Source organism: Notechis scutatus, chromosome 16 (genome assembly GCF_049901735.1).
Source record: "Notechis scutatus isolate UNSWTSFEM ecotype Mainland chromosome 16, rNotScu1.2, whole genome shotgun sequence".
In the NCBI taxonomy this organism is placed as follows: Eukaryota; Metazoa; Chordata; class Lepidosauria; order Squamata; family Elapidae; genus Notechis; species Notechis scutatus.
The window spans coordinates 5,946,305-6,068,200 of NC_142024.1; the positions used below are offsets into that span (position 1 = coordinate 5,946,305).

A 121,896-nucleotide genomic window follows, 5' to 3' on the forward strand; every position below is an offset into this window, starting at 1 on the left:
TAAAAGCAGCACCAACTGGAAAAACCATAAAAGTCTGAAATGATGAAATTAACAAGCGATTGGACCAGGGCGCGTTGGGCTGTGTGTTCTTTGGGCCTGGCCAGCAAAAGCTTCCACGGGAAAATCCAGCCAGTCAGCAATTCCTCCTTTTCATTTTCTTCTTGGAAGAGTTAGTTGTCAGACCCAAGTACGCAAGCTTATGCGCCTCTTGCCCCCAAAAGAAGTGGGGTGAAGTAGGAAGAGCGCCTCTTAGTTTTATATAGTCTGGTTTGAGGACATAGGGGGGCTGGTTGTAGAGAAATTTCCTATCTTAATTTGACCTTAATTGGAAAAGGGGGGAAAAAAGAGCCTCGGCGGTGGTATAAGTGCTGCTACTAATCCGTTCTTGAGTTTTGAGGCTTCAAAAGGTTGTGCCACGTTTGCTAGAATGCAGGATGATCTTCAGTGGAAATGAAATCCCGGTTATTATGATATCTTCTACTACGCATTCCTGCAAAATTTACCCATTTTGTGTGTCTGTTTGTGTGTGTGTGTACACGTGCAAACACACCCCTCTATTTTGAGGTTTCTCTAGGGCTCTTCCGGGAGACCTCTCGTGTGCCGGTGGAAGGGGCTCTGCTTGCTCACGAGGGCCATAGTTTCACCATCACGGCTCTTGGCCCTTGCATGCTTTGCTACAGGAAATCATCCAGGAGGTTCCCGATTGGGGGCCAATCCTGCTTTTAAAAGCCTTTCCAAGTTCTCAATGCAAGGACATAAATAAGCAAGGCTAAACCCAGGTAGTCATTGGCTTAGGACCACCAGTGAGCCCGACATTTGCTGAGTGAGACATTTGTTAAGTGAATTTTGCTCCGTTGTACAACCTTCCTTGCCACCGCCGTTCAATGAAACACTGCAGTTGTTAAGTTAGTAATGCCTCTGGTTTTTTTTTTCCATCGACGTTCGCCTATCAGGTCACAAAAGGGGATCGCGTGACCCCGGGACACTGCGACCGTCATAAATGTGAGTTCGCTCCCAAGCATCTGGACGTTGATCGCAGGGATGCTGCGATGGTCATTAAGCATGAAAAACAGTCACAAGTTGCTGCTGGAACTTCAAACAGTGACTAAATGGACTCTTGTCGGACGAGGGCTACCTGTGATGGGAGGAGGGGGCTTTGCAAGAATGGTCTGGGGGACCTCATCATTTACCCCTCACCTGGAGGGCGGTTTTTTTACATAGACCCAGAGCTCTTGCTTCAGCCATGGTGCATAAAACTCGCTGCCCTTGTCACCTGTCCTGTGGCAAAGAGAGGATAAATGCACCTCTCGTTGTTTTGTTTCAACTCTCTTGTACGCTTGGTGCCCAAATGATGCACGCATTTGGAGTTGAGTACTTTTACACACACACACACACACAGAGGGGGAGAGAGGAAGAAGGGGAGAGAGCGGGAGGGAGAGAGAGGAGAGAGAGGGAGAGGGAGAGAGAGGAGAGAGAGAGGGAGGGGAGAGAGGGAGAGGGAGGAGAGAGGGAGGGGAGAGGGAGAGAGAGGGAGGGGGAGAGAGGGAGAGAGAGGGAGGAAGGGAAAGAGATGGAGGGAGACAGAGAGAGGGAGGGAGAGAGGGGGAGAGGGAGAGAGAGGGGGAGAGAGAGGAGAAGGGGAGAGAGAGGGAGACAGAGAGAGGGAGAGAGGGAGAGAGAGGGGGAGAGAGGGAGGGGGAGAGAGGGGAGAGAGAGGGAGGAAATAGAGGGGAGGGAGGGAGGGGGGAGAGAGGGGAGAGAGAGGGAGGAAAGAGAGGGAGAGAGAGGGAGGGGGGAGGGAGGGAGGGAGGGAGGGAGAGAGGGGGAATTAGAGAAGGAGGGAGAGGGAGAGAGAAATTTAGTTCCTGGGTCCCTCCGAATCCGTCTTTCAGGAAACCTTCATTTTCCCTCACAGTGACTGATGGCTGAACAGGTGGCCCGCTAGTCGGCAAGTGTCATAGGAACATGTCGTTTCAGAAATGGACAATTTGCAGCTCACTTTCTCTGGCTGACCGGGTGGTTTTTCTGCTGACACATTCTTGCCTCTTCCAGCCAAAATAACTCACGGTGCATCTGCCCCCAACTTTTCTTCAGCGGCTGGGGGGAAAGAAAAAAAAAACACCAACCAAAGCCATTCTTTGGGAGGTGTGGAAGCAGGGAAAACTACATTTAAGAATTTGGGGGATCTCTGTAAATTAGGAAGAGGGTTTCCTTTCAGCAGGGCAGAGCTCAGGCTTAGAATATTCTTCTTCAGATGGTTGCATTTCCATTCAAGGTGATGCAATTAACTATTTTAGGGAGTTGCCAGTAATTATAGAGTGATTGTAACATATTCTCCAACTGCGGAGCACCTGTGCACCTTTCCCAGAACTTTGGGCGAACATCAGAGAATATTTTGGAAGTCCAACTTCCTTCTGCTCCTTTATTCCTGGAGAAAACAGGAGGAAAAAAAATGGCCAATTTGAACAGATTGCCAAAATATATGTTTCACAGGAGAAGAAACATTGCTTTCCATCCACAGCAGGTAATTAAAATGGATGCATAAAGGAGTTGATGTTCTAGAAGAACTTTGTTCTTCTAAATCCTGGATGATTTATGTTCACCTGGACAATACTATGCTGAAAGCTGTATGTAGGGGACAAGATGTGAGTCACATATCAGATCCACAACTGCGTAACATGATCCTCCCCATTTCTATCACTCCCTTTTCTTTCTTCTGCCCAGTGGCTGATTCCCACAATGAACTCGAGGGTGACCCAAATAATGCAAGAAATAGTTAAAAAATATTTTCTTAGCCGCATTGGGTGAAGAAGAGCTTGCTCATCCGCAACACACAAACACTTCTGAAGGTTGTAAATTAAAAGTGCGCTGGATTTAAAATGTAAGAATGAAATCTTCCTGACTCAGAGATTGTTTTCAGATCTGAAGGGTAGTCAAGATCTTAGTGCATTTTTCAGGGAAGAACTGATAACCTGTGATGCTTTCTATACATTTCGCTGTCATCATTTTTTGCCATTCTCTATCCACCGTAGGAGGAAGGCCTCTTCCACATGTTTCCAACCCGTCCTGAGTCCACATGGCTCACCGTATTTGTCGATGTTGTCGATCCATTTTGTTTTAGGTCTTGTTCGTGGATGCTTTTGATCAAGTGGGACAGCCTCAATTCCACCTGCACTCCGTTCTTCTTGCACTTTCAATACATGGCCTTAAAATACTGGATTATTCTGAGATATACATCCAAGGCAGTTGCGGTAAATAACTTGTGTTTTTTTTCATTATGCACCTCTACAATGCCAGGCTGGTCACAGAGTGCTGAAGGTAATTTCTGAATGGCTGGCTCAACTTCATTCACTTGTCCTATGCCAACTTGGATTTTGTGAATGGGTCTTCACAACTTCCACGAATGAGATCTCTTTATTATTCCGCAAATTTTATTCTAATAATTTCTTCCTGATTTCTGTACACTTACAAAACTGCATTTGATCAGGTTATGGCTCTCCTTCCCCGAGTCTCAGTTTTAGATACCTTTTCACGAAAGAAGAAAATCCTTTGTCTCGCTTGTCTTTGATTATATTTGTGTCTTGCTTAGGAGTTTATTTATTTCCATGTTTGGGGGGCGGGTGGAAATTGCACAGCTCTGTCTTCTTTAGTTGATTATGCCCAAATCTATTTTAGATCATGACTTTTCTCCTTTGTGTGTCATTAAAGCTTTCTGTGCATGCATTCCTTTCTCCTTCACCCATTTGTGAATTATGTTGTCTTGGGTGCATCTTTTGCTGTCTTTACAGTTTCCAAATCTCTCCCGCCCCCCCTGGTATATGTACGTTTGGCAGAGGGGGCAGAAAGAAGGGAGAAAATTGTTTGTCATTTTGCTTTGTATTTACCCCTGGATGTTTTTTTTTTCCCCTTCTGTTTGCATAAAGTAGATGGAGGCTACAATTTGGTGATGAATTCTATGAATACTAATCTCAGACTACCGTTGACCTGAGGTCAGCTAAAGATCAAAACCAAACCATTTAATATTTTCCTTTTGCAGATCAATAGAAGCATAAATTCACTCTCAATGACAACTATAATTTCAAACAGATCTATAGGACTCAGGCTTACATTTCCAAGATCAGTTGGGGAAAAGCAAAAGAAAAGTGACTTTCTGCTTTCTTTCTTTTTTTTCCCCTTTTACTCCTGAACCTCTTTTGCCTTTTTTTTTTTTTTTATTGCTCCGAAATGCTATTTTCAGCAGCTGCTGCCATATAAATATCCCTTGTTTTTCTTCTCCCTTTTCCGTCCTGGTGAAAAGGGCAGGAGACCTATTGAAAATTCTGCTTTATCTCTTTCAGGCGAGTTCAAGTGTGGGTCGAACAATCGATTCTTCCTTCTTTTCTTTTTTAAGTTTCCTGTCGTTCTTTCGCGCAGATCAGCACTGGGAGAAAATAGGAAGGGCAAGCTTGCATGCTCACATCCAAACGAACAGCCAGCAGTCAAAGTTCTCTCCCTCTCTGTGTTGCATCTGACATATGAAGAAAAACCATCAAATGTATCCCCCACCCACCCCCAAAAAAAGGTAGATGCGGGAATGATCAAACTTTGAATGCAAGTTTTCAATCCTCGCTTGTGAAGGCATTCCATTTTCAATAGAGGTGAGGTGATTAGAAATGCAACTTTTTTTTTCTTAACCTATATCCATAATTAGCTTCGCCTATAATCCAGACGCCTCCAAGGTGGCATTTAAGGAGGGGGGGGGTGAGGTGGGGGGGAGGTGGAAGCAGTACTTTTGCCACAATTACTCAAGGTAAGGATAGAAAAGATTTTAAAAAGGGGGGGGGAACCCCATCAAACAAGCAAAATAATCCATGTTCTTAGTTCTTCACCATCACCGCAAAACATTATTTGGAACTAAGACAAACACACAAACACTCTCCGATAGCTTTATGAAAATTCTTTGCTTGTGGAAAAAGTGCTATTTATCCCTACCACCCAACCCCAAAGCTGTATTAAATAGTAGGAAAGGAAGAAGAGGAGGGGGGAGGATTTGCTTTGTGTGGAAATAAAAGCTGTGTAATGTGAGGACTTTTATTGCTAGCAATCAGGGTATTGCTTCTGGCAGTGGCTAAAGGTGGAAAGGAAAGATGATTTAATTTATAGAAAGGACAAAGATGTCATGTAACAGATTTAATCATTGAAAAGGAAAAAAAAAATTAAAGAAAACTGGCTAATGCTGTAATTTACATTTCAGGATAATAAACGGGGGAGGAGAAACTATTGGAAAACACTGAGAGGGTGGAAAAAAAAAACAAATGAGGAGAAATAAATAGATTTGCCTGTAAAACTAATAAATTTTAAAACAAAACCAGAAAGCAAAACACAAGCCTGCGAAGTGCTGGTAAAATGGACCATCGATTTTGGAGTTCATCTGCATTTTGTATTTTAATAATGCTTACTCTCTCTCCCTCTTTTGCAAAATATAAAAGCTGATCTGATAAATATTAATTTGAACCATCATAATGTATTTGAAAATTCCAGCTAAAATGTCACCACATGGAACATTAATGTAATATTTCAAGGCCCTGAGAGCAATACTCATATTGATTGCATTTATTCCACTCTAGGGAAGAGAAATAACTCTTCAATGTGGGACACATCTGGTAGCCAAAGATGTAAAGAGCTGAGGGTGGAAATGCTTAAAAAAAAAAGACGAGAAAAAAGAAGAAATGGAATCCAACTAAGGGAGAAAAAAATATATACATAAAATACATCCAAGACTGGAAGCATAATTGGTAAAGCCAAACTAGGTAATTTTTGCTATGGTTTGTTATTTGTAAATCAAACTTTTTCCCCCCTCTTTTAAATGCTACGTACATACATTGTTCTTGTTTTTTTTATAAAATGTTTGCTAGGGCAACTCTTCACCCCACTGCAAGTTCACATACATATATATATATATGCTTACAGCAGATACAAAAAGAAACAGGCACTTTGACACAAAACTCTTGTCACCATCACAGCAGATAGACTAATATGCAAGGAACGTGCTTGCTGAAAACTGTCAGAAGGAAAGAAAGAAAACCCCGAAGAGATGGCTTCCATGCACAGGCTTTTGGATAACAAGCTTGTTCTTAGTAAGAAGCCTTTTTTTTTTTTTTGCAAATAGTGGGCTTTTTGACTTGATAAGGAAGAAAACCTGCTTGTAAGACAAGAATGTATATTTTCCCGTGATTCTGCAGGAGCTTGGAGACATACCGCCTGTCTGCAATCCCATAAAACGGACCTTTTCCTTGTTGTTTAAGAATATTGATGTTTGTCAGATCTGGGGCGTCGATGTGTCTTTGTGTGAATGATGTGAAATCTGACTCAAGATTGTGATTCTGAATCTGACACTGTTAAATACAGGCTGGCTGCAGCTAGAGGGGCTAGCGAATCAGGCTTCCCACTAAGCCAAACAGGTTGATAATAATCACCCTTTCAAAATAAAGCGAAACGCAAAACTTCCACAGGCGCTGTTTGAAGAATTAGCGGAATCATTGGTTTAGAAAAGGGGATGTATTTATTTATTGCCATGGACAGAATGTGTGTGCGTGTGTGTGCGCGCACAAACACACACACACACACACACACACACACACACTTCCTGCCTTTACCCTTGGGGTGGATTTTTAAATTAGAAGGGAAAGATTCTTCTACGAAGAGATTTTCCTTTCAATCTTCCTCCCCGCCACCAAACAAAATGGAAAACTCTTGAGAATGGGAACTATCATTTCTAATTTAATACCCAGAAAAGTTTTATTGAGGGCTTGAGCAAGGAGATCTGGTCGTTGATAGGGAGCTGTTTCCATGGTAATCTTTCATTAGTCAGAAATGCTTCTGAAGGTGCCCTAACGGTTCTCATGGATGTTTACAATGTTTGTTTGTTTGTTTATTTAATTTATTTCCCACCTTTTATTATTTGTACAAATTAACTCAAGGCAGCAGACAAATCCAGTGCTCCTTCCTCCTCCTATTTTCCCCACAACGACAACCCTGCGAGGTGAGTTGGGCTGAGAGAGGACTGGCCCAAGGCCATCTATCTGCTAAGTGAGAAAATTTGGTTCAGCCACAGAGATATACTGGTTTATGTTCTTATACATTTATAGGACGGCAACCTCATCACCAACTCCATAAACCTGTGAAAAATCTATCAACAGATAGATAGGAAGCAAAGGAGCTATATTCAAGACTATGAATATCAGGATAAGATAAAGGAATAAAGGATCAACTCCTGCAGATTTTGGTCCTGACTGCTTAAAAGACATTTGAATGTGCTATGTTTTCCTTCCTGAGTACCTGCATGTAATAAATATTTCCTCTTAACAGACAAAACTTTTACAGGTAGGTGTTGTGGCAGCAATACACATCAATAAAAGTCACCTTGAAGCAAGAATGAGCGGCAAACAAATTTATTAAATAAATAAAATAAACAGATACCAACTTTTTCAGCTTGCATGGAATAGTTGAGAGATTGATGCAACTGTCATAGCAATCATGCCTATTCTTGTGGTAATGTTTGTTATTTTATTATTATTAAAAATTTATTTCCTGCCTTTACTTGCAAGCTTAAGGTGTGTGTAACTTTTAACAAAAAGTCCACACCGGAACTCAGCTGAACTGTAAATAGTTTAGGTAGCAAGAGAAATTAAGAAGGAGTGGGGTTCAGCCACCATTGTGTTAAGACTACATTATCTCAACCAATGGCTGCTTGAATTAACAATAGCTGAGAAGCAGTTGATTTATATAGCTGAACAACAGGTCCCAATAACCTGTAACAGGCTCACTAATATCTCTAGTCTTTCTCGGGATCTACTAATCAGAGAAACCAGTGACTTAATCTGGAATCATCTTCATACAGAACAGGATTTGAACACTGAATTGCAAGACTTCTGCAAGACATGTTGTAACTTTCTTTCTTGGAAGTTTTAGCTGATCCTTTCAGAGGCTCCACTGCTTTTAACCCTGCGCCCCATAGCCTAGGTTCACTTTTCACACCAGGTGCAATGCCAAATTGGCAAAGCAAATTTCCCCAGTCTCAAATGGGGAAATCTCAAGGAAGGAGGATGCCTCGGTCTAGTTTCTTAAGACCTTTACAAATTACATGAGTGAATACTTCGGTGGCACAGTCCATGCTTTGCCGAAGGCCCCAAATTCTACCCCTGGCAGTTCTTCAGATGGCTAGGAAACCGCACTCTCTAAAACCATGACATTAGTATAACCTTATTGGGGTGGGCAGGCTAATGGTTAAATTTAAGCAAGGCAGCTGCTCCAGCACCCCTTCAGCAACTCCTCCTAAGATTTCCAATAAAGGTTTCTTGCTCCTACCAACAATATGCACGAAGCAAAGGCCCAAGGCAGCCCACCAAGCCATGAATGGCAAATACCATCTTTGCTATGTTGTGCCATGGGTCCCTCACAACAGCAATAAGGAAAGGTGCAGGATATTATCCTCATTAATTGGCAACCCCCCCCCAAAAAAAAAAAGGTGGCAGTCTCATAATTCCCAAGCTCAAACCTGTAATCCTGATTTGCTATTTGGTTTGGGAAAGTCACAGACCAAAGCATGCAAGGAAAGAAAAATTACAAAATGAAGAAGGTGGGGGGGGCAAAAAAGCTGCAATAAATTAGGCTTTTTATAATATAGTAACTCCACCAAAATCAGCACAACTAGGACTTGCTCAGAGGGTCCAACTGTCTGTTGTAAAAGGAGGAGGAATCAATCCACAAACACCCAATGATTTTGCATTGGCAAAGCTTTATGCTGTCCTTTGGCCTATAAATGGTTAAAAACCCTCTTGTGTTCATTTAAACTGTCACTTTGCAGAGCTGCCAAAATATTTTGATGGCTTGTACCAGATATCCTTGGCAGACTGTTCTTACAGTTGAAACGGGTGGGGGGAGAAAAGAGGAGAAAGGTAGCGGAGATAGGGAAAAGTTGTCTTAAAGAATGAATAATGCATAACAAAGGCGACACCTACTGGCTTTAGATCCTTTTAGGAGAAACTGTGAGCTAAACGCTTAAGAGGAAAGCAGATACACGATAAAGTGATTTAGTCTCATTTCCTTCTTTTTCCAGTAACTAAGATTCCACCTTACTCTCCCCTATCTGACCCTATTCATCATCATAGTCATCACGGATTTTCCATTTTTCATCCACTGCCACCAAATGAATATTTCACTGTTTAGTATCTGTTTCCGATACATTCTATTTTTCTTGCACGTTAAGAATAACATACAGAATAAAACAAACGAGCAAATACATTTTTTAAAAAAAACAAAACGAGAATGTCAGCTCTGATCATGTTGAATGACAGACTGTTTTCGCACATTGTGTTTGGGACTTCAACACAGGTTAAAAAGTAGATTATTTTCATATTTCAGGTATGTTGAAGTGTAGCAAAAAAAACCTACTGAGGGATTAATGTACGTTCAATCGCAACAGATCAAATTGTTTTGCATTTTCTGTTTACGTAATAGTAACAAGGGAACATTCTCTTCTACACAGTGTTCTGAGAACACATTGGGAAAATCCTTGTTTAGCTTTGGTCTGTAACTAGTGTTTAACCCTCTGGAGGTAGCAAGGAAAGGAAAGATTTGACCCCAGAACTAGTATTCCTCTTTAACAGGACTCAAAATGGCATAGATCACAAGTGGCAATCCTTCTTTAAATAATTCCAATTCTTTGTCCAAAAAAAAAAAAACCCAAACGGCCTGCATGAAAAACTTATCCTAACTTATAAAATGGGAGAGGTCCATCCTTAAGACCAGGAACTGTCCAAAAGGGAAAAATCTAGAGAATGAGTTGTGTTTCTAAGCAGCAACTGGCGACATTAAACAAAAGTTCTATTTGAAATTAAATGTACTAGAATGAACAGGCTGCCTTTTTTCACTGAGTTTATAACCCACCAGAAATCCAGATGTTCTTTGTAATGTTGTTTGCAAGAAGACCTTAATAGGGGCCTATCAACAATTCATTTACAGGAAGGTGGCTTTCCTCTTGTACTCTCTTATTAATATAGTGCCAGGGTAGCTGGGGCCAAGTTAGATCTGGATGTAATCTATTCTAGTCCATTACTACAACTCTGGGAGAGATGAATGGGAAACGGCCACAGTTAAAATACATTTGGCAAACTATTCTTGCCAATGGAGGTAGCAGAAAGGAAATGAATGGCCTTTTGGGATTGGTCCAGAATTAAATCCTTTTTTTTTCCCCTTTGAGAAATACACTGGGGGGAAAAAGAGCCCGCTTCCATAACCAGGAGCCATTCAACTCTATCTGAAACCAGCAAGCAAACCACCGCATACAGGTAGTCCTCGAATTACAACTTGTTTGTTTAGTGATCGTTCAAAGTAACAATGGCAATGAAAGAAGTGACTTATGGCCATTTTTCACACTTAGTCAGTGGTGGGCTGCAACCGGTTTAATACTGCCATCGTCACGCGACCAAAATTCATATACTTGGCCACTGACTCATATTTATGATGGTTGCAGTGTGCTGGGATCACGGGATACCCTCTTGCCACTTTTTGACACGTAAAGTCAATGGGAAAACAGAACAGCCATGTCACTAACTTAGCATCTGCAATGATTCACTTAACAACGGTGGCAAAAGACAATGTGGCAAAATTCACTTAATGACTGTCTGTGTGGTGACCCGGAGTGTAACACCAATGTAACAAAATCCAAAATGTAAATAAATGTCCTTTAATGCCTCCAACTTGGCCCCACTGTTCAAAAATTCTCAGTTGGAGATAAAATGTATTCAAACATAGTCTTCAAAAGAAAGCAATACAGTCCGAACTTAATGAGCAGATAGAGGTGAAATAAAAAACTAAAACAATGATTGCTTGGGGGAAGAATTTTGGCTATGGGATCGATTTAGAGAAATGGCAAAAATTGTGGTCTCAAAATTATAAAATGACAATGTCAACAGCATATAAAGAAAATTTGTATAAGATGTTTTACAGGGGGCATTTCCCCCTGACAAAAATAGCAAGAATGTTCAAGAATAAATCCGAAAATTTTTGGAAATGTCATCAGACACCTGGCTCATATTACCATATGTGGTGGACTTGTGCGGATGCTAAAAAATACTGGACTAAAATCCACATGTGGTTGGAAAAAATGACAAAAAAACATATAGATTTGAAACCAGAGATATTTTTATTGGGAATTTTACGTGAAATATATAGTAAAGACTTGAAATACCTGATTGTAAATGTATTAACAGCGGCTAGGATTGTATTTGCTAAAAACTGGAAAAATGAGAAAATACCATCACAGGAGGAAATCATTAAGAAAATATTGGAATGTGCTGAAATGAGTAGATTGACATTTGAAATTAGAGAACAAGAGGATAAACAATTTTATAAAATTTGGGATCTTTTCTATCAATGGTTAGATAATAAAATACAGTAATGAAATATATAGACTTTTAGAAAATAATAAATATATAAAGATGTACTTCTTTCTTATTATATCTACAAAATGATTTTAGGATAAATTTGGGGTGATAATATGAACTGTTATATAATAAACTAACTAAATTATGATTATCTTGTAAAATATGAATGAATAAAAGTATAGTCAAATGATTGATTAATAATGATACTAAGGTATTTAATTTTTGATTGAAAATATTAGATTATATGCAATGTAATTGTAATTGAAGACTACGAAATGGAAGTACAAAACAATTTGTAAACCAACCGCACAATGTATGTACACATATGGAAGATAGTTTGATGTTTTTATGTTTTGTTTGTTTATGTTTGTTTTGAAAACCAATAAAAATTAAAAAAAAAAACTAAAACAAACTACAATGACCAGGTTAAGTAATTACCAACTTCAAGGAGATAACTTCAACCCAGAATAAAACATGCTTTGCTTCTGGTAACGCTGTGTTTTAACCATCTCTCTTATATACTATTCTCCCCAGCTGCAACTAATGAGGGGATCATGGCCACTTCCTCTCTCGTAAGCCAAGTTGTTTCCTTCTCCATTCATCTCTGCGTCTCCTAGGATGCAGAGGGATGGGCCTGGTTCTTCCTCTGACTGCCCAGCTGACCTCCGCCCTTCCCCAGCCTCCTCTACAACCTCCGGAGCCACACTTCCATTCCCTGTCGGCTGTTCCTCCTCTCCCTCAGAGTCCAACTCTAACAAGGGCATGACAGTTTGGCTTAGCAACAGAAATTTTGGGTTCAATTGTGGTCATAAGTCAAGGATGGCTTGTGTTCCTGGTCCCCTCCCCCCATAAACTCTTTGGACCAATGTCTTCTATGGTTGAGGATACTGGGGAATTGAGGGCCTTTCAGCTCAACCTGAAACAGAGTGAGAACAATGCTTCAGTCAGCTGTCTGAAGAAATCTTGAAGGGATAGGTAATTGTTTACTTAGTTATCTTTTCCAGGTGCTTGTGGAATTGTCTATCTGAGCTGCCAAAATATGGTGAATACTACACAGTTTGCTTTGGGGTAGATGAGCAGCATTTGCTGTTCTGGGCAACGTCTTGGGTTGATTGTGGTTGAAAACAGCACATAACACAAAGTTCAAAACTGACAAGAGCAATCTGTGGACATCCAGGTTGATACCTACACAAAATGGCCTGTAGCACTCTGAGCCTTGTTCATAAAAACCGAAGAATTGCTGCTTTTCTCGAGTTTGCAGAGAAGTTGTGTTTTTTGCAACTTGTATTTGAGACATGCCCTCACTATGCACCGGTGCCTTGGAGATTTTGCTAAACAACAACACCACCGGCTGAGGAAGGATCAAATTCTGATCTGCTGTTAGGATACTAGCAGTCCCAATACTTTCCATCCTACAATTCTAGAATCTTACAAGCCAGGAGTGACTAATGTACGGTGTGTGGACAAAGCAGAGTGAAAGGCCAGAGGTTAAACAAGGTAGAAGGTGCTGACTGAATTCCCTACATCCTATATAACTTTACGTGTCAATCTCATGATTTGCAAAATGGGATCTATTGTTCGTTTTGTTATATACTTTATTATTATCCTGACATTGTCCTTGTGAAGTAGATTATGTGGGAAAGATGAGCTTCACACTTGAGTGAAAACTGAACTCGAGTTCCTGCATCTCTAACCCAAGGAAGGACAATCCGATGCCCCACCGCCTCCCTCCCCACACAGCCCAGTGTTTGGGACATTCATTCCAATCACCCAAGCTAGCATGACCTATGGCAGTGAGAATGAAAACTAAATTTTAAAATAAATGGAAGGTCCGTCTCTGTGCTAGCCACATCACTAACACTAGAGAGTTACACACAGCAGAAAACAAATCGAGGGCAGGGGAGGCCGAAATTCAAACTCTGAATAACAAAATACACACATTTTTTTTTCCAAAATTCATTTCTTTCCCCCAAAAGTGGACATGAAACAATTCCTGTGTCAGATGTCTCCTTCCTGTCTTCCTGGTGCGTTGTCTCCATTTAGAATAGAATAGAATAGAATAGAATAGAATAGAATAGAATAGAATAGAATAGAATAGAATAGAATAGAATAGAATAGAATAGAATAGAATAGAATTCTTTATTGGCCAAGTGTGATTGGACACAAGGAATTTGTCTTCGGTTCATAAGCTCTCAGTGTGCATAAAAATACATTCATCGAGAATCATAAGATGCAACACTTAGTGATAGTCATAGGATGCTATATAAGCAATCAGATCATACTAGGGAACCAAATAAAACCATATAAACTGCAAAGATACAAGCAACAAGGTTATAGTCATAAGTAGAAAAGGAGATAGGTAATAAGTCTGCAGACTTCCTCGCAGCTCCATTCTTATCCTTAAATTTGAATTTCAGCTTATTCAGCCTCATTTGGCTTCCTTGGAGTGCCAAAGGAACAATAAAATGGTGCATACTCATGGCCTCTTTCTCCAAAGTTCTACAGAACACTGCAGTGTGTTATGTAAATAACTGAATAGTGTATTAGATGAACATTATATTTATCAGCTTTGGGCTTCCTCCATAGAATCCAAGGCAGGGGTCTCCAACCTTGGGAACTTTAAGACTTGTGGACTTCAACTCCCAGAGTTCCTCAGCCAGAGGAATTCTGGGAGTTGAAGTCCACAAGTGTTAAAGTTGCCAAGGTTGGAGACCCTGATCTAAGGGATATTTGAACAGGAAGGTTCCCAGGTAAGCTTCCATTCAGACCAGACGGAGGGAGACTTCTTAACCAAGCAAAGTAAGGGTGGCTTCATATTTGCCTCTAGATCATGGAACCGGATATAGAAGTTCACTAAGAATCCATTCGCCTATTTTTTCACTCTGATGACATAATCCACGAACCATCAAAATTATACTAATAATGAAGTTATCATAAATTTTATTTCCCCTTTTTTAAATGTTGCTCGATGGTCTTCCCAACCACTTGTCTCTAGAATATACTTTCTTCTTCTTCCTCTTCTTCCATATCCGTCATCAGATGTTGGCGATCATGTTGGCATTCCTATTTTTATCCACAATGGCATGAAAAAGGGCTGCTGAGTTTTGTCCAAAACGGTCCCTTAGATTTTGAAGCCACAATGTTCTTCTTCTGCCTGGACCTCATTTGCCTTCAATCTTTCCCGGGAGGATTAAGTGACAGATGCCGTATTTTTCCAGATGCCCGAATTTACCAATAGAATATACCAATACAGTCAATTAATCTGAAAGAGAGTGATTGGCCAAGGAAAGATTTGCCTGGATGTGAGTTTAAATTAATATCATCCTCAATTCTAGTCTGATTAGGACTCTTATCACTGAACCATCAGTATCCCTGTTTGACGTGTTCCATAAGGAATAGCCTTTAGTTTTCTTATCAAAATGGACCTATAGAACGTTATTACTAAATCCCACGAATTTATTACCATGATCTTCACTTTGATGATGATCACAATCTCTGTTCTTTCCTTCTTTCATGCATCATTAAGCTTTGTTTAATCCTGGGATGATCCCAATACATATTCCGTACTGCTGTTCTTCTCAGCTCCATTTCCGCCTACACTTGGGAGTTACACCCCAACAGCTCCCTGCTGCGCCCCACCCAAGCTTGGCTTTCTCTATGTGGACACCAACTTTAGTGTCTTCTGCCACATTCCTATTTGCCAAAAACCCTCAGAAACTTTCTGAGGCTCCCCAGAAGTTCTGTTCTGACCTAGGCTTCCCAACAGCACGACGCCAACTCCTCATCCCGATAAACCCCTTTTATTTAGTTTACAGTGAATTCTTCTCCAGCAAAGTCCTGGCCAACAGTCTTTCAAGATATTTCCCAATTACAGACCTTTATCAGGCTTGGAGAGTTGCCAGGCTGATATCTTTCAGATGCCACACTGTAGCAGACGATACTTGCCAAGAATGCAGGAACAGATCTTCACCCAAATGAAGTAATTGTCTCCTGCAAAACCCCACTCCCCTTTTGCTCCTCTTTTATTCCCTCTGGAAGGGGCCATTCACTGTCCACCTGTGGCTTTACTCCTGAGTCAACCCTTGTTCCTTAGCTGTTCCCTTCTTCTGGCAGCTCTGTGCATGAGCACACTGGGAACAGGCTCCAGCTGTTCTTCTGCCTCACTGATATCTGACTCCGAAGGCAGCTGATAACTGTCAGACGGCCCTGACCCCATCTCTGCCTCGGAGCACTTGTAGGAGCCTTCTCCAGACTCCAGGACTGACCCATGTTCCTCCCCAACCTCCTCACTGTCCAAATCTGCTGCCAACTCTGCTGTCCACTGGTGGGCCACAACAAGTTCATTCTCTCATCTACCTGCACACCATCTCTTTTGATCCATTAGGTAGCGGAGGGGACATCTGCAACACAGATCAGAGTCTAAGTGAAACTTGCCATGCATCTAGAATTCATCCCCAATGTTTAACAAAACTATTCAATTCACTTTTGAGATTCCCCACCTCACTCACACAAATGTTATGTGTGAATGTCATCCAAGCCATAGAAAATATGGCTGGAAATACCTCTTTGCCATTTTGTGCTGTAGTTGTTTCCCCAGCCTGCAAACTCTAAAGCAACAACCTTTGTGCTCCTTCCAAGTTTTCCCTTTTTTGGTAACCAAAGATGACATGCAGAAATATTGCTTGCACAATAGCAATAGACTTATATGCTGCTTCACAGTGCTTCACAGCCCTCTCTAAGCGGTTTATAGAGTCAGCCTCTTGCCCCCAACAATCTGGGTCCTCATTTTACCAACTTCAGAAGGATGAGTCAACCTTGAGGTGGTGAGAAATGAACTTCTGGAGTGAGCAGTGAATTAGCCTGCGATATTACATTCTAACCACTGCATTACCACGGCTCATGGCTGTATCTTACGAAGTCAAAAATAAATAATCACAAAGCCTCATTCCCTATCTTTCCATCTCCCTGCCCCCATGAAATTGACCCATGTAGGGCCCCAAATGGGCCCAGGAGCCTTCAAGGGCTTGCTTGGTTGCAATCAAAAAGATAGATCTCTGTTTAAATGGAGACCTGGACTCGTGTGGCCATCTCCCCAAGGTGCAACCAGCTAGTTTATCTCCTGCTTCAGGGCCTGACTTCAGTGACCTATCCTTCTCCGCGCAGCTAACATGCTGCATGCAAGTATCTTCAACCCGTTGTTCCAAGGCAGCTTTCACATCAAAGAACAAAAACACTCAAAGTGCTACAAAGGTGATGCTTTGACTCCCACACTGTTCGCCAGTGCATTCTACCCAGGAAAACACCTGCTTCTATTTTCTGAAAATTAGAGGCTCTGTTGAATGCCATCAAGGGAGGACCCTGCAAAAATCTTACAGAAACTGTAATAACGCCCAACCACGTTGCGAAGATGACTTGAGGTTGCCACAGACGTAACAATCGATCGAGACAGTTGAAAACATGGAATATCACACTCAAAAGAAGGGTACTCTGGTTATCAAGGAGCCAGGGCAATCTGCAGAGACCAAAAGACGCTTACCAGAGGCCACCTAAGGATAGTTTGATAGGAGATAGGGAGATTTGAAATAGGAACCACCCCATATGAAGGCAAAATGAAAAATAAAAATGGGCTGCCTGAAAGTTTCATTGCAACATTTTCCTTCCAGTAATGATCTCCTTTCCCTTGAAAAAAAAATCTCTTTGATAATTGTATTTATTTGGGTGGAGTACTGCAGCAGTATTGCATTAAAGAAAAAAAAATTAAAATATATTATGCTCATTCCTTATTATTCATGCTAGAGATATGCGTGAGGTTCATTATCGGCACTTTGAAACTCCATAATTTGAGGGCAACCCACAATGTGAAAGGGATTCGTAGTGAGGCAGTTGATACAGGGTGTGTTTTTTTTTTTTGCCTGGGTTCTTTTTCTTTTTCCTCTGAATTGATAAATGATTGTCTTTTTAAAAGTAGGTTAGGTATTAATGCTTGCACTTACAGGAGTACAGGTTCGTAGGTGGACAAAACATCACTGCTGGATTAAATATGGAGAGGAAGTCCTTTTTCATCTAACTTTTCTAAACTTAAAATAATCCTGCCTTGATTCTCTTCAGTAAAAGATGGTACAGATGGGGACTTGGACAAACTTTAAAGAACTGTTGACGTAGCTATATTAATGCTCATATTCCAGTATTCCAAGAATCCTTGAAATGCTTCCTCACCTGAACTACCTTGAAGAGCTCACAGCTGTTGAAATACAGGTGGAACTGGCTTTTCCCCTCACTTAATTCCTTGACTCTCTTCAGAGGGATTGGTGGAAAAAAGGAGTATTTTTCTGGGTTTGCTTTGGAAACCATAAACTACATAAGGCAAACATAGGAGCAACTGAAGCACCTGGGAATCAAGCTGTTATAGACATTCTGCACTGCAGAGAAAGTAGGTGTCAGGATATACAGCCTTTTTTTTTTTTAAGTTCTTTTTATTGCAGGGGGAAAAGAAGAGCTTGCAAAATTTTCTACCTCGGGTGCCAAAATAATGTGGCCAGTCTCATAGGTATTATATCCCTTGGCTTATCAGAAAAGAGAAGAGAAGATACCAATCGCTGCTCAATTCTGGGCAGCCCAATAACTTGGCTAAGCCTGAAAGGAAGTGAAATCATAAGTGACATGAATGAATGGGAACTACTTATGTCCCTTCACTGCTTATTATTGTTGTTGACAAGCAAACATTTGCTTTGCTCCGTGAGGTGCGCAATTGAGTGGCTAATCCAAGGTTGTTTTTCTGGTCAGTCCCTTCTGATAGGATCATCTAAATTCAGAAACAGACCTACCTCAATATCAGCTTCAGCCACCATGATATCCCTCTCACCAAAAGAAAAGGAAAAAAAAATCTTATGTTCAAATATAACCACGAAATCCACCTCTGTTAGATTCCAGAGTGACCCTTTTCACCTCATCAATATGCAAAAGCTAACCCCCCAGCCCAAGCTGTAACGGAGAAGTGAGAAATAATGTAATGCCATATTGATTATTTTATGATATTACATACAATTACATCTCTCGGTTTTTACTCGAATACTATTTTGTACACTTTTAAGACTTTTAATGTGAACCAAATAATTTCCCTTTAATGGAGTGGACCTGCCTTCAATTTAAATGCAAAACATTCTTTTTTTTTTTCTTTTCTTAAAAGTATGACCTCAGTCTATTTGAAAACATAAAACACCACTATGTATAAAACCATAAAAAATGAATGATGAATTTAATCTTCTGCAAGTTCGTGGGGAGGGCGAGGGAAGCAAAGAAAACCACAGTAGTTAAAAATCATCATTTAACCGGCTGAAAAGGAACAACAATTGAAGAAAGAATGCAATTTTTTCTAAAACGTTTTAAGCAAGGAACAAAGGGAGGAGAAATTGGCCTTTGATGCAACATCTCTCTCTCTTTTTTTTTTAACCATGATTTAAAAACTAGTTAAACTAGCAAAACTCATGGATATGTCCTACTATGATCAGGTGGCAAATTAAAAAAAAAATTAAATAGTCCCTGTGTGAAAGTTTTTGCCTTACTTCCTTCAGCCTGGCTCAGTATTCTTCTCATTGTCTCTTAATTTGGTGATTAAGATTGGCATTGGTCAAGCAGCCTATTGGCAGATGTCCTAGGCATGCCTATTCCTGAAGCCATCATTTGAAGTTTAAAGCCAAAATGTCCAAAGAGCTAATAAGCCAGGTTGATATACCCTTTGAAATACATCTGAATACAGCTCCTGACCAAATGCTGCCATATTAGCAGAATAAAAATTGGCAAGAGTACAAAACAATCCTTACACACTAGCAACTCTCAGCATTGTTTAGGGCAGTAAAAATCCATTACCCTGGATCCTTCACAAGGGGGTGACCAAGGGGACGGGTCTTTGATGTGGACCCTCTGATGGTGACTAACCCAACACTGCCGGTAAGCTCAGTCAATAGAGAAGCACCAAGATACAGTATCAGCTAAGATAGTTCTTCAAGAAATGGATTTCTGCCTTCCCGGTCCTGGATTGTACACACTCTAAATAAAGTTTTATTTGTCATCCTCTAATGCTCTCATATCAACTCCCAAAGTTTCATTTGTGTTCCTCCAGATGCTTTCTACTAGGCCTTGTAGTAAGAAGATGATAGAACCAAACACTTGTTTGCCGTTTCGAAAGAGATGAGCCAAAGAGGATTGGAAGCAAAATAAGGTTGAAAACGAGAGTCTCTTTTGATAAGAAGACATACTTGAGGGTCAGAAAGAAACTGGGGCAGAATTTCATAATTATTAATTGCCGGTAAATTAATTGATAGGTAATTTTGAAATATTCAAATGCACACTTTGCAAATGAAAGATTTAAAACTGCTTCAGTCTTACATACTCATTAATAAAATGCTCTCTCCCTTATATATTTCAAAAGGCATTAACCAACCCAAGAGCCTTCCTAAAGACAAATGTCAGAATGCTCCATTTACAAAAGGTTGCAAGAAGCAGCGGGAAAGGAGATGAGGCAAGGCCACTGCTGTGGATGTATTTAGTGAGTCGAAATGCATGAACTGGACTGAAGAAGTATTGATCAGAGAGGTCAAAGAGGGGACACCCTATGCAGGAATGGAGCTTAATGAGCGCCAGAGTGAATCTCTGACAATTACACAAGATTGAACTTTTAGGATTATACACTGAAGCTATGTACCGGTCAAGGATAAAAAGAAAATTAATTTCATTCACTGGCAAAAGGAGACCCTATCCTATGACTCTGTAATTTGACAGAAGGGAAAGCGCACACAAAGGAAGGCCGTTTCAGCAAAACTCCACGTTTACGCATCCTATGCTCCTATTAGGAACAGAAAGCTGGCCCAGGCATAGATTTGTATTGTTACATAAGCACAGTGAAACTTTTGGGCTAGGAGGGATGGGAGGAGAGATCTTAGTTGCTGCGGCTTGTAGCTGCACCATATTTTTGAATAAATAAGCCTTCTTTATACATGGAGCAAGACACGGTAGAAATAAGCCGGCGTAGGTCAGTAGAAAAGATGGACCACGTGCCATTCCGGAATGCCTTTATGCAATTCTGAATACTACACTATGTTATTTTTTTTTTTGCTGTATATTGTAAGCCTGTTCATGAAATGGTGCTTACTAATAGAGCATTAGATCCAGACCCAAAGTCTGTCTCTTACACAGGTGATACCGTAGTACCAAAATTCATGGTTTTTATACTCCAAGATTATATAATGAATCTAATTTTTGGAGAAAGTATTGAAATGAAAGTGAGCACTGAAAAATACAATGATATGGACATGCTATGCCTGTGTGCCCCTTCTGTTCGTTCTAACTGGCTTCAAAAATGGCAGTTATTTTTTCAACCTTATGGATCCATTCCTATATAAGACTCTTACGGAATCTAATCACTGTATTATGTTAAGGAACAAAGAATTGTCTTTCTTCATCCATCTCACAATCCTAATAACCTGATAGGTATAATATTCTTTAATATTTTACTGTCTCTCTACCTACCCCGATACGGTGAGTCTGAAAAAGATAATAATGATCCTAAATCATCAGCACTTTGAGGCAAAGAAAAAATTTGCTTGTTTCCCACGTAAATAAGGGTTAATACCCAACGATTTCTGTAACAGAGCAGAATCATGCATATATAGTTGAATTTTTTTACAACAGCCTTCCAGTACTTCTGAGGTTTGTCCTTCTCTATAATGCACCCTGGACATATATCCATTTGCAGTACTGATTTGCAGCTATCAACTCTCTTCCAAGTATTATCTCGCAAGGCTTCCATCAAAGACGTAAGTGCCAAGGTTTTCGCTACTTCCTAATGGCCCATAGGCTGGCTGTATATATTTTTCTTCTTAAAAACCAATTAAAAAAGAAAACATTAAGTAGTTCAGGACAACTTAGACTGGCCATTGATTTCAGCTGCTTTCCTCATCTATTAATGGGCCCGCTACTCCCTCGTAAATCTTTCCTGCTGTGATATATTTGAAAAAGCCCTTCCGTGCATGCTTCCGCCTCTGCCTTCACCTGTGTGTTTATCTGCCCTTGAAACCCAAAATGGTTTTCTGTGCTGTTGTGAAGGGATCCTCTCCTGTGCAGATTTGACTGGCAGGTTTTGTCATTTCCAGCGTCTATAAAAATTAAGATTCCCCAAAAATCCTCCCTGACCAAACTTGGCGCTCTACGTATGCTCCAAGGAGGATCACCTCCTTATAATCCTTAATTACAGGTGAGGTGTCTGATTAAGCACAGCAGCTGTTTTTCACCTCATACATACCTCATACCTTGCCCACACAAATAACAAAAGGAAGATTCATAAGGCTGGGACACGTCTGCGGCATACGCACGCCAAATACCAGGCGGAAAGAAATTACACACCTATAGAATGTTTTGGAACCCAAAGCAATTTTGAGAGGTGAAAAGCTTAAGATTCCCCCGCCTCCCCCCCAAAAAAAAAATTAGTTATTGAACTGCCCCTCCATAATTCTTGAGCTGTTTGAATTCACATCTATTTTTAAAAGGGTTCATACAGTTTTGTCCAGCTGCCTAAGCAGGACGTGCAGTTTTAGGGATACCAGGGAAAGGATACTAGGGAAAGAAACAAGGGCATATATAAGAAGAAAGAAGGAAGAAAATTTGCCTTGCAAATAGTTTTTGAGTATATTCAGGACAAAAATTAAATTTCCCCTTACACATAATGTGCCCAGTTGCATGTTAAAAATAAACTCTGCATTTCAGTGCAATTTAGAATGCACCGCTCCTTCTCCTGCCTGCATAAGAGGGCAATCGATAGCCTTCTCTTTGACTGAGGCTCGGGTGGGCATTTGAGAGGCTGCCTAGCCTGTCCAAAAGAGTTATTTGGCTGTTTTACTACTTTCAAACACCTCAGCTTCCTCCTTCAATGTTGTTTCTCAGGACTGTGTGTCGTATTGAAAGAAGATCAGGAAAATATAGCAAGTATCTTGAACTTATTGATAGTCTTCAAGGCCAGTCTTGAATAACAGCAGTAGCCTATCTTGCAGAGTTATTTGAAGGAACAATGTATGTAGAAGAATTATAGCACCAAGGACCCAGACATATTTATCCTAAATAGTTTGAATAAGATTCACGAGAACCAGTTTTGTGACCGGATCATTTCTTCCACACCTAGCAAGAATTGCTATGCAACATCTCACTTCTAAGTGACTACAGCAAAACAATATTTTCTTTTCGCTCCAATTTTAATTACCTTCACCTACTAGATAGGTAATGTGCAGCCTATTCATTCAATGGAAACTTCACTGCTAATGAAAGGGTATTTTCCATTTCTTTCTCACTGAAAATAGGAACCGGCTTTGTAACAAGTAATAGCAGTTCTAACAGCAGAAAAATGCATATTAGAAATTACATGCAGCATTGAATTAGAGGTTAAGCTTTAGAGGGGGAAATGCATTATGCACTTGCTCAGAAATCATGGGAATTGGGGAAATTAACCTGCATTGTGGAAAATGATGGCATCATGAATCCTTAACGTTCTGGGAGCTTGATATTTGTATAGTATCTTTCTTGTTTATATGGAGACAATCCTATAGTAGGAGTTCTATCTATCTGTCTGTCTGTCTGCCTGCCTGCCTGCCTATCATCCATCCATCCATCTATCCATCTATCCATCTATCCATCTATCCATCTATCTATCTATCTATCTGATAACTAGGTATTACAATGAAATTCTTGGCTCAAACACGTCACCTATGACAACTTGTCTGAAATCAGCCTGCTACCCCCCAATGGTGGTCTATCTTCCGGAAACAGGTATTCAATAAATAACTCTTCACATTTAAATAAAAGTAGAAACTACCATATTATTCTTTCTACGTGCATCCTTTAAGATCAGACTTCTACTGAAGGAAATGGTGACTGTCAGCTGTAGTTCAGACTCCCATTTATATATCAACACACGCGCACACACTTATTCATACCTAATTTTATAACACAGGGCAGCCCCCTCTCCTTTTATCATATGGCATCACATCCTCTGTGGCAGAGGGACCAATGTGCTTTTGGAGATGCCCTGGTTTTTAAACCTGTTTTGGAATAGTTTTTGTCTGGTAACAAAACAAGCCCCATTTTTTTTTTTACTGTAAGAAATGCTGACTTTATTGCCCTGGGAAATAATTAGATTACTGATAGATCCTCTATTTGCAGGACATGCGGAGTTAATACAGTCCTGCACAGACAACACAATGCTTCGCTTTTCTGTAAGGAAAGACCAATGAGAACCTACAGCTTCCAGGCAGATCAATGGAACTCCATTTAAGGTTTGTTTGCTCGAAGGAGCTGTGTGTGCATACAGTTAGCCTGGTCCCTTAGGCTGTCTCCTTGTGGCACCAGGGGGCCTCTTGGTTTCCTCTCTTAAAGGCTGTCCAGAGGCTGTTTAGGTGAATCAGCGCATTTCTGGTGAACATTCCCAGGGGATCTATCTGTATGCTCCACAATCTATTTAGGAGTTGGCAAAGGCTAATACTCTGGGAGGTCCCAAAAGGACAGTCTTTTGTTCCACCTCTTCCAGCAGGAGAAATCCTGTCCATTATACTGACGTCTATCAAGTCAGAACGCGCAGCTTAGCACATATATATATATGCCCACCCGTCTTGCTAAAGCCACAAAAGCATAATTTCGCTTTTGTGACACTGAGTTAAGGTAAAGTGCATCTTTAATTTTGGACAGCAGATACATTTTCAAAAGAAGAACAACTGTTAGGGCTGGGGATCCCAATCCTCCAGTCCGTAGACCAGCATTGAGCTGCGGCATGCCAGAAACCGGGCCATGGAAACAAGCAAAGCCTCATCTTGGGATGCAGGCAGCACACGAAACCCACATCTCCCTCCGGTCCATGGAAAAACCTCTCCCCATGCAACTGGTCCCTGGTGCCCCAAAGGTTTGTGGGGGGGCACTGTATTAGGGTTCCTATTAAGAGCGCCGTGAACACAGTTTTACTGTTGTAAAAAAATAGCAAAACATGAGGTTGTAAATATAAATGAATATACTGGATATGTTAATAGTACAAATTTAGCAATGTTTGGTAAGTAGAAGGTTATTTGTTTTATGTTATAGTATGTATGGCAAAGACAGTGCCAGAAAAGGTCACACTTTGTCCAATATTTTAATATGTATTCAATAAAAAAATTATTATTATTAATACCAATAATACTTTGGGGCTACCAACCAGCCCCAAAGGCTGTGAATCTCACTAAAGATTAATCAACAATAATAATAATAATAATCTACCTTAGCAGGTCCTTGGTTAGGACTTGAACTGTTAAGTTTTTACCAGTTCCAGACTGTGAATCAAATGGAAGATTAAATAATAATAATAATAATAATAATAATAATAATAATAATAATAATAATAGGAGGAGGAGGAGGAGGAGAGGAAGAGGAAGAGGAAGAGGAAGAAATATCCTGCAGACTAATGTATATCTGGATCGATCCTGCACTCTATGGATGTTCCAAAATAGGCTTTGTCTCCAAATCTTAAAAACAGTTAATATTAAAGCATGGGAATCTGAAATGAGGCAGATGGGAATCTTGGGGAACGGTTGGACTGCCCGAATAAGGCCAATTACTTGATTCAGTTTGTGATGAACAAGGTGGGAAGAGGGAGAGGTTGGCCTAAGTTATTTGATGAGCAAGATGAAGGCACTTCTGTGAAAGAGCTTCTGCTGGCTCCATGAAATTTCTCAAAAGCAATACCAAAGATACACCTTCAGCTTTCTTCAGAGTATTGTTTCTGACTTGCTACATCTAGCCTTTAGCCTTGCATTTCATTGTGGTCTCCTGTCCAAATATTACAGAAGCCTGACTCAGCTTAGTGTTTTTTTGGCTCAGCGAAAGTCAACTAGATGTTGCTCTACTACATGAATCTCACCTCAACCCTGGCAATTGGAACATCCCCTTTTACTTTCCAACTCTCTGGATAGTAATCCATTTGACCTGGAAGGAGGAATGGGGGGAGGCAGTCCAGGATCCAGTCTTGAAGCCAGCCTCATTTTGCTTAATGGCAGAACTGGTTGAGATGTGAGGGTGGGGAATAGGCAATTAACCTACACAGATTTAAGAGCGAGAGAACTGGTACGCATTAAATCACCTTGCAGTGGACAGATGGCTAAAGTTATTTTGAAAGCATGCAGGGATTAAAATTTAAAACTTCTACCAAACTATCTGAAATTTTCCAAACTTTTTTCCAACTGTATCAGCGTAAAACATCACAGAAAAGTTGCAGAAACTCAGAAATGATTGTTGAGAATTCTTTTTGCCCTAGCTGAATGGGGGGGGAGCTTGTTTTGATATTTACAGGAGCAAATTAATTTGAGCCTTCAGATAAGATCTTAGACACACCCAAAGGACACTTACACCCCCAGCCACAGAGGGTGATAACATCATCAGCTGACTTTGCTGTTGCTGTCTTTTTCTCCTATTTCTAGGATTATGAAATACATATTTTGTGTAGCTGGCTAATGCCAAAGTTTCAAAATCCATGTAATTAAGATTAATTTAAGAGCTGCATTGGATCATCTTGTGGCATCCACCCATTAATTAAAGAAACACTTTGAATTTCAGGTGCCTGTCTTAATATTTCACTCTGTGCTGGCACTATGCAACTGAAGTTGGCCAAGGAAATTTAAAAAAAAAAGTGCCCAGGTGTACAAGACTAGAAGTGATTGAATATAAGAAAACTTTTTTTTCTCTCTCTCTCCTGGGAGAAAAGTGCCCCCTTCTGGAAAGCATAACACTACGTAGAAAGAATACACATGTACTCTATGCATGCAGCCCTGACTACATATTTCTTTACCATTAAAAAAACTCCAATTGGGGTGAATGTCTAGGGCCCACTAGAGCAGAATAGGATAGGAGTGGAGTAGAGTGGAGTGGGATGAGGTGGGATAGGGTAGGGTAGGGTAGGATAGGAATGAAATGAGATAGGATAGGATAGGATAGGATAGGATAGGATAGGATAGGATAGGATAGGATAGGATAGGAATAGGAATAGGATAGAGTAGGAATTGAATAGGAATAGAATAGAATAAGAATAGGATAGAATAGGAATAGGAATAGGAGTAGAGTAGAGTAAGAGTAATAGTAATAGTAAGAGTAAGAGTAAGAGTAAGAGTAAGAGTAAGAGTAAGAATAAGAATAAGAATAAGAATAAGAATAAGAATAAGAATAGAACAGAACAGAATTCTTTTCTGGCCAAGTGCGATTGGACATGCAAGGAATTTGTCTTCGGTGCAAATGCTCTCAGTGTACATAAAAGAAAAGATACAGTCCCCAACCTCCAGTCCCTGGGCTGCAGCATGCCAGAAACTGGGCCATGCAAACCAATGAAGCCCCATCTGTGGGATGCAGGCAGCACGCGTAGCCTCGCCTCCCTCTGTTCCACGAAAAAAAACCTCTTTCCGTGGAACTGATGATCCCTGGTGGTACCCCAAAGGTTGGGGACCTAAAGTTAAATGCAGGGTTGGCAGGAAAGAGGAAAAGCTGGCTCCCACTCCTCCTTATCAGGCCAAGTGGTAGGAATTATTGTGGTCCAGACCTCAGCTTGGTGAAGCGTAAGTCTCTTCAGCCACCGTGGATCGGTCTCAAAACAGCACATCAAAGAAACCCCTTCGTTTCCAGGAATCCAGCCAGATTGCCAGACAAGGCTTCTGTTTTTGTAGTCAATGGGAGGAAGTAACCAGCCAGCAAAATTGCAGCGCCGCTGATTTGAATACTGGGACATAGATAATCTAGAGAAAACTTAACATCTTAAGTATCATTAGTGTCTTCAGACACCAGCCCCTTTCCTTTCCAAAAAATTCACTAAAAGTGGTGTCTGAAAGATGTGCCAGAGTGGGAACATTTTTCCCCTTATCCCACCATTAGCTGAATGACACAAAAGTGTCAAAAATCATTTTTTCAGATTGTGTACCTCTCTCTCTCCCTCTTTCTCTCTCTCTCTTTCTCTCTCTCCCTCCCTCTCTCTCTTTCTCCCTCCCTCCCTCTCATTTTGGAGTTTTGAAGCTATTTGCTTTGTGCAGTTTTTATAGTCGCTTCTCACTGAAGGAGAAAAACACCCTTTGGAAAGGACTGGAATTGCCATTTTCCTCTGCTCCATTTCCACTGGTGCCCAAGGCTATATATATGGCCAACCCACTGAGACTGTAAAAACTCTTTCTTCAGTGCCCCCTGCTGGTCGTGACAAATATTACGTTGGTTCTCCATTTTCCAAGTGCACTGGGGTTCTTTTTAACTCACCGACAATTGTTCCTCACGTCAGTCAGTCATTTAGCTCATCGCCTGACGAAGATTATTGCTACAGATGTGCACCCAAATAGAAATACAAAGGTGGGTAGCTGTCTTAAAGAATTCAGATAAATTAAGGGGATGCTTCTTGGTGAGAAGCTAAGTGACCCTAATGCAATTTCTCCTTCATGCTATCTGAGGAAGGATTCTCTGAAATCGGAATTCTCCATATTGATCATCAGCGTCCCTAGTGGTGGCTATGGGAAACACACAGCAGCAAGGTACGGGGTGGGATGAAAAAAGTAAAGCGGCAACAGAATACCAACAGCACTTAGACTTATATACCGCTTCACAGTGCTTTGCAGCCCACTCTAAGCAGTTTACAGAGTCAGCCTATGGCCCCCGACAATCTGGGTCCTCATTTTACCCACCTCGGAAGGACGGAAGGCTGAGTCAACCTTGAGCAGGTCAGAATCGAACTCCTGGCAGTGGGCAGAGTTAGCCTGCAATACTGCATTCTAACCACTGGGAAGGAAGGAAGGAAGGAAGGAAGGAAGGAAGGAAGGAAGGAAGGAAGGAAGGAAGGAAGGAAGGAAGGAAGGAAAGATAGCAATAGCCTTAGACTTATACACCGCTTCACAGTGCTTTACAGCCCTCTCTAAGCAGTTTACAGAGTCAGCATTTTGCTCCTAACTATCTGGGTCCTCATTTTACTGACCTCGGAAGGTAAAATGACATGATTAGTGATTTTACATGTGGGGCGTACATCACTCTTGCCTGCTAAACAGTAATACACCCCATTCTCCTTTGCACAGCAGGGTATTCTTCCTTTATAACCCACGAATAACCCCCAGGGATTAGTTAAGTTCTCAACTTAAGACAGTTCGTTGAATGACCATTCAGTTAAAATGGCACTGAAAAAAAGTGACTTAGGACTACTTTCCGCAGTTACGAACCTTTGCAATATCTCCATGATCATGTGATCCAAATTCAGATGCTTGGCAGTTGGTTCATAGTTACAACGGTTGCCATGTCGCAAGGACATGTGATCCAGCTGTTTGGGGGTTTTTTGTGACCTGACAAGCGAAGCCCATGGGAAGCCAGATTTGCTTAACATCCTTGTTACTAACTAATCAATTGCAGTGATTCACTTAACAACGGTGGTAAGAAAGGTTGTAAAATGGGGCAAAGCTCACTTAATAGATGTCTCACTTTAGTTTAGTTTACTTTATTGTCTTTTATTTATTTATTTATTTGATTTGATTTATTTGATTTGGCAATCGCTTACAAGATATTAGTATAAACGTGAGTAAGAATACAGGAAATAGGTACAAATAAATGGGGACAACGGGACAGGAACGGTAGGCACGATGGCGCACTTATGCACGCCCCTTTTGCACCATTGCACCTCATACAACGAAATCAAACACCCATCTCCAGTGCACATCATGACCATGAAAATGAACACAAACACACATCCTTCACACTCCACACATTGAATTGAAAACCCTCGACACTACACTAACACTGCTCTGTGCAGTAGAATTCAACAAAGCTATTGCCCTGGGATAGAAGCTGTTTTTCAGCCGATTTGCCCTTGTTTTTATTATCCTGACAGATGGTAATAGTTCAAAAAAAGGGGGTTCCCAGGATGAGATGGATCTTTGAGGATGTTTTGAATTTCCTTAAGGCAGCAGGAGCTATAAAGCTCTTCCAAAGAGGGGAGAGGGCAACCTATGATCCCCTGGGCAATGACGTTAACCCTCTGGAGTGCTTTCCTATCTGCCACTGTGCAATTGGCAAACCATACAGAGGTGCAGTAAGTTAAGATACTCTCTATAGTGCAGCAGTAGTAGGTCACCAGCAGGTTTCCATTCCGTTGTTGTTTTCTGAGAAGCCTCAGGTAGCATAATCTCTGCTGGGCCCTTTTGACCAGGGCTGCAATGTGAGTCCCCCATATCAGGTCCTCTTTTAGGATAACACCCAGAAACTTAAAACTGGCTACGTGCTCCACTCGGTCTCCCTTGATAAGCAAGGGCTGGATGCTTGATTTACAGCAGAAATGTTGGAGCTCAACTGCGGTCGTAAGTCAAGGGATAGCAGGTCGAGACTGCGTATAAAAAGTTTGTGGAGCAGGAACGCATTGGATGTCTTTGCTTCTGGTACCAAGCACGGATACATAGTTCTTGCACAATTCCTACGAAGTAGAATCTTCTAAGGTACTACTACACACTGGCCGATCTAGGGTAGGTGGTGAGTAGCATTTTTCCCCCCTAAGTTGTTGTTTTTTTCCTAGAGGTGTTGGTATACGTGTGTTCTCATTTGTGGAGAAAACGTTCATGATTATTTCATTTTATGGCAGTAATGGAAAATACATTTTAGTGCCTGTGTCCCACATTTGCAATTCATGCTTCCATACATGATTACATTAAGTCTGTGTTCTGTCATTTTTGATGAATGTAGCTTGTTTTCTATAAAAAACAGACCTTGGGATGGAAAGTGACAGAAGTAAAGCTGTAACAAAGGGCGATCAATTTTTCATAGCCGCAATTTCGAAAGCAAAGAGGAACTTCCTTAGAACCTCGAGGGCAGCCCGGGGGAAGGGAAATGGGAAACACACTACGGTGGCACACTGAAACGTGACCCCCCCGAGTTATTAGTGACCTGCCGGAAGGGCAAAACTGGGGGACAGTGGTCATTGGCAACGGTCTTTCAGGTTGACAAACTGATTTATTAGCTTACCAGTTCAAGTGTCACCGGTGGGTAAATTTCGCTCTCGCTGATTGACAGCCTGTGCTCGGCAACGGAACATACGCTGGGCTCACAGAAGGTTTCAGGTTCAATACCAGCAATTTGATCTGAAGGATATTACAACACGGGGTTAGAAAAGGCCTTTTTCGAATCTCCAGAGATCACAGTCAGAGACAAGAGGGAAAATTGGGCTGCAATAAGGCCCTAATGTCTCCAAGGGCCAAAAGATTCATCTTAAGGTAGCCAATTGGCTCTTCTGGATGCATTTCAACACACCGGGAAGGCAGAAATTTGTGAAGATCGTAAAGATTTTGGCTTTATCTTCTACCTGAAGTCTTTTTTCCCCCATTAATTCTGCTACCAGAATTCAAGCTACAGATGTGTCGTCTCAATTCTGACAGATACAGGCACATCTAAATTTCACTTTGAATTAACTATGCCCTTGGAAGTAACCGTCTGATTTTCACAGTCATGTGAAATGGAAAACATATAAGATTCTTCTGGCACTATTTTTTTTTTTTTGGAATAAAAGTTATTTTTGGTAGGTTTACCCAAAAGATAATATATGATCCCAAGGAACTTTTAATATGTTGTTGGTTTGATATGTGTTGGTTTGATATTCAAGATGAAAATATCTCTTCGAATGAGGACGAAATATTTGCAACCAAATCGCCAAGCTCGGAGCTCAAACCAACAACATAACTATCAACCCGAGCTACTAATACTCAAAGACATTTCAACTTTTAATATTTTTGCAATGTCGCCCCTTCAACTGGTCATTCAAAGAGTCCAAATGTCAATAGCTTGTTTTTTGCAGAAATGTTATTAAAATTGCTTTTAAACCACAGAAACTATTTCAGTCACAGGCTCAGTTGAAAAGATGCTGTTCTCAAATTTCCCTTTTTTTTTTTTGAACTATTACCATCTGGCAGACGGTACAGAATAATAAAAACAAGAACAAATAGGCGGAAAAAACAGCTTCTATCCCAGGGCAGTAGCTCTGTTGAATTCTACTGTATAGTGCAGTGTTGGTGTGGTGTCAAGGTTTTCAATTCAATGTGTGGAGGGTGAAGGATGTGTGTTTGTGTTTATTTTCATGGTCACGATGTGCGCTGAAGATGGGTGTTTGATTTCTTGTATGAGGTGCAAAGACAATAAAGATAAAAAATAAAGTTAACACAGCAGAAGTAATATAGCTTTCTCAGTGACAGCAACACTAAGTTCATGAAGTGCGGTGTCAAATTAATGACAATTATTCACCCAATCCCAAATTCAAGATGCTGCTTATTTCTAAAAAGTCTTCCACATTCCAACAGAGAAAGGAAGCTTTGGGTATTGACCCTGTGAGAGATTGAAAGATCTTGGTCTCCAGAAATGCCCTTCTCGTTTTGGAAAAGTATGTTTGCCCTCCTTATTGTCAGAAGAATGGTGGAGACAGACCAACAGTACAGAGCAAAGAATACCTAGAAAATATCCTGCCCAAGATTTCCACAGATCTGGGATCAACTCTGCCAATTACAAAGTAGTCCTTGACTTACGACCAGAACTGAGCCCAAAATTTCTGTCGCTAAGTGGGATATTTGCTAAGAGAATTTTGCCCCGTTTTATGACCTTCCTTGCCACGTTCGTTAAGTGAATCACTGCAGGTGTTAATTTAGTAACAAGGATGTCAGGTGACTCTGGCTTCCGTCGACTTTGTTTGTTACAAGGCAGAATCACACGACCCGGTCACAAATATGAGTCACTTGCCAAGCGCCTGGATTTTTTGATCACGTGATCACAGGGAATGCCACAGTGGTCTTAAGTATGAAAAGCGGTCATAATGTCAGCCTTGGAGGCCACATTTACTCAGAAGCTCTGAGGCTGCCGCAGTTAGTGCCTGGGAATTTGCGAGGGGGGATTTCATAGAGCGGTGGAAGATTAGACACAACAACACTCTTTCTCAGAGAGTCAAGGACATGTTGCCCTGCACCTGTAAGGGAGTGTCTGGAGGAATGTCTCCAGTTGGGAAGAAGATTTGATTGGGCCATGTGACGGACTGACGGACGCAGGGATGGATCTTTGATTTCTCTTTTGGGAAGGGAAAAACCCGGAACTCTCAGATTCGGGTTTTCCCAGATGTGCCAATATGACTTCTCTAATAAAATTCTTACTTGGATGAACTTTGTTTCTGAGTGCTGAATGAGAATGGGGAGTTTTGTTGGAACGCTGACATTTACCTGAATCTCGAAGACTTAAGCCAGCTCCCCGTAAATCAGGACTGTCTGGAATCCTGACACATAAGCCCCTTTTTTCAGTGCCGCTGTTAACTTTGAACGGTCACTAAATGTACTCTTGTAAGTCAAGGACTACCTGTACATTGGGGACCAAAGAGTAGGTGTTGTCCCTCATTTTACTGACCATGTTAGGAGGAAGGTGTTTCTCTTCCCCAGGTAATCTCATTATAAAGTCCTGCCTGGAAGCAACTTTCCCTGAAATGCCCTTAATTCAGACTAAAATGGCTTTTTAAATAAATATTAAAAGAGGGTGTGTGAGATTCCTATTCATGCGCTGTATATAACAAGCTTGTTTTGAGTCATTTTATCTCTTCCGCTGATATATTTTTTCCCCCTTTTCACTGGCAAATAATGCGAGTGAGTCAGCATTCTCTACTCTCCCTCCACGGATTATGGCTCTAATTCAATTTAAAGATTGTGACCTCGGATTCTTTCTTTTTTTTTAAAAAAAAAAACTGTACTAACCCAGCTAAAAGAACACTTAGCAATTTCTCTACTACCTACTGGGAGGGAATCTGGATGGGCGGGGGGTGATATGGTAAAGAAAGGGGCAGCGTGGAAGAGGAAAGAAACTTTCACATAAAATTATGGTATATGGATAATTGAGAAGTTTAAAAACATGAATCTAATTGTGCAGCCCCTGGAGAGGCTGATATTCAGCCCTCCTATAAAAGGCTTGGAGTTACCCAATGGTGATTTATTGCTAAATCCTAGTATTTTTCAATACATTATAGTTTTTAAATTGTGTTTAAATTGAGTGTAGAAGAGCACAGGCCATTAGGAGATGCAGAAATGATGATTATATTTAAATATTCATGCACGCAGTACCTTATTATTGAATCTGAACACTAACAAAATCAATATTAAGTGCGGTTTGACATGAATTTATTTATGAATTTCGACTCTCTAAGTACTGTATTTTTTCACTCAAAAAATGGTGGGTATAATGTAGTAATGATATCAAAACAGAGTGTCAGGGAGCATTAGCCAAGGAGGTTATAAACCTCCATATTACAGGGGGGCCCTTGCCGTCCTCAAAAGTGCTTCGTGCACAAAACACAAATGCCTTTTTTATTTATTTGAAACACATAAACGCGCACACTCACACATAAACACATATATACTAAGAAATAGGAAGGAAGCTCTTGGTTGGAAATTGCATGGCAGGGTGTGTGTTTTTTGCTCTCAGTACGAGTGTAAGAAAGGGATCAACAGATTTTGGTAACGCAATGACTGGAATGGAGAAACAAGATTATGAAAGGGGTTGGTGTTTTCTTTTTTAACGAAAACTGGATAGAGTCACATAAGCTGTCAAAGTACACTTAAACCTACTTTTATGATGGCGCACATAACTCTACAGAAAGTGGTAAACTCTAAATTGCAGTCAGTAATTCATGGCCAAGGGCCGGAATGGGAGAATTCGCCGTGGCCAACTTGTCCCCAGACAACTAGCCACAGGACAGTTCGAAAAATAGTTATATTAATTTCAGTGGAGGAGAGAAGAGTTAAATTAATTTCAGTGGAGGAGAAACTTCCTAATAGGGAGGACAATTAACCAGTGGAACGGCTTGCCACCAGAAGTTGTCGGTTCCATCACTGAAGGTTTTTAAGAAAAGACTGGATGGTCACCAGTCTGAAATGATGTAGGGTCTCCTTGCTTGAGCCAGGGGCTGGACTAGAAGACCTCCAAGGTCCCTTCCAGCTCTGTTCTGATTAACTGATTGATTGATTGAACCAATTGGCCTTTATTTTTAAAATAAAGAAAGCCAATGCAGGAATTTGGCGAGTCAGCCACAAGTGGCACTAGGATAATCTTACTGACTCCCTTGAATTTTTGCAAGTATTTTCAAACAAAAACCACGAATAAGAAATTATAGCCGTTTTGCATGCTTAAAGCTTTAGATGCAACCTGCGGGCCCTGTTTTTATTTATTTATTTATATCCCACCTTTATTGTTTTTATAAATAATTGAAGGGGGAGAGCCTGTCTAGTATTCCTCACAACAACAACCCTGTGAGGTGGGTTGGGCTTAGAGAGAGGGATTGGCTCAAAGTCACCCAGCCGGGATGGGAATAGAATTCACAGGCTCCTGATTTCTGCTGTATTATATTATTTCTGCTGTATAATAATAATAATATAATAATTAACAGAGATGTTACATGGAAGAATTATTTTTTCCTATCCTCCTTCCATCCTCTAATTTCATTCCTGCCTTTTTCATTTCTCGTATTAAATCGGAGTAATAATGAGATCGTTTTCTGTTTGTTAACTAAGAGAAATTTAAATTAAATTTCACAGAAATTTAAGATCCCTGAAGCACGGAAAACAGATTCTGAAAGCTTCCAAATCCCCCAGAGGATGAGCAAGTTCTACCAGACCAGGTCCTTTTTCAGCTTTTAAACAGAAAATACAGGAAGGTGCTTAAAAGTAACAAAATAAAGGAATAGACATAAACAAAGAGATAGGAAACCAGCAGAGGGGGGAAAAAAAATCAAGGTCCAGCAACTTGTATATCTTGTAACATCGTGTATATTGTAGAAGCAAAGGTGGGGGGGGGGGGGAATGGCCAGCCTTACAGGGCAGTTGTAAAGCTTTGGTTAAATTACAAGATCTATTTCTATTTTCACTGCTGTTAGTGATATTTTGAATATGAAGGATTTTTAGTCAAAGGTGGGAGGGGGGAAAAAAACAAGACACCACCAGATTACTCAAAAGGGCAAAATAGCTCTCTTCCAAAAGAGGAGGAGATATTAGAAACCACCCAAACAACTCTCTTTTCCAGTAAATGAATATGTTTTGCTCTAATTTTATTTGGAATATAAAAAGGAGCCTCTTGAAAAGTGCTTAGAAGAGCAAAGTGGGGGGAGGAAATGATTGGGATGGTGGCATGCATGGAAACATTACTCTGTCTTTATTAAAAATCCCATCCTCACATTTTATTGTTACTGTCAGCCTGCAAAAGACAGTGCTTAAAACAAAATAATACATAATGTATTATAGGGGCATAAGCATCAGCAGTCATTTTTATCTTAAAAAGAAAATGCAAACAAAAAACAAAAAACCTAATGCTACACAACAACCATAAAGTATATGGGGATAGTGAGCTAGAGTAGCTTTAATATAAATGTTGCCCACTAAGATAATCAAAAAAGGTATTTAGAGGGAACGATGGAAGAAGCAGAGACTTGCAAAAGTCTTCCCCGCATTTTAACAGGTTTTGGTTTCTTGTTACTTCACATGGCACGAGGGGAGAAGAGCGAAGCCAAGGAGGTAGCAAAAGGGAGAAAGGGCTAATTTGGAAAGGATTTAAAGAGAGAGAGAGAAAAATATTGCAGAATAAAGACACTCTGGGTTGTACATTGCTGGAAAATATTCTATATCTTTTAAAACACAGAACAGATAATACATGCAATGAATTCAATCACAAAAGATTAAATAGCTTCTAATATACAATAAGAAATCATCGTATGAGCGAAACAACAAAAATGATTGAAACCGTACTGTGGAGTTACTAGAAAGATACAAGCATTTGGAAAGGCTCCAGGGAGGGGCAAAATATAAATAAATATAAGGAAAGTTACAAAAATACGGATAAGCAAAATATTCAGTTGCTTATAACATTGTAGGTAATAAACCTGACCTAAGATTCCCACTGCAACTTCCCCCTCCCCGTTTTAATAAAATTTCCACACTATCACAAATCTGTCAGGGAACAATGAACAGATAGGAGACGCAAGCTGTTCTACAAGATACTGTATATGCAACCTATATAAGCTTTGGAAAGTTCACTAATAATTTAAGATGGATGGTTGACAGATCTTTCAAACGGGCAGAGCAAATCCATTATTTCTCAGGCTGGATCCATCCCCCAAGTGCTAAGCTACCTTTACACTGGTAAAAATGCACGATCAAACCTGGACAGAACAACTCAAATGTCTTCTTTAACTGCACTGATCATCTTGTTTACAACCTGCCCCAACACACCTTGAAAACTTATGATCTAATTTTAAAATGCATCGCTGGCTTTTGCAAATAAATGTCCAAAAATATCGGCAAAGGGGAGATAAACATAAAGCTAAATACTGTGAGGAAAAATTCACGTCGTGATATTTTTAATGCTGCCATATAGGAACTGGGGGGGGGGGGGTTCAAATGGCTGATTGCTGTAAGAACAACCTGTTCAGGAAAAAGAGTTTTATTTATTTATTTATTTATTTATTTATTTGATTTGCCAATTGTTTACAAGATAATAAGTATAAGTGTATACATAGTTGTGAATACATGAAATGGGTTCTACTACTGCTTTTGCCACTGTTGATGAACGGTGAACAAGGAAAGTGGGTGCTGGAAAAGGTAGTATTTTGAGCCAAGCCAAAGAATAATTTGCAGGTTTTTAATACCGTATGTCTCATTCAAGATAGGCTGTTAGGAAAACCTTAGTACCAAGACATTCAGCCCTAATTCAGAACAACGCCAAGGGTCTTTAAACAAGTAGGGGCCAATTTGGAGGATTTAGTTTGGAGAAAGCCTAGAGCAACTGAGGATGACTTTAGAGGGTGATTAGGAAGAATCCTTCTCTCAAATTTGCAGCCTCAAAGCACTGAGGTTAGCACTAGCCTTTTGAACTGGCTGTTGGAAATGAATGGGAATCCAATAGATAGCACCAGTAGTGTAATATGACAGCAACACCTAATTCTAAAAAGCAAGAATATTTCGTTTTTCAAAAATGTAGGTCAGCAAAACGTTTTGGTTAAACACGCTAATAAATTTTATTTAAACGGTGGTGTTAAAACAGTGTGCCGGGTGAATTCCATTCACAAAGTTCCCGTTATAAGCCTGCAGTGGGCAGAAACTGCTTAAAGATAGCAGAATCTCAATTGCAGAACCCTGCTGCAGAAGGGTTCCGGCTGCCATCTAGTGTTGCAAAGTGGGAACTGCACGTTTTTGCATCCAGCATGAGAAAGTGACTATTTTTATTTCTTTCACTTTTGTCATCCTTGCAACCTGACTGAAAATAACGAGAAGGAAAAGTGAAAAACCAAAAAGCTAGTAAAAAATAATGTTTTATTTCTTATATAACATCCACAAGTTACAGTTCTATGTTTAAGCTGTTTCCACTTTTTGTTGATAGAGATAAGAAATATGCAACAAATTGAATATTTGTTAATGGTTTGAAACAGTCGGTACTCATATTATTACAGGGTTGTTGTTTTTTCCCTTCCCTTTCCAGACCTGGAAGTGGGAGGTCTAGTCCAGAATAAAATAATCGGTTTCAGAAAAATAATCCAACAAGCTTTTCCAAGGAGCTAGATAGGCCATTAAATACAGCTTTCAAAGATCGACATTAAGGGTAGGAGAGTTACAATGATTATGTGTGGGATTTTATGCTAAAGGACAAAATTGTTTCATCGAAGAAGGGCCAAGCCAAAAGCAGAGAGAGAAGAGTTGCAGCCAACAGACAATTGAAATTTTGGTCCGTAGCAGGTATAGGACCGAAGGTGTCTTCGGCGGGAGGAAGGAAACAACAAACACACTCCATCTTTGGAGGAAGAGGGGGAGCCCCCTATGGCAAAGAGTATAATTATCACCCAGTAATCACACCTCATGAATGTCATTTGGCAGGAGATGTTAATCTTCCCCGCCTCCCCTTTTCTTGCACGTCAGGGATAGAAGTCAGCAGTTGCATGGGTTATTATGAGAAGGGGAGAGAGGAGGAGGAATTTTTAATAAGAACTGCCTGGAATTCCTTGCTCCTGCATCCCCCCACCCCACCCACCCACCACCCTCCTGGCTTTGCCTAGTTGTGGCAATCTGGAACACGGAGGCCTGGTTGCACCCGGGTCTTTAGGATTCATTCAGAGCTTGTGGGACGCTGGACGAGGCTCGGTTCGGTTTTAAAAGGGCCGGGGTGGGGGGGGGACGACGACGACTCCGAGGCGCTTTTCATTTTAGCGATCTCGATGCCAGACCTCCACTGTGAAACTGGAAACGGGAAATTAGAACAAGTTGTGTGCAACTCCTGTAAACTATGTTGGCATGACATGCTGACCAAGGGTGAACTGAAAGTTTGTGGAATTAACTCAATTGACAGGGGGCTGTGTGTAATGCAATGAACCACAAAACCTGAAGCGTTGCAGAAATTCCTGTGCTAAAATGTGGATGGCTAGTTCTTGTAGATGTTTTTGAACTGATGTATAAGTGATGGGAAGCCCCAAATGGGTTGAACAACAAGCGTGGACTTCCTGAAATTACTCATTTTGCCCTTGGCCAAACCTCAGAAGATCCCCTACCTAGACTATGGTACTATGTGTGTTTATACGTGCACACAGCTTAATATTGTTATCATTTTATTCCCAATTGCTGCACCGGTAACCATCTCTCTTCCTCCCCCCCAAAAAATAACTCATTGCCCACAAGGATCTTCTTGAACCCAATTAACCCACCCCCTCATTAAAAAACAACAACAATGTGGTGTAAAGAGCTAATCAGAGCTTCTTTATTAATTTTTCCTTTCCCCACAAGCTAATAATTGCATTAGAAAATGAATATGTAACGAACTGGAAACCACAGGAGTTGTAATGGCAGGAGGGAGACGGAACTCGTTGCAGGTGGATTTTCTCACATTAGAAGGAGCAGAAAGATCTTGGTGTGGTTTTTCTCAAAGCCACAGGCGGGGGGGACCTTGAGTAAACCAAACATGTTTCAGAGCCATAGGAGAACGTGGTGGTGCTATCAGCAGTAGACTTTAGCAATGGGGGTCTCTAAGGAATTTTTTCCCCCTGTGGATCAGATTGGTCTTTCTGCTGTTCTACTGTCCTCAAGACTCCTCCAAAAACCCATGGTATTACATTTCCTTACAGTAGGGCCACCTCTGAATATTTTGCTGGTCTGACCCAATACCTTCGCGATGTTTTCTTTCAACTTATAAGACTATGGATGCTAGAAGAGCGTGACTTCTCCCCTGCAGAAACAAATGTCTGTTTGGAAGAACGAACAGCTGCAGGGGTGGCAATTAACCCATCACAATTTGTGTGTGTGTGTGTGTGTTTCCCTCCCACCAGTCAGTATTCCACTGCCCCCTGCATGTGTGTGTGTGTGTGTGTGTGTGTGTGTGCCATCTCTGCTTGGATAGTCCACCTCCATCTCTGCAGTGCTGTGATGAACCGTCGAGCACATGCGGTTAATTAGGGAAAATATCCTTTCCAGCTATTTAAGTGATTCTGGCATTTTCAGGAGGGCACATGTAATATTCAAATTACTTCCACTCTATGCCGCCTTGTCTTTACTTGGCTTGTCTTCCCAGGTGAATTTGCGGCCTCTGAAATGCTCTAATTTCCCCACACAAGCCATGTCAAATATAATTTTGGTGCAAAGTTAGTAATTATACCTAACATCAGTCTGATGTTAAAAACACTGAAAATTCTGCAAAAGGAGATGAACAGAGAGATGCACGCGGCCAAAGCCGGAAAATGAAAGGTACCCTTTTAATATTCGTGCGGCTTAATTAATAATAGCATGTTTTCACGAATCACGGGGAGGTAAAAGACGTATTTCCCCTAAACTGCCAGAATTCACATCTGTCCAAATCGTACTTTTTCCACTGAGGAGCTTGGCTTAGGGAGGGAGACGTTTGGCATCACTTCAAATAAAAATGCAAGGCCCCCCATGAAATCCTGCAGCATCTTACAAGCAGGTAATAAGCTTTCTTCCCTTAGGAAGAAAATAAACCTCCCCAGATTTTCCTTTTTGAAAAACCCTTCGCAAGAAATGTATAGAAAATACAGGTAGTCTTCAACTGATGACAACAATTGAGCCCAACATTTCTGTTGTTCAGTGAGACATCTGCTAAGTGAGTTTTGCCCCATATTTGTTCTGACCCAGCCAAATTCCCCGAAAGCAAACACAGATAAACTCAGAAACTCAAACCTTCACCGCTTTAATCCACAAATAAACCTCTTTGTAGATAACAGATGGCTTGCAGCCAATTAGTCCAACAAGAAAAAACTTGGCAGAAGTCCTCAAATAAACCAGAGTCTTCACAACACTGAATCCTTCGAACGTTTTTGCCTTTTGCAAAGGCAAAAAACGTTTGAAACCGGGCTTATATTCCCTGGAGGGAGGGGCCATTAATTAGCATTCTTACTCCTGAGTTGCCTGTGCTGCTCTTTCATGAATCATCCTGCTCTCACTCACATCTAGCACAGGCTCCTCGGGAACATCTTCCTCATTGCTGCCGGCTAACCACAACAGTGTTACAACCTTCCTTGCCATAGTTATTAAGTGAATCACTGCAGTTGGTAAGTGAGCAATCTGTTCGTTGAGTGAATCTGGCCTCCCCGTTGAGTTTGCTTGTCAGAAGGTCGCAAAAGAGGATCACTTGGCACACACCCACACCCCCGGGACACTGCAATGGTCATAAGTGTGGAAAAATTGCCAAGCATCTGAATTTTGATCACACATGATCATGGAGATGCTGCAAAAGTCATAACTGTGGTCATGAGTCACTTTTTTTCAGTGCCATTGTAACTTTGAATGGTCACTAAATGAACTGTATGAAGCGGTCTAAGCGCTACTGCTAAATGTAGAACTACATTTAAATCTAAATGTACATTTAAATCTAAATGTAGAATTACAAATTAACTATGTCCACAGCATACAGGGACAATCTATATAAAATGTTTCATTGGTGGCATCTTCCTCCTGCTAGACTAGCAAAAATGTTCAATCTAAGCCCAAGCTGTTGGAAGTGTAAGAAGGAAAAAGGTACTTATTTTCATATGTGGTGGACCTGCCCAGAGGTCAAGAAATATTGGAATATAATTCGGTTGTGGCTAGAAGAAATAACAAAGCAGAAAACTGAACCCAAACCAGAACTATTTCAATTAGGCATAATAACAAAAAAAAAAATATAATAAAAAAGACAAATACATTATGCTACATATCTTAACAGCTGCTAGGATTTCCTACGCACAATTTTGGAAGCAGGAAAATGTGCCATCAGAGGATGTTGTTATAAAAAAAAAATTAGACTGTGCAGAGATGGACAGAGTAACAATGAAATTAAGAGACAAAGAAGAGTCAATGTATTATAATGTCTGGGATGCCTGTTATGAATGGTTTAAGAATAAAAAGAAATCAAAATGACAATTAGGTAAAGAATAAGAAATTATATAAATACTTATATCTATATTCATATCTATCTACATTTATTTATACATTAAGTTGAAATTGTATAATGAAAGAAATGTATATATAGAAAGATAAGGAAATGTAAAAGATGTCTTGATGTTGATATAATGATGCATTAAGTTTTATTTTATGTTTTTAAATTTTGAAAACTAAATAAAATTTAATGAAAAGGAAAAAGGAAAAAAAAATAAAAATAAATAAATGTAGAACTGTCACCAGGGCCCTCGGCCACAGCAGGGAAATGACTTTTAAAATAATAATAATAATAATAATAATAATAATAATAATAATAATAATAATAATAATAATGATGATGATGATGATGATGTAACCAAGAACTTAAACCAAGAACTTAAACTTAAACCCAGAAGAGATATTACCTATCTCTTCCCACTTATGACTATAACCATGTTGCTTGTATCTTTACAATTTATATTATATTATAAATATTATATTTGTTTTCCTAGTATGTTTTGATTGCGTATTAGTAACCTATGACTATCACTGTGTTGTATCTTATGATTCTTGATAAAAGTATTTTATTTTTTCTTATGTACATTGAGAGCATATGCACCAAGACAAATTCCTTGTGTGTCCAATCACACTTGGCCAATAAAGAATTCAATTCAGTTCTATTCTATTCTATTCTATTCTATTCTATTCTATTCTATTCTATTCTATTCTATTCTATTCTTATTCCTATTCCTATTCCTATTCCTATTCCTATTCCTATTCCTATTCCTATTCCTATTCCTATTCTATTCTATTCTGCTCTATTCTATTTCTATTCTATTTCTATTCTGCTCAACTGCTCGATTTCTATTTCTATTCTATTCTAAATTAGTGCTATATTTCGGAGGGAACGAACATCTTAAATAGCGCTGTTGAGAGGGCCAATTCTATCCAAAACAGTGCTTTGGGAAGTACATTTGTGGCTTTATACATGACAAGGGCAATTCCTTAGTCCTTTCTTACTGCGCAATACGCCGATTAGAGATTATCCTTTCCACAACTGATGCCGGGCGCAGGAGCCACATTACAACTCTCACAACTGCCGGTAATTTTATTGGGAGCTTCTAAATTGGCAAGAACGGGTGTACATTACCTGGTGGCTTGTCAAGCCATAGCTACGATGTAGAAGTCATCAACTCTAACTTCCCAAAAGACTGATACAGCCACTTATCCAATTTTTTTTCCCCCGACTGTCTTTTTTTTTTCACGTAGCCAAGTGGCAAATGCTTTCTCTGGGTTAGAGGAGGAATGGGGAGATCACGCACACTGCCGTATGCCTCGCTGAAGCCTGTCAACACTGCAGTCCCAACTGGCTTAATCTAAACCATGCCTGAAACTTAACCCTCCTATACCCCAAGAGGATCAAACAGAGTTGTAAACTGCAAGAGTGTTGACAAGATTGCTAGTAAAAGGCTTGGGTGGTTGCTTTAGGCCTGTGTGTTCCTCACGTTCTCTCTCCCCACTTTCTTTTTCTATTAGATTTCTGATTACCCCACAAAGGAATTGCTTCGTTCCATGCACCTCCTCCCGCCATTCTACGTAAGAAGAAATGCCCCCTTTCCATGCCCCAGAAAAGCAAACACCTGGATAAAGCAATTATACAGTTACAGCTAGTCCTCGACTTGTTCATTTAGTGACTGTCCGAACTTACAATAGCAACAGCAATAGCCCTTAGACTTATATACCACTTTATAGTGCTTTACAGCCCTCTTTAAGCGGTTTACAGAGTCAGCATATTGTCCCCCAAACAATCTGGGTCCTCATTTTACCCACCTCGGAAGGATGGAAGGCTGAGTCAACCCTGAGCTGGTCAGGATTGAACTGCTAGCAGTTGGCAGAGTTAGCCTGCAATATTGCATTCTAACCACTGGGAGGGAGGAAGGGAGGGAGGGAAGAAAGGAAAGAAAGGAAGGGATGAGAGAAGAATGGTAGGTAGGTAGGTAGGTAGGTAGGTAGGAAGGAAGAAATAGCCCTTAGACTTATGTACTGCTTCACCGTTGCGTTTCCAGCCCTCTCTAAGCGGTTTACATAGTCAGCCTTTTGCCCCCAACAGTTTGGGTCCTCGTTTTACCGACCTCGGAAAGATGGAAGGCTGAATCAACCTTGAGCCAGTCAGGATTCAAGTCCTGCAGCTAGCAGTGAGTTAGCCTGAGGTGCTGCATTCTAGCGACCGTTTTTTCACACTTACGACCATTGCAGCATCCTCATGGTCACGTGATTTATATTCGGATGTTTGACAAGTGACTCATATTTATGAAGGTTGCAGTGTCCTGGGGTCATGTGATCACCTTTCTCACTTAGCAAAAAGATTTTTGGGTTCAGTTGTCATTGTAAGTCGAGGACTAGTGATATATATATATATGTATGTATGTATGTATGTATGTACACAATACAGAAGCCTGATGATGGCAGATGAGATTCTGCCGAAACGTTGCTACAACTTTAAAAGCACAACTATAATGACGTGGGAAAATACCCGAACAAAGCTGAATACCATACATGTAAGTACCCGCGAAAACTTAAGAAAACACACACATATATATATGTTATATATATATATATATAATCTGTGGTGTCCATGCTTTTCCGTACAAAAGTACTTCCCCATGTGAAAAAAGGTCTCTTCAGCAATCGGAACAGCATATTAGCCAGCAGATAAATGAATAAGATTAGCAGATAAAAATTACTTAGGCTTAGCAGGAAAGGTACTTTTTAACAGAGATTTCAATAAGCAATGGTTGAGGGGGGTCAATCTTCAGCCCCTCAGGGACAGGTGGCCACTGTAATTGTTTCCTATAGATCTTTCCTGAACTACTATCTCATTTGGCTGATGGGGGAAGTATAAGAGGCCAGAAATGACTTTCTGGGCCAGACAATACCCTCCCTTCTCTAATAGCTTTATTGATATTCTGCCATGCCTTTAAATTACAGGCCTTGTCCATAGTCTACCCAAGATTCTCTGTGACATGCCGGTAGAAGCGCCAATCTCTGAATTCTTGGGAGTTGATAGCATTCAATGCATATTAAAAGCCAGTTTGGGGCTGTGGCCAGTATGTGGGATATGGATGCGAGAAGCCCCAAACTAAGTCCTAGAATATTCGCGCTAGGGATTCGAACTGCCAAACTGCTCGACAAGCTCAGCGTCTTAGCCACTGAGCGTCCCCTTTAGTTTTTAGTTTATTTAGTTCCAGGATTTACTTTGGACCATTAAAGTGCTTGGTATCTCAGCATCAGTAGCTTCTTGCACTAAATAGTTCTACAGACTTCCTCATTTCTCCTGACTTAACTTCTAGCTACCTGGTTTGGGTTTGATCCTCAATGCCAATCACTCTTCCCTAACAACTATCTATCCATGTGGTCACTAAAAGCGGAGACCAAACTTGATGGCACATAATCATCACCTCAGCTGGGTTAATTTGCCAAGCCGATGAAAAAAAAAAAACCTGTGGCCACTTAAAAGCTAACATATTTGTTATGGCATCAGCTTTTGTGGACTTTCATTCACTTCATCAGATGCATGAGGTGTTATTGCAAACTGCAAACATATGCACACATCCATCCATTCCCTGCTTCACCACTACCATATAATAGTTGCGTCTGTTTTGAGTCAAGCTTCCCCATTTGGCTTCAATCTATCCATTTCCTGCTACCGTCTCTAGGATAAAGAGAGACCAATGCTGAGGCTTCTCCAGTTATAAGGGTCTAATTGTTGCTTTGTTGTCTATTGGTGGGAAGAGAGAAGAATTGAAAGTAGAGGACTGGGACGTTTTTTCTATGGTCAGTTTTTTCTTCCTTAATTATTGTGTCCTGTATGCGTCCCTGTAAGAGGGCATGTTACACTTTTTAAATTCCTGAGCTTCAAATAACCAAGCACATATTTTTCTCTCCCGCCACTCAATAGCTCTTCCAGCCTTCTAATTGAATTCTTCCTTGACTAAAGCAGCTTTATCTCATTAGGGAAAAGCTAGCGCATGGATCCAATCTCAGTTTGTAGGGACCCCTATGGAGAACCAGTGGTGGAAATTTTGAGTAGTTTGGAGAACCGGCCAATCCCACCTCTGACTGGCCCCGCCAACCCCATCTATTCTCTGCCTCCCATCGAGTCCCAGCTGATCGGCCGGGCCTCCTTTGGTTGCCCTGCACAGCAGAACGGAGCTGTAAAGCAGGTTAGTGGGGTGGGGAGGGAATGGGAGTTCACAGTATCCTTCCCCGGCCATGCCCAACAAAACCAGTAGTAAAAATGTTAATACTGGTTAATACTGGCAATGAGATCAGGGAACAGAATGAGAAGGAGAACTGTGTAAGAATCAGTCTGCCTCAGCACTGCAATGAGGCAACCAAAACTGAAATCCACATCTCATAAATTTTAATAGAGACATTTAACTGAAATAGAGCTCAAATATAACTGCTAATAAATTTGGTTGTCATCCACCTTTACTATCCGTGACCCTCTTGTTCCTTTTTCCACCTCCCTTCAATTTTCCGCCTTGGATACCAAAAAACACATGGCCAATCTCTTGAAGTGATATGCCTTTTTTCATGGAGGTTACTCTTGGAAATGTACAAAACAACAACAACAACAACAACCATATTGTCTGGTTTGGTTCTACAAACCCAATAGGACAGACACAGACTTCAGAGGATAATTAGGACTGCAGAAAAAACAATTACTACCAACCTGCCTTCCGTTGAGGACCTGTATACTGTACGAGTCAAAAAGAGGGCTGTGAAAATATCTACAGACCCCTCACATCCTGGACATAAATTGTTTCAACTCCTTCCCTCAAAATGACAATATAGAGCCCTGCACACCAGAACAACTAGACACAAGGACAGCTTTTCCCCGAATGCCATCACTCTGCTAAACAAATAATTCCCTCAACACTGTCCAACTATTTACAAAATCTGCACTACTATTACGATTAATCTTCACATCACTCCTTATCACCCATTCCCTCCCGCTTGTGACTGTATGACTGTAACTTTGTCGCCTGTATCCTAACAATTTATATTGACTGTTTCCTAGTATGGTTTGATTGCTTATTGTACCCTATGACTATTATTAAGTGTTGCATCTTATGATTCTTGACTCTTGATGAATGTATCTTTTCTTTTATGTACACCGAGAGCATTTGCACCAAAGACAAAGTGTGTCCAATCACACTTGGTCAATAAAGAATTCTATCTGTCTATCTGTCTGTCTGTCTATCTATCTTAACTATGTGAATTTTGGTGGGGATGGGAGTTGCCAACCCCCTGTTGTATGGTACACAACCAATATTTGTTTGTGTGTCTTTGAAGATTAAAGATTAAAGCCATGCCCCGCCTGGGCTGTCTTTGATTAGCTTTTCATCTGAAACTTTGCAGCTGCAATTCTCTTTTGCTTCCCTCCCCCAAATATCATTTCTTTCTCATCCCCAAAAGTGACACAAAATTCTACAATTGTTCCTGCTTCTCTGGGGAGATTCAACTTCAATGAAATCCTACAGAAAAGGAAGGGTGGGATGTAAAAAAAAAAAAGCTGGACATGATGAGACAGACCCCCAAGAGAAATGTTTTTGTCACTTTTGTTTTCAATTCTCTCCCAATCCTCAAACCACAACAGGCATCAGGAAGGAGAGAGAAAATCATTTGTTTTTGTTTTTCCCCCCTGCTTTTCTACTGCAGAGGAAAAAAAGTCCCAAGATTTTTATGGAGCTGTCATGCAGAGAAACATTGCACATGAAAGCAAATAAAATATGATCCATTGAGTGCACAAGTCTCACCAAATTTTCCTAATTCCCTGGCAAAAGATCGTTTTTATGGAAGGTGAGAAAGAGCTTTTTTAAAACTAGATTTTAAGTAAAGTATATAAACGAAGACAAATAGAAAAGAAAGAAAATGCAACAAAGCAAAAACAAAGGATCTTAAAAAAAATAATAACAAGGGGTTTATAATGTCAGTGTATCATTAATTATGAATGATCAAACTAAATACTTTGGTGTAGATAACAAAAGATTGTTATTAAGTTTTAAGCTAGGATAAAGAATCAGATACCAATAATAGTATATGTCATTGCATAAAATTATAAGCTACAATAGATCAAGTCAAAACCGAGAATTTTGCTTCAAACATCCCATGGAATTGAAATCTACGCATAAAATGATATGTATATCATGCTATTATGATGATGATGTTACCTAGTTGGGTAATGAAATGTCTGCCAGAAACCCACCAAGCTCAGAGAGCACCAAGGAACCCCACAGTTTATCCCTGAGTTATAAATATAAATCATCTATCTGTGTACATAATTTTGGATGGAATATAAATCCACATATTGTTATAAATCCAAGGATTGTGCTTTGAATTATGTGCCAGGTTTACTTTTAAAGCATAAAAATGAGAAATAAGACTTTAAATATTTAATATTATACTGTAATATTAATTTAAGACTTTAAATATTTAATATTTCAATTTCTAATCATTTTTGAAACCCGTGGGTGTACTGGGGCACTTCACCATGGTGTTGGGGAAGTTGAATATGACAAGCTAGAAACCACAACTAGGGTGGCCTGTGGTGTTATTAAATGGTTCAACACTGGAAAAACAGTTTAGAGTTTCTCCTTATATAAGTTTCCTACCATATGTATCACATGCTGTGCTAGACCATAGGGTAATATCATAAAAGTCATGGCTTTCCCAGTTGTAACGTATGTGACATGCCTCAGCATATAACTTTGATATACTGTTATTGCTCCCTGGCCCCATCTTGTGGCCAGAGAGACATTTACTAATTATATTGTTTGAAGCTGACCCAACTTCCTCACCCATCAGCCCGCACTCTCAAAACAATGCACACTGGGAAGCCAGACTCCATGTCCTTTAGCATTTGGAGCACAAAAAAGAATCCACCTTAATCTGTGCCACATGGTCATCCAAGGACAAACCCACATCCCACACACAGAGCATCACTGGTGAGATTTAAATTACTTGTGTTTATCCATTGTTATGTTCAGCAATAAATACTGTCTATCTTGTATTTGATTCTTATTGTATGTATTCCTATTTTCCCCAGTTTTGCCATATCCTGTTCTTTCAATAAAGCATTCAGATATACATACATGGTCTGTTTTATTGAAGGATAGGTGGGTTTAGCTGCATGTTGAGCTGCACATAGAGTAACGTGTAGTGAAGACATAACAATATGACTAGGAAAACTCCACCATCAGAAAGGTGAAGAGAGAAAACAAAAACAAAACCAAATTGCTGGCCTGGAGGAAATAGCTGAGAATACCTTGGACTTCGAGAAGAGAATCATTCACTATTAGATGAAGTAATGCCAGCATTTTCACTAGAAGCGCTGACAATAAAAGCAAGGTTTATTTGGATGTCTAACATGAAATGTCCCAATACAGGAGAATATTTGTAGCTCGGGGTTGACATGAAGGGGGGTCCTTGGTGCTCTCTGAGTTTGCTTGTTTTCTTGCAGACGTTTCATGACCCTAACTAGCTTAACATCATCAATGCTAGTGCTAACATCATCTCTAGCACTGATGATGTTACCTAGTTGGGTAATGAAACGTCTTCAAGACAACAAAGCACCAAGGATCCTTCATCAAAATACTGTGATTGGAGGAAGCCTTAATGCTTAGAAAATCCTACAGCAATTAAAAAGAAGCAGAAAACAAAATAACATTCTCACACATGCATTCACAGCATACTGTCCCAAGAACAAATAAGTCTTTACTGTAGGGAGGTGAAGGAATTTCAAAATGGTGCCCTTCTAGGATTTAAAATTTATACCCAGCAATGCAGCTGTAGAATTTCATACTAATGTTAAGTCATTGCCAGCTCTCCTTATGAAGAGGGACTCTACCTTAAATACAGCCAAATCTACAGGAGCGTTTTGGCTGTGTCACTGTGGCAGGAAGACCTGAGCACCACATTTCAGCTTGTTCTTCTCCACATGTTACATCTGGCTAATGTAGAAGGAAGAAGGAAGAAAGAAAGAAAATAACCGAGCCACACATGTTTTGACTGAAGCCTTTTTTTCTTCAAAAATGCCAACATTAAAGGAAGTTTTTTTTTTTGCTTTGTAAAACTGAAACTATAAAATAGTTCCGAAATTGAATCTGGGGGATTAAAGAAACCACATGAAAAGAGCTGGACATTTACTTCCGACACAGAACTTGGACGCAAACATGTGCCTCCCAGCTTGCTTGAATAAGTGGAATCTTACACAAACAATTCCATTTTTATTTTTATTTCATGTGGGACTAAGAAAAGATATTTGGGATTTGTTATGGATATCTGCACAAAGACTATTAATTTTTTTAAATTTATAAAAAAAAAAATCCCCCAAATGCTTTCAAATTAAATTGGGAAAATGAGATGAAAACACTAAATTATTCCTAACTTCCTTGGGCTATGTGCTTGATCTTACCTATAGTAGGAGAGCCTTTTTAGTGGGATAATGTGCATGTCTACAAACAGTAGACTATTATCTCTCTGCTTTCAATACAAATCCACCCACCTGACTCCACAACTCACAGAAATCTGTAAGTTTCTTGCTCCCTAAAATTATTCTGTTTGTCTGTCTATCAGATCCCTTCTGATCTGATGTGGAACTGAAAACACTAGCATGGATACCTCAACTTGCTTAAAACCCACATTTGTACGAAGACTGATCGCAATCTCTTTTCCCAAGACTTATGGCATCCATTTATTTAAAATATTTACAGCAAACCTCACATTCAAAGCATCTCCATGGTAGATTATGATTCATACACTAAACAAGACAAAACAGCAAAGCTAAATAAAATCATTTACTTTCAAACACTCAGAAATAAACTTAACAAAGCTTAAGAACGAAGTCATTGTCAGGTTGTGGATGTTATCATAAATGTGAAGATAAAAAGCCAAATCTTTACCTAATGCAAATAGATAATGTTGACAGGGGCTCAGCTTCATAGGGAAGTGTAATCAGTACCAGGGATAGAGGACAGTACAAAAATTAACTGGTTATTATTATAGGTCTATCTATGAGTGGTGCGGTGGCCTAGAGGTGGCGCTCTCACCTCACAATCAGGAGGCTGTGAGTTCGATCCTAGGTAGAGGCAGATATTTCTCTCTCTGGGCACAATGAGAATATATCTGCTGGTTAAACTCCGCACTGGCGAACAGTAAGGGCATCCGGCCAGTAAACATTCATCTCCATTCAGTTGCCCAGATTCCACCCCACAAGGAATTATGGGGTCATTAAAAGAATAAGATGATTATAGGTTTATCCATGTGGTTGCTCAGAATTGACAACAACTAAAATGGATCATAGTCAGCCTGTCAGTCAATCAGCTGGGAACTGCAGGAAAAGGCAAAATATTCCCTAGCTCAGTTAAGCAACTCACAGGCACTTATTGGCTAAATAGTATTTCCCAATACAGGCTGAAATGATACTGAATTATTTTGTATTGTTTTGCTATGGGACATGGTAAAGGAGATAGGCAAAAAAACAGTCCAGTTTTGTCCAATTTTTTCCCCCAGGGACTATTAGATACAATCTGACAAACTGGTCTATGTTTTTAATCAGGCTGCCCACAGATACATATTTATGCTGGTTCTTTAAGATCAGTGAATATATTTTGTTATTTCAGGGTTCCAGAATTGCTCATTTGTGCCTGGAAATTATGCAAACAGCTACTTATAAATCTGCAAGATATTTCCAAAGCAGAAAATCAACGAAAATTTTGCTGGTCCATGTGTCCCACTGATTGAACCAGAAAGGTATGTCAGCTCTGGAAGGAATATTCGGATTGTAAGCCAAGCCACAGACTATTACGGCTGCCTGATAACCTCACAATGTTTGGCCGCCAAAGCCTCATTACACCAAAGCCTCTTTCATAAATCCATTTGTCCTCAAGTGCCCCCCGGTTATCATTTGGTTTAATATTGGGATATTAAAGGAATATGGAAAGATTTTAAAAATAATTATTAAAGCACAATTAGCTATGTGTTTGACTTAAGAAGCAATATCATTTTCTCTATTAAAAAAATAATAGGAAAAACCCTTAAGTTGATTGTGTTGAAGGCCTTGCACCTTTCAGAGATAATAAAACTGCCAATCAAAGGGATTTTCAAATATGGAAAGGCTCATTCTTTATGTTTTACAGCCCCCTCAGTGAACATTAAAAACGTATTATGAAGCTCTCACTGCAGTAGCAACTACCCCCCCTAAATCTGCATTCATGAACTACTGAAATCACATTCCCTTCCTTCAGAGCCAGCGAAGAAGTCCCAGTTGTGCCTTATCCCCACCCATCCTTTCCACCGCCAAAGAGTTCCACCGTTTAGTCCTGGATGACTTGCCATTTTGAAAAATAGAAACAGAATTCTCTATTTCCCCATAGAGACCGCTTGGGTCAGTAAAAGAGAACGGATTATGCCTCCTGCCACGCCAAATTCAGGCAAAAGACATTTCATCAACTGGTAAGACTTGTTCAACAGGAAATGTTGCCCCCTTATGTCCAAAGTGGGAATTCCACCCTTTTGTTTTTTTGATGAAAATATAGGGGATTTAAGAATTTAAGCTTAACTGGGGTCTGCTCATAAGAATGACCCAGGTTTCTCTCAGCTATGCTATAAATAGTTAGGCAGCAAGCCCTGTTGAATATTGCCAGCTCCAGAATAATGATCCACATGTGCTTTTTCCTTATTTATTCTCTGAAAGACTATCAAAATTAGGGTCATGTTGTGAAAAAAAGCGGAAGGAAGCTGTATAACAACAGAAATCAGAATTGGAATAGAACTGGAAGGGACACCTTGGAGGTCTTCTAGTCCAACCCCCTGCTCAAGTAGCAGTCTTTTCCTAAAAACCTCCAGCGATGAAGCACCTACAACTTCTGGAGGCAACTTGTGTTCCACCGATTAACTGTCCTCACTGTCAGGTAGTTTCTCCTTAATTCCCAAGTTGCTTCTCTCCTGAATTAGTTTCCATCCACCCTTTCTTGTCTTGGCTGAGGAATTCTGGGAGTTGAAGTCCACAAGTCTTAAAGTTGCCAAGGTTGGACACCCCTGATCTAGAGGAAGGACTATAATAAAATGTAGGACGTATTTAAGCAATTTATCAGTGCTTCACCAATAATTTTCATAAAACAGTTGTCTCATAAAGTCACTGCTTTTATCCAAACAGTATCAACAGCCCCAGGTACCCTTTCATCATATGGACCAATTGGCAGTGATTGCCTGAATTCTTCCTCCCATTTTCTCCTTTATAGAGAAAAGCAAGAGATACTTAAATTCCTGGCATCGTGGTTGATGTTGCTTCAAGTCCCAGAGTGCAAATGACTTTCTGGTTCTAATGAGAAAACAGCTGTGCTGGAGCAGCTCTGCTGCTGAATCCTGCTGTGGTAATTGCCAGCTCTCCGCATTATTTAGACTGGGAGCTTTAAGCTGCTGGCATCTTGCTGTGTCAATGGAGCTAATGGTTGAAAAAGAGCCACGTTTCCAGTAGTCTCAGCAAGGGCCATTTTCTGCCCCCTTGCTCACAAAACATCTGCTGATATCGTGCCCTGCTATAGTCCAACTTGGCCATTTTGAATTGAAATGTCCTCAAATCTATTTGAGATAGATTTGAAACCAGAAATATTTTTGTTAGGTATAATACCAGAAAGTTATGATAAAGGGACGGTGTACTTAATGTTCCATGTATTGACAGCAGCGAGAATTGCACAATATTGGAAAAACGAGAACACTCCATCAGATGAAGATGTAATTTGGAAAATATTGGACTGTGCAGAGATGGATAGATTGACATTGACAATAAAAGATAAAAGACATACAGAATATTACTTAACGTGGAATAGATTTTATGAGTGGTTAGAGATAAGAGGTAGAAATTAGATGAAGAAAGATTATTGCTATGTATAAATTAAATATAAACATGGTTTATAACTATAAGTATGCCAATATAATCAATAGGATTATAAATACGCTAACACAAGTTTGGGCAAAATCATTCTGTTGTACCACTACTATTGTTATTAGCATATATGTTACTATCTCTTTTTAAAAATTATCTTTTCTTTGGTAAAATGATATGCCCGGACAATACATTGTATTCAAAATGTTTATATATAAATAAAAACTTGGACGGACACACAAAAAATGAATTGAAATGTCCAAAGGCCATAGCTTCTATAGAACTATGGAATTCCAGACAGAAGCAAGCCATCTTTTTAAAGTATTTTCAGGAAATTATGGAACACTGATTTAGTGATATACAGGCCATAAACTTGATTTAATGATATACATAATTTGATTTAGTGATATGCACTAAATGCAGGTATGTTAAGTTGCTTTTGGCGCCAGAGGCGTAAGGAATCCAGATGGCCTTTCCATTTTTGAAAGAACTAGGTTGGTACAGTATGATGCAGGGCCAGCAAAAATACACAGAGGAACTTAAGCATTTTCATTAAGCGTAACAAAGCAGCAGGCGGAAGTAGGCTGAGGCTAATTGACTACAGCAGCCACTAAGTGGCAGTAAGGAGACACAGTGCAGAAGATTTTTCTCCTGCACTATTTAGCGCAGTTTTGCTCCGCCTAGACAACTTTAAGATGTGCAGACTTCAACTCCTCGAGTTCCCCAGCCAGCAGGGGATTCTGGGAGTTGAAGTCCACACATCTTAAAACCGTCATGGTTGAAAAACACTGACCTAGCAGTTGTCCAGATTTTTGTTACTTAAGTCCAGGGGTGGGCTTCAAATTTTTTTAGCAACAGTTCTCTACCCGGTTGCTGGGTGGGCCTGGCTATGGTGGGTGTGGCCTAGTCGGCCTCCTGCACCACGGCAGCTGGGGGGACATGCTCTCCAGGCAACCTATGATGCTATTTTGCTTCTGTGGGGAAGTCCCAAACACCAATATCTGATTGTGCTCTTAATGTGGACAAGGGCTGCTCGTCTGAGATTTTTGCCTTGAGGGCCCAGGGAACACTACTTATGATTTTGTTCGATTTGTTAGCTTTCATGACACTGCCTTTGTAAAAATAATTAAAGCAAGTTCACAGATAAAAGGGTTGGAAGGGGCTACGGTTTTTCAGAAGCGTAGGTTTGGGCAAGAGAGTAACATAGGAGGAATGTGAGTGAAAAATGGACAGTTCTTCAGAGGGTCGAGATATTGTATCAATTAACCCACAGTAAAACAGGTTATCTCTGATTCAGACAAAGAAGAAAAACCAACATTGGTTTGAAAATCAAAGATCTCACAGATAGTTATTTGAAACTAAATTATTTTACAAATACCTATATTTCAATACCCATTTCTGTTTCTTTGTTGCTCCATTGTAACTGTTAGGATCAGCAGCTAATCTGTACATCATGTGCACATTTACCTGGATAACAAGTCATTTACTTTACCATGTTACATATTACCATTGTGGGTACACTTAACTAAACATGTTTAGTAGCTGCAGTTTTATATTCCAGAGGGCATTTGCTAAACTGTCATGGCATGGGAATACTTAAAGATCAATGTGTCCAACTGAGCTGTTATGCCAAAATAAATATTTTTTTTATTATTGCATGGCTTAAAACTGCATTTGGTGAAGAAACAAGGGAAGAAAGTAGGATTATTATACCAGAATTTAAAACAATTATTTTTCTTCAGTGTGTGCAAGTCAGAAGCCCAGAAAACTTATGTGGATAACAATATTTCATTTATTTATGTTTTTAGCTGGAACAAAATGAAGTGTAAAATATTCATAGTATTCAAGTACTTACCTGTGTGGAGCCTCTTTTCTTTGTCTTCAGACCACTTGTGTTTGTACCAGAATTGTTTCTGCAACCTGTTAACTAAGGAGAAAAGTAATCAAAATAAACTGGAAGTCAAATGTAATTGCAACCATTAGTGACATTTTACAACTTCAGAAACTAAACAAATAATCCACATATCTTTTCAGAGACAAGGTGTAGAACTAAGTTCTCACCTGCACTTGGTTCATTCATCTCCAGGTAGGATTGTATATTGCCAACAGGATTTTTTTTTTTTTTTGCAGAAGAGCCCTGAAATTTCTCTTATCAGATACATGATAAGAAAGACTCCCAGTTTTACTAGCCCTAAATGGGGGAATCAAATGACAGTTAGAAGACGAATAGACTATATAGAAATTTCTTACAACTAAAAGGAAAGGAGATTTAATAGGAAGAATATTAAAACTGTACCTCTACCTTCTAACTATAAATGTCAATTTCAAAAGAATGGTTGGCATGTACAAAGAATAATATTTCAAGTTATGCCAGTCAAATGTTTGATAGACTTTTCAAGAGCTCTGGTTGCTCTTCCTGTTTAATTATATTAACTTTAACTTGGATGAACTTACTTTCAAACAGAGAATATCTTCAGTAAGATAGTCTTGTGTAAAGTTATAAGGCACAACTATGCTGTCCAAAACAGGTGGAAATAGTTTAGAAATAACAAATAGGAGAAAAAGAATAAATAAAACCAAATTTTAGGCCTGCTCTTGAATATTTCTAAGACATTTGTAATATCTTAAATATATTCTCCTCTACCTGATCTTGGAGGTTTGTTTCACCTCCTAATTTGATTCACGCATACACATCAAACCATGGTTTGATTACCAGGCCCCATTTGCCCGTATTTTATACATCACTCCAACGCTGTACTAACCCATCATGGAAAGTCGCAATGTGGCTGCTGGGTTGGTTTTACATGTGAAACCAGCTACTACAGTTTGTGAACCATGGTTTATAGTTCAGTCATGCTAAAGTTTTGGGTTATTCAGCACTTGGCCACAAAAATATCTTGACTTAGCCACAATGTAGCACATTCCTTGTTAGAAAAACGAATTAATTTTAGATCCTGGATGTGGCCATAAAGAGAGAGGTTAAACCAGACTGCAAGTTACATAGTATTTAACTTTTAAAAACTGCCACCTCAAGTGGTAAGAAAATAGCTTTCCTTATGGTAAAATTGTCCCACTTTTTTTTTCTTTGCTACTTTCTCAGCCTGGGAAAATACTTGAAAATGCAATACACAAAATGTATTTTAAAGAAATGAAAGAAAAACAGGGTATTTTTATTTGTACACAACTTATTCTGTGGGTTTCTTTCTGGCTCGCTCTGGTAACTCTTGGGCATATACAGTACATTTCCATTTACTATGTGACTTTTTGTTTAGCTTTTTATGCATCAGGTGCAGTATTTTAAATTAGAAATAAAGCTTCTACAATGGTCCCCTCCGATGCATTGGTTGTAGGAACGACCCAGAGGGAGTTTCAACCCCTCTAAAATGTTAACATATTAAATGCAAAATTCTGCAATAATTATTGAGGAGAAAAAAGGAGTCTAGTTGCACAACCTGCCTTTATAGCTCAGAATTTCGTTGCAAAGTCAACCTCGGTAGTCTACACCGGCATTTCAGAAGGAACTCTGGAATTAATAAGTTTTTTTTTGTGGGGGCAACTTTTGTAAAAACAGCAGCGCAAAAACTTAAAGATGGACACAAATGAAATTCAAAGTATTCAGCGCTTCTGGAACGCGCATGCGCAACGCTTGCCACCGCCTGTGACTTTTCCCGCCCTTTTCCCGCTCATGGTCTCCAGGTCCCGCCCCTTCCACATGCGCAAAAGTAACAAACGCTATTGAAACGAGCTTCTGATACCTCTCCTCTATAACTTCACATAGTTCTTGTAACGCATGCGCATGACACGGCCGAGTGAGCCATACCACTCTTGGGTTTCTATAAGGGGGGTGACTGTACCGTAGACTTCAAATTACCTCCTTTTGCGAGGAAAGAGAATATGAGAAACTTCGAAATGGAAATAATACTAAAAGAATTTTGAACTACGCGCCCTCCGGAGCATATTTTTCCCCTTAAAAGGTAAAAGCCTTTCCGTGACAGGTCACACGGCGTCCCCCCTCTAAGCGACTTGGTGTGGCTCGTTCTGGGACCGCGGCTTCGGTCCGCAGTTGCTGAGGGAAAAGAGGGCGCCGCCATTTTGTTGACAGCGAGGAGAGTGGAGGCCTCAGCCGGGAGCTTGCCCCAAGGTCCTCTTGCGGCCCAGTCGCAACCGATTCTTTCCTGTCCTGCCTAGGCTTCGCGCCAACGGTGAGTCCGACGGTTGGAGGACGAGTGGGTGCCGGTGGGGGAAGGCCGGGCCCTCACGCGGAGGCTGCGGTGACTCTGCCGGGTCTCGATTGCGCGTATGGGCCTTTCTTTCGCGCGCTCCCCGACCCCACGCAGGACGGAATAAGGCACCCTTCTCCAACTGTGAGGCTTCCATGTTTGAGGGAACTGCGATTGCCACAGAGGCCTTCTTTTCGCAAAGGGGGCCTTCCCGTTCGCGCTGGCTCCCGTTGCGGGCCGCCTCCCCCTCGCCGCTCTTTTCCCAGCCAATGCGTGTGGTGGTGGGTAGAGGCTGAGAAGAATGGAGGTTGCTGGGACTTGTAGTTTCAGAGGAAAAGGCCTTGCATCAAAACCAGGCTGCCTCAGTGCTGTGCCCCCTACTCCTTAGTTCCAAGTACAGGCAGTCCTCGACTTACGACCACAACGGAGCCCAACGTTTCTGTGTTTCAAGTGAGAGACATTTGTGAAAGCGAGGTTTGCCCCCATTTTACGGTCTCCCTTGCCAAAGTTGTTAAGCGAATCACTGCAGTTGATATGCTAGTAACCCTGGTTGTTAAGTGAATCTGGCTTCCCCCTTGACTTTGTCAGAAAGTCCCAAAAGGGGGGGATCACATGACCCCCCCCCCCCCCGGGGACCCAGCAATGGTCATAAACATGAACCAGTGGCCAAGCATTTTAATTTTGATCACATGGTTATTGGGGATAACTGCAACGGTCGTAACTATGTAAAACGGCCCTGAGTCACTTTTTTTTCAGTGCGGTTGTAACTTTGAATGGTCACTACATGAACTGTTGTAACCTGTATTTTTCAACCTATGTCTTTTCCTCCCAACCTCTGATTTTGGAAACCTAAATAAAGGTCGGACTAAGAACTTGGAGGGGGGATCACTAGGAAATCCTAGATCTGTCATTTCCGCTGAAAAGTAAAAAAATAAAATAAAAAACCCATCCCTAAAGAAGGCAGTAATCAAATCACTTCCGTATTCTGCCAAGAAAATTTCATGGATGTTACCATGGAGCCGTGAGAAGTCAAGGAAACTATTTATTTCTAAAAACTGGCAATGAGTTACCTCCTTTGATAGGCCAATTGAAAAAAAGAGGAATTTCGTGCATAATTATTTCAAAAACATTTAATCTGGTTTCCAAGGTAACTCTCCCAGGATGGCTAAATTTGTACCTGTTTATGCCATCACAAAACAAAAACACCACCTTGCAAGATAATCCATTTGCAACAGAAATTGATTGTAATTGAATTTCTGTTAGATCCAGAAATTTTTATCAGCAATTGTTCAAAAGTTGTGCACTTGCCATTCAATAAGAACTTTGTAAGTGAACTATTATGGGCTACCAGCTGGAGGGGGAAATTAGCTCTGACATCCCAGAATGATTAGATGAGTCAATTCAAGAAAATACATACATTCTATAATATAGGTTGTCCTGAACTTAGTACCACAATTGAGCCCAAATTTATGTTGCTAAGTGAGAAATTTGTTGAGTTTTGCCTTTTAGGACTGTTCTTGCCACATTTGTTAAGTGAATCACTGCAATTGTTAAATTGGTAAATCGGTTAAGTGAATCTGGCTTCCCCATTGACTTCGTTAGAAGTTCACAAAAGGTGATCACATGACCATGGGACACTGCAATTGTCATAAATATGAGTCAGTCAGGCGTCTTGAATATAAATCACATGACAATAGGGACGCTGCAAAGGTCATAAGCTTAAAAAATGGTCATGTCACTTTTTTCATTGCTGTTGTAACTTTGGTCACTAAATGAACTGTTGTAAGTCGAGGCTTATCTGTATATCATCTTCATTCCATTGATACTGTTAGTGACATTTTTATTCTAAAGCAGTCTTTTGAACAAATGAGTCATAAATCCCTTTTCTGGGTTCTTTGAATTATGGGACCAAAATAAACTGTACTCCATTTTCTATTTGTGATGCTAATGCTATGGGAAATAAGGTTTTCATGCCTATCTCCAAAGACTAGATATGTGTCTTCATGTTTTAAAATATATTTTAGAGTCAGAAGCAGTTTCAGTACAACAATGCTGAATACTAGTCCTCGACTTACAACAGTTCATTTAGTGACTGTTCAAAGGTATAACAGCACTGGGAAAAGTGAAGGTTTTATATTTAGTTTTTCTGCATAATTACTACTGCGGCAACTTATAGTTAAAAACAAGATGGGTGTTGTTTTAATTATACATTTATCCATATCCATACACATATTGTGTTCTCTTTGGGGGTAAATAACATTATTAGCTTGTAATGTGAAAACACAAGATAAAGCAGAATAAACAAATCATAATAGTATGATTTTGTATAAGAGAAAGGGACCAATTTTGGTGTTGCAATGTAAACAGAAGTTGCTGTTTGTTTTAACATGTTCAGTTGAACAGAAAAGCCATACCATACCAGTCAAAAATTGCTGGTGTCTTTCTGAGCTGGTGAAATTAATTTGCTAATCACCCTGTTACCTTTTTAATAGCTGGCTGATGGTTTGGCAAGATGGCAGTTTGACAGTTCGGCAAGATGGCAGGGACAATAGCACTTAGACTTATATACCGCTTTATAGTGCTTTACAGCCCTCTCAAAGCAGTTTACAAAGTCAGCATATTGCCCGCAACAATTTGGGTCCTCATTTTACCTACCTCAGAAGGATGGAAGGCTGAGTCAACCTTGAGCCTGATGGGATTCGATCTGCCAAATTGCAGTAGGAATAGCTCGCAGTACTGCACTCTAACCACCGTGCCACCAAGGCTCATGGTAGCTACTATGATAGTAATTAGATTAACTAAAATGTGTTACTTTTAATTTTTATTGGTTTTTAAAACAAACATAAACAAACAAAACATAAAAACATGTATACACAGGCCTTAAAGGTAGCATGTAAGTGTAAACTATAAAATTTATGAGCATCTGAATGGCTACTCTTGGAATTAAAATGGTTGGTACTATATCATTTAAATGGAATGTTTTTGTATGCCAAATGTATCTGAATGTTAAAAATAAGAGACTCAGTTTAATATTGTCCATTCTAAGTTCTTAAAAGTTTTTCAATCTCCTGTATTTCTTTCCAATTAGAGATACAAGGATTGAATTTATAGCATGCTCTTATCATTTTGGTTACAATCTATCATTTTTCAGTTCAAGTTCTGTCAGATAAACAGCATTTACATTCTGCAATTAGCCAAAGCACTGATTATTGTTCTTATAAATTGCATGTTGCTTTTTTATTCATCTGTTTCTTTTCACCCTTCAGTAACATCACGGCGGAGATGTCGGAATACATCCGAGTTACGGAAGATGAGAATGAGGAACCCATTGAGATCCCTTCAGAGGATGATGGGACTGTGTTACTCTCCACAGTTACAGCTCAGTTCCCAGGAGCCTGTGGTCTGCGTTACAGAAACCCCGTGTCTCAGTGTATGAGAGGCGTCCGATTAGTGGAAGGAATTCTTCATGCACCAGATAATGGCTGGGGAAATTTGGTATATGTGGTTAATTATCCCAAAGGTGTGTGTTTAAAGTTATTCTTCTTTTTTTTTAAAAAAGCTTATCAACTATAATAATATATACTATAGTTGGAAATTACATAAATTCATAAAACATTTTATTTCAGCCATGTGTGGAAACAACTGAATTGTTTAATCAGTTATTCTTTTTAATAATTGGGAAGGGAAACCACAAATGTAGAAGTATTCTCTCTAACAGCATATGCATTCACACTATGAGGTTATATAAATACGGTTATTTAGTAAGGCCCCACTTACTGACATATAACTAAATATCGTATTTTTCGCACTATTAAGATGCATCTAGGTTTAGAGGAGGAAAACAGGCAATGACAAAGACAGAAGAGGCGGGTTTCAGCACTGTAAAAAGGGCCCTGCTGCTGCAGCCCGTATTTTTTGCTCCATAAGATGCACTGGAGAAAAGTGTCTTATGGAGTGAAAAATACGTTAAAGACTGTATGTGCATAAAAATATATTTCCAAATTATTACGCCTATTGAACATTATGTTGAATGTATTAAGTTTCATATTGAGCACACCTTTGTGTGGAGTAACAGGATTGAGATGTGCACAGCTCCAAAATCAACTGATTTTTAATAATATGTAATAAACAACCTTGGGAAGAACTCAATAGTCAAAAAATGCCAAATCCAGTCTTTAGCCTCTGACTGCACAAACAATCAGTTTGTTAAAGTAGGCTTGCCCAGCTTCTAGCAACTTTGGGAGTCTTACGTTGCAATTAACATGGTCTATGTTTGTGTCCATGGCTGTTTCTTAGACAACAAGAGGAAAATGGATGAAACAGATGCTTCATCAGCTGTTAAAGTGAAACGTGCAGTGCAAAAAACCTCTGATCTGATAGTTTTGGGTCTTCCATGGAAAACAACAGAGCAAGATCTGAAAGAATATTTCAGCACGTTTGGAGAAGTTCTCATGGTGCAGGTATTTGGCACGAGTTCTTGAAGCTGCATAGCGGTTCTTATGTTAGAATGAAAATTTAGTTTAGCTGCCACCTCTCAGCAGGGAAGACCTGCCTTTCCTCCTTCTAGTCTAGGCCGAATGGAATGGACATTTGAGGGAAAGGGAGCTGATTGTTGCAGCTTTTCATTCAAGACCGTAACGCAGGATAAAAACTTCAGCTAAGAGACAGAACATTAGTATTTTTCTATTATTCCATATTTCAAATTAACTTTGAGGTGTATATAGTGACATAATGCTATTCTGGGCCTATAATTTCCTTTTCTATATCTAGGTTAAGAAGGACATCAAAACTGGCCACTCAAAGGGGTTTGGTTTTGTAAGATTTACCGACTACGAAACCCAAGTGAAAGTCATGTCTCAGCGTCACATGATTGATGGAAGATGGTGCGACTGCAAGCTCCCCAATTCTAAGGTACATGATGACATTTGTGGGCTTTATGAATCACATTGCGCCCAGATATTTTCTTCTCTGAAACAAGTTTGCAGAAGACCAGAGTGGTCCAGGTGTTCATATGACTTGACAGGGTTTTGCAAGTGGAGCGAAGCACTTCTTAGTTTTCCGAATTCAAATTCCATGTCCCATCACTTTAGAATAGAGACAATTTCAGAATTTGAAGTTTTTTGTTGACTAATTGCTGTATTATTATGTGGGGGAAACCTTTATTGGTGACAGCCTCTGTAACTCTTTTATATTAATATAAATCTTCTGCCTTGGTACCAGCAAAGTCCAGATGAACCTTTGCGTAGCAGGAAGGTGTTTGTTGGACGTTGCACTGAAGACATGACTGCAGATGAGCTCCGTCAGTTTTTTTCACAATATGGAGAAGTCGTTGATGTCTTCATTCCCAAACCATTCAGAGCTTTTGCCTTTGTTACGTTTGCTGATGATCAGGTATTCACCCAGTGCCTTCTTTGCCCGAGGAGCATGCACTGTTTCCTTAAGCAGTTTTCATAACATTCCCATTTAATTTCATTGTGTGTTAAATGTAAATGCAGTTGGCTGTTGAATTATGAGACATATAAATTGCATATATCCTGTTAATACTTCATTCCTGTCAGCTACACAATCATTTTAAGGGAGGTTTTCATTCAGGAAAGCTTGATCTAAAAGTATCTCAGTATTACTGTGTAATTAGATGCTTCCATTTCATTGCCACTGTTTAAATAACAACAGGCACAAAGCAAACCTTGTAAATAAACTGGCTGTTAATCATTTTTGCCCTTGAGAATGAAGGAAAAACAACTCTTAACTCTTGTTTGTCTGGGAAGCTGATTAATCTTGCCACAGACTTCTGGGCCAGTGGTTACTTACACATTTGTATGGAGCAGTATTCAATTTCAAAATCAGCTGCCTAAGAACTATAATTGGGGTAATTGTGTGGGATGGGCTTCCTTTTAGAAATGTCAGTGGAAGCTTTTATGAGAAAGTGAGTTTCTTGTTTCAGACTTGAGCAGAATGAGTATGAAGTGCAATGCAAATTAAATTAGGGTGTGTTTTTTTTTTAAAAAAAGAGAGAGAATAGTTCTATGCTGTTGTGAGGGAATGCTAATAGTTGGCTAGGTTATGAATGCTCCAAACAAGCCTTGTGTATTCATTGCTGCTTTTATAGCCCTTTTTGTGCATTTGTTGTCTCTCTTCCTTTGCTCCTGGGATTACTCAGCCCTTGCTCCTTACTCTTTACAGGTCGCCCAGTCCCTTTGTGGTGAGGACTTGATCATAAAAGGAATCAGCGTCCATATATCCAATGCTGAGCCTAAGCATAATAGCAGTAGACAACTAGAAAGAGGTGGAAGATTTGGTGGTAATCCAGGAGGCTTTGGGAATCAGGGTGGATTTCCTAACCGCGGGGAGGCGGGGAGGCGGGGGGCTGGGTAGCAACCAGGGCAGTAACATGGGAGGCGGGATGAACTTTGGGGCCTTCAGCATCAACCCCGCCATGATGGCCGCTGCCCAGGCCGCGCTGCAAAGCAGTTGGGGGATGATGGGCATGCTTGCTAGCCAGCAAAACCAATCTGGGCCGTCAGGGAACAACCAGCCACAGGGCAACATGCAGAGGGAGCAGAGCCAAGGGTTTAGCTCCGGGAGCAATTCCTACGGAAGCTCGAACTCGGGCCCAGCGATAGGGTGGGGCTCCTCCAACACAGGCTCCAGCAGCGGGTTTAATGGGGGGTTTGGTTCAAGCATGGATTCCAAATCATCGGGATGGGGGATGTAGGCAGGCTTATACTGACTGGTGGGAAATCAAATTTTTTTTTTCTAGAGCTCCTGGTAAGTATAATCTAAAATGCATATACTAAAAGGAAGAAGAAAAAAAACCCAAATCAATTTGTTCAGTGTGTAGTATATTTCGATAGTATTTTTGACACTTTTTTTCTTTTGTAAGGGGGAAAAAAAGATTCAATGAAGTTTTATAGGTTTTGTTACCATGAGTTGGAATACATGAGTTGGGATTATTGAGTGGCTGAACGTGAACTGTTTCCCTGACTGGTAAACGGGTGTGCTGCAATTTAAATAGGAATTTGTAAAGATTTGATTCCTCGTTTCCTAGTCAGCTGAGATCTTTGCATGTTTCAAAAAAAAATGGAAGCCATTTTTTTCAGAAACTGCATCCTATCCTTATTAATTTTTTTTAATTTAATTTGATCCCCCCCGCCATAAGAATTTTTCTCTCTTTCTCTCCTTCCCCCTCCCCCAAATGTCCTGTGTGGAGAATGCAATGTTGGTGTCGGCTTTTTTTCCTTTTAACACTGTCTCCCTTCTCATACTAAAGTACAGTATGGAGACCTCATTTAGTTCTTGCAGTTCATCTCATTTCAAATGTGTCTGGAAGAAGCACTTCATTGAAAACAGTGCAGTTAAAAAAAAACAAAAAAACACAAACACCTATACATAGATTATATAAAAAAAAATATCTGCTTTAGGAATACTCCTGTCTCCATGCTTTCCTCATCCAAGACTCCTTCATCACACTGCACATGCTGCGTCTTAAGATGGTGGGTGTTCCATTTTATCCGCTCCTCTTTTTATTTCATGGAGTCGTACTCAACGCTGTGAACGCAAGGCTGTGAGATGGAAACCAGAAGGCTTGTTTGAACTTCTGAAAACCTTGTGTGGGATTGGATTTGTGGTGCCAAGGCATGTGAGGGCTTGGTATGTGCGAGAAAAAGAAGGAGGCGCATGCAGAGAGAGACTTGGTGATGCATTATGGGATTTTTTAAAAAAAAAAAAAACAATTTTTTTTTTCTTGACGCAATGTCCCTCGATCCTGTGGCTTTGGTGAGAGAGTGTGCGGAGAGCGATGGGAGCAGACGTACGAATGTTTTCTTTGCATTCAAACGGACATCTGATCTGGAAGAACTTAAGGGGGGGAGGGGCTTTTTACTTAGTTAACCAAATTAGTTGGATGTGTTAAGTGAAATGAATATCTGTATATATTTTTTTCTCCTTTATGTCAACTCTGCTGTGAATGCTGTATGGTGTGTGTTATTTTGTTCAATGATCCTGTAAGTGTGGTAATGTGAACCGAAGGTGGGGGTTTTTGATGGGAACATCCAGTTCACAGTGTGCTTTCTGTGTGTGTTTTTTTTTTTCCCCAGCAGAGCTCACTTGCAAGCTCAGGTGTTCCCTTGCGGGTGGAAGTTTTTCTGTCTGTAAGATACTCATATGAATGCTGTTTGCTGAAGTTCTGTGTTTGGATGCTTTTTTACAAGATTTGTCAATGTAGGAAATTCTTAAATAAAACTGATTTAAGTAATACGTGTGTGTGTTTGACAGCCCCCAAGAGCAAAAGAGCTCTTAAATTTTTAATTGGTTTAAAGTATCGTTTAGGATAAAAATTTAAGTTTTTTTAAAATGTTTTTTTTAGGTTTGCCTGCCTCATGTAGCAGAAACTTCAAAACTAAGACCCGGCCTTATCTTCATAGCTTTTGCGATAAACATACCTGAAATGCAATTCTGTCATATGAAGTGCGCCATCCCTGCTCAGCAGGCATCACTAATTTCCTGGGTCTAAGCAAAAATCCCAAATAACCCTTGAGTCTGTAGTATTGTGTTCTCAGAGCATTCCGCCTTGCTGGGAATAGGATGCTAAAAACCTCAGTTTCAATGTGACAATGTGGTTGGACAAAGTATTGGAAAACATTTGGCTCCATGTGAGTTATACAGTAGCAGGCTTTTATACTGTTCCTTACTCGATACAAACCTACAACTTTCATTGGATAGGTAATGGGAGCCGTCAGTTTGGTCCCATTAAATTTATACACTTTTAAAATCCCCTTTAGCTCCCCTGATTTTCTTTGCATTTCAGCTAAAAATCCTATTTCCTTTTAAAGGACATGAGTGTAGTAGGTGAACTCTGAAAACTATTTGCTGGGTGCTTATTGTGGCGTTGTTGTTTGATACTAAAACTGAAGATGGTTCTTGGTGTAAAACAGATCTGTGAATATTCCAGAGGACATATAGTCTTACATTGCATAATCTTTACTTCACCTAAATCCGATCCATTGCCAAAATCTACCATCTGAATTTTGCATTTTAGCACTTGCATTAACACCAGCTACTGCTGCTGAGTAACACTTAATATGGTTTTCTCGGACCTCCCAAGGCTAAACTGTGTCATCCCAGGAAGGATCATGAGGGTAAGTTTGATACCTCACTAGCATGGTTTCAGTAATTTATTTCAGCTTGTATTTATAAAACCCAAGGGCCACTTCTGAATAGAAAGGGGGACCCATGCTGTGATCATTTTAATGCTGCTTCAAGCACAAAGGGCTCTAACATCCCTTCCCTCCAATCCCTAAGCATCTTAGAATTGTTTTCAAACATGATTCATATCATTAATTTTTTTCGTTAGTGTTGAAAGTGAGTTAATAAACAGAATTCTCATAACTCGATCGTCTGGAGTCTTGTTTTTAACTTTCTGCAGCCCTTGTACGTATTCTGCTAAATGCAATTTAAAGAGTGGAAATAAGAAACACAGTCGGTTTGCCACTGCTAGAAGGATTATCTTGCTAATGAGCTTCATTTAGTAATAAGCAGTATTGTAATTTAACAGAGGCCCAATGTGAGCAAATGTGTGTTTCAGTTGCCTGCTGAGCATCTCTTAATTACTGAGACTTTGCTATTCAAATGGACATGATGGTGACAGTTCCATTTTCCAGTCCAGATTTGTGTGGGTGCAAATTAAATCTTGGCGCATTTTGGCCTCTGCAGTTGAGACCAAACTCTTACAGCTGAATGAGCAGGGCCTCTGGGGCTTTTGCTCCGTCCCTACATAACGCCTGACGCGCTTTCTCTCCCCCTCCCGCCCCACTGGTTGTCAGTGAAGCCTGTTCATAAAAAGAGAATACTATTACCTCCAACTCTTTGGTAGCTAATAAAGGAATTCCTTGTATGCTAGGTTGATCTCATTAAGATAAGCTTCAGTAAATGTAAATGAGGGGGAAGAGATTGGCCCCAATGGAGTTAAAGATTTGGACTTTAAAATTGAGTATGGTAGAAGAAAAGTGATGGCTTTAACGACGTGAGAAAACTGAATAGATGGGAATTATGACCATGATGGGTTGTGGCAGGGAGCAAGGCTGGGGTCTATATCTATCTTATCTGTCACTGTCTCTGTCTCTATCATCTATCTGTCACTATTTGTCTGTATTGTCTATCATCAATATATTTTCTGTCAGTCATCAATCTTCCATCTATCTAATCTAGATAGTTCTATCTATGTATCTAATCTAGATAGATAGATAAATAAATAGGAAAAGAAAGAAAGAAAAAGAAAAATAATTTGGGAGGAAAATGTGAATGTTGGTGTGGATGCTTTCCATGAACCTTTCTGATTTAAAATGGACAGTTGTCATAATAATTGGGGCCCCTGTTGAATTTTCAGTTGAGGGTTGGTCATAAGAAATTCACAAAGAACCAGATCTTTCAACTTGGTTAAAAATCAGTTTGTTGGTTGCATAGCTTAGAGACAGATTCTGTGGATCTTTCTTCAAATAAACCCGAGTTAAGTTGGGAGGGGAGGGCTATAGATGAGCCTTATTAAAATCTACAGAACTAATTGCGTTCAATGCTTTATTGAAAAACACGACAAAAAACGTTCAAGAATGGCGTGCAATTAGGTCCCCCATCCACGACATATAATTGGACACCTTTGTGTAGACCCCGTAAAGCTCAGCAGAGCCACATTCCAGACCCCAGGAGACCAACCCCCCGACAAACCACCTCCTGACCTTAGTATCGTAGAACACCAAGGCTCCTCCGCTGTCCCCATAGCAAGAATCCTTCCCCCCCTCCTCAGTTCCTGCGCAAAGCATATTTTCCGTCAGCCTGAGTTGCTTTCCTTGCAAAGTCCGGTTTGCATAGGCAGCTTTGCATTTGTTCGGCTCGACAACATCTACCTCGGTATACAACAAGAAACGGGACTGCCGGCCCCGCTCCGTTTTTCCCCAGCCAGCGATTATTCCTGTGTCATTTGTGTTCACCTGGAAGCCCGGGTTGTGTCCCGGCAAGCAAATTGGAGTGATGTTTTTGTTAATGGGGACTTTGTGTTTCAGTTTGATCAAAGCGATGTCGTTGTTGAAGTTGATGCCATCGTTTGTGAAGCCGCCGTGGACGAAAACCGATTCCGCCCAGGCTTGGTGGTAATGAGGGGACCGTTTGTTTAGGAGCCCCATTTTCAAGGTCAGGGAAGAGGCATCAGGTGAGCTGCCCAGAACGTGAGCGGCTGTTAAGATCCAGTTATCGTATAAAAGGGCTCCGCCCCCAGTTGCTCCGTGTGCGTCCGTGATTAAAACCTGCCAAGGGAATTGGCCGGGCAGAGCCTTCTGTCCCCCAAAAATTCGCTTCAAAGTGTTGGACGTTTGCACTCCACAGACTGGCAAGGAAGAGAAAGGAGGTATTAGTCAAACTGTTATTACTCCAGAGAGATTTGATTCTCCCGGCCTCAGTCTACAAAGTCCTGGAAAAGTGTAGGGATTGGATTATGTGTCCCAAACTCAGTTATGTTCCCATTCTTCCCCACCCCAACAAGGAATTCCAAAGAGGGTGGTGGTGGTGGTTGAAGTTTGGATGCCAGGTTTGTCAAGCTATGCGGCTTCTCTTTTCCCCACCTCGAGGTGGTGGTTATGGATGACTTTCCCAGAGCTATGGCTGCATTGTAACATGTTATCTGTTGCAATTTTAAAGGCATTTAATGTGGAACGTGTTTCTTAGTCACAAATCTAGGCCACATGTTGACGCTTAAACTGTGGAAATACCAATGTTTCCTTAATGTGTGGTCTTGCTTTGGGATCTCCCAGGTGCTGAGTGGCTCAGCTATCTTCTCCACAAATAGGAATGCTGCCTTATTATTGGTAATACTACATGGGGCAGTATTTGAAAAGATACTGGCTTTGTTGTCTGATATTTACCCAATTGTGCAGTTTGATTGGCTAGGTTAATAGTAGATGAGACAAAATACAAAGATTATTTTGTTCTAATACAGAAGTTCTTGGAGAGACTGTTCCAATAAGGGACAAGGGACACGGCAACATAGTAGCTAAGACGCTGAGCTTGTCGGTCAGAAAGGTCGGCTGTTTGGCGGTTCGAATCCCTAGCGCCACATAAGGGAGTGAGCTCCCATTACTTGTCCCAGCTTCTGCCAACCTAGCAGTTTGAAAGCATATAAAAAATGCAAGTAAAAAAATAGGGACCCCTTTGGCGGGAAGGGAACAGCGTTCCATGTGCCTTCGCCATTTAGTCCTGCCGGCCACATGACCCCGGAGACGTCTTCGGACAGCGCTGGCTCTTCAATTTTGTAACGGAGATAAGCACCGCCCCTAGAGCCGGGAAACAACTAGCACGTAGGTATGAGGGGAACCTTTACCTTTAATAAGGGATATTTCACATCTCATCTAAAAGCTTGTAATATCTGTTTTTAGCCTTGAATAATGCCTACGATAGTTTCTTTTGTATAGTTAAAAGTAAAATAGTTACGCTGAATGAAAAAAAGTTTTCAGTCATCTTTGATCATATGTATATGAAAAAATCCGCATGAGATTAAAAAACAAAAAAAAATGGATTATTTTATACTTATGATTCTACACACACGTACATACAACTATGTACAGCTGGCAGGTCGGGCAGGGAAAGCTCTTTCTGCACCACATTGAGCAGATACTGTAAGCATCACGAAGCAAGGAAATGATGACATTTGTCTGAGATCATATTCTTGTCTTATGTACCTGTTGTAGAGCACTTGCAAATATGTTACCTGGTTCACAGACCGGAGGTGCTTTGTTTCCCTTGTGATCCTTCCAGAAACCATCAGGGGCACACCGGTAATTGCCTGCACAGAGAGTACAGTTTTGGTAAAAAGAGATGCTACCCGTGCTTCAAATTGCAGCCAGCTCTTTCCCACCAGTTTTAAATACAGTCCTAACTCTCGCCGGAAGGTCCCAGTTTGCATCCCGTCGTTTACTGATACCTCCTGAGACCGAGGGAGGAGTCAAGCACATCATCAGTTCAGAGTCCCTTTGCACCCAATAAGAAATCTAAGTCGAGCCCTCCTTGAAATCCACAGACTCTTTTATCTACTGCCGATTTGTCTTGACCGTTAGTAGAACAGATTCTCATTTAGCGGTAGCATAAAATAAACTCGTACTGTTTTTGGGTCTAACCCTGGCTCCCGATTTCTTGTGCCCAGCGTCTCCCTCTCTCACGCCTCTGTGCATAGCAATATCAGAAGCCTCATGTCCCCATTCCGCCAATTTTACAAATGCCTTACGTTGAAAACTAGTTTTCACTCCGATAGGCGTGGGCATGGTGCAGTACCAGATCAATTAATGCAAGGCCGTACAAGGCACTGGTGTTTAGCCCAGCACTATTATTATTATTATTATTATTTTTTAATGGAGCACTTCTTCCTGTTTGATTGTCATGTCATTGTCGAATTCTTTCTCCATGTGCTGGTCCACAGTTACCCAAAGCAGAGCTTCCTTTTCACAGGGGAAGCCTTTGAATAGCCTTTGTGAAACTGCAAGGTTTGCAGGATTATTTTTTTAAGCATCGGATTGTTGGCTTTTTTTTTTTTTTTAACTCTATTGAGGCGGTCAAATAAGGGGGAGAGATGTTCAGAATTACAGAATATTTCAAGATTCAGGAGAATATTAATAAGAATGTCCTGGGTGAAGATCCTGCTAAATAGAATGCAGAAGAGCTCCCTTACTTAGCAAGCAAAATGGAAGATAGCTTCTTCTGTGTCACAAAAGGTTTCTCTTACCAGAGTGGCCAGTTTTCAGGGCATAGAAGGGGCTTTCACAGTTATAATTGATTTCAGCTTGATAGGTGGAAATCTCTCTTCCAGTGACATACACAAGTGTGCCGTTCGCTATGTCATTGGCAGGGCCGCAGTCAACAACTGAAAGGGATAAGGAAGAAAAATTAAGCGTCCGAAGGAATGCAGACAATAGTTACGAGAAACATCAGGATAGAAATAGTGGCAGGCTAGGCAGTAGAGAATCTGGTCCCAAGTCAAAGATAATTTTTTCCGAGACTTAAATTTAGAGACTTAAATATCTGTGATCAGGGATCTGCAACTCAGAGGCATTTGTTTTAATTCTTACAAATTCTTTTACTCAGCTTGTAAGTAACATAAATTACATTCTGCCTCTAAGTGTCTCCCAAATGACTTCTGGAGCTTAAAATCAATTTTAAAAGAAGAATTTTAAAAGAGGGTCAGCAGAAGCAAGATAAAAGATTTCTTTTGGCGTTTAACTCCCCTGTAGTAAATTCATAGCGAAAACTGGGACATATGTTGGTCTGTCTCTGCTGAAAATATTTCAAAGCAGGCAGATTTTATTCCGAGATTCAAATGCAGCTTGTCTACCACAATTTTCATTAGCTTTGTCCTGTCAGACTTGATAGGGATTTCCACAAGCAACAAGTAACATTATGCCAAGTGCCACGTGGATTCTGGGCAAAGACCTACTGGTGCATTGGGCCATTGGCTTGTTCCAGGCACCGTCCTTTTGGCAGGTTGCTTTGAACGATTTCACAATCAGTTTGTTCTGTGGGAGTAAAAATGAAAGATTTCAGGGAATTTGTCTCGCAATTTGAGAATGCCTTTGTTGGTAATCATTCCCCCCCACTCCAAAAAAGGACAAAAAAAAAACAGTGTTGTGTCATGCAAGGGCTTGATGCCCCTTCACCCCCAACCAGAAAGAACAAAACAGGGAAAGGTTAATAACAGCTCAATATTAAAAGCATTTATAATGTTTGGGGTTTTCCTCTCTGGATGTGACATACATACAGCAGAGTGACTGCTTTGGCCCAAGTTCCACAGCTAAAATTTATACCTATCTGTATAAGTTGCCAACCCGTAGAAGTAAAAAAAAAACCTCTAAGAATATTACACACTTCCAAAAGCGCGTAGCCCACGTTGCAAGAGAGGCTGTAGAAGTCTTTCAGAATATATTTTGCCTGCACTGGAGAGAGACGGCCGTTGGGTGGTGCTTGAGGGTTGGGACATGGCAAAGCTGCAGAGAGGGAAAAAAAAGTCAGCCTTGATTTCCTGCTTCTTGGCAAAATGCAATTAAATCATCTCGCAGTTCTTACAGAACTCTCTACATTTCGGATTTTTGTTTTCCTGGTCTGAATGGAAAATTAATCTATGCAACATAATGGGCTGTAATCTTTTATCCCACTGCCGTCTTCCTAACTGCTTCAGGAACCATCTGAATTGTGAACGTCTTGGTACAATGGGCATAACTTGCCTCAAGAGAATTTTAAATGCTGTTGCTTGAGGATCAAAGTAAGTACACTTAGTAGCCGTTCCAAGTTACAATGGCACTGAAAAAGATGGCTTATGACCATTTTTCACACGACATAGTCGTGATCAAAATTCAGATGCTTGGCAACCGACTCGTGTTTTTTAACAGACACTTCAGTTTGTGCATTCAGCTAACATGTCTTTCCCCAAGCCTTCTAACCTGTTGTGTCATATCTGAGCTTCCATCCAGCATGAACCCCAGAAAGGTCAGTGATGAACGTAATATCAACCATATTGCTACGCGTCTCAATTTTGGGAGGAGGGGCGTTGCCGCAGAATGGACCGTATTCTTTCTTGGGGGTCTTAACCTGGAAGAACCATAAAGTATAAGTATTTTATAACATCTAACATGCAGATATTGCAGTCTGGCTCTGTCTAATGCCACTGTTTAAGAAAGAAATGTCTTCGATTATTTTTTAATTTCCTTTTATCTTATTTTAAATACGTTAAGTTTTGAACATAACCCATCCAAAGTGGAATTTGTCTATGGTGAGGCTGCAGAAATCGCGTGAAGTTCATTGGATTCTCTGTGACCCAAGTCCCATATGATTTTGGGATATGTCATTCAATAGGCATCTCCCTTCAGTGTGATCCTATAGTACAGAAAAAAATGGCTTTAGAAAGTGTGCAGAAATGTGCTATCGTGTTTTTTTTTCAAGGCAAGTTTTAAACTTATTTCAGACTGCACCTTAAAATTTAAATGATTGTGTGGCAAGTAGGGGTTTTGTTTTTGTTTTTTTTGGAAAATCCTCTTGAGCAAAATTGGAAAACCTGGTCATTGCGGATAGGACCTCGTTGCTCACAAGTGTGGTGAAATAGAAATAGATTGTAAATGTTAATTTATTTTGAAGGTGTCTTGTGGCATTGGCTGGCTTCATACATCATACTAGATTGTCATGCAATAGATTGTCATACTTTTGCCTTTGCAAGTCCTTTTTATCAGTTGTTTAAAAGCTTTTCTGTTTCTTTGTGCTTTGCTGTTTGCTTCCTAGAATTTGTCAAGATAGGAGCAAGGCACATAAATAGATAGATAGATAGATAGATAGATAGATAGATAGATAGATAGATAGATAGATAGATAGATAGATAGAATAGATAACTTTGTGAACTGTAATTTAGGGCTTAACATATCTTGAACCCAGCCCTTTGTAGTATTCAACAAATCATGACGCAGGGTCCTTTGGGAAGCTAGTCTCTTTGTTAGTTGCAGTGAATTAAATAGAGATGTGAAAAATCCAGTTTTGTAGCACGGAAGACCTATAAAGCTAACCCCACTGACCTTTAGGATATCGTAGGGACACAGTACTTCTGGATGGTCTTCTACATCAAAGATTCCCACAAATTCTAGGATGATCATGAAACCTTCTTCCACCCGAATGCTATAGTTGCACTCGGATATTTTAGGATACGGGTTGGGATAATTGGGGCTGGAGATCACACCAGTTCTTGCTGTCAACACCTTATTCGGACAGTGCGCTGAAAGGAAGGGGGAAGAATGTTCAGAGTTTTGCAGCGTAAATTCAGCACCGGAAAAATAAACGCAGATGGCTGATGCTTCCTTTAACGTCTTTATAAACATATTAAGTAAATTTTACAGTACCAATTGTAGATTTCTCCAACATGGACAAACTCAAACAGAAGCAGACATGTTACAGGTTCAACAGCAACCCAGGAGCTCAGAAACAGACCTCAGTTTCACTTTAGTTCAGCAAGCAAGCAAGCTCTTTCACTTTAGAGCTGAGCACAGAACAGAGATTAACATAGCTGCAGAGCTTAATATAGAGCCACGCCTAGGCTACTTCTAGTTTCAGTTTCCAAACAGTCCTCATTGGCTGACTTAGTTGCTATGCCTATTCATCGGCTGACCTTGTTACCATGCTCTATTCCAGTTCTGAATATATTCTGACAAAAAAGAAGGGAAAAAAAACAGAAGCCTTCTTCAGAAAAAAAATGTGGGTTTTTTGTGTGTTTGTGTGTTTAAAATTCATATTCAGTTCAAGGTTCACATTGAGGTTTGAGCCAAAAGACCATTTCGAATCCTAGGCTGATGTAAGAAGAAACGAGATGCAAACGTCAGTGTTCCATTGGAAAGCAGGCTAACAGGAGATTGAAGCGTTCATTTATCTGAACAAGCCCAGATAGTCCTTGACTTTCAACAGTCCTTGTTTAGTGCCTGTTCGAAGTTAACAGCAGCACCGAAAAAAAGTAACTAACAACCACTTTTCACACCTACAACCATTGGAAGCATCTCCATGGTCACGTGATCAAAATGCAGGTGCTTGGCAACTGAACTCATATTTACGACAGCCGCAGTATCTCAGGGGTCACGTGATCCTTTTGCAACCTTCCGACAAACAAAGTCAACAGAGAAGCCCAATTCACTTAACAGCCGTGTTTCTAAACTTAGCAACTGCAGCAATTCGCTTAACACTTGTGGCAAGGAAGTTTGCAAAACAGGAACAGGGCTCACTTAGCAAATGGTCCCTTTCAGCCACAGAAATTTTGGGCATCAATTGTGGTCGTATGTCAAGGACTACGTGTACTGCCTAGTTTTAGCAACGACGGGGCTGTTTTAAGTCCTCTCTTTAAGATAACGATGGGTGCTTTCTATCATTTCTTATCTAAAGTGCTCCAAGTACAGCCTGGGTACCTGTCCTTGCAGAGGAAGAAAGAGTTTTCCTGTTTTGATTCATCACCAAAGACGAATTTGCACTTCCCAACAGAGAGAGATAAAATGTTTTTGGTTGTGGTTTCAATTTGTGCCACAGCCATCTCCCTCTTTCCTTTTCGGTATCTCCCAAAATACAAGTCACCTCCCGACAGCTCTGTTCATGGTTGCCAGGTGTATAGGAGAAGTAACAGAGCAGTGATGGCTAACCCTTTTGGGGTCCAGTGCCAAAAATTGTGTGCGGGCTTGCATGCTCACACTCGTGTGCCAGCACCCAGAAGGCAATGCGGCCCCTACGCATGCGCGTGCAATCTCCACCCACCCCGCCACCCCCTTACCTGCACTGCGCCTCACAGCTGAGGCACAAAGGCTTGAGGAGGGCTTCTGCGGGCTTTGCAGGCCGAAAACTAGCCCCATTTCTGGTATTTTCAGAAAAACAGGAAGTGACGAAACGGAGCTAGTTTTCGGCCTGCAGAAGCCTTCCTCAAGCCTTTGGGAGGCCCCAAAAGGCCTCAAACCAGCCAAAATCAGCCGTGAGGCGCGTGCATGCCCAGTGAGGTAAGTTTGCCTGCTGCTTGCGTGCCATAGGTTCGCCATCACGGTAATAAGAGTTTCCATGGTAAAATCCAGCACGGTATGACTTTTTGTGGCTGATAAATTTATAGCCACAGCGTCTCCCTCTGATAACCCGAGGCAGGACTTCCCATCTAACAAATCTCTGCTAATTTCCCCTCCGTACCTTTCATTTAAGTTTAATGTAAATGAAATATAGTGAGTTTAATTACACTGTTACAAGTTCTGACAGGTTAAAAAAAGGGGGGGGAGTTGCTTGTCACCCTGGAGACTGTAGGTTGTATATCACTGCCTTAAGGAATGCCAGGGAATGGAAGAAGGTGAAAACTGAACTCTCTGGAATCTAGTGCTGCTGCATCCTTTTCGGACAACGCTCGTGGACCATTAAAATTTAATGCAGTTCAATTTATGATTAGATGGTTTGGGCACTGGTAAGAGAGCCGTATCGGCAGAGGTGTCACACAAATACTGTTCAATTAATGCATAGCGTGGCAGGCATTAATATTAATTCAGCATTCCTTATCAAGGGCTATATTTTTGTTTTGTAGAAACACACACACACACACACTGATCCCTTGCACAAAAGCAGCCCTTTTCCCCCTCCACCCCTATTTCTGTCTTTGGCCATAAACTCCAGCTGAGTTTTAGGAGTATCAAGGGAGCATTCAATTACACTTAGGCCCTTTTTCTTTTTTTATTGGAGATTACACTGCAGGGCCCACCAGGGATTTGAACTCTGAGAAACAAGCCTATCTCAACTTGCAAAAGTGTGATTGCTGGATCATTAGGTCTGAAATTAACAGTTGCCCATAAATTTGGTTACTGAATGGAGTGGAAAAACATGGCAAAGACTCGACAAGTAGAAAATAAAGGCGAGAGAAAGTGGTTGGTTCTGTGAATGAGCTGAGATTATATGAAGCATAAACCCTGATTTACCAGCAAGGATGGCTAAGATCTGTAGTAAGGACAGAAAGTGTTACAGGTTAGGGCCAAGTGTGAACAGCTCAACTACAAACAATCTATGGGCGTCTAAGCTTAACCATCAATTCCTCACTGGAAACTCATTTGAGACGATGGGTCTTATGGGTGAAATAAACCAAGAGTTGGTTTGAACTTTAGGCTCCTATAGGAAAGAGTGGTGTGATGGCCTAGAGGCGGAGCTCTCGCCTCACAATCAGGAGGCTGTGAGTTCGATCCTAGGTAGAGACAGATGATATCACTTTCTCTGGGCACGCTGAGAATATACACGCTAAACAAAACTCCGCATTGGCAACAGGAAGGGCATCTGGCCATTAAAACACTCTGCTAGCTCCATTCAGTTGCCCAGACTTCACCCCGCAAGGATGCTGCGATTTGGATGGACAAGAAAACCTGCCTGTCCTGGCATCAAATGACATGGAAGCTTACTGTGATTCTGCTTCAACCTCATCCTGATTTCCCCTTTTCCCCTAAGAAGCCCGCCGGACCTGTGTAGGAGACCGTTTCCATATATGATCCTTTGACTGTACGCTCTCCCCTCCTCTCAGGTCCAGCTTGTGACCTCTTTAGGTTCCCCTTTTCCTCTCGTGTCGAGTGCCCTTGCAAAACAAAACATTGCAGGAAATGTGGGGCAGGGTGGAAGCCATTTTATTAACCACAGGAGGCAGATGGACGATGGGAGAAGCGGAAAGAAGACCTAGATGCCGAATGAGCCCTCTGTGGGTTTTCGGGAGAAGACTACAGGTGGCACCACTGTCTCCATCTCTGTCTAAGCTGAGGTTTATTTCACGCTGGAAAATAGAAAAGGGAGAAAGAGAAAGATGGAAAAGAAGAAAACGACGCTGGTGAATATAATCCTTGCTGACTGAGTGGCATAGCAGATGATAATCTGTTTTCTTTTTCTAGAGTTTTTAAAGGTACTCGATCGGCTTAACTTGTTTTAAATCACAATAAAGCCTGCAGCCCATTCCAACAGCGAAGCAGCTGCTTGCATAAACAAATTAGGGAGATGAAGATTTAAAATAATAATAATAAAAGGTTCGGGTATCACACTCTGGCCAATTTTTGACCACTTCATCCTCCCTGCTTTCCAGGAAATGGACTCACCTTTGCAAGTCTTCTTGTCCCTGTGCAGAAGGTAGCCAATTTGGCAACTGCAATAGAAGCCACCCAGGTAATTGTGACAGTGGTGGTCACAAGGCAACTCTTCATCAAGCTGCCCTTCGCACTCATCGATGTCTAAAAGATAAAAACAAATGGAGGACCAAGATTGGCTGGTGGGATAAAAGGTGGCTCTTCCGGGCAAGGTTTGTAGAAGTAGAGGCAGCGGGGTGGCTGCTCACGCACAACATGGGAAATACCAAAACTGGATTGTAAGCTGTGTCAGTTTATGGGTCTCCCTGGTCCAAAGCTCTTTTGGTTTTCCATGTCTTTTGCAGATCTCTCCAAAATTCAACGTTACGACCCCTGTGGTTTCCCTCCATTTTGATTTAGAGAATACGCACAAAACTATACTGTGACTTCAGGAGCACATTCTATGCAACGATGGTATGCTACCAGTTTGGCCCGGTTTTTACGAACCGGTAGCCTTTGATCAGCTGAGAGGATAAAAGACTGAAAAGCACATGGGAGAGTTGCTCGTCGCTTTTCATTTCTTCATCCTCTCAGCTGCTTGGCTTGTTAGGGCATTGAACTGGTAGCAACTAAGGTAGGATCCTACCATTGATTCCATGTGAAAAGAAAGCCGACAAAACTAAATAAAAACCCCACTCCCTACTTCTAAATTTATTGATTGTGACAAGGGGCAGCAATTCTAGATTTGCCTCAAGAATTGTTTCCAGGAGATGCCAGAGTCTGAATCTTCTGCCGACCAAATATGTGCCAATTACGACACCCCATGATCAGGAAGCTACTTCCTACCGTATCAGACCGATCCCCATTGGACTCAAAACTGCCTCCCTCAATGGGGTCTCAGGCAGACCCCTTTCCCATAATGTTGCCACCTTTTCCCCCACCTCCCTAGAGTCATCAAAACACAGAGCCGCCTCCAGCTATTTCCTCCTCTCACCTTCAGCAGCGTAGAAGGCCTCAAAGCCGGTGAACTGTTTCTCGTTGGAGTAATCCGATCTGAAAGTCACTGCTAAATTATTATCAATGGAGCGATATATTTTTTTCCCGGGGGCCTCCTCGGTGTCCGTGCTCTCTTGCCCACAGAGAGTGGCCACAACCTTTCCTCCCGAGTTCAGCTGTAAAGCAAACTCAGAATTAGCTTTGCCATTGAGTTGCATCTTCCCCCCAAGTTTCTGTGGGGACCTGGTAGGACACACGCGGTCTAGCTTTATATACTGCTTCACAGTGGTTTACAGTCCTCTCTAAGCAGTTTACAGAGTCAGGCTATTGCCCCCAACAATCGGTCCTCATTTTACCCACCGCGGAAAGTTGGAAGGCTAAATCAACCTTGAACCGGTCAGGATCGAACTCCTGGCAGTCGGCAGAATTAGCCTGCAATACTACAATCTCACCACTGCGCTACCATGGCTCTTGTGGCAATAGCATTTAGACTTATATGCCTCTTCAGCCCTCTCTAAGCGGTTTACAGAGTCAGCCTACCGGCCCCAACAATGTGGATCTTCATTTTACTGATCTCAGATGGACCAGAGAATCTCGTTCCATTTTCTCAGAGCTAAGCAAATACGAAACAAGGGGTCAGGTTGCTTGCTCAACTCGTACCAAAAATGCTCTCGCTGGTGCCTCTACACAGTATAAACCTCAACATGCACACAAAGCCTTGCTACATGGTAGTTGGACGTACTTTGACATAGTCGTATTCACACTGGTAAGACAGCTCAAGGTTGAAGTGAGTAAAATAGAGGCGGACGGCATAGCCGTGAGGCACAGTGATATTCCATATCCTCTCCTTGCTGTTAGGGTAGACGTTGGGGAAGTCGGGAGAGGCAATCCTCCCGTACATTTTTTCCAGCTGAAGAACATCACCAAGCATCCCAGGCCACAAAGTGAGGAGAAGAAAGCAGAATCTGTGACAGAGGAAATAGGGAAAGTTACACACACACACACACAAAAACCCAGCTGGCTGATCCTTCACTCATCCTCTTCCTTCCTCTTCTCCTTTCCTTCCTCTTCAGATTTCTGAGCCTGTCTGCCTTCATTGCCCCTCTTAAAAAATATTCCGTAAAGCTCAAGAGTCAGATGTAAAAAAAAAAACTGTTTCAATGCCGTTACTAAAACAGGCACACATTGATTGAATTCTGTAGACATTCGAGCTTCAGTTCTTATCTGTCCAAGCCAGAATTGCCAATTTGTCATCACTGTCATCACCCTATAGAAGCTGAATTTAAGAAAGCCCACCACACTTCATTAAGCAGAAAGAACACCAGAAGAAAAGCCACAGTTGATCAAATTAAACACTGATTTAATATGGTATCTTGTCTCCCTCCATACCCGAATAAGATTCCTCACGGAAGCAGGACATGACCCTGTTCTTCTCCATTAATTTACCAAACAGCCTACTAAAGTTCATGTAAGTTGATGGAGGACATACTGTCTCCAGAAATGTCAATAGGCATGGAGGAGGAGGGAAATCACATGGACAGGTGAACAATTTGACAAGCACAGAGCAAGCTCACAACAAACCACGCATTGCCCAAAGGAACTGAATTATGAAAATTATGAATTATTTCCCCGTCGAAACAAGGTAACGGCAGTTGCATAGGTATTGGTAGAAATCATTACATTGGAGAGAAAGGAAGAGTTCTCAATTTGTTCTCCTTCCCATATAAGGAGACAACAAAAGCTAGGTTCTTCCCGGAGACCAAGTTATACCTCAATGTGTTGTAGAAGAGATTGCTTCTCAAAAAAAACACCATTAGGTTTTTTTTTTTTACAAGGATCAGGGAAATTTTGCGGGTCAAAATTATTAAAAACAAGTTCACATCGGGACCCTCATTTAATTCCCACCGTGCATAGAACGTACCTCATCCCAGCAGCATTCCTGTCTGTTTCCATCCGGGTTTTGCAGTCAATAGCTTTCCACGGCCTATTTACCTTGTTGAGGAAGGCTTTTCCTCTGTTGGTTCAGGAATATTTGCCTGAATTTTGAACTCTGGTCTTACGTTTCTCTTAAACAGGCAAGTGGCGGAAGTTGGGAAGGGCTTTCGTCGATTCGTTCTCGCCCTCCCCTCTCTTCTTTCCCTTAAAGAAAGACACACCTAAAGTCTTTCAACGTTTAAGTTTGTTCTGAGCTACACTAAGTTGACCAAAAAAAAAACAAAAAACAACCCAGCACTTGTGGGTGTAGTAAGTGAGATAAAATGGGGAAGGTACAGGGAAGTACATAATTTTCTGGGTTGAGGGGGGAGGGAGGGATTATGTTTGGCAATAGCCATTGTGTTTCGTCAGCTGGGTCTTTCCCACTCTTGTGTAATGTCCGTAAATGTATAAAAAGTCCAGGCACCTCTTCTGCAGCTGGAGAAAGAAAGGGACGGAGGGAAGAAAATACCGTGTGGGCAATGCCAGCAGTAGTGAATGGTGCCTGGAACCTTAAAATGATTGTCCCTTGCCTTAAATACATGAATGAGGACGTTTTTCCCCCTTTCATTGCATTTCTAAAGCAGACCTGAAAGAAAATACTCTATAAATATTTTGTTTTCCCTTATTGTTTACTCACCACCCTTGAAAATCACTCCGATAATAGAGATGCTTTTACATTGAATACTGTGAATTCTGGTTTCACAGTCTATTTCACATTTCTTCCACATTTACTAAGACATTAGTGAAGCACACCTCTACTCCCTACACAAGTATTTTGAATCTGGCTTTAATTGGTTGTTTTTAGTAAAAAGTAAAGTTCGCAAACTTCGAAGGCACTCTGCCTCTGGTCCGTAGAGACAGGCAATATCTTTTTTTTCCCCTAGTATTTTAGCCAAAGGTTCTTCCCAGGCAGAAGTATGTACAGGGAGAAATAAATAGGAAAAGTATATGCATTTATTTAAATTCTATCATATGAGAGAAGAAACTCCTTTCCAAAAGAGAACCAATTTAACTGTCAGCTGCTTGCATTCACAAGTCCTTCATCCTTTTGAGAAGGGCGGTACTGAATCGACTGGCATCTCTCCACAAAGCAAGGTATCTTATCACAGTACCATAATCCCCCATTCCACCCAGCCCACCAAAGCAAATATGAAGCTGTCGTGACTGAATCAGCCCGGGGTTCTCCTGAGATCCATTTTGTCCTCACCGGTTGACTGTTGCTTTTCTGGATTTTACTTGGTAGCTCAAGATCCTAGTCCTTTTCAAAAGCAGAGCAGCTTCTCCTGCAGAACTTAACTTCTTTAATGACCGCGATGGCATTTGAATTAACTTGGAGACCACACAGTGGACGCCTTACTCAACCTGCGACAATACCTGCCGCCTCTTTGCTTCTTGTTTTGAAGTCACCCGGTTGAGAGAGTCGGCAATTACTTTGTCATTTTATCACAGACAGGACTCATTAGTGGAAGCGTCTGCCTCCACCACCCCCACACCCCAGGTGGCCAATACTGTCACGTACGGCTCTATTGTCATTTTCTCGTTTGCAAAATCGATTTCATACTTTTTGGCCCGAGCAGAAGGGGAAACACGAACTGGTGGCTGATCAACAATGAACAAGCAGATTTCATGAAGATTTCGTGTGAGTTGGTCTGCCATTTTTTAACTGTTCGTTTGAGGGTAGATGAGCATACCTGGGATTCACAGCCCGATACAATCGTGTTTTCAACCTGCAGACTCGGAGTAAAGAGTCATGACTGGGTTCAGGTGTCATCTAAAAAAAGTCCCGTGTTTGATTTTGCCCTCTGAAGGGATGAACCCAGGTAATTTATATCTGCTGCTCATTGCAAGAAGTAAGCTGCATATAAACCAGAAATTTCACCGTTCAAATCCCTGCAGGCAAGAATGCTCGCAGTATACCTGTGTGTTTTCAGCTGACACAAAATCACTTAGTACATGATGTTCAGACCAGGCTCCATTGCCCATCTGAAGGTGCATTAAACATAAAGTGCTGTACCTTTTATTTTTTCTTCTCCTTCCCCTGAACCCAATGTCCCATTTTCATCATTGCGGCAAGCAGTGAACAAGCGCCGAAAGATAATGGGTGATATTCTCCGGAGCAGATGTCAGGTTGGCTCCGAGCTTAGATGCGAATCATAAAAACCCCTGATTCCCATCCAATTGCATCCTCACCTTTGTGAGAGGAGCTATCCCAACATTATGCCTTTGCCCTTGGCTTGTGTCATGTCAAAGGAAGCCAAAACCTTTTTCTCCCCATCTCCTAGGTCTGCTTGTCAACACTGAGAAGAGACAAGTCTTCAGGTGATTCCGTGCCCAACAGTGGTTCAAGATCAAGATTCTTTTTTTTTTTTTAACAACAAACATAAACAAATACAAACACAAAACAAGAAATAAAACCTTCTTTCCATTGTACAGTGTGTCGGTTGGTACATATCTCTTGTGCATCATATCAACAGTCTTTCCTCTTAAATTTAAATTAAGATTCATATTATAAAAAACCTATCCATATCATATTATCTTATTGTTAAATCATCATTAGACTTTCATTACAAATTTACTTCATCCTTTTCGAGCAAATTATAATTCTTTCCACAATAATCAGTTATGTATGATTTCATTGTATTATCTTTACTATTATATTTGTATTATAATGTGCTTCATTTCTCTATTTTCCTATCCAGCCATTGGTCAAATAAATCCCATATTTTATAATATTCATTTTCTTCTTCCTCTCTAATTGCCAATGTCAATCTACTCTTTTCTGCACATTCACTTCCCCTTCTATTGGTATTTTTTCCACTTTTCCAATTTTTAGCAAATACAATTCTAGCTGCTGTTAAAACATTTATAATCAAATATATCAATTCTCTACTGTATCAGGTTCAAGATCTAGATTCAAGTCCTGTTTCTGAGCTTGAATTAGATCACAGCTAGGGAGCCCCAAATCAGCTTCCCATGACATGAGTGAAGGATGAAGAAAAAGGCTTAAAAAGAGCATCTTCTTTTAAAATAACATTTTTTTAAACATGGACGTATTATTTGGAGACAGTTCATGATTTCGGTGTTCCAGCAGAACTGAAGGAATTGGGCTGGCTTCTCATCTCGTCTCTCCTTTTCCTTCATGGGCCCATCTGAGTCTTTGGATTTTCATCGAGCCCCCAGGACTGGAGGAAAACAAGGCAATCCTTTTCTCTCAGCTGCTCATCCCGGTTAAAAGTGAAGCTCTTGCCTCTATTGAAACTGAACAAGGAGAGATTCAACTATAGAAATGTGGAGGAATTTTCTGACAGTGAAAACAATCAACCCATGGAACAGAAGTTGCCTTCGGAAGTTGTGGGAGCGCCATCACTTGAGACCTTCAAGAAGAGATTGGACTGCCATTTGTCAGAAATGGTGTAGGGTCTCCCACTTGGGCAGGGGGTTAGACTAGATGACCTACATGGTCCCTTCCAACTCTGATTATCTGTTATTCCCAGAAGAAGAAAAGAGCTGGATTCCTGGACACCTTCATGGATGCATCCTTGTTGTTTTCTTGGCAGTCGTTTGCGTTGCTCTTCTCTGTGATTTCTCCCTTCAGTCCTCCAGCCAGCCTAGCCTTTGGTCCTGAAGTCCCCTCAGGATCCCATCCAAATCCTAGACCAAGCCCAACCCTGCTTAGCTTGGGAGCACAAACAAGGTCTAGCAGGTGCTGCTTCCTGCAGAGTCCACTATCAGTGACTCATTATGCATTTAGCATCCTCACGACCTCCAGTTTTGTATAATGCGGTTGGAACAGTTTTTTTTCCTGGCTGTTTCTGTAACCATCAGTTGGGCTCCAACTTGGCCAGCTTTCTCCGCCAACCTTTTCTGCCAGGTTTGTTGCTGCAAAACAGGACTAAATAAAACAAGCCCGCAAACAGATCACACTCTTAAAATACAGCAGGCTGCGTTAGACCAACCAGCCAAGAAGGGGAATACGAAGTCTTGTCGGTTTGTATTCTTTCATCTAAGAAATGTTTGTGTGTCCCCAATTCTGCTTCGCTAAACTGCAGGTTTGAGCTTTTTGTCTTCCCCACCTTAATTTCTTAGTTATATGGCACAGCTGCTTCTTTATTAGGGGGCCATTAGCCTTACGGCAGCACTGTTTCTCCATAAGTGTCCCGAAACAGAAATAAAACAAGATTCTACTCATTTCAACTCAAGGCTGAAATTGGTGCCCCTGTGAGGCCAGTGTCTCAAAGAAAGAGCTTGTGATGACCCAAAGGGGCGTGGCATAAAGGCAACACAGTCACATAGATAAGAAGAGTCCCTTTAATACCGCCAACTTTGCCCCCAATGTCCAGGTTACCTTTGGCTAGAGAAAAAACTCTCCCAGGAACAGCCTTTAAGTGGAGGAAATTCAGTCCGAAAACAAAGTACATACAAACTGTAAATAAAAATCCACACAAACCACGCTGCAGCAATTAACTTGACAGGGCAGGATAAGGAAAGGTCAGCAAAACACACACAGTTGGGAAGACACCAGGAACCCAGATAAGCCTCAACAATACCAGGTAATTCACGATTTGCTCTCAACAGTTTGTTGTGTGCCACTTCCCTTTTTAAACCCTGTGTTCCCAGCTGCAGCTAATGAAGGGAATCAGGACCCTTTCCTCCCCCGTAAGCCACGCAACTCACATTGCTCCCTTCTCTGTTCCTCCCTGCATGCTCTAGGATGAAGAGGGGTGGGCCTGGGTCTTCCTCTGAATTTCCTCTGCCTTTCTGTACCTCTCCCCTGCTCTGCCCAGCTGGACTTTGCCCTTCCCCAGTTTTTTCCACAGCCAATGGAGCCACACTCCCACTCCCTGTCAGCTGCTCAGCCTCCCCCTCTGAATCAGATTCCGACAGGGGCATGACAGAGAGCCAATAAAAGGATGCCCCAAACCACAAAAAGTTTAATCCCTCCCCACAAATGATAAGTATGCAGAGCAGACTCCAGAAAAAGAAAAAAAGACTATACAAAAGTCTGGCCATTTGCTTGTTCTATTCATTCCCTTATTTTTATTTATTTATTTAGTTGGCTTTTATGCTTGTCTTAGATCGCTCAGGCAGGGAACATGCATTTCTGTAAAGAAAGCCAAACCAGGAATGGGAATTATGATGTGTCCACACTAGGGAATCTAAACCTATGATGAATTATTGGCTGTTTAGCCTGAGTGGTGCAGTGGCCTAGAGGTGGCGCTCTCGCCTCACAATGAGGAGGCTGTGAGTTCGATCCTTGGTAGAGGCAGATATTTCTCTGGGCACCATGAGAATATATCTGCTGAACAAAACTCCGCACTGGTGACAAGAAAGGCATCCGGCCAGTAACCAGTCAGCTCCATTCAGTTGCCCAGACTCCACCCCGCAAGGGATTATGGAGTCATTTAAAGAAGATGATTGATATATTTAATCTGGAGAAGGGACGGTAGGGCAGAGATAGAAAAGTGATTTTTCAACCTAGCCAAAGAGCTACCATGCTAAAGGATAGATCAGACTTTTTATCCGTTTCTCTAATGCCTGAAAACCTTTTTAAAAAAAATTGATTGGGGGTAAACATTTCTAGTTAACCCCTTTTGGAGATACATTTCAGGAAGTGTTCAGTTCTCTCTAATTGGATGTACGGTATTTGTGCCTTCGTTGTTCTCTGCAAGTTTTGCTAGGGACAAAGATCTCCGATGCTGAAGGTCTTTAAGAAGAGACCGGACAGCCACTTGCGTGGGATGGTATAGGATCTCCTGTTTAAGCAGGGGGGTTGGACTAGAAGACCTCCAAGGTCCCTTCCCACACCATATTTAATCTAGAAAGACTTTCAGGGGAACGTCCAACAATGACGATCCATTAGCAGCCTCCGGGGACAGAACAGGTCAAGGAGACAGGATCCATTGAAGCAGAAACTTGTTACGTCTCCCAATTCTTTCACCTCCTGTTTCTGTCACCTCTTCCGTCCTCAAAGAAAGGCCAAGCATGTGAGCGACGTCTGGCTTAATGCAAGTGGATGTGTTTTTATGGAGGCACCCTGGCGAAGGCTGAAAAGTTTTTAAAATGTTTTTCCCCCCCCCCCTCTCCCCTCTCGGTTTCTCTGTACCGCTAAGCTTCTCAAGGTAACATTAGAATTAAACACATTCAGGGAAGAAGATCTGGTAGCCAGGGGTGTGGGAGTGGGTGGGAGGAGGAGGGGGATGGTTTCGCCAGGACCGAAAATAAAGCGATATACCAGGCAAGGCAAGTGGGCCTGATTTTTCAGCCCCAAAAGGAGGTTTCACACCACAAGTGGGTGTGTTTCCCACCTGAGCTGATTGTTTTACTTCTATCCGCAGCATGCTAGGATCCATCTGCTGGATTGCTGTTTTCGGTGAAGCCTGTGCATGTTATGAACTGGCCAGATCTGCCTCTCTTGGATGGAACAAGTGGGAGAAAACCCAATTCTCATTTCTCATATCTTCCAAGGCAGTTTCTTGAGCTCTGAAAAGTAGCATGTCTTCTCTCTGTCCCTCACCTTTGAGTGTGGATAGAGAAGACAAAATTGGGAGGAGGAGGGCCAGTCAGGATCAAACTGATGGCAGTGGGCAGAGTTAGCCTGCAATACCTCATTCTAACTTCTAGGAAGGAAGGAAGGAAGGAAGGAAGGAAGGAAGGAAGGAAGGAAGGAAGGAAGGAAATGTGTAAAAGCTTTTTTTTTAAATAAAATCTTGAAAGGAAGACAATAAGACTATCCTTTAAGGTAGAAATATTTTTTATTTAACTTGTGGATTCGGGCTGCCTGCTCTAATGTGGGATAATGAAGGAGGAGAGCCAATTTACCTCCAGATACTCAAATTTGGTTCTATCAGGAGACATTGAGTTTTTCATGGATTTCCCTCCATCACCTCCCAAAAAGATCCCCCCCCCCAATTCTGACAGGTCACATTCTTCTCGAAAGCAAAACTTGTCCAGAAAATCTCCCAAGGACATTTAGAGTTTGGCATTTTTTGTTTTCATAAAAAAAGATACCCTCACCAGGACGACGCACCTTTCAAAGTAGCTGATCAATTGAGCAAAAAAAAAAAAAAAAAAAAGCAAGCTTGTTGAACCCATCCGCCCGCCATTTGGGGTGGAAGAAAACGGCTCATTCATTCTGATTAACTGGCCCTCGGAAGGTGGGCGTAAAAGGTGAGGCCGGACAGCTGCCCTGCGTGCTGTGAAGAGGGCCCCATATGGAGAGTCGTAATACCTATTAAAAGACATCTGTGAGCTAAATTGGAAGAATAATGGCTCATCCCTTGGCGTGGCAGCCCAGGAGGCAGACTTCACGACCAATTCATCAGAGGCAATTTCTGGCTCTTGCAGCCCTGTTAAATTCAGCCTAGCGGGTGGGCAGGAAATTAAGCCCCTGTCAATGGCAGGGATGAAGGAGGATAATTTTCCTCTTGCCTTTTTTTTTTTTTTTAAATGGTCACCCTCACCCCCTGATAGTAAATACCACATGCTTCTAGCTCTTCGATTCTTTTCATGGGACTTTTCAATTACATGGAGAATCTCTGGCCAGGGGAGGAAAAAAAAATTAGGTACCTACTGTGCATGGAGAGCCACAGAATCCATCTTCAATTCATCAATTTTGGTGATTACTGCTGCGCAAGCACAGGTGGCAATAGCCCTTAGACTTATATGCCACTTCACAGCGTTTCACAGCCCTCTCTAAGCAGTTTACAGAGTCAGCCTATTATCCCCAACAACCTGAGTCTTCGTTTTATCCACCTGGGAAGGATGGAAGGTTGAGTCAACCTTGAGCCGGTCTGGATCGAACTGATGGCAGTGGGCAGAGTTAGCCTGTAATACTGCATTCTAACCACTAGAAAGGAAAGGAAAGAAGGGAGGGAGGAAGGAAGGAATAGCACTTAGACTTATATGCCGCTTCACAGTGCTTCACAGCCCTCTCTTGAGTGGTTTACAGAGTCAGCCTCTTGCCCCCAACCATCCAGGTCCTCATTTTACCGAACTCAGAAGCCTGAAAGGCAGGTTTTAAGTTTTCTGCCACAATTTCTCTGTTTGAAATATTCTGACAATTATTTCGGGCAGATGAGAATGTGATGAAGTCACATCTATTTACCGCAATGAAAAACAGGTGGAAAAAATGACCAGCGTTACGTGTTTAAAATAAAAGGGGAAAAAAAATATTTTCTGGAAGGGAAGAATTAAGATTGATTGATTTGTATTTCTAGGTACGAGTTGGCCATTATTATTCCATTAGGGAAGTTGAGGGGCCCAGCCTGGAAAGGAAGTTCTCTTGTAAAAAAATGTCACCAGCCTGGTGGGATTTTCAGTTCTGAGCCTCCTCGCTTTTTTTTGCTAAAGTAAACCTGAAGTGCCTGGATTCAAATTAGCCCTGTGTGGATCATTACATCTCTTGCAAATTCTAATTTTATTGCCTGCATCATGTATTTCGGTGCATATTGTTTAACGCCGGTTTATGAAATTATAGGTATATTTTGCCCAGCTTTCTTTTGGTGGGGTGTTATTTATTAATTTATGTATTTATTTATTTTTTGACTCTGGCATTTACAGGAATTGTGGCTCTTCTCCCTGTTTAGTGACAGATCAAGTAGCCAACATGGAAGCAGAAACCTCATCTTTCGGGCTAATAGCCCCATAAATTTGGGAATGGTGGCCTTCACAGAGATGTTGCATAAGGGGAAGGCTTGTATTGGCTGTCGGTTCTTGTGTGTTTTACTCGGTTAGTTGTGCACTTTGTCTTCTTCATTTAGGATGGTTTGGACAGTGGGTACTTCCTATTGAAGCAAAGAAAAAAAATAACTTGGCTTTTTACTCACGGTGACTTCTTCCTGTTTAAAGGCTGGCTGTTAATTTGTGCTCTGCTCCGTTAAGCATCTATGATTCAGTGGAAGAAGCAAAAACGGAATAAAAACGAAGACTGTTCTTTGATTCGCCTTCTTTCGGTGTCTTCTCTCCCCCACCACCAGGTCCCCTGGGCCCAACAGCTCTTACTCACAGCAAGCTGCCCCTGTGCGTGCTTTTCTCCCTGAAGAGTGGAGTTACAACGACAACCAAGAATGCTGGAATTGCCCAAGACAAGGGAGAGACAGCCAGCCTCCTAATTGATCTTCCTCTCCCTGACTGTTAATGTTCTTGAGAAGGTGCTGCATGGAAGGGCTCGCCATCGGAGGTAGTCTTCAGCCGGTTCGGACTGGTTCTGATGGACCGGTAGCCGAAATTATGACCAGTTCAGAGAAACGGCAAATACTACCTCTGACTGGCCCCATCCACCCGCATCCAGGGTTCTCCACACGCACCGTTTTGTTCAGAGTTTTGCAGCGTTAATTCAGCGCCAGAAAAATTAAACGCAGATGGCTGGTGCTTCCTTTAACCTCTTTATGAACATAATAAGTAGATCTTACAAACCAGCTGTAGATTTCTCCGACATGGAGCAAACTCGGACAGAAGCGTGTTGCAAGTTCAGAGCTTCGGCAGCAACTTCAGCAGCTCAGAAACAAGGCATCAGTTTCACTTTAGTTCGGCAGGCAAGCCAGCTAGTTTCATCTTCAACAGACAGGCTCAGAGCTCAACGTAGCTTCAGAGCTGCAGAGCTTAATACAGAGCCACGCCTAGGCTACTTTAGTTTCGGTTTCCAAACAGTCCTCATTGGCTGACTTAGTTGCTGTCCCTATTCATTGGCTGACCTCGTTACCAACCTCCATCCCAGTTCATGAATATACTCTGACACATTTTGGCTCCCAGGGGGCTGCAGTGTGGCCTATCTTGTAAGATTGGGGTACCCAATTGATCTATTCGCTGCCTCCCAGCTGATCGGCTGGGTCTCCTTTGGTTGCCCTGCCCAGGAGAACGGAGCTGGAAAGCAGGTTCGTGGGGTGGGGAGGATTTTGCAGTATCCTTTCCCCTGCCACACCCACCAAGCCACGCCCACACCACTGCTCGCCATGAATCTAGCAGGAAGGGATACGGTCCCACAAGACCCTGCAGCACAGACTGCACCATTAAGGTGTTGTCAAAGCTTCTGTGCCTAGTTTGTATTCCGTGCATGATGCAAGCCCTCCACATGAGGCCACTTGAGCAAATCACCGAATGCTTAGCCATAGGGAGGCCCATCCTGTAAACACAATCAGTGCTCTCCATGCAAGCACGTTCACCGCTGGCTGGTTTCCTCTCTCCCAGTTTGGCATGGTGGTGTATCTAATTTTTCTTCTGGGTTACCCAATTTGCATAAAAAGTAGTGTTCTGAATTTTTACAAAGTTGGCTGCTCGTTTGTTGGTTCGCGCTTGCAACCTGCAAGAGGTGAAAGCGAAATCCCATCCCAAAACTGATTCCTGAGGGTTTTTTTTTGTTTTTTTTTTACAAAAGTTGCAGCTAACATGGTGCCGAAGGTTAACCAAAGGGAAAAACGGCCTGTCACTCGTTTGTTGCTGGTAGAGAATTGGAAGTTAATGCTATGGGATATTAGCTCTCAGGGCAAAAAGCTGGATTTGGGAGGATGCAGCTTGAGGGGTGTAGTTGAAAAAAGTTTGTGGGTGGAATTATCACTGAGGTATGGATTGGAGCATTGATGCTTCCTTTTCACCCCAAACATTGCTCCAGAAGTCAATCAGATTTTGAGCAAAGCTAAGGAGGCGTGACCTTGGTTGCTTTGACTCTGACTGATAACACCTCAACCTCCCATTATTACTCTGTCTCAGAGCTAGTGGCATCCACATGTTATCTGTACTAACCAGAGAGTGCCTAGTAGTTTTATCAGCAACTTGTTTCCCATGCAACTCCCAACCTCAAAAGGGCTTTAAGGGGCATTTGCACAAATTGTGAGATGCCATAATATCTATCTGCAGCTCTAGCCATATCCATTGCCTCAGGCATCAACTCTTCTTAGCATTTGATGTTTTCTCCATCCATGAAGTTTTTTCCGTGATTAAAATCAGGAGCTGCCCTCCCCCTTGTTTTTGAAAGAGAGAGAAAGACACACACACACACACACACACAGAGAGAGAGAGAGAGAGAGAGAATGAGAAAGAGGGAATGAGAAAGAGAGAATGAGAAACAGAAAATAAAGAATGAAAAAGAGAGAGAAAATGAGAAACAGAATGAGAAAGAGAGAGAATGAGAAAAAGAATGATAAAGAAAGGGAGAATGAGAAACAGAATGACAAAGAGAGATGGGAAAGAAAGAAAGGGAGAGAGAATGAGAAAGAGAATAAGAAATAAAGAAAATAAAAGAGGGAGAATGAAAAAGAGAAAATGAGAAACAGAATGAGAAAGAAAGAGAATGAGAAACAGAGAGAATGAGAGAAAGAAAGAAAAAGAGGATGAGAGAGAAAATGAGAAACAGAGAACGAGAAAGAGAGAGATGGGAAAGAAAGAGAGAGAGAGAGAGAGACAGAAAGAGAGAGACCGGAAAATAAACATAAGACTGTGCAGCCCAATGTCCTCAGGCCATGCTTTATTTGTCAATTAAATAATCACAAAATCAGAGTTTGTGCTTTGATGAGGAAAAGGAGAAAAGCCAGAAAACGAGAAAAGGGGAAACACCACAAAAGGCAAAGAGATCGCTGGCCACAGCTTAGCAAGACTCAGGGAGTGGGAAGTGATTCGCAGCAAACTGACCCAGTCCTTCGCCTTCAACCCTCCCATCCAACTTGCAGCGTTTGGCAAAGAGGCGTCGGCTTACTTAGGTTGCAAAATGGGATGAGAAAGCCCCCTCCCCACCCACCACCCTGCCTGCAGATGGAGGCTCATCTGATCGGGCAGGAACCACACAGGCGGTGATTTATTTTTTCTTCTGGCCCAACATATACAGCGAGAACAGCTCCGGATGCCCGCAAGGCCTTGGAGGGTTTGTTAGCAGGCAGTGAAGGTTTTCCAAAAGAAGTTTTTACACGGAGTTTTGCGGTCTCGAGGGCGGAGGTGTGGTGAGTGCCCCAGCATCAAGGGCTCTTCCTCCAGCTTTCTTTCTAGAGGATCTTGGAAATCGGCGAAAGCCGCTGCCTCGTGATCTGCGTCGACTCCGTTTAGGAGCCCTGCTAGCATTTTCAGAACGAGGATTTTCTGAGCTTTGGATTGCTCCTTATGGTCGTGAAGGAGGCAGGAGAAAGGGAGAGAAAAGCAGATAAGGGACAGTGAGATTTTTTTTTTCATCCTTGCAAGAAAGAAATTTTCTTTTAAGGGGGGGGGGGTGAGGGGAAACCCAGGGGAATTCACATAGAGATTGTGATAATCACATCCAATTTTAGATTTTCAAGACAGACCCCCTTTCCTATTTATACAGGTAAATCACATCCAATTTTAGATTTTCAAGACAGACCCCCCCTTCCTATTTATACAGGTAGCCCATGACTTACAATCCCAGTGAAGCCCAAAATTTTGATGGCTAAGCGAAACATGGTTAAGTCAGTTTGAGGGCTGAGTCAGTTTCACCCCACTTCAAGACCTTATTTCTGGCTTCCCTGCTGACATCGCTCCTCAGAAGGTCGCCAAAAATGACCCCACAGGACGCAGCAACGGTCATAAATATGAGTCAATTGCCAAGGGTCTGAATTTTGATCTCAGGAACGTAGGGTTATACTAAGATCGTAAGTCTGAAAAACCGTCCTAAAGTCAGGTTTTTTCAGTGCCGTCGTTACTTCAAAAGGGCCACTAAACGAACTGTTGTAAGTCGAGGACTAGCTGTAATAAGGAAAGCACAGTAGAAATTAACAGGTCCACGGCGTTCGCAAGGGACTTCATCCTCCCAAGGGAATTCTATTCGTTGTCTGAGCGTAGCTTGGAAAGCTAAACACTGCTGGATCTGATTTGAACCCACATGGGCGGAAATCCAGGAAATTCCAGGAAATTCTTTCTGCAGAGAGAGAACTTGGAAAAGCCTCCCTTTCCAGAAACTGGAAGAAACCTCCCCCATTTGCAATCCACCCTCCTTCTGTTTCCAACGAAAAGTTTGTCTTTCTTCGTCTCTGATTCCTTCACGGGGACCGCCTAATGCACACCCCTTATTATGAAAAAAAAAATATTTTTCATGCTCCGATGTCCCTCCAGCCAGAAGCACTGACTATTCCATTATTCTTTGTAAAGCCCGCTTTCCTTAAAAAAACCCCCTTTTCTCCAATATCAGGGGAATGTCAATTTATTCCCCACCCCCAAAAAAACCTTACCTTGCTGGTCTGTGCAGAAAAGTTTTCTTCCCCCGGCAGAGCAGCTGCACACATACTCCAGGTCAGCAGAAGCACCGCAACAAACCTGCCCACCATTGGCATGATGGATCAATTTCGGGAAGCTGCGAGAGAGAAGCTGCGAGGCAGACTAGCTTCAGTATATTCTGCCCCGGTTGCCGCCTCTCCTTTTATAAAAACCCTCCCTGAGCTGTGCCAGGTGACGGGATCTGGGAAAAACTCTCTCCCAAGCCAATGAGATTGGAGACAAGTGTCAGCATCAGCTGTTTGAGGAATGAGAATCCAGGAGCAGGACCGACCCCAGGGGATACTTGTGACATAACAGCACAAACGGGTAGGCAGGAGATAATTCCACCAAATGATGATGATGGTTGAAATTAGACAGATTTCCCCCCTTCCCCCATATTCTTACATCTGGAAATTGAGAAAAAAATCCCAGAGCTGAATAAAGAAACATTTCTGTAAAGGTGGCCAGTCTCCTTCCATTCTCTGATTGCTTATTTGTACCCTATGACTATCATTAAGTATCGTGCTTTATGATTCTCTTCTGGTATCTTTTCTTTTATGTGTACTGAGAGACAAATTCCAAATACCAAGACAAATTCCTTGTGTGTCCAATCACACTTGGCCAATAAAGTATTCTATTGTATACTTTTTTTAAGTTTAATTTAATTTAGCTTATTGTCATCGCACCTCGTACAACGGAATTAAATGCCATTTAAATTTCCTTGACAAAAAGCTGAGTTTTGTAGATTTTTCTCCCCACTCCAGGCTTAAGTCCAGCAAATAACAGAAGCGAAAGCAGAATTTTTAAAAAAATAAAACACAGGGCATTGATAGCACGCATAATCCCGTGTGTTCAGAAACAACGAAACTTGCGAAACAAAGAGGTGCTGATGTTCGAAGAAGACTTTTTCCCTCCTCTGAAATGCAATTTTCCTTCCTGGTGGGGTTCAATTCTACCCCAAGAGACCAGAATTTGTGGAATCGTCTGAATTTCCCTCCTCCTTGAGAGGATGGTTTTATCAAAGAATGAATGGCTGACGGGGAAACTGTGTAAAATCTGATCAGAGGCCATAAGCACTGATTAGAATGGTCCCAAAGGTGCTTTTTTCAAGAGGCAACTAGCCTTTCTTGTTTTACTTTAGAAGACGTTTCGCTTCTCATCCAAGAAGCTTCTTTATAGTAGCATTTTTAAACTATTTAACTTACTAAATGTTTTAGATAGGTTTTAGACTGGGTTTATTATTATTGTTGTTGTTGTTGTTATTAAATACTCTGTAGTGTGACTGTGATGTGTTTGGGACACTGCTGGAGTAGCTTTCAAATTTCATTGTATTCGTGGAATGCAATGACAATAAAGGTATTCTGTTCTATTCTATTCTATTTCTTCTATTCTATTCTATTCTATTCTATTCTCTTTCTTCTATTCTATTCTATTCTATTCTATTCTATTCTATTCTATTCTATTCTCTTTCTCCTATTCTATTCTATTCTCTTTCTTCTATTCTATTCTCTTTCTTCTATTCTATTCTATTCTATTCTATTCTATTCTATTCTTATTCTTATTCTTATTCTTATTCTTATTCTTATTCTTATTCTTATTCTATTCTAGCCTATTCCATTCCATTCCATTCCATTCCATTCCATTCTACAGCTCTGACACTATCTAACACTTCCCCACTATCCTGTCAGAGCCGAAGAAGCTTCTTGGATGAGAAGCAAAACGTCTTCACAGAAAAAAAGAAAGAAAGAAAGTCCAGTTGCCTCCTGAAAAAAGCAGTTGGGACAGCCATGACCTAGATGATGAAGCATCTCTACAGACATGGATCAGAATGATGAAATATTTTTTCTTTTCTTCTCTTCTTCATTTACCTCACCCAGTAAATATGCTGAAGTTTTTAGTTAGTTAATCTACTGCTGACATTTGACAGCTTTAGACATCTGCCTTGTTTGGTGAACAAACTAACTATCATGGTTTCCTGATCGGCTTCTCTTTGGGTAGGAGAGGTTTTTAGAACAACATCCCCCTTTGCCGATAAAAGGTCTCTTGTTACCCTTGTTCAGAATAAAACATACCCTGCAAAGCTAAGCCCAGTGCTGTAATGTTCCTTGGAAGAACATATCCATGAAAATTGAATTGGCCCATTAAAGGCAGTTTTCAAGAACCCTATTCTTTTGAATTGCAGGATAAAAATTAGAAATAACCAATAACTGAAAGCCCAGGAAGGGAAATTATGTAAGATGCCTCTGTAGAAGATAAGAAGTGAAACTTGCATGCATGCACTCAACCCTGATATGTGGCTATAGATATTGCAAGTACTTCTCAACTTATGAACTTAATTGAGCCTTAACTTTCTGTTGTTAAGTCAATTTTGCCCCCATTTTACAACCTTTTTTGCTACAGTTGTTAAGTAAATCACTGCAGTTTTTTTAAGTTAGAATGTAGAATAACAGAGTTGGAAGGGATCTTAGAGGTCTTCTAGTCCAACCCCCTGCTCAGGCAAGAAACTCTATAGCTTTTCAAACAAATGGCTGACCAATCTCTTTGTAAAAAACCTCCAGTGTTGGAGCATTCACAACTTCTGGTGGCAAGTCCTTCCACTGATCAATTGTTCTCACTGTCACGAAATTTCTCCTTAGTTCTAAGTTGCTTCTCTCCTTGATGAGTTTCCACCTGTTGCTTCTTGTCCTGCCCTCAGGTGCTTTGGAGAATAGCTTGACTCCCTCTTCTTTGGGGCAGCCCCTGAGATATTGGAACACTTCTATCATGTCTCCCCTAGTCCTTCTTTTTATTTAAGTAGACATGCCCAATTCCAGCAACTATTCTTTATATTCTTTTAGCCTCCAGTCCCCTAATTCTGTATTTGGTTTCTTTATGTAGAACAAGAGAAATTCAGAGAAAATTACTGGGAGGAAGTAGAAACCTCCTCTGTGAGGAAATGTTACAACATTAGAGGACAATTAGGATACAATCAACTAATAACAATTGTGCGATTGACACTGGTGGATAGATTCTCCATTGTGAAAGCCATCTGGCGCTCCTCAAGATGCCATTGTGGATGGCGAGTGCCTTTCAGCACCCTGGACAGAGACATTTATCCCAAGAAGGGAGAAGGAACCTGGCTGAACTGCCAGATTTTTGTGCAACCATAGAGTCATAGGGCTGGAAGGGACCTTGTAGGTCATCTAGTCCAACCCCCCACCCAAGCAGGAGACCCTACACCATTTCTGACAAATGGCAGTCCAGTCTCTTCTTGAAAGTCTCAAGTGATGAAGCTCCCACAACTTCCGAGGGCAACTTCTGTTCCCTGGGTTGATTATTCTCACTGTCAGAAAGTTTCTCCTTATTTCCGGGTTGAATCTCTCCTTGTTCAGTTTCCATCCATTATTCCTTGTCTGGCCTACAGGCGCTTTAGAAAATAGCTTGACCCCTTCCTGGTACTATTCTGGAGAAATGGTTGTCCAATTTTTTCTTGAACGCCTTCAACGATGCAGCACGTACAACTCCAACAGGCAAGCTAGTCCCTTGATTAATACTTCTGACTGTCAAGAAATTCCTCCACTGTTTCTTCTCCTGCCCTCTGCGGCTATAGAGAATAAATTGACAAATTTTCCCTGTGAAAGCTATTCAAATAGTGGAAGACTGCCATCATGTCTCCGCTGGGCCTTCTCTTCATTAGGCAAAACATACCTAGTTCGCTTAGCCAAAATCTTACGACTTAGCCTTCTTTTTGAATAAACACCTAATTCTATCTGATCCTAAGCATTTCTTTACTTGCAGGTGTCATTGCCAATGGCAACGGGTGTGTGCAGACATGGCCAGACATGCTATGGCAGAAGGTGTGGATGGGAGATTATAAGGTTTAATGCTTCTTTTCCTTCCATTTCCAACCTTCGCTGCCAAGTTCCAACAAACAAAGGAAACAGGGAACCCAGCAGGACACAATTAATGGCAATCACATGGCCACGGGGGTAGTGCGCTTGTACAGGATTTGCCTAACAATGACAACTGGGACTGCCACGTCGGCTGTCCTATCGCTCAGTCATGTGATTTAGTGAGGGCCAGTCCCAATTACCATAGTTCAGTGAGGATTACTTATAATAGTACTAATAATTATAATAAATAGTTAAGAGCCATGGTGGTGCAGTGGTTAGAATGAAATATTGCAGACTGACTGCCCACTGCCAGCAGTTCAATCCTGACCGGCTCAAGGTTGACTCAGCCTTCCATCCTTCTGAGGTCGGTAAAATGAGGACCCAGATTGTTGGGTGCAATAGACTGACTATGTAAAATGCTTAGAGGGGGCTGTAAAGCACTATGAAGTCTAAGTGCTATTGCTATCTTCCTTCCTACCTTCCCTCCCTCCCTCCCTCCCTGTGGTTAGAATGCAGTATTGCAGCTAACTCTACCCACAGTCAGAAGTTCAATCCTGACTGGCTCAAAGTTGACTCAGCCTTCCATCCTTCTAAGGTTGGTAAAACGAGGACCCAGATTGTTGGGGGCCAGAGGCTGTAAACTGCTTAGAGAGGTCTGTGATGCAGCCTACAAGTCTAAGTGCTAGGGTTAAGAGCCATGGTGGCCCAGTGGTTAAAATGTGGTATTGCAGGATAATTCTGCCGACTGCCAGCAGTTCGATCCTGACCGGCTCAAGGTTGACTCAGCCTTCCATCCTTCCGAGGTGGGTAAAATGAGGACCCAGATTGTTGGGGGCAAGAGGCCGACTCCGTAAAACAGCTTAGGGAGGTCTGTGAAGCACTGTGAAACAATATATAAGTCTAAGGGCTATTCCTAATAACAGAATTACAGGGGAGAGCATACATGTCTCTGTCTGTGTGTGTTTGTGTGTCTGTGTGTCTGTGTAGGTTTTAAGGCCTTCTGGGAGGCCAGCAGGGGTGGGGATGGGGTGTCATTTCCCCCTTCACAATTTAGAGGCCATTTCATTCCAAATGACTCCGGTCAGCTGACACTGAAGGCAGAAACAACCCAAGAGAATGAAATAAGAAAAAAAGAAAAGAAAAGAAAAGCAATGAAAAGACAACATCGACACTTTAAGATTCTACCAAGCATGCTTTATGGTGGGGTTTTTTTTCCCCCCTGTTAAGGAAATCGCACAAAAAGGGCAGGGGTGGGGTCTTGTTTTCCTCCTTTAAGACCCCCAGATCGTGTGGGAAAACAAAGCTGGCATTTCACTTTCCATTTCATCAGAAGAGCCGGGAGTGGGAAAGGCCGCATTCTACATCCCATCGTCAGGCTGATCTGCACATTTTACTGGTTAAGTTTTCGGTTTTAGTTTGTTTGCAGCCCAGTCCACAAGTTTATGAGCTGTAGATTTAACGTACTCCTTAATATCTTTCCCAAGTTCCTTTAGTTTGGCGGTGAAGCTCGGCTCCTAATAGGAAAAAAGCAGGTGTTAAATTTTTTATAATGCAGCCTTCTCAAATTTCAAAATCTTTCAGGTTAACTTTCCTGCTAGATTTCTCTCTTTGAAGTATACTGAGCATTATTACCTCAAGAACGTGAGCATGTCATGAAGTCACATCTTTTCGCGTCAATGTAAAACAGATAGGAAAAAAAAACCCGCCCACTTTACTTCTTCAAAATAAAGAGAAAAAAAAAAAGAAATATTTTTTTTATTTTTCTGGAAGGAAAGAACTAAGTTTTACTGATGTCTTTGACCATCCTGATATAATTTCCTTGTATTTCTAGGCAGGAGATGGCCCTGGATATTATTATTCCATTAGGGAAGTTGAGGGGCCCAGCCTGGAAAGGAAGTTCTTTTGTAAAAGATGACCTCAGCCTGGTAGGATTTTCAGTTCTGACCTCATTGCCTGGAATTAAATTAGCCCTGTGAGGTTTTATGGACCACTAGCTCGATACCTATGCTTCGCTATGAAACTATGTGGTCGGGGTTAGTTTTTGGGGAGGAAAATAAGGGGGGGAAAAATTCTGCCTCTGCCTACCAGCATCCATCGTATTCATCTGGCTAACGTCCGGTCAGTGTGTGAGAGAGTTGAGGGCTGTTTGGAAACTGAAAGAGTATTTGCTGTGTGAGCAAGAAGGAGACAGCAAGGAGCCAGGGCGTGGCTTAGCTCAACTGTTCTGTCCTTAAAGCTGCTTGGTGCTCTGAAACTGAAACTGAATCTCCGCTCCTCTGCTTGTGTTTTGCATTTGGCACAGATTTCTTTTCAGGTGGGGAGGGGGAGTAGAACTCCTTAGCATCAGAGCGTGTTAATAATAATAATATACGAAAAATTAATGGCTCTGATGGTCATTTGGAAAAATCCTTCCTTAGTGAGTCCCTAGAAGCCAAGAGGAACATAACGTGCCAAATTTCAAGTTTGTAAGCTTTACAGTTCTGGAGATTTTGTGATGATACGTGAGTGATGTTTCGCTTTTTATAGATTAGGGAAGTTGAGGGGCCCAGCCTGGAAAGGAAGTTCTCTTGTGAAAAGTGTCCCCTCAGCCTAGGAAGATTTTCAGTTCTCCTTGCTCTCTTTGCTAAATTAAACCTGAACTGTTTGGAATTAAATTAGCCCTGTGAGGTTTTATGGATCGTGATATGTTTTTCAAATTCTGACTTTATTGCTGCACCGTGTATATGAGTGCAAACCCTGGTTAATGCCTTCGATGGGGTGTTTTACCAATGTGTTAGAAAGGTCTGTGCAGAAAGGATGCTAAAGTCAATCCTAAGCATGCAACTAACAAATAAACAAATAAACAACAGGACTTTGATGAGAGATCTTGATGGGATGGGAATTCAAAGGACTGCTTCTTCTAGATCTGCATTATGACCAACTTAGGTTTTAAATGTTGGCTTACAACAGTGAAATAGTCCCATGAACTCAACGAAGAAAGAATAGAGATATTCCTCAACTTACGACCACAACCGAGCCCCAAATGTGCTTTGTTAAGTGAGTTTTCTCCCATTTTACAACTTTTCTTGCCACATTTGCTAAGCGAATCGTGGCAGTTGTTAAATGAGTAACGTGGTTGTTTAAGTGAATATATGTTTTCCCCATTGGCTTGGCTTGTCAGAAGGTTGCAAGAGATGACCACAGGACATTGCAACCATCATATATTACTAACATACGTTCGTTGCCAAGTATCCATATGTTGAACATGTCACCACGGGGATGCTGCAGTGGTCATAAGTGTGAAAAATAGCCACCAGACACTTTTTTTTCAGTGCCGTTGTAACTTTGAACAGTCACTAAACAAAGGACTACTTGAAATGTCAGTCCATTTACCTACCTCAGTTTCGCCTTCTTCATTGGGAAAATGTCCCTTGGATTTGCCCTCTGCCTCCTCAGTTTCCTTAATCAGAACCAGGAATATCACTCCTAGGAGGAGAGGCAGTAACTTCATGGCAACGAGAAAGATCTGGAATCTCTCAGGTGAGTGGAAAAAGCCGACGCAAGCAGAACTGGTGCAGGGGGCAAGGGCCGCTCCTTATGTAGTCTTGACTACGCTCAGTTAACCGACCCTCCACCTCTTCCTGGACTAGAACCAAGTGCAAATACAAATTTGGGAATACAGATTTGGGTACTCGCTGAGCTTGTTTTATGGACCATTGGGTGACCTGCATTCCATGACCTGCTCCATAATGAGTCCACCTGGCGGCCTTCTAGGAACAGTTGAGGAAATGTAGAAACAATCATGACGAAAGGAATATCTGGGTACGACTTGCCCAGTAAGGACAACGGGAGATGTCTTGTTTGAACCCTCAACTCTGCTCCTCCACCCCCGGAAACTGGTTTTGACTCCCTTCCCACCGAACAGAAGAAGGGGGTCACGAATGGGGATTGGATGACCAGTGGGTGCTGCAACTGTGCAGGGGTTGCTTAAAGATGGCACCTGGGATTGCCACCTCTGCTGTCATTCATGATAGCAGTCACGTGACCTCGTTGCAATAGCAATAGCCCTTAGACTTATATAGCGCTTCACAGTGCTTTCCAGCCCTCTCTAAGCGGTTTACAGAGTCAGCCTCTTGCCTCCAACAATCTGGGTCCTCATTTTACCCACCTCGGAAGGACGGAAGGCTGAGTCCAACCTTGAGCCTGGTGAGATTCAATCTGCCAAATTGCAGGCAGCCGGCAGTCAGCAGAAGTAGCCTGCAGTACTCCACTCTAACCACTGCGCCACTGCAGCTCATGTTTTATGACTGAGTCAGTTAGTTAGAGCCAGACCCAATGATTGTAGTTAAGCAAGGATTACCAGTAATAACAAAATTACATGGGAGAGTGCAAATATATATACAGAATATAACCATTTAATGGCCTCTGTCCAGGCCCTATGGGGAAAGCAGGTTCTGAGGAATTTGACCAACAAATTCCAAAGATTTGCACCCTATTAATAGGAAAAAGAAGGTATTACCCTTTTACAATCCTAAAATTTGAAAACCTTTCAACATGTTTCCATTTCTCTTTGAAATATTCTGATCGTTACCTCAAGAACTTGAGTACGTAGTTAAGTACTTTACTGCAAAGTAAAACCGGTGGGGGAAAAAAACCCCACCCACTTTGCTTGTTCAAAATAAAACATAACTAAAACTTTCTTTTCTGGAAGGGAAGAACTAAGGTTTATTGATGTTTTTAATGTTTTTAATTGCTTTCTATTCTTTCTGTCTATTTTCCTTTCTTTCTTTCTTCTTTTTTTTCTTTCTTTTCTTTCATTTGTGTATGTGTTGTTGGTTTGTTTTCATTGTAAAATTAATAAAATTTATTTATAAAAAAAAGAAAGAAAGAAAGAACATAATAATGATCATACTTTTTTTTTTAGTCACGATTGTGTTCCAGGTGACTTCTTCCTCTTTAAATACAGGCTGTTAATTCTTGCTTTGGTCCATTAAGCATCCATGATTCAGTTGAAGAAGCAAAAAAATGGCGTCAAAACAAAGGTTCTTCTTTGGGTTCATCTCCCAGCCCCCAGGTCCACTGACAGCTCTTAGACAGCCGCCCCTGTGCATGATTTCTCACTGAAGAGAGCGGTCCAGATCAGGACGTCCCAGGAAGGAACGGGCTGTTAGAGAGGAAGGTTCTACCTTGTCCCTTTTCCTAGCCATTGCCTCTCAAGTGGACCAAGACCAGAAGCTCTGACCAACCAAGGCATGTCCTTGCACGAGGCAGAAATGAGGTAATGTCCCAAGGCAAGGAAGGGATGCCCAGCCTCCTCTTCTGCCTTGACTCTTGAGGCCGTAATGTTCTCGAGAAGGTGCTCCACGGAAGGGATCGCCACGAACCTAGCAGCTTGTTCCTTGATCCATGAAGAATGGGTTCTAAGGTCAAGATCTCTTTCTGGGTGTGGTGGCCTTGTGTGGTGCTGTGCACAGCAGCAGCTATGAGCCACGCTTTCGGACCAGGTTGGGGTGTTCAAAGCCCCTGGGGCAGCTCTGGCTTGGTACTACGTTGAGAGGCACCGAGAAATCTCCAGGACTAACATATTCTTTTCCTGACCTCAAGAGAGGATCTAGCTTGGAGTTGGGTTCATGGGTGGAAGGGCAGAGAGGCCAGACTCTTGACGCCTTATCTGCCCGTTCCCAAGAGATTGCAGTTAGCCTGGCAAAATTCTTGCAAATAGGTGATGAAGAATATAGAAAAAGAAACAATGGTGACCTGCTTACTCTGATGGTTCTGGCCTCCAATCCTCTGGTGGCACCAAATTTAACCCCTCAGTACGGTTCCAAGTTTCCAGCCCTGTATTTAAATACAGACCAATCTGCTATGTAGTTGTTGATGTTAGGAGAGGCCTGGCGTCAACTCTTGAGACCTGGCTGCACCTGGAAATGCGGGTTGGCGTTTTTGGAGTTTTTGAAGAGTTCTAGGTATGCCTTTGGCATGGTGGTGGTGTCAACATCCAGGTTGCGTGCCAGGATCATTTCAGTTCTGAAAGGCTTACCGTTTATTGAATACATAGCGTAGGACTGGCGAGGTAAAACTAACTCTGAATTTCCAAGGCACCCGTTCACAGGGTTAAACAGAGAATTTCCAGGCCCCAAAAGGCTGCTCGGTCAAGTTTGCCGCGCGGTGGAAGCCACGCGCGTACGCGAAAGCTGTGCTGCGTGGTGAAGCCGTGCCACACGGTGAAGCCGTGCTCATGGGTGGAAGCTGTATGTGTGCACACATGCGCAGGAGCCGTGTGTGCATGCGAAAGCCACCACATGCGCGCACCCTCACATCTTTAGCGAACCAGTGGTAAGATTATTTGAAAACCACCACTGTGTGAGACTAAATGTGGTTTCAGGAGCACCTGATCTGTTTCCTCAGTGGATGGGGGCAGAAACAGGCCTTTCACTGTTTCCATTCCTTGACTTTTTCCAGGCCAGTGATGTCGTTACCATTGAGCTGCAATGCTCAGCGGGGAGGGCCTTGGTCCAAATTGAGCCCAGTAGGATTTCTTTGCCCCATTTTCCCCCCCCCTTAAAATCTAACTGAGTTCCCAGTGTTTGTGAGTGACGCAGAGCCTCCCTCCTCCCCAGTCAGAGTCACTGCGTCCCAGAAGAATGTGTATTTCTTCTACTTAGAGTATTTCTTCTACTTAGACTTCTACTTAAGTGAGTAAGATCAACAGCTCCCCCAGCCAAGGTCAGGAGGAGAAGGGTCAAAGCCCCCCAAGCCAAGAGTTTCATGGCTGTTCTCCAGATTTCAGAACGGAGCGATGTAGAACAGCGGCTTCTTCTGGGTGGCTGTTTTATGTCTTTTCTTCCCCCTAATGCAAAACTAAGTGCTAGACCCCCTACCCGGTTTCTATCAGGAACACTTGGTGCCATAGGCTATCATTCTTGTAGAGCATTAAGAAACAATCATATTTGCCATTCTTTCCGTTCCGTGCGATTTGCTCTCTGGACCCCCCTTGGCGGTAGCTAGCTGCCATCCTTCCTTGAGCATTGGGAGAATGGGTTTGGAGATCAACCTCAGAGGAGGAATCCCCAGTTCTTGGCCATCTTGAGGACCGAGTCACCCATCGGCTCTTTCTTGGGTTTGCTGCAGGGTGGGAAAAATCTGTGAATTAGAACCCATAACATCCTTCTCCCTCGGCGAGGCTGGGGGTGGAGTTAACTCCAGGCTAATTCATCTGGAAGGCTGTTCTCCCCGCTCCCTTGGAAAGGAACAATTTCCCCCACCAGCTGAGTGTAAGGATGTACGGATCACCCATGTCTCTCTAAAAGTAGATCACTTAACGCTTTGATCTGGACTTGCAAAGCGTAATTTGGTCGATAGCAACGCAAATCTTCTCTCAGCTATTCTAGAACTGAGAAGGATTCCGCTAGGAAATCTCTGGACCCCTTGCAGCCAGTCTGCCCTAATGCTTTGCCATCTTTTCACAGATTGTACTGCTTTCAGGACATGGCAATATCTTGCAAGGTGTCAAAAAATTGGTGACCAAAAAAGGAAAAAAAAGTGATAAAAGTACCCCCCACTTTTAACGGGAAACTTGTGCCTGCTTCTCTGGCATTAATCTTAGCCCTCGTGGCTGGAGAGGGCTTACTGGTAGAATTAAGTCCGATTCCAGCTGAAGACCATTCCTTTCCTTTGTTTTTATACAGGCCTGTGTGGCACTGCTCCCTCTTCATCTCCATCCCTACCTCTCCCTGCTACGCTTGTTGTGTTACCGCCTGCCAAAGTATGGTACTACCCGTGGTACGTTGAAAAGCACTGCTCTAGTGCATAGCAGCAGTGGGATCCTGATTGTTCCACTACCGGTTTGGTGAAAATAAACATAAGACTGTGCAGCCCAGTGTCCTCAGGCCATGCTTTATTTGTCAATTAAATAATCACAAAATCAGTAAGCGTCGGCTTACTTAGGTTGCAAAATGGGATGAGAAAGCCCCCTCCCCACCCACCACCCTGTCTGCAGATCGAGGCTCATCTGACCGGGCAGGAACCACGCAGGCGGTGATTTATTTTTTCTTCTGGCCCAACATATACAGCGAGAACAGTTCCGGATGCCCGCAAGGCCTTGGAGGGTTTGTTAGCACTCAGCGTAGGTTTTCCAAAAGAACTTTGTACACGGGGGGTTGGGAGGTTTGCGGTCTGGAGGGCTGGGGTGTGGTGAGTGCACCAGAATCAAGGGATCTTCCTCCCGCTTTCTTTTTAGAGGATTTTGGAAATTGGCGAAAGCCGCTGCCTTGCGATCTGCGTCGACTCCTGCGAGCATTTTCAGAACGAGGATTTCCTGAGCTTTCCATTGCTCCTTATGGTCGCGATGGAGGCAGGAGAGAGGGAGAGAAAAGCAGAGAAGGGACAGTGAGATATATATTTTTTTCATCCTTGCAAGAAAGAAGTTTTCTTTTAAGTGGGGGTGGGGTGAGGGGAGCTCCGGGAATCTGGCTTTTGAGAGAACTCTTAAAAGCTGCCATTGTTATTCTTTAAAATTCTCTTACCTTTTCTTCACTTTGCAATTCTCCATGGAAAATTAAACTAAAAGCTTATCTTAAGGGTCTCTGCTTTCTGATCAGTTATCTCCCCCCTCCCCACAATATGTCTTTCTTTGTCTCGGATTCCTTCACGGGGACCGCCTAATGCACGCCCCTTATTATGAAAAAAAATAAAATCTTTTTCATGCCCCGATGTCCCTCCAGCCAGAAGCACTGACTATTCCATTATTCTTTTTAAAGCCCGCTTTCCTTAAAAAGCCCCCCCCCTTTTCACCGATATCAGAGGAATGTCAATTTATTCCCCACCCCCCAAAAAACCCCTTACCTTGCTGGTCTGTGCAGAAAAGTTTTCTTCCCCCGACAGAGCAGCTGCACACATACTCCAGGTCAGCAGAAGCACCGCAACAAACCTGCCCACCATTGGCATGATGGATCAATTTCGGGAAGCTGCGAGAGAGAAGCTGCGAGGCAGACTAGCTTCAGTGTATTCAGTATATTCAGTATATTCTTGCTTTGCTCCATTAAGCTTCTATGATTACGCAAAAAATGGCATAAAAACAAAGGTTCTTCTTTGAGTTGGTCTCTTTGGGTTCATCTCCCAGCCCCCAGGTCCGCTGACAGCTCTTAGACAGCCGCCCCTGTGCATGCTTTCTCACTGAAGAGAGCGGTCCAGATCAGGACGTTCCAGGAAGGAACGGGCTGTTAGAGAGGAAGGTTCTACCTTGTCCCTTTTCCTAGCCATTGCCTCTCAAGTTGACCAAGACCAGAAGCTCTGACCAACCAAGGCACGTCCTTGCACGAGGCAGAAATGAGGTAATGTCCCAAGGCAAGGAAGGGACACCCAGCCTCCTCCTCTGCCTTGACTCTTGAGGCCGTAATGTTCTCGAGAAGGTGCTCCACGGAAGGGATCGCCACGAACCTAGCAGCTTGTTCCTTGATCCATGAAGAATGGATTCTAAGGTCAAGATCTCTCTCTGGGTGTGGTGGCCTTGTGTTGTGTTCTTCGGCTCCATCCCTACCTCTCCCTGCTATGCTTGTTGTGTTACCACTGCCAAAGTATGGTACTACCCGTGGTACGGTTGAAAAGCACTGCTCTAGTGCATAGCAGCAGTGGGATCCTAACGGTTCCACTACCGGTTTGGTGATCATGCACGCATGTGTGCGCGCCCCTAACGTACACGCCCTTTAACTTGCGCGCACAGCTTTCCCCACACCAGCTGAGGTCTGCAGCGCCAATCACCTGAGGGGATAAAGAAAAGAACAAAGGCAGGTGGGGAGGCCGATCCTGCGCTTTTCTTTATTCTCTCAGCTGATCTTCGGCGCCTTTTTTTTTTTTACTACCGGTTCAGCTGAACCAGTACAAACCGGTAGCATACCACCACTGGTGCAGAGGCTTTTGAGATTCTGACCATTAAGAAAAAATAATAATAATAATAAAAGTTCCTACTGTGTTAGCATTAAGACTGTATCCACAAGTTGCCAAGCTAAGAACATCTCTCTTGAGGCAGCGGAAGCTAAAAGCAACAATGGAGATCAATTCCACGTTACAATGGAAACCCATGAGCCTTTTTTTTTTTTTCTGTACGTTCATCCTAGCGCTCTCTCTTTAAACAGGTCCAATCCATGAAGGAATTGCACTGCAAGCAACTCGAGGGGTCTCGCTCCCCTTTGGTATGGTCCAGAAAAGAAAGTCGAGAGGAGTCCAGAAGGGTCAGTGGGAGCATATGGAAGGCTGGCTGGGCTCCAGACAGGCCGTGCCCGAATCATACCAGGTGTGTTTTGCAGGAACTGGAACCGTAAGTGATCTTCGAAAAGCGGGATGGGGAAACAACACTGGTGGCTTTCTCCTTCTTCAGCCATGGGGAAGTCATCCCGATAGGATGTTCCTGCAGTGACCTTCTCTATGCATCTTTTCTCCGGCAACACACAGCCTCACACTTAAAGACTCTCCCCCACTTCCATCACTATTCCCGACCAAACCAAAGGCTGTTTTTGCCTAGTGCTAAACGTGATTACTGAATTATCCTGTTGTCTTATTTCGCACAATAGGCACACACAAAAACTAAGCATGTTAGTGCATTTAGCTTTTTCTCTTTTTTTCCCCTAATTTGATGTTATGCAAATGACTGATGTCTTTTTGGAGGGTGGGGGGGAAAAAAAAGATGCCTTTCAATCATTCCTTCCAATTCTGGGACTAAGCATCCCAGGTATGGTTTTTAGAAAAGTGAATTTCAATTCCAGTCTGATCCAAAAGGGGGCAGCACAATGTACTAATTAGCCTGCCTAGGCCAAGATCTCAACATTCAACTATTGCAGAATGGCATCCTCTGGTGGTGATTTTACAGGTAGACCTTGATCCGGCTCAAGTCAAATAGTTTTGCATTTTCAAATTGAACGTTATCTGTATGTACCGAGTCCCTCAAGGCTGTGAACCATGTCTTAATCTTCCTCAAATTATTTCACCTGCTGTGATACCTCACCTGCTGTGTCAAATTAATTTGGCAATTTGGTTGAAAGGCTGAATTCCCTTGAAACTGCTTCTTCAAATGTCCCAAAGGTGCCTTTTTTTCAGGCCACTGGACTTTCTTGTTTTTTTTTTCTTTTTAAGACATTTCACTTCTTATCCAAGAAGCTTCTTCAGCTCTGACAGGATAGTGGGGAATGGAAAGATTTATATTCCTTGCAGACCGCTGGTCATTTGCAACCTTTTAAAGGGTTGGTGAAGAACTTGGAGGTACACCTGTGTCCTCAGAGTCAAATATTTGCTTCTTCAAATCAAATATTTGCATACCCTTAAGAAATGGAAGGTGGGATCGAAAATGATGAAATTGGGTTTTTTTTTTTTTTGCCAGCAATACCACTCTAGTTGCACAATGAACCCTTCTCCCTTCAGTTTACAAAAACTGGGAAGAATACTTTCACCCCCCCTCCAAAATCATTTTATTAAAACACTGAAGAAAGTCAACACACACAAAAACAGGTGCATTTAAATAGTGAGGAAAATAAAAATATGCTCATAAAAATATGAGAGATATGCTATGGTGGTGCATTGGTTAGAATGGAGTATTGCAAGGTAACTCCGCCAACTACCAGGAGTCCGATCCTGACCAGTTGCAGGTTGACTCAGCCTTCCATCCTTCCAAATCGGTAAAACGAGGACCCAGATTGTTGGGGGCAATAGGCTGACTCTGTAAACTGCTTAGACTGCTGCAAAGCATTATGAAACAGTTGTATAACTCTTAAATGTTATTGCTTTTGCACAATCAAGGAAAAAATAGCTTAATATGAGAGAAGAACCAACCTGTAATTTTTTTTTAAAATAATTGGTCTGTGGTTTACGTAAGACGCAACCACTTGGCCAAAAGACAGCGACTATGACAGCAGTTCTCACCCCACAGAATTCTACAAACCCCAGTATTAACGCAAAAGGCCAAAATAAAAAAAATTGTTTTGCCTCCCCAGTTCTGTGGGCAGAATGTTAGTGGCTGCTGTCCTCAATTCCCACCCCCCTCAAAAAAAGAGGAAAAAAAAGAGACAAGGACAATTTTAAAGTTTTTTTTTTTTAAAAAAAGGAAACAAAACCATACATACAGACATACCCTTCCAGTCTATACATAGGCACAATTTCCCCACAAGGCAGAATGAGTGACAAGGGGAACTGGCTAAAATCAGGGATCTCTTTGACAGGTCACCTCTCCTCCCCAGATCTTTTGGGGTACAGCCCCCAGAATTCCCAGACCTTGGCCCTTATTTTGAACCAAGACGACTGGCATCTTATCTTGGTATTTGAAAGATGGGCATGGCCGGGTCCAAGGGCACCTGCTTTACCATCATGCTGGGAATTTGGCCACTTGCAGCAGAACAGCCAGCTCAAGAAAAGGTATTTGCCGTTTTTGCAAACCACCTATGAAACGCCACGGTTATTATCTTCACATTTGTACAAAACGATTCTGGGAGCGAGAGTTAATTTCATTTCCAGGCTGCTTCTGCAACGGCTTAACAAAGATGCATGATTACGACAGTTAATTTGGGAGCGGTTGTGTGGAAAAGGCCCAGATTCACTGTCGCTGGAAACTCTCCGATGATACGGATGTTTCCGGCGGCACAAACGGAAGGAGCCTCTTCTCTCGTGATGACAGGCGGGCAAAGCAGAGTTTACAGCTGGCAGACGCTTCTCGGGTCAGCTAAAAAAAATCCAGGGAAAGGGCAAAATACCCAAACAGTAAAACCGAGGGACCTGCTTCTCCTACGGAAGACGAACATGAGGGGGATGAGATGAGAAGCGGGTGTTTGCTTTCGAAAACATCGCACTGTTCGAGGGAAAGGGGATGCTGCCAAATCAGGCCCCTCTGCTGAGTTACAGGGGGAAGCATCAGAAAAAGAGCTGGGGAGAGGAAATATTTGTTAGCTATAAATACAGAGCCATGAAATCGGGGCAGTTAAAAAGGAAACGCCGGCTGGAAGGAGAGCAGAGCCTGCAACCGAAGCTTAAGTAGATATTTTGGGAGTCTTGCCAGGGGCCGAACACCAAGTCCTTTTCTTTTAAATACATAATAGGAAGGGAGGCCCAGCTGGCAGAGAGGGTTGTGCCCAGGCTTGCAGACGGGAGGGCCGAGCCATCGCCGGAGAAAATCTGCTGCTACGGTGATGCCACTCCGAGACCTCCAGAAGTTCAAACGGAAGAGGCCAAGTTGGCATTTTTTTACACAGTACTCAGTGCCTGGGGAAAGGAGAGGAGATTGGAGAGAAGCAGAAAAACACAGCTGTTACAGGAAACTGGCCGGTAAAGCATGGGAAACATTCTGCCCCGAACGAATAAAACAATTGTGCAAGGGCTTATTCAACAATTGCTTCTTCTGGGGACAGCAGGGCCGGTTCTGATTTTCCCAGGCTGAACTCCTGGAGGAGGGAAGGGATGAGGTGGGAGACTGAGCCAGCCAGAAAAGGGAGAGAGGTTACGGCAACCGAACGGGCCGGTTCCAGAACCACACCGGCAAAGGCAGAGACAGCGGGACCCATCCATAACTTGCGGGATTCGTCACGCTAACGTCAAACGGGGAAAGAAACATTTCCCACCACTTGGTTTACCTTTCGTGCAAATTCTGGCAAGACAAAAGCCGCTCGGTGGATGTCCGAGTTGTAATACTTAAGGGTCATGTTTTCCACTTGTTCCTGAGAAAGTAGCTGGATCGGTTCCCTGAAGTTCGTGTTCTGCAGAAGATTTCACACACGGGGAGGGGGGTGGGAAGAGAGAGAAACACCCCCCCAAAAGCAACCGTGTTTATATTCGTTCACAGTCCTTGGAATCACTAAGTGCAGCTTTTTCTCTATCCAGAAGTGCCAAGAAAGGAACCCCCCACACACACTTTTCTTCTAGCATGGGCTGTGAGCAGGCAAGGCCACACTGGACATTCAGTTGTGGGCTGCAACCTGTATAACACCTGGTTTTGTGAGCACGCGCGCCTGCAGCATTCAAAAACACACCACACCAATTTAAACCTAAACAGCTTATCTTCTAAGGCAGCCCTGGCAAGTGGAACAGCTGAGGTGCGGAATCGGTTGAGCTGAGATATAGGACAGGGTGGGCGGGGCAGCTGATCGTCAGAACTACCTGTTTGCTAGAACTGGTCCAAACCGGCAGCAGCCCACTACTGTGGACATTGCATAGGAAGACTGTGACGATCCGGGGCGTGGCACAAAGGCAACACAGTCAGATAAGCAATAAGAGTCCCTTTATTAGCTCCAATTTTGCCCCCAAAGCCCTGGTTACCTTCTGGCTGGAGAAAAACGCTCCCAGGAACAGCCTTTGGCTGCAGAAAATTAAGTCCAAAACATGGTCAACACAAACTGTAACTTAAAGTCCAAACAAGCCAACCTGAAGTAATTAGTTTGGCAGGGCAGGAGCAAGAATTTCAGACTTGAAGGCATGGCAAAACTCACACAGTTGGGAAGATGCCAGGAACACAGATAAGCCACGACAACACAGGATAAAGTCATCTTTGCTCCCAGCAGCCTGTCGCACGTAGCCTGCCTTTCTTATCAACTGTCTTCCCAGCTGTGGCTAATGAAGGGAATCAGGGCCCTTTCCTCCCTCGTAAGCCACACAACCCACGTTGCTCTCTTCCTTGTTCTCCCTGCGTGCCCTAGGATGAAGAAGAGGTGGGCCTGGTTCTTCCTCTGAACTCCCTTACTCTTGTTCTATCTGTCCCCTGCTCTGCCCAACTGGACTTTGCCCTTCCCCAGCCTCCTCCACAGCCTACACTCCCACTCCGTCCTCAGATTCAGACTCCGACTGGGGCATGACAAAGACCATTGAGAAGCCAGAAGCTGCGACTTGCAGCAAAAGGAGACATTTGAAGTCTCCCAAGGACGAACAGGGCCGGCGTGTGTACCTTCTTCTTCTCCCTTGCCCCAGGCCTCCGTACACAATTACATTAACTCCGTTAATGCAAACGCGGGGGCAAAAAAAAAACCAAAAAACCCAAACACCCTCTAGGTCCTTACTGGATTTTTGCTGCAAAGCATGAAGCCAATCTGGCCGCTGGGATATGTCGGAATGGTGCAGTAGGCGTACTCAACCACCGGAAAGAGAGATTTACAGAACTGGCGCATCTCTTTAATGAGATCAAGGTGCAGCCACTGGCATTCCCCTGGTCAAGAGAAGAAAAAAATAAAAATAAAAAAAAATAAATGGGAGAGGAAGATTTGTCCTATCTGCCTGGCTCGAGGCTGCTCAGAATCAGAGATGCGGTTCTCCTGCAAGCCTCATCATGTTTTTTTCCTTGCTTTTTTATAAAAGAGCTGCACTGAGTAATTCATGACTCAATAGACCCGTTTTTCCCACTTTGTACGTGCCTCCGGCTCTTATGCCAACCCTAAAGACCCGGGAATGCACACTGAGACCAGCCATAAACCAAACCGGCAAAGCAAGATTTAAAAAGAAAGAAAAAAACCCACATTGAACATATTTTGCAAAGGCAAACTACAGTGGTCCTCGACTTACAACCACCACGGAGCCCAAAATTTATGCCCCTAAGCAAGACAGGTGTTAAAATGAATGTTGCCCCATCTTACGACCTTTACTTGCCACAGTGGCTAACGAAACTCGCTGCAAGAAGCTGTTCTGTCCGCAGAGTTAACTCAACTCAGTGCGGTGAAGTTAGGAACTCGGTTGTTAAGTGAATCTGGCTCCCCCCACCTCCCAATTGGGGTTGCTTGTCAGGGGGTTGCAAATGGGGATCCCGGAACACTGCGACCGTCATAAATATGAGTCAATTGCCTGAATTGGCACCCCCCTGACCGTAGGGATGCGGCAACGGTAGTAAGCGAAAAATGGTCATAACTTTTTTTCCCCCCCCAGTGGGGTGGAAAGTTCAAACGGTCATTAAACGAATTGTTGTTAAGCCGAGGACTCCCTGATATTTGCAACTGACTTGGGTTAACCATGCTGAGACTGCAGAGCCGGTGGGTTCAGACTGCTTGGGAGTTGTTTTTTTAAGGGGGATCTTAAAAGCAAAATGGCAGGAAAAAACAAGGCCGAGGAAGGGGTTTAGCTCAAGCCAGGGAGAACTGGACAAGACCTGGCACTCCGGCCAGGGGGATCACCTTGGCAGCAGAGAATCCCGTCTTCCCGCAGGGCGGTTTTCATCAACTGGTAATAGGATTCCTTAAACAGGCTTTCGGCTGGACCTGGCGAGAAAGGGGGCGTTATAAGAGCACTGTAAGGTCAACGCATCAGATTAAAAACTGGGGGAGGGGATGTAGGTCCAAGTCCCCTCGGCTTGCAATCTGCTAAGTAATCTGTCTATGGAGATTCTGAGCCATCCGGTTCGTGGTTGTCCCAAAGAGGCTTTTTTTTTTCCTCCAAGAGGCCACTTGTGATGACCCAAAGGGGCGTGGCACAAAAGCAACCAAATCACAAAAGTAAGTAAAGTCCCTTTAATTCCTCCAACTTGACCCCCAATGTCCAGTTATCATCGGCTGGAGACAAAACTCTCCCGAGAACAGTCTTTAAAGGGAAGAAATTCCGTCCGAACTCAAAGTACATATAAATTATAAATAAATCCAACAGAAACCACTTGCTGCAGCAATTAACAAGACAGGGCAGGATAAGGAATTGCAGAACTCAAAAGATAACGAAACACACACAGTTGGGAGGACGCCAGGAACCTAGATAAACCTTGACAAACAAAGATAAATGCATGGTTTGCTTCCACCAACTTTGCTGTGCGTAGTTGTCTTTTTCAACAGTTTTCCCAGCTGCAGCTAATGAAGGGGATCAGGGCCCTTTCCTTCCCCGTAAACCATGTAACTCACGTTGCTCCCTTCTCCATTCCTCCCTGCATGCCCTAGGATGAAGAGGGGGTGGCCCTGGGTCTTCCTCTGAATGCCCAGGCAGATTGTGCCCTTCCCCAGTTTCTTCCACAGCTATCGGAGCCACACTCCCACTCCCTGTCAGCTGTTTGACCCCCCCCCCACCTCAGAATCAGATTCCGACAGGGGCATGACACCACTGGACTTCCTTTGTTTTTCTCTGAAGATGTTTCGCTTCTCATCCAAGAAGCTTCTTCAGCTGTGGACTGGACGGTGGGGAATAACGGAAGGATTGATGCTCCTTGCAGACAGCTGGTCATTTACGTTCTTTTAGAGAGAGCCATTAAGGCCACTTGGAGGTTTATCTGTGTTCGCCCTGCGGGAATCCTTCCATTTCTTCACCATCCAGTCAGAGCTGAAGAAGCTTCTTGAACGAGAAGTGAAAGAAAAAAACAAAGATCAGTGACCTCTTGAAGAAAAAAAACCACCTTTGGGACAATCCAGAGTAGCTGCTTTCTCTCGACCAACCGACCTGGCGGGGTCATTGGGAGGATTAAACGGGGAGAGGGAGGCCTTAAGCGAAAGCAGGAAAAAAGGTGGATTGGGAAGGGCGCGGGTGGGGCCCGGCTCCGCAGACTCACCCATGGGGTCAGAGGAATCGGTGATGATCACGTCAAAAGCCTCTTGGTTCTGCTTCATGAATTCAAAGCCGTCCCCAACGTGGAGCGTCAGCTTCGGGCTGGAGTAGCCCACGGCCATGCTGGGGAGGTATTTCTTAGAGGCCTGGATCACGTCCTGCAACATTTCGATTCGTGCATTTTTCTACGTCCAGCGAGCATTCCAGGAGCAAGCTCAGCCCAAACTGTTGCTCGGGTTAACCGATTTGACAGGCATGGGCCTCTTTTGCCAATCGATGGAACAAAGAAAGTCCTTGCCCTTTCGGATTGTAGCTACTATTAAGCCACAGCCCTTCTGGTGCTTAGTCCTAACGCCCTCCTTTTCACGTGGCCAGAACACAGAATTAATTAGGAAGCCTCTCTCTGCTTTCCCAATTCACGCAGGAATTAGGCCCTACCTGTTTCAGTTCTCCAGGCTGCGATTGCATGATATACAGGCTACTTTTCAGCTGACCATAAATTCAGAAGTAAACAGCCTGAGAATGAGTCCCAGTAAATATCAGATTAACCAACTGCAATAGTAACTTTTTACAGGAAACATAATCGGATGGCTTGCCGAGTTTCTCCTTGTTTTTCTGCCTCCCAACATCCGGGAATTAAGAGGTTGTTTGAGGACTCGGAGGGAGTAAATCCATTGCGAAAACATTCCTGCCCTGGAGTTTTGATTTTCACTGGGGGCATCTTTGGTGAAGAACGTCCTGTTCCAGGCTAAAACACAGCACTCTCCAAGTTGGGGCAAGCAGTGTTTCCTGCCTCCTTTTAATTTTCTCTTCCACCCAACTCTGAAAGATTCTGCTAGTTGGAATTATCCTCCCCTGATGAAATCTAACCAGGACAATGTTCCATTAAAGGAAAACCAGATGCAACCCTTGTTTGGGGGACAGAGAACACAACAGCGTTCTCATCCAAACAGGGAAACTGCAAGGAAGTGGATTTCAGTGAAACATTGGAATAAAATTCCTAAGGACAATAGACCACGGCAGTCTTCGGGGATGTATACAAAACCTGAATCTTGCACAGTACTGCAAATCTAGATATAAGCAAAGGGATTGGATTGGCACCATTGCTAAGAATGTTGGGAGCTGAAGTCCAAACAACTGGAAAACAGGTTTCAATCACATCCACGCAACCCTGCAATTTTACAACCCTGCTTCATTTTAGATTCCCATGAGTTTTAGTTCTATGTTGTAAGGTTATACGGGATCTTGGTGATAGTCGTTATTAAATCATTGTGATGTCTGGGTAACTTAAATCAGGACAGCCAGCCCTTCTTTAGAGTAGAATTCATTAAAAAGATAAGCTTTGCTACTAGAGATTAACACAACTCTCCTCTCACAATGTCTTTAGTGCTAAATATTATCTTACGCTGATCTCGGAGTGAAATAAAATACATCTAGACACATATACCTCCTTACTGGTAAAATACATCCGTGCCATTTGGAGTACCAGTGTCGGATTTTCATACAGAAGACACTAGACCAGTTCCCATAATCCAGTTTTTGCAAATCAAGGCATACCTCATCGATTTCACACTGTATCACCGACTCAACGGAAGGATGCTTGACCACTTCTCTTAAGACTCCGCCATCGCCGCCACCGATAATCAGTATCTGGACAAGAAGGAGAAGGTACTGCCTCAAGCTACAAGCCAAATTTCCATCAAAGCCTTACGTGGATTTAGAGGCCACCCAAATCCCCAAGACAGCTTACAGTGTTAAAAGCAGAAAAAAGGCACAGGCTGGATGCGTCTACCAGGAGACAAATACTTAGATGTAATCCTACAGGGTTTGGCACCCACACTCCCTCAAGGCCTGGGGGAACAGCCATGGTTCCAAACACTTTTTAAACATCACCAAGATGGGAAATTTATGGATCTTTGGGGCGTGGGATGTTAATGCTACAGAGTGGGCATTGCAACAGATTTTTTCTCCATGAAAACTAGATGTTTATGGACATTCTCAGTCATGGTGATCCCAAAGGTGCTGAAAAAAAAAAAAGCACCTTTGGGACATGAGAACTAGATGCATGGACACATAATTAATGATGATCGTGATTTATCACTTGTTGCTTGTATGTAACACCGAGAGCTTTATGCACCGGAGACAAAACTCCTTGTGTGTCCAATCACATTCAGCCAATAAAAGAATTCTATATTCTAGACATTCTATTAAGGACCACTGGCCAACATCTGAATGCTTTAAGTGTTTTTCCAGTGAGACGGGTCTATTGGGGCTACCCAAGTATGGAATGGAGCAAACAGCTTCTGCTTTCACCTTTAAATTTAACACCTGGATGCTTTGTTCACCCCCAAACAGGGCAGCTGTAGCCAGACAAGAAATCTCCACGTGGAAAGGCTGCTCCAGGGCAGAGCAACCCCAAAGAGAAGATGCTGGGCTCCGCGGACACAAGATCACCAGGTGTGTCTGCAAAGCTTGGCCTGACACCCCCATGGGGGCCGCCGTCCCAAGCCCAGGTAGCCAACAAGCAAAGCAAAGCCGCTCACCTTCCGAGGGTTTGGATGGCTGCACAGAGGGAGGTTGGCGATCATTTCCTGGTAGGAAAACTCATCCCTCTCCGTGCACTGGATGACTCCATCAAGGACCAGGACGTTCCCGTAGGTTTTGCTGGGAAAGGAGAAGAGCATGGAAGATCCCGCTCAGTTTTAAGGCGGAAGATTCAAAAGGGAAGAAGCCTCGCCTCTCCAAAAAGATGACCTGCTTATAGACTTTGGGTGACCTTTGCTGTCCCTGGAGGATAAAACTCACCTCGCCATCCAACAACACGTGGCGATTCCTGCTTTGATCAGCACTCTCTTTCTTTGCCCCCCCCCCCAAAAAACCCACTTTCCCCACTTCCTTTCCATTTTTTCCCACCCGGCTTCGGCTGATCCTTTATCCCCGGGGTGCCTCTCCATCCCTGGGCCAGGAAGCCTTGGAGGTTCGGCAGCACGAGCCGATTTGGGTCGGGTGCCACCCACGGGGCGAAGGCTCCCTTGGGCGAAGGCTGCCTGTTGGTTGGGCCAAGGAGAGCCGTTGCATGCATGCAATGCATGCCTGCCTGCGCGCCCGCCGCTCGATCCTCGGCTTCTGGGATGGAGCGCATGGCTTCCTTTGCAGATCGCCGAGTCAGGACCTGGGACCTTGCCTTTCCCGCCCCTGCAGACCCTTCCCAGGTGGGCTCACCTGCGGAAGACCAAGATCTCCTGGAAGAGCGAGCGCTGGCGATGCAGCACCTCCTCCACCTGCAGGGAGAGCGCCTGCCCGGGCCACAGGCTGCAGGTCTCGCGGAACCAGCCCTCCTCCACCTGCGAGGCAGCCCCTCCGGCCGCAGCGGCCTCCCCCGCAGCCCCAGCCTCCATAGCCGCCCAGCCCCGTCGGGGAAGCGCCTCCGCTCGCTGCAAAGGCGGCGCTGGACGGGCCAACCGGGGAGGGGGGGGAGGAGGAGGAGGAGCAGAGCGAGCTTCCCTCCCTCCCTCCCTGGGCCACTGCGGCGGCCACCTGCCACCTGTCCGCGCCGCAAGCGAACCTCGGCTTCCCCCTCCCCTCGTCCAGGAGGCGTGGCCGCAGCCCTTCCCGAAGGGCGGGCCCAATGGAAAGCCGCGCCAACTCGGGAAGCCGGGCTCTCATTGGCCGGCCCCGCTTCCAGGCGGCGGGAGCAAAGCGAGTGAAGCTAGCAGGGTAGGTTGCGCGTTCCAGGGCTGGCCACGTGGGGCGCTGGAGCGGCGGGAAAGGCGGGCCCTGATTGGCTGGGAGAAGGCGGACGCGGAAGCGAGGGGCAGTCCCTCCACGTGGCTGACTTACAGCTGGAACCCTGGCCGGGACGTCTTTTCTTTCCTCCTCCTCCTCCTTCCTTCCTTCTCCTTCCTTTTTCTCCCTTCTTGTTCTCTTCCTCCTCCTTCTTCTCCTTCCTTTTCTTCTTCTTCTTCTCCTTCTTCTCTCCTTCTCCTTCTCCTCCTTCTCTTCTTCTTTTCTTCTTCTCCTTCTTCTTCTTCTCCTCCTCCTCCTCCTCTTCTTCTCCTTCTCCTCCTCCTCTTCTTCTTCTTCTCCTTCTCCTCCTCCTTCTCCTCCTTCTTCTTCCTCCTCCTCCTTCCATATCCACGTTGGCGATCATGTTGGCCATCCTAGTTTTCTCCACAGCCACACAAAAAGTGTTGCCGAGTTTTGTCCACACCGGACAAAACGAAGCCATGAAGTTCTTCTTCTGCCTGGACTTCGTTTGCCTTCAATCTTTCCCTGAAGTGTGTGTCATACGCATTCATAGGTCTGAAATATTACAACTTCATTTTTTTAATGGGTTTTGATGATTTCCCTCGGCTTTCCCAGGTGGCTGATCCCCTCCTCCTTTCTGATTTTGTCAACCCAGCTTATACGTCACGGCCGCCTGTAAAATCCACATTTCAGATGCTTCTCTAGTCTCTTCAGAGACCAACTTTGCTCCTGGAGTCCCAAAGGTGCCTTTTTTTTTTTTTTTCAAAAGGCAACTGGACTTCCTTTGTTTTTCATTGAAGACATTTTGCTTCTCCTCCAAGAAGCTTCTTCAGCTCTGACTGGATGGTGAGGAATAATGGAAGGATTTATACTCCTTGCAGACAGCTGGTCATTTGCATCCTTTTTAGAGAGCCATTGAGGCCACTTGGAATCTTATCTGTGTTCACCCTGAGGGAATCCTTCCCTTCCCCACCATTCAGTCAGAGCTGAAGAAGCTTCTTGGATGGGAAGCGAAACGTCTTCAAAGAAAAACAAAGAAAGTCCAGCGGCCTCTTGGAAAAAAAAGCACTTTTGGGACAACCACAACCTGGATGATCCCTAGCTTTTCTCGGGGCCTGCAGTGTTGTTTCAACCCGTTTTTCTATGCAGGTAGCCCACCTTTAAATCCCTGGGAGTCTACCTCAAGATCTTACCTGGAAAATCAACACAAGCCAGGTGGCCAGAAAGGCCCAACAGAGACTCCATTTCCTCCGGGTCTTTGCGAAAGAATAAAGTGGAACAACGACTGATGAGATTTCCTTTTACCGGCCCACAATAATAAGCGTTCTCTCATATTGCATTACGGTGCGGTATGCTGGCTTGACAGCCGCAGATAGAAAGACATTACAGAGGGTGGTGAGCACAGGACAAAACATCCTGGGCTGTTCCCTGATACCACTAGATGACCTCGCTAGGGCTCGCTGCCTTAGAAGCATGAGGAAAATCCTCAGGGACAACTCATACCCTGGTCAGCACTTCTTCGCTCTCCTACCATCGGGCCAGAGCCAGCCACACCAACAGGCTGAAGAACAATTTCTACCCGTGGGCTGTCAGACTCCTGAACGAAAAATAACTTTTATGTCAACATCGTATGACAGTCTTGCGGGGACGGCTGTTGTGCAACAAGGTCACATAGTGTAATAAGATTGGATCTGGGTTAGGGACTTCTGTCCTCACTGTGAGTTGTGTTGGGGGTGTGTGTGTGTGCACTAAGGGAGGCTCTGCCAATCTCATTGTACACATGTTGTACTCTGACAATAAAGGTAATAATAACTTACAACAGCTTAATGACCGTTCAAAGTTGCAACCACTGAAAAATGTGACTTTGGCACCATTTTTGAGATTTAACAATTTTTACAGTTTCCCCCGTGCGATCAGAATTCAGATGCTTGGTGGCTGAGTCATCTTGATTGACCGTTGCTGTGTCCCAAGATCACGTGAGACCCCTTTTGTGCCCCCCCCTCACAAGCAAAGTCCACGG

The 121,896-nt window shown here is 42.3% G+C and overlaps 4 protein-coding genes and 2 long non-coding RNA genes across 10 annotated transcripts; 2 read left to right on the forward strand and 4 right to left on the reverse strand.

Annotated features, from left to right (window-relative positions):
• Positions 1-4,213: 4,213 nt before the first annotated feature.
• LOC148129408 (uncharacterized) lies at positions 4,214-9,614 on the forward strand. The gene is made up of 4 exons (XR_015745477.1): positions 4,214-4,637; positions 5,607-5,789; positions 7,128-7,362; positions 9,403-9,614. It is a non-coding gene; the product is annotated as an uncharacterized LOC148129408 (long non-coding RNA).
• A 48,275-nt stretch (positions 9,615-57,889) lies between these two features.
• TARDBP (TAR DNA binding protein) lies at positions 57,890-109,257 on the forward strand. Of its 5 annotated transcripts, none has more exons than XM_087944450.1 (7): positions 57,890-58,030; positions 61,315-61,568; positions 62,345-62,508; positions 62,819-62,959; positions 63,269-63,439; positions 64,232-64,349; positions 108,794-109,257. In XM_087944450.1, the coding sequence occupies exons 2-7, from the start codon at positions 61,331-61,333 to the stop codon at positions 109,072-109,074; spliced, it is 1,113 nt and encodes a 370-aa protein (XP_087800576.1). In that variant the 5' UTR covers positions 57,890-58,030; positions 61,315-61,330; the 3' UTR covers positions 109,075-109,257. The 5 variants fall into 5 exon arrangements, with proteins under 5 accessions (XP_087800576.1, XP_026540198.1, XP_026540196.1 ...); XM_026684413.2 differs by lacking the exon at positions 108,794-109,257 and adding an exon at positions 65,259-66,302; XM_026684411.2 differs by lacking the exon at positions 108,794-109,257 and adding an exon at positions 65,470-66,302.
• MASP2 (MBL associated serine protease 2) lies at positions 68,607-81,945 on the reverse strand. The gene is made up of 11 exons (XM_026684409.2): positions 81,566-81,945; positions 80,387-80,609; positions 79,643-79,820; positions 78,682-78,813; positions 74,635-74,831; positions 73,516-73,663; positions 72,944-73,062; positions 72,516-72,594; positions 71,808-71,945; positions 70,800-70,874; positions 68,607-69,422 (listed from the first exon to the last, which is right to left on the reverse strand). The coding sequence occupies exons 1-11, from the start codon at positions 81,595-81,597 to the stop codon at positions 68,647-68,649; spliced, it is 2,097 nt and encodes a 698-aa protein (XP_026540194.2). The 5' UTR covers positions 81,598-81,945; the 3' UTR covers positions 68,607-68,646.
• Positions 93,331-95,066, reverse strand: CORT (cortistatin). Its single transcript, XM_026684415.2, has 2 exons — positions 94,785-95,066; positions 93,331-93,702 (listed from the first exon to the last, which is right to left on the reverse strand). The coding sequence occupies exons 1-2, from the start codon at positions 94,884-94,886 to the stop codon at positions 93,478-93,480; spliced, it is 327 nt and encodes a 108-aa protein (XP_026540200.1). The 5' UTR covers positions 94,887-95,066; the 3' UTR covers positions 93,331-93,477.
• Positions 99,854-102,311, reverse strand: LOC148129409 (uncharacterized). The gene is made up of 2 exons (XR_015745480.1): positions 102,058-102,311; positions 99,854-100,195 (listed from the first exon to the last, which is right to left on the reverse strand). It is a non-coding gene; the product is annotated as an uncharacterized LOC148129409 (long non-coding RNA).
• A 1,465-nt stretch (positions 109,258-110,722) lies between the features above and the next one.
• Positions 110,723-119,706, reverse strand: SRM (spermidine synthase). Its single transcript, XM_026684414.2, has 8 exons — positions 119,352-119,706; positions 118,673-118,793; positions 117,687-117,779; positions 116,134-116,287; positions 114,785-114,868; positions 113,684-113,829; positions 112,268-112,390; positions 110,723-111,899 (listed from the first exon to the last, which is right to left on the reverse strand). Exons 1-8 carry the CDS (start codon positions 119,525-119,527, stop codon positions 111,882-111,884), a joined length of 915 nt encoding a protein of 304 aa, XP_026540199.1. The 5' UTR covers positions 119,528-119,706; the 3' UTR covers positions 110,723-111,881.
• Positions 119,707-121,896: the final 2,190 nt, after the last annotated feature.

Bases quoted from the DNA above. Each gene is read 5' to 3' on its own strand.
- TARDBP (XM_087944450.1), top strand. From the start codon at position 61,331: ATGTCGGAATACATCCGAGTTACGGAAGATGAGAATGAGGAACCCATT. The intron at 62,960-63,268 runs GTACATGATGAC...CCTTGGTACCAG, and splicing joins GCAAGCTCCCCAATTCTAAG to CAAAGTCCAGATGAACCTTT. The intron at 64,350-108,793 runs GTAATCCAGGAG...CTCTTTAAACAG, and splicing joins AAGAGGTGGAAGATTTGGTG to GTCCAATCCATGAAGGAATT.
- MASP2 (XM_026684409.2), bottom strand. From the start codon at position 81,597: ATGGAAACAGACAGGAATGCTGCTGGGATGAG. The intron at 74,832-78,681 runs GTGAGTCCATTT...CCTTCCTTTCAG, and splicing joins GGACAAGAAGACTTGCAAAG to CGCACTGTCCGAATAAGGTG. The intron at 71,946-72,515 runs GTAGGTCTTTGC...TATCCCTTTCAG, and splicing joins GCCAATGGCCCAATGCACCA to TTGTTGACTGCGGCCCTGCC.
- CORT (XM_026684415.2), bottom strand. From the start codon at position 94,886: ATGCCAATGGTGGGCAGGTTTGTTGCGGTGCTTCTGCTGACCTGGAGT. The intron at 93,703-94,784 runs GTAAGGTTTTTT...CACGACCATAAG, and splicing joins TTTCTGCACAGACCAGCAAG to GAGCAATCCAAAGCTCAGAA.
- SRM (XM_026684414.2), bottom strand. From the start codon at position 119,527: ATGGAGGCTGGGGCTGCGGGGGAGGCCGCTGCGGCCGGAGGGGCTGCC. The intron at 114,869-116,133 runs GTGAGTCTGCGG...CTTTCTCGCCAG, and splicing joins CGATTCCTCTGACCCCATGG to GTCCAGCCGAAAGCCTGTTT. The intron at 112,391-113,683 runs GTAAGGACCTAG...AATCTTCTGCAG, and splicing joins TGCTTTGCAGCAAAAATCCA to AACACGAACTTCAGGGAACC.